The sequence below is a fragment of the Leucoraja erinacea genome, chromosome 19 (assembly GCF_028641065.1).
Source record: "Leucoraja erinacea ecotype New England chromosome 19, Leri_hhj_1, whole genome shotgun sequence".
NCBI classification, from domain to species: Eukaryota; Metazoa; Chordata; class Chondrichthyes; order Rajiformes; family Rajidae; genus Leucoraja; species Leucoraja erinaceus.
The window spans coordinates 10712761-10824821 of record NC_073395.1 but is presented as its reverse complement, the minus strand read 5'-3'; the positions used below and the strand labels follow the sequence as shown (position 1 = coordinate 10824821).

At 43.1% G+C, this 112061-nt stretch overlaps 1 protein-coding gene across 1 annotated transcript; it reads right to left on the bottom strand.

The window, feature by feature from the left end:
- Positions 1-3718: 3718 nt before the first annotated feature.
- On the bottom strand, positions 3719-100734 carry LOC129706207 (sortilin-like). Its single transcript, XM_055650270.1, has 21 exons — positions 100312-100734; positions 74118-74180; positions 53628-53704; positions 45906-46008; positions 45646-45810; positions 45369-45442; positions 41251-41297; positions 35196-35332; positions 33940-34023; positions 30345-30405; positions 27122-27277; positions 25391-25497; positions 23696-23798; positions 23415-23586; positions 20954-21147; positions 19017-19206; positions 17197-17313; positions 15828-15933; positions 13721-13827; positions 11867-11984; positions 3719-7791 (listed from the first exon to the last, which is right to left on the bottom strand). Exons 1-21 carry the CDS (start codon positions 100555-100557, stop codon positions 7777-7779), a joined length of 2442 nt encoding a protein of 813 aa, XP_055506245.1. The 5' UTR covers positions 100558-100734; the 3' UTR covers positions 3719-7776.
- Positions 100735-112061: the final 11327 nt, after the last annotated feature.

The following is a 112061-nucleotide window of genomic DNA, read 5'->3' as shown; positions in this document are numbered from 1 at the left end:
TTTATCTGTGCCCATTCAGATAAATGGACATGGATGTCGATGGATCCTTTTACGAGGATGTTGCCAGGACTAGAGGGTCTGAGCTTTAGGCAGAGGTTGAGTAGGATGGGAGCACAGAATGATGAGGAGTAATCTGATAGAGGTGCATAAGATCATGAGAGGAAAAGATTGGGTAAATGCACAGTCTCTTGCCCAGAGTAGCTGAATTGAGGACCAGAGGCCATAGGTTTAAAGTGAAGGGCAGCAGATTTAATAGGAATCTGAGGGGTAACCTTTTCACACAAAGGGTGGTGGGTGTATGGAACAAGCTACCAGAGGAGGTAGTGGAGGCACGAATTATCCCAACATTTAAAAACCAGTTAGACAGTTTTGAAGGGATATGGACCAAATGCTGGCAGGTGGGACTAGTGTAGTTGGGACATGTTGGCTGATGTGGGCAAGTGATGCCGAAGGGCCTGTTACCACACTGTATCACTCTATGACTCTATGTATATCAACTATTGCCTGCCAACATTTGCTCCATCCTGCAAAAACCTGTTATCCCAGTTCAACAACAGTTGGGCTAATTGCATGGAACACAAAGTGCTGGAGTAGTTCATCAGGTCAGACAGCATTTCTGGAAGACACGGAAAGGTGACGTTTCAGGTCGGGATCCTTCTTCAGATGATTGCCTTGCATAGAACAAATCTTTAAGCGTACACAATCAACATGAGATAAACCACATTCGCTCCCTGATTTTACAGATAGTACAGGTAATATAAAGCTTCACTGCTCAATAGTTACAGCTCTAAATTGACCCCAGTGAACTCTCCTTCAACAGACTCTCAATAATTGAATTACCTGCATTAATTGAACGTAGACAAAAATGCTGGAGAAACTCAGCGGGTGAGGCAGCATCAATGGAGTGAAGGAATAGGTGATGTTTCGGGTCGACACCCTTCTTCAAACGGACTCTAAAATGTTATCAGCCTCTACTCCACTGCTTTAATTGAAATACTCTTTTCAAATTGTACAAAGCACCACTTACTTGTTATCCGACCTGAGGAAACGACTTGGGTGGATGAGGGAACACAGTGGGCCAGGCAGCAGCGTTTCAGGTGCAGGGCCTCTTCAGATGGGTGGATTATAGTATAGTATATCTTTATTGTCATTTTCCCGAGTACTCACATACCCAGAGGAAACAAAAAAACGTTGCTCAACCAGTGTCCATTCAGTGTTCCGGAAAAAAAAAATAAAAATAAATAAAAATACATATAGCATGAACAAATTAAACACTCTACTCTCTACTAAACATCAACAGGCGTTCCGATCGACAGCGGCACGACAGTGGATCTGCTGCAGTGTGTCCAGGTTGGTGGTTAGTGCGCGATACTTTGGCAGGGGGCAAAGTCCGTTTATCAGTCTTATAACCTGCGGGAAGAAGCTGAGGAGCATCCTGCTGGTTTTGCAGCTAATGCTCCTGTACCTCTTCCCAGATGGCAGGATGGAAAATATGTGATGCGATGGGTGGTAGGGGTCTTTGATGATGGAGATGGCTCTGCTGATACATCTCTTCCTGTATATGTCCAGCAGGAAAGGGAGTGGAGCACCAATAATCCTGCTGGCGGTCTTCACAATCCTGTCTAGTTGGTGCCGTTCGTACGCCTTGCAGCTCCTGAACCAGGAATTGATGCCGTAGGTTAATGTGCTCTCGATTGTCCCCCTATAAAAATTTCGTAGGTGTGTAGTGGGGAGACCTGCTTTCCGTAGTCTTCGGAGAGGGTGTAGTCGCTGCTGGGCTCTCTTGACCAGTGCTGTGGTGTTGGTCGTGAACGTCAGGTCATCTACAGGTGGAGTCCTAGGAACTTCACGCTGCTGACCCTTTCCACATCAGCTCCATCGATGTGCAGAGGTGTATGGTGTTGTTTTCCCGCCCTCGTGAAGTCAACCACCATCTCCTTAGTTTTTCCCACGTTGAGAATGAGGTTGTGGGATTAGCAGTCTTAACTATGTTTCCAGGCAACCACAAAATGGCCTAGTGCGATGAATGAGCCCAAAATAGCTCAGGGACTGTGCCTGCTACACAGCTGAATGTGTCAATTTCATAAGTGTAAAAATTGAATAAAAAGCAAACTGCTCGAGGAATTAATTGGGTCAGGCAGCATCTGTGGAGGGAAATGAATTGCCGACATTTCAGGTTACGACCCTCCTTCAGACCGACTCTAAAATGTTATCTGTCCATTTCCATCCACAGATTCTGACTAACCCATTGAGTTTGATACGATAGAACTGTATTTATCCCAGGAGGAAAATGTATCTGCCAACAGTCATAAAAACACAAAACACATGAAACAGGTTGTTTGCTTTTTACTCAAAATTCCAACGTCAACAGAAAGGCACAGTGTTCTGGGGTAACTCAGCAGGCCAGGCAGCATTTCTAGAGAACTTGGACGTATCGTGAGATCAAGGTGAAATGGGAAACCTGCCTATTTTTTTGTAAATAACACTGAGGGATCTTTAAAGCCAGATTTGCATGCCAACTCGGATTATATTCCATGGCAATAATAACACTGCTTTGAGGTAACATCCCAATCATATTCTCACTCACATATGTGGAGGAGGCTTGAACTCACAACCCTGTGATTCAGAGAAGAAAATGTTACGATTGAGCCATAGCTGTGTGAAGGAAGACAAAATCAGCTTTACCAGCAATAAGAAGGAACAGCAGATGCTGGTTTATACTAAAGGTAGACAGACACAAAGTGCTGGAGTAACTCAACGGGTCTGTGGAGTAAATGGATAGGTCCCGACCCGAAACGTCACCGATCCATTTTCTTCAGAGATGCTTCCTATTGAATGGCAGTGAATGATCATATTGAATGGCGGTGCAGACTCGAAGGGCCAAATGGCCTACTCCTGCACCTATTTTTTATGTTTCTATGTTTCCTGACCCGCTGAGTTACTTCAGCAATTTGTATCTATCTCAGGTTTACCTGTTCTTAAATTGCTGAGTTGCATACCTTCTCATTCTGTAAACAGTCAATGCAAAGACAGTCTCACGCACAAGTAGTTATTGAAGCACAATTTATTTAATTTGCAAGACCAACATTTAATTATTTGACAATTGAACTAACAGAACCATCTTTGCTTGAACACAGACCATTACAAATACCATCCTCGATTCCATAAGAAATTATAAAAGTTCACAGTATTAACGTTTTCAGAATGGAAGGTTGCTCACTGACACATGGTTGATGGTTGTCGGTAAGGAGAGTCTCTCACTGTCTTTGAACAATGTGGGGCGGTTTTTGAGGTAGTAAAATGCCCGACTGGTTTTGAGTTCAGCTCCAGCGATATTTCTTACTCAAATGCCTTTCTCTCTTTGTCACATTTACAGATCGACGAGTTTTGTAAGAGTTTCTGGCACAAGTTGAGATTCCAAGATCCCTCCCTCACCACCCCTCCACTACCACTGACAAGTTGTACTTGGTAACGAGTAACAACATTTGCAATAGCAGTCTCACTGAACAGGAATTACAGAAACTTTGCGTTTTACTTGAAAAAACAGCGCGTCATTCAAAAGGCATTCATTAAACATATACATATACGCTGTCAGAAGTAATTTTGAGAGCGTTAGACTCCGAAAATACCAACCTGCAAATCAAACTTTGGTATTAAAGGAACAAGTGGATTATTTTTTAAATCGCATAAATCAAACACGTGTAAAACACAAGGTGCGTACAATATTAATTGATACTTTATTAGCACATGTACTGGTGCAGTGTAATTCTTTGCTTTGCATACAACACACAAAGTATGCAGAGTCATCACGCATAGGGCGGCAACAAAGTTACAAAAAGTATTCAATATAGTCCCGATAGTTCCTCTTCCTTCTCGACCCCCCCCCGCCCAATATTTTTGTGTGCTCCAAATTCTCTTTAATAAATATCGAATTATCATTTCAAGATCATGCTTTCACCCTTCACAATCCTTATACTATTACATCATATTTTTAAAAAATATTTTCTATAACATCTATTATAAAGATAGAAATAACATTACTGCAATAAACTTTCAAAACTAAAATTTTTGCCGACCTTTTTAGTTGTTTGGCCTCATAAATCAGGGTCGGTCCTATAATAGTGTTGTCTTGCATTTGTTTTAAAAAGGTATTCTCCTCCTCACCCATAAGAACCAGCTTATTAAATATAAAACTTGCTGGGCAACCTGTGGTGGCCAATTTCAACTGTGGTTTGGTTTGCTTCCATTCAATCTCGCTTTCACTAGGAAGGAGAGAGGGGCACAAGCAACTTTGAAAGCTGAGCAAAAAAAAAGTTTTCCTTCTCATTCATTTTCTGAGATTAGTGCGAATTGGGAAGCTGACCACTACAGGGTATTGTTTATATTATTCACAAAAAAAACATTGGAATCGTCAGGTCAGCCCACATCTGTCGGGAAGGGACACACAGCTAACATTTCAGGTCAAAAACCCTTTGCCTGATTTGGGAAGGAAACAATATAAGCTTATTAAGTTGCAGTGGAAAGGTTGCAGTGGGATGTCTGTGGCAGGGTAAAACTAAGGTGATTATGGGAATTAGATGTAAACAGCATTCCCTGGTCAACGAGTGAATTGGAGCTGTAAGAGAGTGAGAACATCGGGATAGGAACATTGGCGGAAGGAAGTAGAAGTCACAAAATGCAGGAGCAGGACAATTGAATTCTATAACCGCAGGTAACTTTATTTCTCTGTGTCTGTTGCTCATCTGTGACATTGGCGCAGTTTATGTGTTTTTTCCACTTTTTCCTCTTCTTTTCTCTGCGAGTGCAGCACATGCCCAGCCTGACCTACCAGACATGTTTTCCTACTCTGCATTTGTAGCTCTTTTATTTTGTTAATGTCTGATGCTGTAATGAAGTCCTGATGCAAGAGGTTTCAAGACAAAACATCAACTATCCCTTTGCTTCTACAGATACCACCTGACCCATTGTGTACCTCCATCAGTTCTTTTTTTTTGTTCCAGATCGTAGTATCAGATATAATCATAAGGGACACAGATTGGGTGAATGCACAGTCTTTTTCCGAGGATAGGGATAGCAAGAACCAAAGGGTATGGGTTGAAGGTGAAAGATTTAATGGAAATCTAAGGGAGCATTTTTTTCCACACAGATGGTGGTGTGTATATGGAAGGAGCTGTCAAAGGAAGTAGTCAGGACAGATACAATAACAACATTTGAAAGACATTTGGACAGGTACATGGATTTGAAAGGTGTAGATTGATAAGGGCCAAATGGAACTTGGTTGAGAAGGGGCATCTTGGTCAGCATGGACAAGTTGGGTGGACAGGCCTGTTTCCTTGCTGTATGACCCATGATTATGGGCATTGGGCTGAAGGGCCTATTTCCTTGCTGTATGACTATTATTTTCTCATTTCATTTTTGGTTTTCAGCACCTGCAGTTTTTGTTTGGATTTTTATGATTTATATATAGAAAATGCAAAATTTATCATAGGGCAAGGTTACTTTTCCCAAGAAACTTTCAAAGCTCACTGTCTGAGCTGCTGCCACTGTGCCACCAACATGAGTGCGAGTTATTACTTAGTCAATGGTGGTTCATCTTGACTCCGAGGGGGAACATTTTATCAGTCTCTGGTTAGGAGGAGCATTTCAATGATATTTTGTTGTCAGATAGCTCCGAATACAGCCAGTTCATTTTATTTTGCCATTGCAATGGGAATGTTAATTGAAAATGACAGACATATTACAGGTTTGTTCGACGGTCAATGGTTCACTAAACTATAACAGCAGATTGAAGATGGATATAAAAGCACAATATTGGGGATTAATCAGATTTGGAATGCCAAAAAATATCAAGTGCCATCATCAAAAATAGCTTAAAGTGGGTCACATTTACAATAGTGTATTCTGCAAAATATTCTGTAGATGATAAAAGTGAATGTGCTTTATGGTATTGGACTTAAATATGACAACTATCTTAAACAACGGAGAAACGTATATTGCATTAATATTTAAGTGAAGGGAATTATTTCGAGAAGCTTGCACTCCAGCGGGGCAATCTCAGAGGAAATCCCATTTGCCCAGAAACTATTACATAGATAAATGAGTCTGCTGTGGGTGGAAGCGAAAGCTGGAGCTGACAGGAGGCAGTGCTGAGAAAATGTTTGAAGGCCTACGATAAAGTAAATTTTTTTTTTAAATATATGTATGAAACCTGAGCTGCAATCTCATTATTTACAGACTACCTGTTGATTGATTTCCAAGCCGAGAAGCATATCATAAACAATTCAAAAACATTTCAAGTGCAGTTTTGCATGCGAAGATAGGACTAACAAAAGATAGGATTCGACAATAACATAGACAAGTTTAGGAATATAGGATGATCGGCGAACTGGGTATATCAAAGATGAATTGAGCATGTGAACCTGATCTTTAGGTTCCATGGGAAGGCTGATAAGTGAAAAATCTGTTTCATCTTTCTGGAAACCTGAACAAAGTATCGATGTATAGGACGCGCCTCAATAAACTATTCAGTCAGCATATAATGTAATGGTCCAGATCACACCAGATAAAAAGTTGCACAGGACAGTGACGCATAGTGATATCATTTGTGTTGCCTGTTACATTGCTGGACTCCTATTTAAATCCAATAGAAGTGAATATGAAGAAATTTGTATAAAGGGCAATTGATTGGCTACTAACTGCTTTGGACTAATGCCAAGACAATTTTAAACTCCAATAAATCTCTACGTGTAGCAAAATCACAGGTAAATAAATGCAATGACAGACAAGGTAGAAACAAGAACCAATTTCCCAACGTCAGACACAGTTGTTTTCAATAAACAAACTACAATTATAATTAAGGCAAACATCACAGTCCAAAAAGTCTATGCATTCTTTGGTCACAATTTTAGTGAGAAATCAGTGCAACAAATGCAAACCCTGTATAAAAACAGCTGAAATTGCACACTATCATTTCACGAAGCAGTGGTGCAGGGATTCTGCCAAAGTTGTGATAGAACTATTTAAATGGAGTTATTTTTTTGGCTTTGCAGTGATTCTTTTTTTGTTGGTCTTAATCAAAATGAAAAGAGCCTTTTTCATCATGAGTTGAAAATAACGTGGTAGATTTTTATCTTCATTTCTGGACAGTAATCTGGTAGAATAGAGCCTATTGCCCATCCAAATGGCAAATAAATATGATGAGTTCTATAGTGGGTAACTGCTGTTATAAATCAGATTAAGTCAAGCAAAGAAACCAAAATTTAACCCTGCAAATTGAGCATATTGTCTTTTTCCACAGTTCAAACAAATAGTGAATTTAAGAGATATAAATTCAGATTAATTTTGTGAGCAGCCAAATGGCAAATATTGAAAAATCACAGATATATTGCCTGTGTTTTTATTAAGCATTGATGATTTAGATGGGAACCATTTTGCAACAAGTGTAAGCGAAGCCACACCGCAGACTTACGAATTGTAGAGTTTGTCCTGAAAATAAGATGCCCTAAGAAATGATTGTAGCTACACGAACACGTCACACAGCAAAAATAATTATATTTTCACTCTTTATTAGCAGCGGCACAAATATATCTTGCTTGTAAAATGCAATAATGGTGGAGAGAAGCTGACTAACAGGAAGAAAGCCCTGCCCCAGGGGCACCTGGCAATGTTCTTTTTACGATCTGATGACTTATTGAGGCAAAGTCCACTTTGCAGATTTATGTTGGCAAATAATGGCTTGGGTGCCATTTTGACATGGCTAGGGTGCCAAGTGTGGCCTTATTCGATAAGATCCTAGGATGGAAAGGAAGAAAACAGATTGATATTAAAGTACATTAACAGCAAACCATTTCATTCAACAAGATTTACAAGAACTAAATAAAAGCAAACTGAATCAACTGACTTACATTTTCAGACATTTGATAAATATTTATTATATCCCATAACCAGGAACTTATGGATCTGTTTGTTAAGGTTTCAGTTATCATATGAATAAATAGTTTGTTACAGAACTAATGTGTAATTGTGTTTTGGAGGAGGAGAAATAAATTATGATTCGGTCTTTTGTAAAAATCATAGATCGGTGAGAAACGCAGCTTAAAAGAGTGTCCAGCTTTAAGTTTCTGGGCACTCACATCTCAGAGGACCTCACATGGTCCACCAACACCGCTGCACTGGTCAAGAAGGCATAGCAACGACTGTTCTTTCTGATACCATTAAAAAAGACTGGTCTTCCCCAACAGCTGCTGTCAACCTTCTACCGCTGCACCACAGAGAGCGTATGGCATCTCTGTGTGGTATCTCAGCTGCACGGAGGTGGAGAGGAGAGCTCTTCAGAACGTCGTCCAAAGAGCGCAGAAGATCATTGGGACACCGCTACCAGCCTTGGAGGGCATCTACCACACACGGTGCCTCAGGAAGGCCGTCAGCATTCACAAAGACTCCTCACACCCTTGTAATGGACTGTTCGAACTACTTCCTTCCGGCAGACGTTACAAGGCCTTCTACGCCCGCACCTCCAGACTCAGGAACAGCTTCTTTCCCAGAGCTATAGCTGCTCTGAACCGGCCCTGCTGAGTGCCCCCCACCCCCATGGACTGTCTCCCTCGAATGGTCACGTCGCACAGACACATCTGCACTTTAGTCTGTTTTGACTATTTTACTGTGTAATGTTCTTTGTACAAACCATGTTCTCGGGGTATCTAAACCTAAATTTTAGTAGTTACTTAAGTTATGATGTTGGATGGAAGCTGCGTACCCAAATCTCGTTGCACTTATGTGCAATGACAATAAAATATATTATTATTATTGAAAACAGTCCCTTTAGCCCACCAGGTCCACACCGACCATCAACCACCCATTTACACAAATCCTACTTTCATCCCATTTTTATTCTCCCCACGTTCCCATTGACTTCCAGCAGACACCAGCACTCACCTACACAATGGGAGCAATTTGCACCGGTCGATTAACCTACCAACCCGCACACGTTGGGATGTGGGATGACACCCACCGTGTCACAGAGAGCATGTACAAACTCCAGTAGAAACAAGGAATTGCAGATGCTGGATTATACAAAAGATAGACACAAAGTGCTGGAGGAACTCAGCGGGTCAGGCAGCATCTCTGGAGAAAAAGGGTGGGTGATGTTTCGGGGCAGGACAAGTCTGAGGAAGGGTCCCGATCCGAAATGTCACCTGGCCTTTTTCTCCAGAAATGCTGTTTGACTCGCTGAGTTACTGCAGCACTTTGTGTCCATCTTTGGTACAAACTGCACACTGACAGCAGCCAAGGTCAGGACTGACTCCTATGAAACTAATTTACCCTATGGAAATACATCCTACGTAACACATTTTGTGGCTAATTCTTTACTGATCCAGTATTTGGGTTTGGAAGATCCACTGATAAGGCTGTTTAGTCATATTTTACCAATAGAAGGAGGTCTTTCATAAAAGTTGTATTTTAGAATGCTGCCTTTTAGAATTATCTATCCAAAGAATTACATTCCTCTGATCTTTCCGCAAAGCCTAGCGTTTGATAAACAGGCCCTACCATTATCATCTCTCTTAAATTAATGTTGGATACGGCAATTGCCAGAGAGCAAAGCAGCATTATCCCCACAAATACACGTCAGGCAGTTCACCCTTGGTTGTATGGAAACTTTTAGCATTAATAAATAGAAACTGAATGATCAATTATTTGGACAAGTGTGGATTGATTGAGGAAAGCCAGCTTATATTTGTTTAAGGTAAATCTTGCATTACCAACTTGACAAAATGTCTTGATGAGGTAGCAGAAAAGGTGAATAAGGGGAATGTAGATGATGTGCGTTTATGTACTTTCAAAGGGCAGTTAATAATGTGCTGCATAGAAGTCAACAGGACAAAGGGAGAAGTTGCAATTTGAATAGAACATGGGAAAGGAAACAGAGTGTAGCAGTTGTGACAACACCCCCTCCCTTGGATGTCGCTGTGATATCTATCACTGGTCAGGGGAGGCCTCGTTGGTAACAGCTGGGTCCAATTGGTTGATTTGTAGGAAGAAACCGCAGATGCTGGTTTACACCAAAGATAGACACTAAATGTTGGAGTAACTCAGTGGGTCAGGCAGCATCTCTGGAGAAAAGGAATAGGTGGCATTGAAGGGCCTCGACCCAAAACATCACCTATTCCTTTTCCCCAGAGATGCTGCCCAATTAGCTCATATTGGTTTGACCACCTGAGGGGCAGCGCCCTCATGCGCTTGGAATTTCTTCTAAATAAAATATATCATACGAGTTCACCCTACTGCGAGTGTCGGTGTGGTCACTGCCCAACCCACATCATCCCGGATGCCACACAGTGACTAGATGATCTTTGAAATGAAGATGTGCCGTGCTGTGGGTTTCTCCAACATAGTGTCAGTATAACTCATGTATGCAAATTAGACCTGGGACAGTCTCCAAATTTGTAGCTAACACAACATTTGAAAACTCAGTGAACCACAAGAAGTATAAAAATAGATTTCGAACTGATATGGAGAAACTGACGGGTGGAAATGTAACTGAAAAAAAAATACAATGTTTAATTTCATTAATAAGAATGAAGAAAGCCAGAGTCAAAGAGTAGGGAAAAGAAGGTCCGGTGAAAGTAGTGAAGTAAAGAAAATGAAGTTTAAACAAGCATTTAGGTTAAACAAAGAAGTGAGGGTTTAAAGAAAGGTCCTCAGGGAAATTAAAGCAGTAAGTATTTTTGATGGATATTCATTTAGCTGAGTTAATCAAATAAATAGAGGCATGGCAGGGAACCTCAGCTCCATATAGTGCAAATCCTGTGCAAATTGTGAGCATCTGGATGCTCCCCGTGTCCTGGACAAACACAGGTGCAGAGAGCATCGTCAACTGAAGCAACTCAAGCTCTGGGGTTTGGAGCTTTAGCAGCAGTATCTGTGGTTTATCCCTTAAGCTGCTTGTTTTATGAACATCATGATTCGGGAGGTGGTCTCCCTGCAGGCAGAGACCAATATGCCCCATCTACACTTGTGCCACATACTTGTGTTTGACCCACTAACCTGTCAAATGAAGCAGTGAGAAGGGGAGGGGCGAGAGTGAACAAGGAAATTTGCACTGACTTTGCAAGCAAATATCAACAATAACCCACTACCATCAAACCAGCAACAGGTAATGTAGAATAAGTGATTTCAGAATGGTATGTTGCCTCCCTGATGTTAAAATATTATTGATTATCTGTAGAAAATTCAAGATGAAGGAAAGTAAACAGATAGAAATTATGGACCGTATCAGGACCAATGATAGACAGAAAAGGGGATGAAGTCACAAGGTTAATTCCCGGGATGGCGGGATTGCCATATGCTGAGAGAATGGAGCGGCTGGGCTTGTATACTCTGGAATTTAGAAGGATGAGAGGGTATCTTATTGAAACATATAAGATTATTAAGGGTTTGGACATGCTAGTGGCAGGAAACATGTTCCTGATGCTGAGAGAGTCCAGAACCAGGGGCCATAGTTTAAGAATAAGGAGCAAGCCATTTAGAACAGAGATGAGGAAACATATTTTCACACAGAGAATTGTGAGTGTGGAATTCTCTGCCCTCAGGGGGCAGTGAAGGTTGGTTCTCTGGATACTTTCTAGAGAGCTAGATAGGGCTCTTAAAGATAGCGGAGTCAGGGGATATGGGGAGAAGGCAGGAACGGGGTACTGATTGGGGATGATCAGCCATGATCACATTGAATGGCGGTGCTGGCTCAAAGGGCCGAATGGCCTACTCCTGCACCTATTGTCAATTGTCTATTGAATCTGAAAGCTCTGGGCTACGGATATGAAAGACTAATCAACCAAATGAATTAAAATAAAGTTTCCAAATTACTCACAACATCAGAATCATCGTGATAAGTTCTATCAGTGTTTGATCTGTTGCCATCCAGACTTTCAGCAATGCAGACTTCATCAGTATTGGTTTGCAGAACAGAATAACGGTAGACCAAGGCCCTGTAAAGAAGGAAGTCAGTCATACACATTGAGTATAGAAATATACTATAGTAAACTTTTGAGACCCGAGCTGTTCAAAATTAACTAGAAAATAAAAAGGTCCTTGCATATCCAGCACAAGGTGAATGGATAAAGGCACACCGTCAATCAGAAAGCTCCTGAAACACTGTATGCATATATTCATTAAAAAAAACACTAGACCAAGGGGGACCTGTTGGGTCCCGTCCCCTCAATGCACGGTTGTGGTGGTGGGAGGGGGGGTTCGTTGCGACGTCACACACACACACTAACCACCCTCCATACACACAGGGGAGGGGGAAGGGGAGGGGAGGGGGGGGGGGGGGGGGGGAGGGGAGGGGAGGGGAGGTGGAGGGGGGAGGGTGGAGGGGGGTCAGAGGGGGGGAGGGGGGTCAGGGGGGAGAGAGGGGAGAGGGAGAGGGGAGGAGAGAGAGGAGGGGGAGAGAGAGGAGGCAAGGGGGGGGAGAGAGAGAGGAGGAAGAGTGGGGGGAAGGAAGGGAGGGGAGGGAGAGGGGAGGGGAAGAGTGGTGGGGGAGGGAAGAGGGGGGGGGGAGAGTGAGTGGGGGAGAGGCGGGGTAGTAGTCGGGGAGAGGGGGGGGTTGTGTGGGGGAGAGGGGGCAGGTGGGGGGCTGGAGGGGGCGGAGGGGGGGCAGAAAGGGGAGGGGAGAGAGAGAGAGAAGGGGGACAGGGGGAGGGGGGATTGGGGGAGAGGGGAGGCAAAGGGAGGGAGGGGGAGGGAGTGGGGGGATGGGGCTGGAGGGGTGCAGGTGGGGCGGGGGAGAGAGAGGAGATTGGGGGAGAGAGTAGGGAGGAGGGGGGGGAAGGGGGAGGGAGATGAGGGTGAAGGGCGAGGGGAGAGGGGGGAGGGGTGAGGGGGAGGGGTGAGCGGTCAACCCCAGTGCAGCCATCAGCTACCCGCTGCCTGGACCCGCGGGTGGCCGTCTTGGCCGGGCCCAGGAGCAGACGGACGGGGAGATCCCACCCATCCCTTCCGTCCCTGCCCCCCAGGTGTCTGGAATGTGGGGCTGGAATGTGGCCGGGGATTGGGGAGCATGTGTAGGTGGGGCGCGGTCTCTTCCTCGCCACGGATGTGGTGGGCGGCCGGCGAATGAATAAACAGAGGACATAGGTTTAACGTGAGAGGGGAAAGATTTAATTGAATCACGAGATACAACTTTTCCACACAAGAGGGTGGTGTAATCGTATGCAAGGATTACAATTTAAAGAAAATTCCTTCAAAATGGAAAAAAGCAAAGCAACGATTACCTATAGTTTCAGATTTTGCATTGGTGATTTGCTGATTGAAAAATAAACAATGTACTTTTAATCATATGATGTTTTCTTCAAATATAATGCAGCATCTTTGTCTTTATCAAAATCCCTGACTCACCACCACCCACACTCTTCAGACACTACGCACTTTGCTAAACCATCGTTCCTACACAAAGGGAAGACATTTTCTAATGGATAAAATGAATGAAAGTCATTCAAGTAAGCTGGCAATTTCAGTACATTTCCAGTGCAACTGGAAGTAAAATGAAAAGATGAATAATCAGAATGATACTAATTGTTCTGCAGATTTACTGCTTCACACTATTGTGCAGCGATGTTCTCATTTTGCTCATAAAAGGACCATATCCAAAATGCTGCTTTCAAATTTAGATTATAAACGTCCTAAAGCAAGGCTAATCAATCCCAGTTTTCTATGGACTGCTTACCTTCCACCGCACACATATTTCTTGAAAATAAGGACAATGCCAGTTATCATCAGTATTGATGCTCCCAATACACTCAATACTATGATGATGACAGTAATCTTGGGCACCTGTTAAAAATGAAACCACATTTACAATATTCAGAAAGGCAAAAATTTAATGCAGTTTCAACTAGTACACAGAAGGAACTTGCTTTTATAAAGCACCATGCTTCCAAAACAGTTGGAACAATTTGAACCAAACATTTCTGCAATAAAAATCAATAATAATGGCAGGCACATCCAAAAGCAGAAGTCTACAAATGCTGGAAATTTGAAATAAATAAAATCGCTGGAAATAATCAATAAACAGGCAACATCGATGAGGATGGCATATTTCCAGTACATTCTGATTTTATTTCACAACCTCCATCACAATCTCATGCAATTTACAGGATTTCATGCAAGTCAATGCAAGTACAAATACCATTTGCTGGTGATTTGCCCCAATTCAGCAGAGACAAATTTATTTGATCCCCCGATCACATACAGAGGGCAATTTGCCCACAGGCCTTTCATCAAATCAGTGGACTCAGAGTGTGTAGAGATTTGCAAACAATATCATTAATATGTTGAAGGAAAAATTAAAAAAATTATGAACTCTTTCATGAGCATAAACGGACCCACATCAAGTCCACAAACCAATAGTAGCCCATATACAAATTACTTTCAATGGTGGGCTGATAACATAATAAATAATGTAAAACATTTTCTATGGTATTTCTATTACATTTTCTATGGTTCATACTTAACAAGGTAACTCACTCAGACTACTGCATTTCTGGTCTCTGGTCTATTGTGAAGATTAGGCATAAGTTCAGCAATGTTAACACTGATCTGAGCAGGTTCAACATCACAACAAAAAGAGATTACATAAATAATCAACAAGATCTGTCCGATCCTTTGAGATCTTGTGAATTGATTGCATTGTGTGTGAACTGTGTTAGCATGTTCAACTCATGTCTTTAAGGCCACTGCCCTTATTTCAGATAACTATCTTATTATTATATTACTTAAAACTCTGTTCTTGACCAGTTTTGGCGATCTGTGCTGCGATTTCCGAGAGAACACCGCCACCTACGGCCGTCATTTTTGGCCACCTCGCTCAGAGCCCTCCTCCACCGTATGTGTCCCGAGGATTTTTCCCATCGATGAAATATGACAGAGATATTAATGATTTTACAAAATTCCCCATTCTCTCTACTGCCCCCGCTGGCGGCAGGGGGGAGGGACTATAAAACCAGCAATTAGTCTGCAAGCTGGAAGAAGGCAGAGGGTCACGTTTCTCTGAGCTGTGAATAACACTGAACACATGACCGCACAACTGTGAGTAAGTACCCTTAATGTGGTTTGAAAATGAAAATATGGTTAAAGTAAAAAAAGCACTGCCTGCAAATGGTTGTTTAGGTTGAAATAAAAAGGCACTCTCTCTCTCCCTCCTCCTCTCCCCTCCCCCCCTCTCCCCCCCCCCCCCCCCCCCCCCCCCCCCCCCCCCCCCTCCCCCCCCCCCCCCCCCCCCCCCCCCCCCCCCCCCCCCCCCCCCCCCCCCCTCCTCCCCCCCCCCCCCCCTCCCCCCCCCCCCCCCTCTCCTCCCCCCCCCCCCTCTAGATGTGACTGCAAGTTGGGGGCTATGCGTCAGCAGATACAGTGGTTATGGGGTAAAACGTGCAAATTAATAATATTAATATTATATCAAGGGGGGTGATTAGCGTGAGTGCGGGGGGGGGGTGATAGTTAGTGTGTGTGACGCAGCATGCCGCCTCCCCCCCCCCACAACCACACGTTGGGGGAACAGACCCAACGGGTCTGCACTTGGTCTAGTAGTTATATATAAACTGTTGAGGCTAAAGAGAAGTTGCACCATTTAGGACATTTTTAGCCATAATTTTCTACGGGCGAGTTTGCAAAATAATAATCCTGTTGTTAAGTTTGTTTCACATGGTTCGCACCTACAATTACCAATGGGAGTGGCTGGGGCTTTCAGAGATGCACATCCAGGAAATGGCCTTGATGTCTCAATCTATCACCGCTTCACTATTCTAAAAGGAAGATAAATCTAGTAGTTTACTTACGGGATCTTTTACCGACAACATTTGTTCACAATTCATGTTTGTCATTTTTTCTGATCGATTGGGCATGAAACCACCTTCACATTTATCTCCTGGGACTTTTCGATACCTTAGAGAATTGATAAACAATTTAAGAATACAATATCCCATAATTACATGCCTTTACTGTTAATCTAAAATATGAGAAACAATCGGGGAATATCTGATGTTTTCCCGAGACAGCTTCCTCACTTAGTTGAAGGACATCAGTACTCTAAGAAATATTGAACCAACTGCAGTTCACCATTATCCAATCTATTCTGCTCTTTCATAAAGCAGACTGCTATTGTTGTTTTTTAGTTCTTAACTAATGGACGTTTCATGCTGGAGTTGGACTAACCTTGCAACATTGCAACCTCAAAATAAATAAACATTCGACCCCTTGACCACTAATATTTAAGGAAAGTACTTAATGCATGACAATTATAGAAGTATATATTAGGTCATAGAGGTCAGACTAATAATTCCATATTGTACATCAGTGGAAGGCTTTTATCTGCTGTTAAAAAGTTGAGGTAAAACTGACCTCAGAGGCCATCTTCGTATTTCTAAATATATTGATATCATAGTGTATATTGGAGAATTGTGGATAACAGCATGCCAAATATCAACACTGCTCAGGAAGGAAATGTCTTCATTTGCGGGATCAAAATGCAGGAGGTGAGGCATCACAGCTTTTAGCAAAGCCAATGACACATCTATTATAGAAGAGCTGAACTAATGACAGGGCATACAAATGTGTCATTAATGTTTTTCTCTTCCAGCATCTGTAGCTTCTTGTGCCTCTATTCTGAAATGTTTTTAAATCACTGAATTAGCACTATAATGTCCAAAAAATCCTCCTTCATCATCTTGGTTTACCAAAAAAAAGTACAGGTCCACCACCTTGGTTCCATAGCCTTGCTGGATTATCTGTTTTGTTGGAGCAACAGAGTAGAGTAGTCAAACGTTACTGCAACGGCCCGAAAGGCCGAGATACAAAGTTGGCCTCGGAAGTCGATTATGGGAATGGGTCTGCCTGCTGTGTCTGGACTGGAATTCCAGAGCTCCGGCTGCAGGGGTCAAAGTCGACCCAGTGATGTCGAGATCAGTCTCCTCATCCGGCCTAGGTGCCTGCCACATTTTTGGGGGGACTTCCAGGCGGGTGGAGATTTCAAGTGCGTTTTTGTTATTTTATCTGAATTAAAAGAGGTACCAGACCACTAGTTGCAGGATAATCGGTGGTGGACTCGTCCTTTGATGTAACTAAATCACATCTTATATGTAATGCACATTAGCAACTTAACGTGCAGAAAGATAGGAGATGTTATCAATGTTTTAAAAAATAGTTCACCCTTCTGTATTCAACAGCTCCTCTTTGCCTTGTAAGCAGAATTCCAGCACACGATTCTTTAAGTCTGGCTGTTCTTTACATTCATCACTATTTCCTTCGCGATAATATCCAAAATCACTTACGTGGGAAAATGAAAAAAATATTTTTAATGATTATCAATCAATGAGAATTATATTTGCTTGTATTTGCTTAAATTGCATTGTTGTTCAGACTACATTTTACACCTTGCCATTGATAAAATTTCAATGAGCAGATTTTGGATATCAGGTCATGTACCCAAAATATTAACTGTTGTTTTCATCTCTACAGATGCTACATAAACTGCTGTGTATTTCCAGCATTATCCGTTTTTATTTCAGATATTGCACCTCCTTCATGGAGGTGCTGCCACGTACTCTTATTCTTAACTTTCTCATTCAATTATTCCCATATTGGACTTTAATTTTTTGTTGTATTATTTCAGATTGCACCATTCTAATGTTTTGTACTCATAGTTGTATGTATACTGTACATATATTTATCATTACTGTATGTATACTGTTTACTCTGTGAGCTTCATATAGACAAGGAATTTTCCTGGTGTAACTGAGAATAAATATATTTAATCATAAAAGTGTTTTTCCTCAATAAATCTGCATGCTCTGAATCTCCTTGGTAAATGTCTCTTTTCCTTTATTATTGCTGCTTTAAGTTTCACTCTGCTCCCCAATCTTCTCATTGCAAATGTCTGTGCTCCCAGTGGTATAAATATTGAAATTGCTTTGGTTCTTCCTGTCAAGAAAGCTCAGATATAGGCAGCAGTGGAGGCCTCAAGCTTACTCCATCATTCAATCAGATCTTAAATATTGATTTCTCTAACTTCAATTAACCCCTGTATTCCCTCTCTCTCCATTCTTCCGCCACCCAAGTCACGCCAGCTTCTCGTTCTCACCTAGCTAACAATGGCCTGTTTCCTTTATCATCGTTACTTTTTTGCTTATCTTTCATTCATTTGTTCTATAACTCTCTGCAACACCGTCTATATCTCTCGTTTCCCTCTCCCCTAACTCTCAGTCTGAAGAATTGTCTCAACCTGAAATGTCACCTATTCTTTTTCTTCAGATGCTGTTTGACCCGCTGAGTTACTCCAGCTTTTTGTATCTTCAGTTTAAACCAGCATCTGCAGTTCCTTCCTACACATAGTTGATCTGATCTTGGCCTCAACTAATTTTCTTGCCTCTTCTTCATAACCATTGACTTCTCTATTGTAAATATATTTATTCATTCTAATCTACCTACTATGAACATCTCTTTTCCTTGACTTGCCTGCCACTTATTCTTTGTTCACACCTATAGTCTTCCTGCTATAACATTTGCTGCCCCTTGTTCTCCGCATTGGACTTAGAGAATACTGTCTCAGATATTAATGTAAAATGAATCCGAATCAATTTCTGCAATGAGAAATTTCACCTAACAAGGCTTCCTTCACTCAATTGTTCTGAGCTTTCCAATATAATATTAGAATGTTGCTGGAACTAAAGTACAAACAACTTCGACAGATTATTAAATATAATGGAAAACAGATACATTATAGTGAAGGGCCCATTTGAAATGTTTGAACATTGAAGACAAATAAAACAACAGTTTTCAGTTTGTTTAGAAAATAAACAAAATTTCTACGCAATTATTTTCTACGCAGTTATTTGTTATATGGTTAATTATGATAACATCTAAAAAGTATTCCATGACCAGATTTCCATACTCAGACTTTTTTTTGAATTATACAAGAGTTACAGAATTCAGGCATGTGAAGATGGTTAAATATCTATATTGACACATACCACATATAATCAACTAGAGTGCAGGGGCAAAAGCTTTGTTTTTTGTTGATGATATAATCCCTCCCATTTCTACATACGGAGGCCTTGGCAAGTCTCTGAAATGTTTCTTTGTATCCCAAAATGCAGCCATCGTTTTTTGTCCCAGTTCCGATAGAATGTGCCAACCATTTGACATAATCCTTTTCTTCACCTGAAAGAAGAAAATATTCCATTTTAAGAAACGTATGGTTAATGAATAGAAGATCTTTCACAGTAATGACATGTAAACTGTTCTGCCCGGACATATCCAGTGGAGATGGAAGGGAAAACTGAGGGACCATGCACTTGTCCTCATTGGTGGGACAGTGGTGGAGAGAGTCAACAGCTTCAAGTTCCTGGACAAACACATCTCCGATTATCTGCCCTGGCCCCAGCACATTGATGCAATGCTCATCAATGCCTCTACTCCTCAGAGGTTTCAAGAGAATCAGTATGTCTCCGAATACTCTATCGAACATCTACAGGTCTACGGTGCAGAACAAACTAGTTGCATCTCAACCTAGTTCAGTAATTCAAATGCCCAAAGACAAAGAAAGTTGCAGAAAGTAGTGGACATCGTCCACTCCATCACAGGCACAGACCTCACACCACTGAAGGTATCTACAGGAATCACTGCTCAAGAAGGCAGTTAATACCATTGAAGAACACCACCATGCTGAATAGCTACCCTCGTTTCTTACTGCTACTATCAGGAAGAAAGAAGTCCAAGAGCCATTAACTCCAAGTTCAAAGACAGCTTCTGCCCACAAATCATCAGGTTCTTGATTTACCCTGCACAAAACCAACCACAACCCTACCTAAACACCAATTCATTATGGACCTTGCATTACTACAGTTGCTCTACGTACTTTCGTTTTTGCACTATCATAGGCTGGCATATTTGGAATAATTGGTAATTTATTGCACATTTATTATCATTGCTGTTGCATCCAATGTGGTCATAAGGCCATTAGAAATAGGAGTCGAATTAGGCCATTTGGCCTATCAAGTCTACTCCACCATTCTGAGTATAAACTCAGTGCCGACAAACGCTCGTCATAGGTTAACCTACTCATTCCTGCGATTATTCTTGTATACCTCTTCTGGAGCCCCTGCAGAGTTAGCACATCCTTCCTCAGATATGGTGCCCAAAATTGCTCACAATATTCCAAATACGGCTTTACCAGCATCTTTTCAAGCCTCAACATTACATCCCTGTTTTTGTATACAAGCCCTCATGAAATAAATGTTAGCATTGAGTTTGCTTTCTTTACTACCGACTGTAGATTGACATTCATTGACGTGCTTCTAAAGCTGTGGCTAGTAAGAGTTTCATGGTTCTAGTTCGTATCCGGTGCATATGACAAAACAACTTTTGAAATCTTGATCACAAGAGCTGATCTACCAATTTATCTGCATCAAGATCAGGAAATGATCACAGTTAAAACATGGTACCACAGTGCATAAAATGTTGCAACAGGTGTCATCAGTTAGGGAGATACAAAGATAAATATATTCAACCAAAGGCTGATAAATATATATTTATATATTTTGGATAAATATATTTGACCAAAAGCTTCCTAAGTTTCGAAGCTTGCAAACGTCAGACTCAGCTAAAGTGAAGTTGGGCCCTTAGCCAATATTTATTCTAATCTGACCATTTGCTATTTTAAATCATGTCCACTTCCTCATATTAACAGAATTTATAAATATAAAGACCAGACACCAGATGATGTTATTGTCAGCAGAGTTCTGAGTTGGAACCATTGATATCTTCTTCACCAGACAAAACCTGCCAAAAACAGCATCCAGGATGGAAGAGGGCAATCGTTTTTTCCCCACCCATCACCTTTGCCTTGTGATGGGAATTGCTCAGTGCAAGGAATAAAATAATCAACAAAATGAGCAGTGAAACTTACAGTCTCTGGTTAGAAGCTCCTCAAAGTCAATGGTTATTGATAGCCAAGTTGTTGAATAAATGTTTTCTTTTTTGTATCCCCAGAGGCTGATATTCATCGATTTTGTTCCTGGTTCTGATACAAGCCCCACAAACATAAATGTCTCATTTGTGAAGTTATAATTCTTCCAGCATTGCCCTTCATCAGTTGAATACCTTTATAAAAATAAAAAATGCAACTATGTATGAGAATATAGTTGTTGATAAAAAGTATAAGGAAACCTCACACAGACAATTGTGGACAGACAGCTTTTTGCTAACTGCCAAAGTAAGTCAGAATGAATCATAATAATAACAAATATGGATTATGATCCATTTAATGTATTTAGTTGAGATGAGCTAGAACCAGACTCCGATGGTGTCATTTTCAGCAGAGGCCTGAGTGGGAACCATTGAGGTTTTCCTCACCAGACAGAACCTGCCAAAAGCAGCAACCAGGATTGAAGTTCTTATGGTTTTTAAAACATTGTTTTGTTTGACCAGGAGAAGCAGGAATGGTCCCCCCAACAAAACAGTATATTCACTGTCGTAGTCACCCTTGTTGAGACTTAGACCCATTCCGTCACGGAAAAACAAGCCTGCTAAGATCTAGCATTCACTAAAATGCTTAATTATTCACCTTGAAACACTAAATTCTTGCAATAACATAGGGTTATCATAACAAATATGGGGTTCCTCAGGCTTTTATAAAAGATATATCTTGTTTGAAATTGAAGCAATTCTAGCTACTCCAAAGAAATGACGTGGCCACTATTAGAAACTACAAATGTATGTCCTACTTTTATCACCATGTTGGATTGACCCCAATCTGAGATGTCTACCTCATGACCACAAACTTTACATTTTGAATTCTAAATGTAACCAATCACAAGAATTCAACATTACACTGGAATTGTAATGGAGTTGGAATTTACTCAGTAAAAGTTTCTAGATTTTCTTAATTCACACCAAACTAATTTAAGGTTGTCTCCTAGAACTGCCAAAGACTCTGTTGGGAATTATTTATGACATATTATCCAACCTTGCGCCCGGGTTTTTAATCCGTTGCTGTGATGACAGGGCCTCACAATAGATTCAGCTAAAGTTAGAGGTTCTCACATCTCAGCCTTTATTTGGACTGTCCATAGGGTTGTGGAGATGCACTTTATTTTATGAGGGTACCACAACAACGGTTGGGTGGTCAGATTAGGAACTGGGCTTCAATCCTGAAAGATTTATTTCAGATGGTTTCCGTGAGCACCAAGAAATTGAAGGCAGATCCTGAAACAACTTATACAGGTGCACAACCTTTTATCCGGAGTTCCGGAAACCGAAAAGCTCCGAAAACCGGACATTTTTTCCAGGATGTCGTCTGCACACCAAACCTCGCGTTTGGTGCCAAACTTGACCCGAAACGACCCACGGTCAACCCAGGTCTCTACTACTGTAGCGGCTGCCTCCTCCCCGGAGACCGGGGAGACACTTAAACATCTGTAAATAATTGCTTAAATGTTAGTCAGTTAGTTTGGAGGGTTTTTATGTGAAGGGGGGGGGGGGGGGTGAAGGGCGAAACTTTAATTCTTAGTCCCCTACCTGGTTGGAGTGGCGGGGAGCGGGCAATGCCTTACCGGGTCGCCGTGCAGTAAGCTCCGCAGCGCTGTGGCCGTCGACTCCCAACATCGCGGCGCTGGTTGGAGCTCCGACCCCGGCAACTCTACCCCTGGCTGCGCGGCGCTCCAAATCCAGCGCGGCCCGCAGCTCCGCGATGTTGTGAGTCGGCGGCCACAGCGCTCCGGAGCTTACCTGCACGGCGACCCGGTAAGGCATTGCCCGCTCCCCTCCTCTCCGACCAGGTAGGGGACTAAGAATTAATGTTTCCCCCTTCACCCCCCCCCCCCCCCATAAAATCCCTCCAAACTAACTGACTAACATTTAAGGAATGATTTACAATGATTCCCTGGTCTCCGGGGTGAGGCAGCCGCTCCAGACTTTTCAAGCCGCCCGCGCTACCTACCTAATCTACGCTAAAAATCTTCTTCTGAAATCCGAAAAATTCCGAAATCCGAGAAGTGTCTGGTCCCAAGGCTTTCGGATAAAAGGTTGTGCACCTGTACCAGATTTCCAGCCTGATTTGTGGAGAAAGGCCTAAATGTTCTCCCGACTAGTTGAGGCCTCATGTCCTACCTCTAATCCCAGAATTTTTTGTTAATAGAGACACATGTCAGTTACCAAATTTGGTGTTCATTACCAATGTAACTTTGAATTACAGACATAATTTACAACTTTAACAGCAGAAACAGAAATGATTTTCAGGCATGCATTTAAATACATCATTGATATCCATTATGAATGACAACAACTTAGAAAATTAAGCTGTTTATAAGGCAAACATGGCTGTCAATTGTCTAACAAGGCTATGTATATTCTTTGAGAAAGCTACAAACTTTATAATGTCAATGGGCTTGTCCACATGGGATTCCACTGCTACGATTAGGCCTCCTGAGTCAAGGATGGTATAATAATGGGGTCCAGTCAGTGCTTTTGACCAAGTATATCCGCCATCATCTGATACATATACATCCGGAATCATTGTAGAGATGGCATCTCCTACACTACCTGTCGCAATAGATATACGAAGAAAAATCAGTTCACATTGGAGATCAAAAGAAAAGTTGTCTGAAAAATGGCAAAACAGAGATCATCGATAATGAAATGGGTATATTACCATGGGCTATGATCAGTCCAACTGCATTTGCTGCAGTGAGTGGGGCCATAGGAACATCCAGGGTCTGGGAGATGCTATATGCAGCGTGGATATGGAGGTTACACTGGAAACAAAGACAATCATTTTTTTTGCAGACATTGTAGAGGAATGGTAGCAATCAGCATAAACGTCAGCCTTTAGCATTGACATTGCAGCTTTATATTCAATTTTATATGATAAATCAATGAGCTAGAACATTAGTTCATAAACAGTCAGCAGTTTAAACCTATTTTCCCTCAAGGTTTATTAATATAGCAGAAATTGGCAAAAAAGAATGTAAATCTGATACCAGCAAATATTACCTACTGAGTGGTAATATATGATCAATGCTGCATCGAATATTGTTCCTGCCTGATAACTGTCACACAAAAAACCCCCCCGCAGAATTTCAAACTAGAGTTCATAGCTTTAAGGAAAGCTTGATTCAGGAGGGGCAGAAAACCTATTAGTTTCACAATAAAATAACCTGCTACATCTGCTGAATAAATTCAAATATGTTTCAACTTAATTTGCACTTAAAATATTATCTCGGTTGATCACTGAAATGTATAGCATTTTGAACAATAACAAACTACTTCTTGAGAAAGTGCTGGCACAGAAGCAGGTAAGACTGCATTTATGATATCTCATCTATATAAAAAATTGGCACAGTCCGCTTTCATGCACCACCATGTAAAAGCTTAACTCAACAAAATGTTTGTTGGCATTTCCCAGTCCAACTCACCAATCAATCACTGTGTACACCAAAGTAACACTTCATAAATGTCTCACTTCTCCCTAATAATGTTTCTAACACATCAGTTTAATGCTTTATAATGTTAAATCACTGTCATAGGGATATGTTTTAAGGCACATTATAATTGAGCACGTGGAATGTCAGAAATCAAGGCCTCGGTAGTTGAAAGCACAGTTCCACATGGAATGGAGAAGGGAATGGAGGGAAAAAAACCCTCATACTCACACATACATACACATACATATTGACATTGAACAAAGGGCTGGTATGAAGACGGCTGCAACTCACCTTTATGGTCAGCTGCACCTTGGACTTTGAAAATGGTGCCAAAATCTGGCGACCCTTGCATATGGACTAGGTTGGTTACCTCTATACATTCTGTACTTAATTGGGGATTGTACTTATGTTTTCTCACAGAAGGCATTACACAACACAAGTCCTACAGAACATCTGGCCCATGATACAGTTTCATCTAGTTCCTATGAAGAGTGCTGTTTGCTTACAATGTGTAGGTATCCTCTGGAGATTGGTCTGGGGCCAACCCGTGCCTGAATACAGTGGTCGGACGCAACAAAATGCAACAACTCAGTCGACAATTTGATTCAAGAATGTTGTTGAATTTTTGCATGCAATGGCACTGTGTGTAAAGGAGGGCGGACATTGGGGTCTGCTGAATTGAGGTGGACATTTCTGCAATAGAGAGTGCACGGTTTCGAAGCTTTTGCCAGAAATGGTTGCATCATTGATGGCCAAGCACAGGGTTCCTCATGTCCAGAATGGACATGGCTGATATAGGACAGGAGATCAACCCAACTACAGTCCTGTCACTTCACCGTTCGCTTAAAGCAAACAAAGCTGAATAAACACAAGTGAAGTCAGAGTAGAAAAGATTCATTTTGAATGTAAATATTTCTACTAACCGTATGTGAATTCTTGGCTGTCGCATCGCATTGACTGTTATCTGGCTTTTTCAAAGGTTTCCACTCTCCTCCACTGTCAAATGTAATTACTGATCGAATATTATTGTCTACAATTGTAAGAAAAGATAGGTGATTAAATGCCAGAAGATTTTGATTTGAAACTTCTCGTAAGAAGCTGAGAGAAAATGCAATGGTATAATTACATAAATATGTCACCGAATTCTTAACATTTACAGACGGCGGTGGTGGGATGTAGAAACGGGGACTAGTCCTGATGAGGGGTCTTTGCCCTGAAACAATAACTGTTTCGCTCTCCACAGATGCTGCCTGACCCCAGAAAATTTGTTTTTAGTTCAAAACTAGAAGCTGATTTGGAGTGTGTGCCTGTAGCCACCTTCTTTATGGGACATTTTGTTGATACTGAAATGCTAGCACATTTTTCCTGTAATTTCTTGGTTTCCCTCTCATAAAAATGACAGTTATTTGAAAAAGGTTGTGCAGTTATATTTTCATACCCAACACCATCTATTACTTGTTTCATGATTGTTTATGAACTTTTCCCTGTACAACACTAGAAAATGCCAGGATATGCAAAAAGAGAAATAAAATGAATGTTTCAGGTTGAAGACCTTTCAAAGTTAACTTTATTTCTCTTTCCACAGATGCTGCCTAACCTGCTGCATTTTTCCACCATGTTCTGCTTTTGATTCAGATTTCTAGCATAGGCAGATTTTTTTGATATACTGTAACAATAATTGCTCTTCAAAGGTAATTCATTGGATGTGAAGCATTGAGACATCATATAATGAAAGTTTCTGCATAATTGCATATTCTTTCTTTCTAATTGCCTACTTGATGTATCCCCTCTCTCTGTTTTGCATTCTCTCCTGCTGGTGTCCCTCCATTGTCCTGAGTAACTACCCAGCCCTTTCTCAAGTGATTGTGTCACTCTTTCTGCATTTCTTTGTTCTCTGCTGCCTCATTTTTCATATTGTCTCTAATGTCTCTGCAACTGGGTTATGGGTGAAGTGAAGTGCAACATTCGAGGGAGTGGCCTGAATGGGATGAGACCAAGATTATGGGGAAAATCTGTGTTTCTGCGTGGAGATATGAAATGTTGGAACACTGAGATCATAAAATGAATTACAGTCTAGGTCTCAAAGGGGAAAATTTTATATACACACGAACAACAAAACGTTTAACTCAAAACTTAAAAATGTGAAATACATTAACACTTCCATTTGAGATTTCAGCAATTCTATTAAAATAGACATATGCACATATTAGATCAGAAGACGTCCGAGGAAAATTAGGCCATTCAGCCCATCGAGTCTAATCCACCATTCACTCATAGCTGATCTATTATTACCTCGCAACCCCATTCTCCTGCCTTCTCCCCGTAACCTTTGACACCTTTACTAATCAAGAATCTATCAATTTCACCTTTAAAAATACTCAATGATTTGGTATTCACACCCATCTGTGGCAGTGAATTCAATTAATTCACCATCCTCTGGAAACAGACATTGCTCCTCACCTCCATTCTGAAGGTACATCATTTTATTCTGAGGTTGTGCTTTCTGGTTCTAGACTCTCCCATTACTGGAAACATCCTTTCAACATCCACTTTCTCTTGGCCTTTCTTTATTCCGTAGTATTCAATGAGATCTCCCCTCATCCTTCTTAATAAGCTTAATTCTAATCTTTCACACGAGGTAGTTATTGAATTACCATCATCGAGTATGTTTGTGATGTAGACGCCGCGAAGTGACGTTACATTTGTGAAATCTGTTGCACCACTTGTGTCAGAAAACAAATGATGTTCCAGGGACTTGGAGAAAAGAAGACCCCGATCATCAGAAGTATAAATTGTTCCAAACCCAGTATCTAAAAAAATATTAAGCAACACATTAAGCAGTTTAGTAAAAACACTACATTTAAATAAAAAGCTGTAGAGTTTAATTATTTCCAGCAAATGGGGCCTCCTCAAAATTTCTGCTGGTGGAAGACAGGGATAATTATCTGAGGACCATTAGTTTGAGGACTATTGAATTTGAGTCACGGCTTTTGAGGCATAATGACCCTCTGCCACTCTTGAATTGACCAACTTTTCATGAATCCCAAGAAAAGTTGCATGATGGCATATACCATTCTGTTGAACTTTTGTCAATGTGGCAAATGTGGAGGAATTAAGTTTTGTGGATGGGATGGGATGGGGGATGGCGGGGACCACAGAGATGAAAACAAACAGGTTGTTGTGAGGAGCCATTTAGTGATACAGTGTGGAAACTTGCCCACACCAGCCAACATGTCCCATCTACACTAGTCCCGCATACCTGCGTCTGGTCCATATCCATATCCATAAACTAGTCCTATCCATTCACGTGTCTAACTGCTTCTTGAACGTTGGGATAGTCCCAGCGTCAACTACCTCCTCTGGCAGCTTGTTCCATACACCCACCACCCTTTGTGTGAAAAAGGTACCCCTCAGATTCCTATTAAATCCTTCACCTTGAACCTATGTCCTCTGGTCCTCGATTCTCCTACTCTGTGCAAGAGATTCTGTGCATCTACCCAATCTATTCCTCTCATGATTTTATACACTTCTATAAGATCACCACTCATCCTCCAGCACTCCATGGAATAAAGGCCCAGCCTACTCAACCTATCCCTATAGCTCATACTCTCTAGTCCTGACAACATCCTCGTAAATATTCTCTGAACCCTTTCAAGCCTGACAATATCTTTCATATAACATGTTGCCCAGAACTGAACACAATATTCCACATGCAGTCTCACCAATGTCTTATACAACTGCAACATGACCTCCCAACTTCTATACTCAACACTCTGACTGATGAAGGCCAAATTGCCAAAAGCCTTTTTGACCACCTTATGTACCTGCTAGTCCACCTTCAAGGAATCATGCACCTGTACTGCTAGATCCCTCTGCTCTACAATACTCCCCAGAGGCCTACAATTCACTGTGTACGTCCTGCCCTTATTAGATGTCCCAAAATGCAACACCTCACATTTCTCTGTATTAAATTCCATCAACCATTCATCAGCCCCCCTGGCCAATCGTTCAAGATCCTGCTACGATCTTTCACAACCATCTTCACTATCTGCAAAACCACCCACTTTTGTATCATCAACAAACTTGCTAATCTTGCCCTGTATGTTTGCATCCAAATCATTGATGTAGATGACAAAAAGTAACGGGCCCAGCACCGAACCCTGAGGCACACCACTGATTACAGGCCTCTAGTCCGAGAAGCAACCTTCCACCATCACCCTCTGCTTCCTTCCATGAAGCCAATTTGCTATCCATTCAGTTATCTTTCCTTGGATCCCAAGCGATCTAACCTTCCAGAGTAGCATACCATGCGGAACCTTATCTAATGCCTTACTGAAATCCATGTACACAACATCTACAACTCTGCCTTCATCGACCTTTTTGGTAATTTCTTCAAAATACTCAATTAAATTTGTGAGATATGACCTCCCACGTTGACTGTTGACCATCCCATATCTGCCCTTGTCCATCCAAATGCCTGTATATCCCTCATAATACTCTCTGGTAACTTTCCAACCACAGATGTTAAGCTCACTGGCCTATAGTTCCCAGCATTTTCCCTGCAGCCCTTCTTGAATAGAGGCACAACATTTACCACTCTCCAGTCCTCCGGCACCTCTCCTGTATTTAAGAACGACTCGTAAATTTTTAAGGACGACTCGTAAATGAGTAGTAGATGAGGAAGCTATTAATAAAGACAGGAATAGAATGATGGAGAGAGTCAGGTCTGATGTATAGAGGGCGTTCAGGTCAGCCAGTTGATGAGGATTTGAGATAGAAAATGATGGGAGGAGTGGTCGGGCATGTGATGGTGAGTGGGTCAAGCTGGAGGAGGGTCACTTGCAATAAGTGTGGATGGGTGGGGAAACAGCGATAATTGAGAGCTTAAGACACCAATCTGGAGTAAAGATATACTTTAGATGCGTATATCGTAGGTTGGGAGCCAAGCTTAACACTGGGTTCTTGCAGGTCTCATGAGAGTAGGTCATATATATGCTCATGATGTTAAACAATCATTGTGTTATTTGGTGTCACTGTGACATCAAGAGCACACAATTGCAAGAATTTTGGCCCGTAGTCTTCGACTCTAAGCAAAAATGGTTCAAGTCCAAATGTTGTTACATTGCCGGTATAAACATTAATATTCTCCACCATTTGCATTAAGTGGCTGTAGCTGTATCCTGTCTACGAAACATCATCATCAAAGCTGCGGGTAGACAAAAGTGCTGGAGAAACTCAGCAGGTGCAGCAACATCTATGGAGCGAAGGAAATAGGCAACGTTTCGGGCCGAAACCCTTCTTCCGACTGATGGAGGGTGGGGGTGGGGTGGGCCGAAGAAAGGAAAAAGGAGGAGGAGGACCCGAGGGCTGAGGGAGAGCTAGGAAGGGGAGGAGACAGCAAGGGCTAACGGAATTGGGAGAATTCAATGTTTATACCACCAGGGTGCAGACTGCCCATGTGTGCTCCATGTGTAGCTCCTACCATCCAGATGGATAAAGGGCCAACACCTGTAATTTCCTCTCTACGTCAGATATATATGCATATAATGTTAAACAATCATTGTAGGTTAATTGGTGTCACTGTGAACAAATCAGTCTGATTTTCAATGTGATTACTTTTATTTCAGCATTGTTTTTAAACACAGAAGCTTCCACTTGCTGAATCACAAGGACTGGACCAGTCTAAGTTAGTGGTCCACTAGCAACAGGTTATTCTTGCCAACGATGCATACATTACACGAATAAAGTAACACATTCCACCAAGTATACGCAGGCCACGCACACATACACATAGAATAAACTAGCAATGATTGATTAAATGTGAACATATCTTATTCCTCATTTCATTAAAAAATAATTTCCAGAGGTAATACTTACTGCCAGGATCATCCACATGCATGAAAATCATTTCATCGTCTGCTGCTAGTACTGAGTAAAACTGTAAAAGAGCATCTACATAACATTATGTATATTACCAAGAGTGACCATTTACAGCTCTCTAAATTTATGTGGGTGTTTCCGTAAATTCCGTAAAGATCTCCTGTTTTTTATGTAATATTCCCATTGTTTCATATCCTGTATTTTAAGTAGTGTAGATCATGGTGTATAGCCAAAATAATGAGATCATGCAAAAATAAATAAATAAATCTGTTATTACAAAGAAAAATGGCAGATGTGTTCCTATGTTTTCTTGCCTTTTTTTGTAACATTTTACAAGCAGGATTTCATCAAATGCTTAGGCTAATTTATACCAGAAATATTACATTAATTGTGCAATTAAATAACTCTATACTATAAGCTAAATTCTGATTATGCTTATGATTTTTATGATTTATCACCCGATGAGATGGTTTTCTGATGCCCCAGGTTTTTGCAGCACAACTTGAGTAGCAGCGTCCCTTTGGTCACGTGTGAGTTAAAAGCAGAGTAACTGTTTTTATATTTATTGTTTTTATTTTTATTGTTTGTATTTTTTGTTTAAGCCTTCCATTAATTTCATTAATAATGAATAGAACTTAAAATCATGAAATAAAAATCTAGTTTGCTCACTTATTTTATCAATGTCTCATTCCATAGTCCCTTCCGTTGTCTGATCTTGTCAATGCTATAACTGGTTTTTTTGCACTTGTCCCGATTTTTTTTTTTAATTCCAACAACACGATTATAACGACCCTGAAGTGAACTACGGGCCTCGTGGTGGGTTACGTGCCGCCATTTTGTAAGGGAGCTTAGGAATCAGAATAAGATCCAGTGTCCCATATGTCTTATACAGGTATGTCTTATAAATACACAAAAAGTCTTGTTTTCTTTTTCAAATTTTGAAAGATTTTGGTCAAACCTTGGTTGATTTTGATCACAAATTAGCTCAAAAGGATCATAGGTAGGCCTATTTTAAATGCTGTAGTATTTCATTATGATTTAATAACTTTCCAATTTGGCCACCCATGTCACAAGGTGGTACCCTTATTTACGGAAACACCCATGTTTCATGTGTGGGCATTTGGACATTGCACACATATGCACAAATGCCCATATATGCATACATACACTTTATTCACTTGTTATATAGATATATATACATTATCAAATTAATTGTCGCTGACTATAATAAAATATTTTGGGATTGAGCTGGGGAAATAAAGCTAATATTCACTTGATAAAATACAAAAAATGCTGAAAATAGATAGGGTAATAAGAAATGCTCATATTGAGGCTGCATACCAGTCATTAACTTAGAAATATTAAGCTGTAATTTTTATTTCAGATCCAGGCATCCCAAAGCATAAAATATATTATTTTTAAATCTCTATGAATTGCTTTGTCAACTCTAACCCATAATTGGGCTAAAGTCGAAAGGAATTCAGTTTGGCAGAGAAGGACAAGGGATTTTATCCAAACAAAAGTATGATGTGGAGAATGGCAACAAAAAAAGAGAGCAAATCTGGGCAATTAATAATGGAAATTAGGATGTGGCAGATGAATTGAACAAGTATTTTGCATTGGATTTTCTCCAAAGAGGATACACCTCAGACATAGTGATAATATCATTGAATTGAATTTGGGGATTGGAGAGGTTTTGAGAAGATTGGTGATGGATTAGTGTAATTGAATGTTTGATGGTTGTGTGGACTTGGAGGCTTAAAAGGCCTGTTTATTCCATGCTGTATAGCTTTAGTGCTACAAGCTTTATTTTGAAACAATCCAAGGGCAGGATTCGTGAGACAATTGGTGGCAGGTTAGAAGACTGGACAGAATATATTTTTTAAATAAAGTATAACTGAAAGGTTCACAAGGAAGAAAAAAAGTTAACAAGATAAATCTCTAAGAAAGAACTGCAGATGCTGGAAAAATCGAAGGCAGACAAAAATGCTGGAGAAACTCAGCAGGTGAGGCAGCATCTACGCTCCATAGATGCTGTCTCACCCGCTGAGTTTCTCCAGCATTTTTGTCTACCCAAGATAAATCTCTAGATCTAGTCACTGAATGTAAGGTGGGTATACTGAAGTATTCTGCACAAATTCATCCACCTGCTGCTCATGCCATTTTAAAAGTCCTGCTCCATTCTGCCTATTAGAATGAATAATATTCTCCCCACAGTATCGCTGCTCTTTTGCACTTGCACATAGAGAATTTATAACCCTCATGATATTAAAAACTAGCAAACAGAAAATTAATTTTTATAAGGAATAGGAGATAGATAGGATGTAAAAGCAGATTGGTAAAAAAATTAACCATGATACTGAATAGCAGAGAACGGTTGAGGGACTTTGTGACTCCTGATATATATATATATATAATTATTCACCGTGATTACAAACCCTACAAACAGGAGGAAATAGACTTGAACATGGACGCTGTTGGAGATGTCTACAAACACTAATATAACTGCAGGAGTTGTACAAAAGTATTTGTTGCCCCCTGGTGGTATTAGTGAGTACAAAATGATGTTACTGTTGAAAAACACCTGGGAAAATAAACAAGTGTCAGCACTAATACTTCCTAAATGGCCAGGCACCTTGTACCTCGACTAAACTTCACTCATCAGTGCCCTTATATTAACCAAATTAATTATTTTCAATTGCAGAATTATTTTGTCGGCTTTTGTAAATATTAAGTGACTAAACAATGGGAAAGAAATATTTTCACCATTCCACTTCCAACCTCGTAAATGAAGGAGAAATAAAATGTGTTTTTGAGGCTCAAAAATGTGAGGATGCTTCTAGAAACAAAATAAATAGTTAAGAGGTAATTATGCACACTCAGCATAAACATCTCGGATGACCTGTCCCGTGTCCAGCACATGGATGTAATCACAAAGAAGATGTGCCAGTGTCTCGAATTTCTTACTATTTTAAAGAGATTCCAGCATGTCCCCAAATACTCTAACAAGCTTCTATAGACCCTGGTTGGTTGCATCATGGTCTCAAGCCCGGTCCATAACAAGCGCATCTTTGCCCACAATCAAATGCTTCTACTTGAGGCACTGCTTCAAGAAGGCAGCATCTGTCAGCATGGATCCCCACCATTCAGGCCATGTCCTCTTCTCGCTTCTACCATCAGACAGGAGGTACACAAGCATTAAGTCCCACACCACCAGGTTCAGGAACAGCTACTTTACTACAACTATCAGGTTCTTGAACCGACCAGCACATCCCTCTGCAATAGAACACTACGGATACCTCTTACACTGCCATGGGCTCGTTTTCTTATTGTATATTTTTCATCAATATCTTGCCTTGCAGTCTGTTTGTAGAATTTTTGTGTAATTTATGTATAATCTATGCTTTTGTGTGTTGGCTGAGCATCTGTGTCTTTTCTAAGGATTTCTCAATAATCCAGTAAAAATGATTTTGTCAAATAATAATAATAATTAAAAACCTATCCAAATCAGAACTTGAAATTAGGCTTTAAAATGTTTGATAATTTATAACAAGAACAGATGAAGAGACATTGAAGATTACTTTGAATGTACCTGTTCATGGGTCACAGGAGGCAGTTGAGCTTTATTCCAGGTATCACCCTGATCAGCAGACACGTACACCAATCTGGGCTGGGTCTGAAAACAAAAAATGGTTATTCTACTCTTCAGAATACTCCAGAGTTATAAATGTTCTATGTTCCATCATATGAAAGAGACACATTAAATTAATATACAGTACATGCTTCAAGGCACAAATACATACGTATTGACACGTAAAATATTATCAATTGCTGCTGAGTAGCTGGATGCTTTAGGCCGATTCCAACACAATTGCCAAGCCTATAATTAGGATCCGAAGACCACAGTTTCGCAGGGCAGCCTGCAATTATTTTTCTGCCGGTAGATACAAAATGCTGGAGTAACTCAGCGGGACAGACAGATTATTTTTTTGCTTTTTATTCTTTATCATTTTTATTATGAGGATATATACCTTCCAGCCTACTCCTTTCCTCTGACCACCAAGTACAGATCAGAATCAGAAGAGATAGTTAGATAGAGCTCTAGGGGCTGGTGGAATCAAGGGATAAGGGAAGGGGAGAAGGCAGGCAGGGCATATTGATTGGGGACGATCAGCCATGATCACAATGAATGGTGGTGCTGGCTCGAAGGGCTGAATGGCCTCCTCCTGCACTTATTTTCTATCTATCTATCTATCTATCTATCTATCTATCTATCTATCTATCTATCTATCTATCTATCTATCTATCTAATCTTGCCTTGGATGTCATAGCAATTTGGCCACATGCAGTCAATCTGGCCACACCAATTTGATGTCATACATGAACTACCCAGCTCATCCCACTCGATTTTGGCACAATGGACTCCCAACTCCTGATCTACTCAGCTATTTTTCAGAGCATATTTTATACTTCTCTCAGGTGATCTTTCCAAGCCAGAGATGCTGTAATTGATGCAACTATTCCTAACAATGTTTAAAATCTACAGTAAAAGTCTAAAGTCCTCACAACTCACCCCTACAATATTAGTGGTAGATAAAAAAGCTGGAGAAACTCAGCGGGTGAGGCAGCATCTATGGACAATATCAGGACTCACTCTCACTATCCTCCTCTGCACAACATCTAAAGGTATTGGATGATCTGTTTATAACTCCACCACAAGAACAGTATATAATCCTCCAGTTGCTGCTTGAGCAGAGCAGTATGGAGTTTGTATGTATAATCTTGCAGATTTCCAAATCACTAGCATGCAAATTGTCTCGGCTGCGATTCCTTAAATAGTTATCTTACCTGGTTATTGACAACAGAGGCAAAGAGGAAACGGCCAGCAAAGCCAAATGAGTAAACATGCGAGAGAAGTGTTTTATACGTTTTCCCAAAATCCATTGTTCTCTTAAGCATCAGTACTCCTCTGGCATTTACATCATCTGTAAAATAATTTAAATAAATGATAAAATCATATTTATGTTTCATAAGACATGAAGTTAAACTTTTATGTTAAAGCTGGTGACACTCGACTAGCCACTCTACCTGCTTGAACATCACTGAGGATATTGACCCCTGCCATGTTGACCATTAGTTACCACAAGGTTACAATGGCCTGTCAGCATTAGGAATACATCACAACTTTCATATTACAGGCAGGTTTAGAGCCACCACATTTCTTTGCTTGGTCTCAAATGCTTTGACAAAAAAAAAAATATTATTTGTATTTAACAAAGATAAATACAATTTCCAAAACTTCCTTGATAAATGAGAGCAGAACTATTTATCAGATTTTGTCTCTATCCAATTTTAAACATTCAAGTTTCTTTGAGATATTCACTAAAAGTAATTTATTAGAATTACTGTCATTTATTTTTCAAGAAATCATGTTTAAATGGACTTCCAAAATATGAATAGAGCTCGTTTTCCTGCTTCATGATTAAAATACATGTTACTTGGTCAAAATCACTGATTACTTTCCTGACATTTCCATCAATTAATGTGCATGTTATTTTTTACTGTAACCCTCGAGTGAATTATACTGGTCTGAAGGTGATATTAAATTGATTTTGGTCATTAAGTACCTTTTGCAGGTGGAAAGTCATGTAAACAATCCACTTTAATAAGTGGAATTTGCAAAATGTTCTGAGTTAACTCTAAATAACATGCCTGTAGCGTAATGACTGGATGCAAATCTTGATGAATCAAAAAGCAAACTATGATGGATCATAGTTAAAGGAACCGATGCAAATAGGTCAAGATGCAATGATAAATTTATCACGTACTGGACCAAGTGCGGTTGCGGAGGGAGGGGGCAGCCTGCGGCATCACACACACCCAAACCAACTCCTCCACACACACTAACCACCTCCACACACACACACTAACCACCCCCATTGATATTATATTAATTTTATACATTCACTCCTTTTACCCCATCGCCCGCCCTATCCACTCACGCATAGCCCCCAACTCGCAGGCACGGCTAGAGAGGGAGGGGGGGTAGAGAGAGAGGAACACAGAGGCACGGAGAGGGACACAGAAGCACGGATAGGGACACACATTGGGGCACAGAGGCACAGAGAGGGACTCACAGGCACAGAGAGGGACGCAGAGGCACAGGGAGGGACGCAGAGGCACAGAGAGGGACACAGAGGCACAGAGAGGGACGCAGAGGCACAGAGAGGGACGCAGAGGCACAGAGAGGGACGCAGAGAGGCACAGAGAGGGACGCAGAGGCACAGAGAGGGACACAGAGGCACAGAGAGGGACGCAGAGGCACAGAGAGGGACGCAGAGGCACAGAGAGGGACACAGAGGCACAGAGAGGTACACAGAGAGGGACGCAGAGGCACAGAGAGGGACACAGAGAGGGACCCAGAGGCACAGAGAGGGACCCAGAGGCACAGAGAGGGACCCAGAAGCTCAGAGAGGGACACAGAGGCATAGAGATGGACACAGAGGCATAGAGAGGGACACAGAGGCACAGAGAGGGACACAGAGGCACAGAGAGGTACACAGAGAGGGACGCAGAGGCACAGAGAGGGACGGCAAGAGGGAGGCGTGAGGGGGCAGAGAGAGGGACAGAGGGATTTTTTGGGACGAGGGCGAGAGGGAAGAGAGAGGGAGGGGGGAGAGAGGGGGGCAAGAGGGAGCATGAGGGGGCAGAGAGGGAGGGGGGGGGGGGAGAGGAGAGGAGGGGGGAGAGAGGGGGGATGAGGGCGAGGGGAGGGGGAGCAGGTGAGGCTCCTGGCTGCAGAACGCACCCGTCCCCTACCACGTTGCCCCCACGGAGGGGAGGGGGGGGCAAGAGGGGGTGCGTCAGAGGGGGGGAAGGGGGGAGACAGGGGGGGGGGGGCAAGCAGAGGGGGAGGGCTGGTTAGAATAATGAGGGGGGCAGAGAGGAGGCGGGGGGGGGGGGGGAGAGAAGGAGGGGGTATAGAGTTTGAGGGGTGAGGGGCATGTCATCACAGGGGAGGGGGTGATGTCACTCGCAGCGCGAGCAAGAAGACAGAGGGGTTCTTTTCAAAGGTCTTTCAGATTTGTCAACACCTGGGCTGGGCTTGCGAGTGGCGCGGCCAGGCGACGTCACTCACAGCACGTGAACACAGCGTGCAGCCATTGTGACGTCATCACGTCATCAGCCAAAGCCAGCGGTTTTATTTTCTAAGTTATTTGAGATTTGTGAACATTTTGATTAATAACTCGAGAAATAATGCATGAATTTTTCAGGTGGCAATTTCGGAGTCCACGGGATAAATCTCTATCAGAATATGTAAAAAATTTACCATTAGGGCGTCGTTATTTTGAGCAGATTTGATTATACACACACACATCCAAGATCAGAGTTTTATTGTTATAATAAGGATGGTTAAATAAATATTTAACAACTCATTTTTATTGTCGACTGTTTGTTGTTGAATGCATTGGAGTTTGTGCAATGTTAGCTATGAGCACTCTGTGGACCATATCCATGTTTCCCCCTCTACCCTCATGTTCTGTGCCGAACAACTGGCACCAGTCTGCATAGACATTTTCAATCAGTCCCTTCAAACCTGCGCTGTCCCTGCCTGCTTCAAAGTCTCCACTATTGTTCCTGTACCCAAAAAGCCAAGGATTACTGATCTTAATGACTACAGGCTTGTTACACTGACCTCTGTAATCATGAAAACACTTGAAAGACTTGTGCTGGCCCACCTGAAAAATATCTGCAGAAAAATGACCCCCTGCAGTTTGCACACCGGGCCAATAGATCAGTGGATGACACAGTCAACCTAGGCCTGCACTTCATCATCCAGCACCTAGGCCATCAGGGGACCTATACAAGGATTTGTTGATTTTAGCTCTGCATTCAACACCATTGTGCCAGAGCTACTTGAGTCCAAACTTTCCCAGTTGACTGTGCTTGAACCCCTCTGTCAGTGGATCACCAACTTCCTGACAGACAGGAAGCAGCATGTGAGGCTGGGAAAGTACATCTCAGACCCGCTGTCCCTCAGCATAAGAGCACTGCAAGGCTGTGTGTTCTCCCCTCTCCTTTACCCTCTCTACACCAACGACTGTAACACCACAGACACCTCTTCTCAAGTTTGCGGACGACACAACCCTGATTGGACTGATCCAGGATGGGGAGGAATCTGCCTACAGACAGGAAGTGACACAGATGATGTCCTGGTGTCATCGCAATAACCTGGAGCTCAATTCTCTTAAGACAGTGGAATTGATTGTAGACGTTAGGAGGGCTCCCCCTCCCCTCCCCCCACTTACCATCAACAACACCACAGCCACATCTGAGGAGTCATTTAAGTTCCTTGGAACCATCATCCCCAGGGATCTAAACTGTGAGGCCACTATCGACTCCACAGTCAAAAAGGCCCAACAGAGGATGTACTTCCTGCGGCAGCTGAGAAAACAAAATCTGCCACAGGCAATGATGGTCCAGTTTTATACTGCCATCATAAAGTCTGTCCTCACCTTCTCCATCATGATCTGGTTTGGCTCAGATACCAAGCATGACATCCGGAGGCTGCAGCGCATTGTTCGATCAGCTGAGAAGGTTGTGGCTGCAACCTTCCCCCATTGACGAACTGTACACTGTAAGGGCCAGGAAGCGAGCGGATAAGATCATTTCTGACCGCTCTCACCCTGGCCACAAACTCTTTGAAGTACTACCCTCCGGGAGGCGACTCCGGTCTGCCAAAGCCGCCACAACCAGACATAAAAACACTTTTTTTCCACAAGCAGTAGCTCTACTCAACAGCCAAAAGTCTGTAGCCTCCTTTTGCTCTGGTATTTTATTTTATTCTTCACATTTAAATTATAATGTTTTATTTTGAATTGTCTAGTATATATCGTGTTGTTATCCTTGTGAACATAGCACCAAGGAAAATTCCTTGTACGGTATGTATACATACTTGGCTAATAACATTTATTTCATTGAATTCAATAAATAATTCCTATTTTTCCCAACACTATAGCATAGATCTAATTTTCTATTTCATATTTTCATATTCCAGAGGAAAACAGTTACTTGTGAAATATTTATTAACCCCGTATATGTGAAAATTGATTGTTTAAATAGGTGTGTCAGTTCAGAAAAAAATAGATTTACTGTACATGCATTGTTAAGACCCATAGGAAACTGATGCATACTGAGGAATGTTTTACACTTCTTAATCCAACACAAACAACCCAGTTTCATAACGGTATTGTATTGTGTTTAGTTTAGAGATAAAGTACGGAAACAGACCCTTCGGCCAATCGAGTCCACACCGACCAGCGACCTCGCACATTAACACTATTCTACATCACTCGGGACAATTTTTACATTTATACCAAGTCAATTAACCTCCAAACCTGTACGTCTTTGGCGTGTGGGAGGAAACTAAAGATCTCGGAGAAAACCAAGGTCACGGGGAGAACGTAAAACTCCGTAACAACAAGCACCGTAGCCAGGATCGAACCCGGTTCTCTGGCACTGTAAGCACTGTAAGACAGCAACCGCTGCGCCACTGTGCTGCCCTGACGTATTAATATGTCATTTAAAATTAAATGGCTGCAAATATAAATTTTGGTTTACTTCAGGACAAATTGAGGCACGTAATTAATATTATATCATATGGATCCTGCAAATTATGTACATGACAAACTTCCAAAATGTCCAACAGCACTTCGGAGGATTGGAGGAGAATCAATCATCATACCTAAAGCTTCTCTAGCTTCATGGCAAGTTGCTGGAGGGCATGAGGAAGAAGTGGAGGAGTAGGAGCAGGAAAAGGGAGAAAGCACCTTCCAGTACAGGCTGCTTCTTAAATACTCAGCAATTATGATACCAGCATCTGCAGTGTAAATTCACCATTCTCTAAAAATTCCAAATTTCATCTTCTATGACTGACAATTGCAACTGGTAACCATAATGCAAAATGAAACCACCCCATATAAACAAGATGAGTTTATGGCATATTTCATATAGCAGTGAATAATCATACTATATGTTCTATCATGGTTTTTATCTTCTGTATGCCTTTGGCTCTTGACCAACTTAGAATGAATAAAAGCAAACCTAGCTGATTGCCTAACAGAAAAAAGCAAAGGCACTGATGCAGGAGTTGAATACTGCGCGTCAGAGGCAGGATGGTAATATTTGGCTCCGATGGAGTTCCTGTCATTATCTCAAAGGGTTTTGGTGTTCTCCTGAAGTTGAGATTGTTATGACACCCAGTAAATTCCTATGCACATTATAGTTGACAATGGCAGCAGTGTAATCAGTTTTCTTTGCATGGTGTGAGCTTCCACGGCAGTATTTAGTCACTGATTAGTTGCAAGCTTCAGCACATGCTTGGGTTCATAAGTAAGACAACACAACTTCTGTATTGGAAAAAATGGGCTCGGAGGTGTGTGAAATCCTCTCCAAAGCTGTACCGCAATGAATGGATTTCCTTGTAGGACTTCAAGCCTTTTACTAAATTTACCCAACAGTCCAATCATTTTCCCTTGCTGTCTTCCTGTCTTCTGCTGAAGAAAATAATCAGACTATCCAAGTATAAGATTCCAAGTAAATGAAGTGACAACAGGGGGAAATTAGTCTTGAGTGATCATACATTTTAGCAAATTAGCAACAATATATGAATTCACTCCATTTTATTTTCATTGAATTTAATGGATAGATGTTTGACTGCTGATTTACTCTCATTTAAACTGGGAGCAGCTGATTTGGCCCAACATCACTACAATTATGCATGACGAACAATGAATGTATCACTCAAAAAAGGATGACAGGAGAGGGAAAAGAAAGATAAAGGGATTAAAATGTCAAAACCTACTCAGGGCTTAAATGTTTTGAAAAAATTCTGTTAACTTACAAAAGCCGTCAGGATGAGCTGAGAAAAAAATGGTGCTGCCTGGTCCCCTAAAAAGCAAAGAAAGTCATGAGGTGTGATCATAATACTTTACATTAAAACAAACCGTATCATGCAACAATGTCATAAAACCCAATCACAAAATAGCTACAGTGTTTGCTTTTATAACTGCCAGCCCCACTTGTTAAAGTAATTCAACATAAACACAAACACAGATTCTTATGAAACTCAGTTTCATAAGAATCTTGAGGAATCCACGTGATTGAATGCAAGTGAGGTGCCAATTAGATAAGCAATTACATGGCTTGAGAGACTGAATGTCTTAGGTCTGTTCTTTAGAATAGTACATCACAAAAATAGTCGCTTCGGTCCATAATATCCATGATTTATGCCTAGATACTCATCTCATGTGCCTGCACATGATCAATATCCCTCCATTCGTTCCATATCCACGTGTCTATCTAAAAGCTTCTACAAGATAACTTCAACAAATATCTGCCTTCACCCTGGCAGCACATTTCAGGCACCCACCACTGTTGGTGTAAAAGACTTGCCCTGCACATCCCCTTTAAACTTTGTGCTGGAAGGAACTGCAAATGCTGGTCTACACTGAAGATAGACACAAAATGCTAGAGTAACTCAGTGGGTCAGGCAGCATCGCTGGAGAAATGTCTTAATCCGAAACGTTGCCCAATCCTTTTCTGCCTGACCCACTGAGCTACTCCAACATTTTGTGTCGATCTTCCTTTAAATGTATCTCTCTAGTCCTTGACATTTATACCTTGGGGGAAAAGCAAAAATTGTCCATGTATCTGTGCCTCTCATAATTGTAGATACTTCTTTCAGATCTACCCTCAATCTCTGGTGTTCTACAGTGGAAGCAAGCCTTGTTTGTCCAACCGCTCCTAGCGAGTAGCCCCTATTCCAGACACCATTCTGATGGACCTCTTCTGCACCCTCTCTAAAGCCTCCACATGGTTTCTGTAATGGGGCAACCAGACTGGATACAATACTCCAAATATGGCCCTGTCAAAGTCTTATATAAAGTTGCATTACAACTTCTTGACTCATACTCAATGCCCTGACCAATGGAGGCAGGCATACCATATGCCTTCTTTACCACTCTATCTACTTGTGTTGCCACTTTCAGGGGGTTATGGACTTGAACCCATCAATGCTGTTAAGAGTGCCATTAACTGCATACTTTCCTCTGATATTTAACTTCCCAACATGCAATATCTCACACTTGTTTGAATTAAACTCCATCTGCCATTTTTCTGCCCAGAGGGTGGTGATGGAAGGTTGTTTTTTGGACTGGAAGCCTGTGACTAGTGGTGTGCCTCAGGAATAGGTGCTAGATGCATTGCTGTTTGTGGTTTATACAAAAGCTTTAGATGAGCATGTGCATGGCATGTTAGTAAGTTTGCAGATACACTTAAGTAAGTTGTATCATTGGCAGTGAAGATGGTGATCAAAAATTTCAACAGGATCATGATCAGCTGGGCAAGTGGGTTGAAGAATAGCTAATTGGGGTCAATGCAGATAAGTGTAAGGTTTTGCATTGTGGGAAGTCAAACCAGGCAGGACCTTCGCGGAGAATGATAAGGCCTGGGGGCTGTTGTAGAGCAGAAGTGCACAGTTCCCCGAAAATGGTGTCACAAGTAGAGAGGGTTATAAAGAAGACTTTTGGTATATGGGCCTTCATGAGTCAGGGTATGGGAATTGCAACGTTATATTACAGATGTACAGGACGTTGGTGAGATTGCATATGGACTATTATGTTCAGTTTCGGTCACTCTGTTATAGGAAGGAATTCATTAAGCTGGAAATAGTGCAGTGAAGATTTAGGAAGACGATGTCAAGATTTGGGGTCCCGTGCTAGAGGGAGATATTGGGAAAGCAAGGAATTTACTCCTTGAAGCACCGGAGGCTGAGGGGTGATTTTATAGAGGTGTATAAAATCATGAGGGAATTTGATAGGGTGATTACACAGAGTCTTTTTACCCAGGGATAAGGGAAATCAAGAACCAGTGGACAGGTTATAGGTGAGAGGGGAAAGATTTAATAGGAACCTGAGCAACAACTTTTACACTCGGAGGGTGGGTGGGTATGTGGAATGAGGATGTAGTTGAGGGAGGTATAATAACAACATTTAAAAGACACTTGGATGAGTCCATGAATAGGAAAGATTTAGAGGGATATTGGGCCAATTGCGGACAAATGGGACAAGCATAGATCGGCATTTTGTTCAGCATGGATGAGTTGGGTGGAAGGGCCTGTTTCCATACTGTATGATTCAATGATGCTCCTGCTTTGACTTCACTGCCTTTGGCATCTGACAGAGTTCTAACAATGCTCATCATAAAAGCACCTCAACTTCCAACTTGGCTCTTTACAGCTCTCAGGGCTTAATATTGATCTCAACAATTTCAGATAACGACGTCTTCCACACGGCATAAAAATTGGCCAGTTCTCATGAAAGATCATCAACCAATAATATCAACACCACTTTTTCTTTTTCCACAGCTAATCTGTGATCTGCCAAGACTTTCCAGTGTTTCTTTTAATGTAGATTTCCAGCAACTGCAGTGTTTTTTTATCTTGCCATTTCAACATTTCTTTGCTCATTTATTTTCTACTTCTACCACCATCAGACAGAGCAGCTGCAATAAACAAGTCTTTACTACCAGCACCACCCCATCTCTCTTGGCCTCCTTCCAACCACAGACGCCTTTAATTCTCTATCTTTCATCCTTTACTGCAACTGCAATTTTCCTTTCCCAACTTCCTCTGGTTTTGATGAAAGTCATGAAACAGAAATGCTGATCATTTCTCTCTCGACACATGCTGTCAGATCAGAGCATCTCCTGTGTTTTCTATTTCCAGTATTTACAAGGGTTTTTTATACTTTCAAAGGAATTGGCAACATTTCTACTTCAAAAATGATGAGCCTGCTGGTGGGCATCATTCCACTCACCAGGAAAAAATTATAATCGGTTATTTCAAAAAAGTTCATATTAAGAGGATTAATCTTAATTCCAAATTATTTTGAATTCTGGAATTTGTTGATAAGTACTCAGTACCGACTGCAAAAGACTTGGGTGGCAATTTCAAGCCAAACAATATTCTAAAGTCAAAGATCGCCACAAAAAGCTGGAGTAACTCAGCAGGACAGGCAGCATCTCTGGAGAGAAGGAATGGGTGACGTTTCAGGTCGAGACTTTTCTTCACCCGAAACACCACCCGTTCCTTCTCTCCAGCGATGCTGCCTGATCCGCTGAGTTACTCCAGCTATTTGTGTTTATCTTTGGTTTAAACCAGCATCTGCAGTTGCTTCTTACGCAATATTCCAGTCATTCAGATCGGGACTAGCCTGGGATCATTGGTAACATGATACTTCCTGCCTAACACCTCCTCACTCCATTCCTACCGCCACACACTCATCTAATTTCTCTTCCAACTACCTCCTAATTCTACCTATGACTGACCATAAAACCTTGGTAAACACACAAACAACCACCATCTCTTTCCTCAATCCTCAGTTGTTTCATTCCATCAGAGATAATTTTATAGGTCACTTAATCCACCCATCTGCCAAACAAAACCCCTTACCTGTGTCCACTTATCCCTTGCCAGACTTTGTTCCTCCACATCTCTCCTTTACAGCTTTCTCTCCACAACTCTATCAGCCACAAGAAGATCCTGATCCAAAACATTGACTGTCCATTCCATCCACAGATGCTGCCTGACCTGCCAAGTTCCTCCAACACTTTGTGCTTTGCTCAGGATTCCATTATCTGCCGTTTCTTGTGTCTCCAACAAACTAGAAGGTGCAAGGTTTAATGGACCACCTGGTCTTTCCCTGCCTGTCATTGCTTCACAATGAACAGCGAGATGAAAAAGTAGATAATATTGTTGAAAGAATGGAAGGTTGGAGAGAAAATTATGTCGAAAAGTGTCTTCATTTTACTGTTACTGGGGTGCTTTCTTATCTTTGACACAATAACAAAATGCTTTGAATGTTGCAATTTCCTGAAGTTTTGTAAATTGTTGTTGTAAATTCCAAATTAATTGAGATTCCAAATAATTAAGATAAGATTAATTGCAAATTTACAACTTACCATGAACAACCATAGACGAATTGATGGATCTTTTTCCACGTAGTACCAAAATTTTGAGAAAGCCAAAGGTCATGCTGCGCCAGGAGGAAGAGATGGCAAATTGAGAGCCGATTCCAAATGTCCCAACACAACACAGAGCAGCCTTCAGAATTACCAACCACCCACCCTCCTCCTCCGTCCCCACCACCCATCCCTACACATCCTGAAACGCACACAGCCAGTCATGGTGGAGGCAGATGCAAACTTTTAAAATGCAACGGGCTCGGAGTTTACTTACATCAGTGCTGTAGGCCAGTAGGTGATCCGAATGGCTGGAATGATAGATCATCGGCAGGCTGGGTTGGAAGGGAAGACGGATGGAATGAAATGTCCGTCCAGAATCGGATGACCGCAATATTATGCCTTGTTTAGGACGTTTAGATTCATCAGCTGTCAGAATGACCTAGCGGTTGAAGGAAAAGGAGTATTTTAATAATATCTGTCTAGCCCAGATTTTTGAAGAGTAACAACTGATACCTAACATCTTGAAAATCCCACCTTCTGTGAATGCTCCGGTCCAACATTTATTCCAAATTCTTTCCGTATATAATAGTTCTTGAGTCGGATTGATATATCAGTAAATGTTTTCCCATAATCCTCACTGTAATTTTAAAAGACAGCATATATTTTATTCTGAATGGAAACATAGATACATTTAAAAGAAAAAGCTCAACGATGTTGTATCAACTATGGTACTTTATTACCACATCTACCTGGGTAGAGTGAAATTATTTGTTTTGCATACAATTTAGTAAAATCATGCTATGCATAAGCACAATCATAAGCCCAAGTACAAGGCTGGATAGGGAGAGGAGGTGTTGTAAAAGTTAACCAAAATTAGAGAATTCGATCCTCATACAATGCGGTGCTGTTCTTCCAATTTGCGCGTGGCTTTACTTTGGCAATGGAGGAGACATATGACAGAAAGGTTAGTATGAGAATGGGAAGGGGAGTTCATGTGGCTGGCAACCAGGACATCCAGTAGTCCTTGACGGACCTAGCGTAACCAATGACCTCAAGCAAGGAGCACAGATGACAATAATAAAACAATACTAATAAGTTATAACAAATCACCCCATTACTAAATTGCTATTTGTTCTGTTTCATGTTAAAAAAAAAAGATTCCATCAGACTAATTTGCTGGTCAATTCATTGTAACAAGATAATGATAAACATAATCTGTTTTTTATAAAGATGCAAGAAAAATACAATTAGATTCCTCTACAGTTCATTTTATTTGAATATGGTTTGCATATTTGATTTACATATTTGCAGGTTTATATGGTTTGTCCAACAAAATACTTTTTAACCCTGATGACTGCTGGATTTTCTAGTTCAAGATAGTCGGGTGAAAGTTCAATACACTTTTATTCTTTTTGGGTTGGATCAGTTCTTTTTCACTTCTGTCTATTTTGGTAGTCCCGTAGGATAGAGGAAGACCTCCTTCCATTTTAGTTCTGTGGCTGATGAGGCCAAAGTGAGACTCACATATAGTTCAACAAATTTTATTTATACAGGTGCACAACCTTTTATCCGAAGATCCAAATAACGAAAACCTCCGAATAGCGACATTTTTTCGGTCCTTGAAGAAAGGTCCTTGAAAACGTTCACCGAGGGCGGCCCGCAGAGGTGACAGCGGAACCTCCGGTCGGTCCTCGAAGAAAGGGGAACTAAATCCCCATTCATAAAAGAGAAGGTGAGGGTATATTGCGCGGGAGGGTTAATAATTGACAATATGCTGCTACCTGCCCGCTGAGTTAAAACGTTCCCACGGTAGACTCACGATACACAGTGTATCATGAGTCTTGCGTGGGAACTTCTCAACTCAGCGTGCAGGCAGCAGCAGATTGTCGCTCCCTTCAATTTCACCCCACCTACACCCCTCTGCTCCCCGGCCATGTGTGTGACCCCTTCCCTCCCCTCTCCAGCTCCCCGCTCAATGCACCGGCGCGGGGGCTTTGAACTGTCTTCAAGTCGGCGATGACAGTAGGTCAGTGCAGTCACCGGAGACGTCGGGACCAATTGGACGTCGACCACCAGGCCCACCGCAAGCATGGAGAACCGAGAGACCCACAGCCAACAGCAGCCCAGCCCCGCTCCAACTACAGAGGAACCTGGGTTGCGGATGACGGGGCGCAGCTCGGGGCGTCGTAGGGGCCCATCGGGGAGCGGGTTCCTATTGATCCTGACGTCTCCGCCCACCTGCTATCCTCCGGGAACTGTACCGCCCTTGTAGGAGAGTGGGGTTGTTTGCAGTTGCAGAGGGAGGGGGCAAGGGCGGTACAGTTCCCAGTCTCAGCTCCAGTCCAGGGGGGTGGCCGGAGACGTCAGGACCAACGGGACAGCGATCCCCAGTCCCACTGCAAGCACGGAGATCCCAGAGACCCACAGCCAGCAGCAACTCCAGCCCAGCCCCGCTCCAACTCCAGGGGAACACGTAGGGGCAGAAGCGGATGGTGTGCAAGGTACGTCTTTCTTGTTCTTGGGGTGGCGCAGCTCGGGCTGTGGGCAAACTGCCACTTGTCGCCGTAGCGGCCCATCGGGGAGAGGATTCCTCTGGAGTTGGAGGGGGAGGGGGGTATTGTGCTGTTTGATCGCCCCCTACTATCCCAGGGACAGGGAGACACAGCGGCTTTTTAGACTGGTGGGCAATCACTTCCAAAGTTCTGCCCACACAGTCAGTACACCTCTCCTACACTGCATTTCATACAAACATTTATTCTGCAAGAAAAAAACTACATTGAAGACTCAAACTCGCGACCGAGTAACTGCCGGGATCAAGGCGCAAACTCGCGACCTTGCGGATATGAGCCGAGCACTCTACCATTTAGCCAGCCATTAAAATCTACGCTAAAAAATTTCCATTCCGAAGACCGACAAATTCTGAATTACGAAAAGTGTCTGGTCCCAAGGCTTTCGGATAAAAGGTTGTGCACCTGTACTGTAACGTAGGTCCTTTCTGGTGCGAAACCTGCTGAGGCAGTGATGCTGCCTTGCATGACACCAGTCTACACTGACATTGTATTCGTTGTGGACATGTTTGTTATGATGGCAATTTGCATACTATCAGGAAGCATTTGCAAGATGGTGGCACATTTCTGTGTGCATCAAATTGGTGATAGATGCTCCACAGTTCAAGAATGTTACAAGGTCAGACAAAGCATTTATATATATAGTGGATGCAACTTCCCTGGAACTGTCATGTGAGAAGATCACTTCCATAGTATCACTTGAAGGATGGGAATCACACTGTGCTCATGTTGTCGACCTCCCCGTGGTGAGCCCTGTCAACTGATGTCAGTCAGGTGAACGACAACAAACAGAGACAGCAGCAAAAATAACAACGAACTACAGCGCCTGGAGGGAGTTACACAACTCAAACACAAGAAGAAGACACTGTGCTTCACGAGCAGCTCTGTGGCACTGAGAGGAGAAGGTTGACAAAGCAGATGGACAATATTGTACCATTTGGAAGAAATACTTTGAAGAGCTGCCCATTTGTGACTGTACTCAATGTGGTCAGTTGTGCCTCTTTTCTACAACAAACCATGCCGCCACTCCTAACCGACCAGGAATCAAAAAGCCCATATGCCAACTGAAAAGCAACACGGCCTTTGGAGCAAGTATTCCATCTGAAGCAGTGAATAACTTAAGTCACAATTTCACAATCTTATCTTCCAAAAGTGTAAAGAGGAGGGCATGCAGTGGATATTAGAGAGGCTGCAATCATGACCCCCTTCAAGAAAGGAAGCAAATGTGATTGCGTTATTTACTGCTACCTGCTACAGGGAAAATCAACGCAGAAGTCCTTGGATGAATCATAATATGAGAAGGGGGAACCAGGATAATGCGAGAAAACTGCATACTGCCACAGTCACAGTCAACAGGGACCCCGTGAGTAGCATTTCGAATGAGAGATCAGCATTTCTTAGCACCAGTACTTGGTGGTGACAGGATTTTCCTTTCTTTGTCTCTACAGTATTAATGTGTTTGCTGCAGTCACCTTTGAGAAAGTTCAATAGTAACTATTATGCACGAGTTGTCATATCAGAACTAATGCTCAATGATGCAAAGCCTAATCTCTTTGATTTCCCCCTCCCCACATTCCACGCACCTCCCCGCCTTTGAAATGTACTGTTAGAAGACTTTGTGTTAGTTATTTTATTTTGACAGGTGATGAATAAAACCCATAGAGCTGTGCAGTTCGAAAGGTGAAAAAGGTTTCATTCTTAAAATAAATCTTTTGCGTTCAGCAAGATACAATAATAAAATGTATTGCTGTGCCTTGCCCGGTTGAATCTTTCACATTTACTCTGCCACATGGAGTAGGTCATGGAAGCTTTATGATCTACGACCAAATCCCTTGGCCATTAACTACGTGTTTACAGCCTATTCAGATGACCTCATATTGAAGCTGCTTGTGTAAAAGAAGTAGACTTGCTAACATTGCAAACCTGAGATTATCTCACTATGAAATTTCCTCCCAAATTATCAATTAAGATCCACCCACATAAAACCCACTTCTTTGTACATGTTTCTAATCGTTCCTCCTTTACATGGAGATGCCTCAATGGCACGTATTGGTATGTTGTATTCAAAAGAGAAGTTGCTGCAGAATTGCCAGTTACTTACTGTCATCCATTATGGTTCTATATGCATCGGGTTTATGCTACACAGTAAATACCAATGAGGTAATCGATCTGTATCAACTCCAGGCGTGAATGAGGCTTTATTGAGAGAGTATATCAGCATTAACACATGGAAGACATGGGTAAATCTGGACGAGTGTGCAAATTCATTAAAGGCAGTTGAATACTCTATCTCATCATCTTTTATACACTGCACCTGAGAAAATGACAATACAGTGACAGGGTGGACCAGGCTGATCATGATAAATATAGAGATTCACATACAGTATCATTTTTCTGTTAATTGTGTCAGTGGCAACCTCCATATCACCTCAAACGTGGCAGCAAAGCAATACTTGTACAGCCTAACATGCTTGGGACTACTACATACCAAGTATGTCAGATCTCCATCAGAAAGTTAATTGCTACTAAATACAGTTTAGAAACTAAATAATTTACTTCAACTGTCTTCATCTAGTAAGGGTTTGTAATGAAAGAGAAAAATTATAACGAAGGAAAAAAGGGTAAAATAGGAATTCCCTCTGTAATACTGCACGCATTTCACAACATCTATCTATATTACTAGAAGTCTCATCTTGACCACTTCGTTGTTAAATACATTTTAGAAAAAATGCTACCCTATATCGCTATGATTTTTTTTGGCATCTTACAAACTGTCCTCCTCTCCTTCAACCGCCCCAGTGAGATCAGCAGATTGGTCTTCTCACTTAACAGTCACCATGAAGGTAACGACCATTCCGGCACCCGCGGAGAATAAAGTCTCGGAGGCGGGACTGAGTCTGTGAGCTGCGTGCGGGCAGAGAGCAAGTTGAACTGGAAGCCGCCGAGTGAAGTCGGAGTGGGACCGGGAGCTGCGCGTGAGGCCGAAAGCTGAAGGTGCGGGGTGAGCTGCGTCTGCTGCGACCAACCCCCCCCCCACCCCCCCCTTCCCTTCCCACAACCCTCTCTGTGTTCGCGGGCTGCTGTTTTCCCTGGAGGGGGCTGCTGTGTTCGCGGGCTGCTGTGTTCGCGGGCGGGGGCGGCAACCACCATTAGGAGCCAGGTACCGATGAGTGCTGTTGGGCCTTGGAGCCACTGAGTGCGACAGGCACCCGGTCTTGGAGCCAATGATGGAGTCCGGAGCCAGGACCTGCAGACGATTGGAGTTGAGGCGCTGAGCCCACACACCACCCCCTCCCACATACCCCCCCACTTACACCCCCTCCCCCACACATCCGCCCCTCCCCCACACATCCGCCCCCCCCCCACACACACACCCCCCCCACGCGCACACCCCTCCCCACGCGCACACCCCTCCCCACACGCACACCCCTCCCCACACACCCCAAAAAACAAGTTCATTGTAGTGCAAGAGTTGGTGCATTATGCTCCGTGGTCGAGGTAGGATTAGGATTGTACAGTTTGGTTTCGGAACCTGATAGTTGTAAGAAAGTAGTTGTTGCTGAACCTGGTAGGGTGCAACTTCAGCCTTCTGCACCTCCTAGCTTATGGTATCAAAGATAAGAGAGCATGATCCAGTTGATGTGAATACCTTGATAATAGAAGGTAGACAAAAATGCTGGAGAAACTCAGCGGATGGCAGCAACTATGGTGCGAAAGAATAGGCGGCGTTTCGGGTCAAGACCAGATATGTCACCTATTCCTTTGCTCCATAAATGCTGCCTCACCCGCTGAGATTCTACAGCATTTTTGTCTACCTTCGATTTTTCTGGCATCTGCAGTTCTTTCTTAAACCTTGACAATAGTATAGTATAGTATAGTATTAAATCTTGACAATAGTATAGTATAGTATAGTATATCTTTATTGTCATTTTCCTGAGTACTCACATACCCAGAGGAAACAAAAAAACATTGCTCAACCAGTGTCCATTCAGTGTGCAGTAAAAAATAAATAGAAATAAAAATACATATATCATGAACAAATTAAACACTCTACTCTCTACTAAACATCAACAGGCGTTCCGATCGGCAGCGGCACGACAGTGGCTCTGCTGCAGTGTGTCCAGGTTGGTGGTTGGTGCGCGATACTTTGGCAGGGGGCAAAGTCTGTTTATCAGTCTTATAGCCTGCGGGAAGAAGCTGAGGACCATCCTGCTGGTTTTGCAGCCAATGCTCCTGTACCTCTTCCCAGATGGCAGGATGGAGAATATGTGATGCGATGGGTGGTAGGGGTCTTTGATGATGGAGATGGCTGCTGATACATCTCTTCCTGTATATGTCCAGCAAGAAAGGGAGTGGAGCACCAATAATCCTGCTGGCGGTCTTCACAATCCTGTCTAGTTGGTGCCGTTCGTACGCCTTGCAGCTCCCGAACCAGGAAGTGATGCCGTAGGTTAATGTGCTCTCGATTGTCCCCCTATAAAAAGTTCATAGGTGTGTAGTGGGGAGATCTGCTTTCCGTAGTCTTCGGAGAGGGTGTAGTCGCTGCCGGGCTCCCTTGACCAGTGCTGTGGTGTTGGTCGTGGACGTCAGGTCATCTGACAGGTGGAGTCCTAGGAACTTCACGCTGCTGACCCTTTCCAAATCAGCTCCATCGATGTGCAGAGGTGTATGGTGTTGTTTTCCCGCCCTCCTGAAGTCAATCACCATCTCCTTAGTTTTTCCCACGTTGAGAATGAGGTTGTGGGATTTGCACCATCCTGTGAGCAGCTCCACCTCCATCCTGTACGGCGACATCATTGTCACTGATGAGACCCACCACTGTTGTGTCATCAGCGAACTCGTTGATGAAGTTGTTGTTGAGTCTGGCAGTGCGGTCGTGTGTAAGCAGACTAAACAGCAGGGGGCTTAGGACACAGCCTTGGGGCAAGCCAGTGCTCACGGCTATGGTTTTGATGTTCGGTTGGCTCTGTAGGCGAACTGCAGTGGGTCTAGGTCGGCAGGTAGACTATTTTTGATATGCTGCATAACCAGTCGCACAAAACACTTCATTACTATGGGTGTTAGAGCCACTGGTCGAAAGTCATTATGGCAGGCTGAGTTTGGTTTCTTCGGGACAGGGACGATGGTGTACCTTACGAGGCAGCGCCTCATGTACATGCTTTTGATGGTGGGGAGGTCTAGGACCATGATAGACCAATAGGTGGGGTAGTGTTTAGGGTTGTGAAGGGCAGTACAAGAATCTTGATAGTTGATGGGAAGAGGCTGTTCTTGAGTCTTGAGATGACGATTCTCAAGAATATGGCCAGGGTCTTGTGGGTTTTTGATTATATTAGCTACCTTGAGCCAGTGCTTCCTGTAGATCTCTTTGATGCCCACCATTTTCTGCAGCCTCCCTTCTTGAGCAATCACATTTCTAATCCAGGCCGTGACGCATCCATGCATGATCTCCACCACAGAGATGTAGTATCTTTATTAGTAACTTAAGAAGGATACACATCTCCAGTTCAACATCTTAGGGAGGGCAGTAAGTGTCCAGTTGCCAGCATTGACCATAATTGCAACATTTATTAGAAATCCTACAGATAATCAAAATTTTGAATGAATCCCCTTTTGCAGATGTGGCCAAATTCACAGATTAAAGCTCTATACTATAAACAAAGGATGCAAGACATCCACAGGACAATCTTACCTTCTGTAGAGTCGGGAGGTTCCACCAAAAAATAGCCAAGCAAGTGGTAAGTTGAAAGTAGTCAATACAAGGATGATCTGAAAAATTGAAAAAGCGTAGTTTATTAAGTGACAGTTTATTGTGATGAAAGGGAAATTAGTAAGTTGTGTCTGCTCTACTCTAGGGGCTCAGGTACCCAACTCCTCAAATAAGTATAACCAGTATACAATCTGTCTAAAGATTTTGTGATTTTATACGTAATATAGTTCAAGACTCTCAATGTCTCCATTATCTTTCATTCATCATAAGCATAATCATAATAATACTTTATTAGCCAAATATGTTTTGCAACATATGAGGAACTGCATTTGCCATACAGTCATACCAATAAAAAGCAACAGAACACGCAAAATATATTTTAACATAAACATTCACCACAGTGACTCCTCCACATTCCTCACTGTGATGGAAGGGTAAAAAAAGTTAAATCTCTTCCCTTCTTTGTTCTCCCTAAGTTCAGAATTAGGCCATTTGGCTTTTTGAGTTAACTCCGCCATTCAGACATGACTAATCTATCTTTCCCTCTCAACCGCATTCTCCTGCCTTCCCTCAATTTCTCCCAATAACCCTTGACACCCTTACTAATCAAATCCTGCCTTAAAAAATACCCAAAGGCGGGTGCCACAGCTGTCGGTAGCAATGAATTCCACCCTCTGACTGAATTCCCCCTCGTCTCCTTTCTAAAGCTATGTCCTTTTATTCTGAGGCTGTGCCCCTCTGATCCTAGATTCTCCCTCTAGTGGAGACATCCTCTCCACATGCACCCCATCCAGGTCTTTCACTATTCGGTAAGTGACAATTAGGTCCGTCCATTTTCATTCTACCATCCAGCCAATCCTCTATCTATGCTAGTATCTTCCCTCTAATACCATGAGCTCTCATCTTCTTTAGCTGCCTCATGTACGGCACCTTATTAAAGGCCTTCTGAAAGTCCAAGTAAACAACATCTGCTTACTCTCCCTTTGTCTATCATGCTATTTACTTCCTCAAAGAATTTCCACAAATTCATCAGGCAAGACATCCCCTTCACAAAACCATGTGGCTTTGGTCTATTTAATCATGTGCTTCTAAGTATTCAGAGACCTCATTCTTTATCATTAACCATGATTAGTACGGGTGTCAGAGGTTATGGGGAGAAGGTAGGAGAATGGGGATAGGAGGGAGAGATAGATCAACCATGATTGAATGGTGTAGTAACTTGATGGGCCAAATGGCCTAATTCTACTCCTATCACTTATGATCTTATGATAATGGACATTTGGCACACCGATTGAAAATTTTCAGCGTGACTATTTATTGCTTTCCACCACAATGAAGCTGAGAAACATGCTATTAAATGTTGAGTCAGTCAGATGCAACAGATACATTAATGTAGTAAATTTCCATTGCTCAGTGGTGCGTCAGCCAGGTGGTTTTCACCTCAGCTCGCACTCTTTGCCAGAACTGCAAAGCCACAGGAGAGGACTATTACATCAACCAGAAAAAGGAAACATACTGGAGCTACAAACAATGAGCTGGAGGGACTTAGTGGGTCAATTAGCATCTGTGGAAGGAAAAGAATTGTTGGTGCCTTAGGTGAAAATCCTGTATCAGGACCTAACCTGGGTTCTGATGCAGGGCTTTAACACAAAATGTCAACAATTCCTTCCCCCATCTGCTCGACCCGTTGAATTCCACCAGCAATTATTTGTTGTTCCAGATTCAGCAACTGCAGTCTCTTGTGGCCCCATACACAAGACCTGACATATGACTGGTGGCTTCTGCACACAGCAACAGGTAACTAGTATCTACTGGTAATTAAAATAAGTCCTCCTCTTTCTCTCTACCTTGCAATCATCTCACAGGAAGAAATGAAATACATTATGGATTATATTTTCTTGCATTATCAAAATACATTGTACAATTCGGGGCTGTGGAAATCTTCACAAGCTTGTCAATTCCCAAAGCTTTCATTCCAGCTCAGTGCTTCTAACTAACCAGTCAATCTGATGCAGCAATTGAGTCTAAAGGGATATCAGCCACTGGGATTGAGATTCTTCTCAGTCACCATCTGTTTATACTGACCAAACAGATATACAAGAAGCACTTGTGCTGCAGTGGCAGACTCAACTCCAGCAATCTGGGTTCAGTCCTGGTCTCCAAAGCTGTCAATTTGCAAGGTCTCCCTGTGACCACCTAAATATCCTCTGATCTGCTTTCCTCCCAGAACCCAAAGACATGCCCATAGGTTGGTTAATTGGCCAATTCTCTTTAGTATAACAACCATGGGGAGGGGGTAAATGATGGAAATGTATGGATAATAAAATAAAACTATTATAACATGAGTTATTTTGTTGGTGCATACTTGTAGACTGGGCCTGATTCCATTGTGAGAGTCTGGGACTCAGTGGACACAATGTCATTACTGTATTGTAGTACAGTAATACCGTAAAAGCAGACAGGGAGAGTCCTTACCTAACATGTCTATTTAGAGGGAAATGAAGGGGGGGGGAAGGAAGAAAAAAGGGGGACAGGAAGAGTAAAAGCAAGAGGCAGAGAGAGGCAGGGAAGCATAGAGACAGAGAAAAAAAAACAGAGACAGACAGACAGAGAGAGACAGACAGAGAGAGACAGACAGAGAGAGACAGAGAGAGACAGACAGGGAGGCAGAGAAAGACACAGACAGCAAAGTTTGCACTGTGTACGAAAGGGAGAAGTTCTTAGTAAAAATCCAAATTTTACGGATGTTAGGAATCTGTAGTAAAATAGGAAACATTGGTACAAGCTGCATCTCAGAAAACAGGTCAGGTTGTATCTCTGGAGACTGTAAGAGAACTATGATAAGTACATTTTAGTTATTTTTTAATTTTTAGAGATAGAGCATGGAAACATGTCCTTCAGCCCACCAAGTCAATGCCAACTATTGATCACTGGTTCACACTAGTTCAACGATATCCCACTTTCTCGTCCACTCCTTTCACACTAGGGGTAATTTACAGAGGTCAATTAACCTACAAACTTGCATGTCTTTGAGATGTGGGAGGAAATTGGGCACTCGGGGGAAACCGACCAGGTCACATGGAGAATGTGCAAACTCCACACACACAGCTTCTGAGGTCTGACTCGAACCTGGGTCTCTGGCACCGTGAAACAACAGTTCCACCAGCTGCACCACTGTGATGACAAATGAGACAGCAGAGAACTAGTGTGAACAGATGATCAATCGTCAGTGTGGACTCAATGGGCTGATGGAACAAATTCTATGTTGTCTCTCCAAACTAAGCTAAACTAACTGAGGCAAGAGACAAATGGAAATTCAGGGTTACGTTTAAAGAGTGAATTACAAGCAAACGCTGTTTTTGCCTGGAAAATGGATTCTGGCGCTGAATGAAAGGAAAAGATAAAGCAGCAAGTGTAGCATGTATGGTTGCACAGGAAGATACCTTATGAAAGGGAGTGGGGTTCAGTGGAGATTAAAGAGTAGGCGACAGCATCCCAAAGACAATTGTCCTTTTTAAAAACTGAAAGGGGAGCGGGAGGGGAAAGGGAAATTAAGCCAGAAATGTCCAAAATTATGGGAGATTGATCCATTGAATGTGAAAGCTGGAAGTCAAGAAGAAATAGAAAAAATGATTAGGCCATTTGGTCCATCGAATCTGCTCTGCAGATTCGGGGAATCCTCTTGTTCTGGTCAGGATTAGAAGTGAGCTTAAAAGACCATAGTCACAAGCCTGAGCAAGCCTCACCAAAGTAGACAGGATGGAGAAACTCCAAAATATTCAATGGTGTTGCTCTAGGAAGCAGATTGGGAGAAATCGGTGGTCCCACTGGACATATGCCAGGTTAACCTCTTTGCCCTATTTGACATGGTTAACTTTAGATTGCTAAACAGTTGGTGAGGCCTTGTCTTTAGTTCATCCAGCCTTCAAAGCTGTTGGTTAAATTTAAAATCTATGAAAGTCTTTGACATTTGCAAAGGAGGAAATACTAAATATTAATCTGTAGGACCGGGGAAAGACTGAAACAGTGGAAAGGCTCCTCAGCACTTGCTTTGCATGTTTATAAATTAACTATGAAATGCTTCTCTTAAATCTAGCACTTGGTATTTGGGGTACAGCAAGGCTCAGTGCTGGGACTGCAGCTATTTACAATATACATTAATGATTAAGATGAAGGGATTAAAAGTAACATTAGCAAATTTGCTGATTACACAAAGCTGGGTGGCAGACTGAACTGTGAAGAGAACTGTGAGGATGCTGGGTGACCTGGACAGGTTGGGTGAGTGGGCAGATGCATGGCAGATGCAGTTTAATGTGAAAAAATGTGTGGTCATCCACTTTGGTGGCAAAAACAGGAAGGCAGATTATTATCAGAATGGTGTCAAGTTGGGAAAAGGGGAAGTACGAGATCTGGGGGTCCTTGTTCATCAGTTATTGAAAGTAAGCATGCAGGTACAGCAGGCAGTGAAGAAAGCGAATGGCATGTTGGCCTTCATAACAAGATGAGTTGAGTATAGGAGCAAAGTGGTCCTTTTGCAGTTGTACAGGGCCCTAGTGAAACCACACCTGGAGTATTGTGTGCAATTTTGGTCTCCAAATTTGAGGAAGAACATTTTTGCTATTGAGGCAGTGCAGCGTAGGTTCACAAGGTTAATTCCCGGGATGGCGGGACTGTCATATGTTGATAGAATGGAACGGCTGGGCTTGTATACTCTGGAATTAAGAAGGATGAGAGGAGACCTTATTGAAACATATAAGACTATTAAGGTTTTGGACACGCTAGACGCAGGAAACATGTTCCCGATGTTGGGGGAGTCCAGAATCAGAGCCCACAGTTTAAGAATAAAGGGTAAGCCATTATCTGTATGCTTTCAAGGGAGAGTTGGATAGAGCTCTTAAAGATAGCGAAATCAGGGGATATGGGGATAAGGCAGAAACGGGGTACTGAGTGTGGATGATCAGCCATGATCACAGTGAATGGCAGTGCTGGCTTGAATGGCCTACTCCTGCACCTATTGTCTATTCATACAAGAATTATCGCCTAATCACATTACTGGCTTTTATTCCAAACTAGCAGAAAACAGATGTTTGCTCCCTGACCACAATCATAAACACTTGTGCGCCATTTTCTGAACACGAGTGCGCAGAAGACATTTGCTTCCAAACTTCTGCCAAATATTTCTCACAAAACAATTGGTGATTTGCTGAGGATAATCAGCTGGGCAACACTGCCAATGTTTTTCTTTTCTTCTCATAGTTAAAGTACTTATTTAACCTCTGCCGCTCCTCCAACACCTCCCCTATGGAAGTTCAATCAATGTCACAAGCTCAGATCCTGTTAATTTGTACAATAGTTCATGCTTATCTGATTGTGCTACCAGACTTTATATCCAAAAGAGGATATATTGTCCCCCTTAAAGATATGGATCAGTCAAAGAACCTGGTCCAGCTGTTGCCCTATAGGTGCAATTTTATTGTAAATATATTTTGGTATTGATTGAGTTAAAATACACGCAATGTAGAAGGGTAATTCAATTCATAAACTTTGTTTTGGAGGTTTGAGAGTTAATTAAGCTAACTTTTCATTTGTTAGTAAACATATCCAAGTACCCTGCACCAAAATGTCAGTCCATACCGAGAATTCTTGAAATAAAATCAGCACTCGTTTTCAAAAATGATTTCATCAAATCAAAATCCACAATAGTTATAACAATTGCCTCCTTTCATTCTGCACCATATTATAGGTGCATATACTTCTCTCTAATTTCATGTTATCATGCAATTTACATCACTATTTACTTCACGAGAGGAGTGATTTTGTGGCTTTCACTTCCAGTTTATGCTCCACAACAAAAACAAACTATTGTGTTGAATTATGCATGTTCTGTGCCTTCCTTTTGCACCTGACCCCACCCTCTCAAACCAGAAACACTAAAATCTGTACCTTTGTGGGTCTAACTGACCTTGAGCCCTCATGTTGGTATCAGTCGCATGATTCAGTGCAGTCAATGAGTCAACCAGGCAGCGAAAGCCAAGGCTGGCTCGTGAGCCCTCCAATGACCTATTTACTACTTGCCTTGCCAAAGGCCTTATGGAATGCTTTTTAAATCAGAGATTTTTTAAAGGAACATTTTAAATTGATTTGAATAAATTAGTTAAAAAATATATATTAAAAAGTTAAATATTAACTGCTATCATTTAAGGGATCATGTTTAATAGTTAACTGCTACAAATTAGTTTAAAAACATAAATATCATTTAAAATAAACGGTGATCACTTTTCGATTTCATTCTCATTCAAATGTTCATGCTGCTGCTCTGCTCTGCTCCACCTTCTGTCTGGAATTGACTTTCTCAGGTGTCTCTAAACTTTCTTCCAATCTTTCCCGCTGCAGTGCTGCTCCATCTCCGGTCTGGAAACTGTCTATCTCGGCGGTCCTGCGGTTCACGCTCAAACTTTCCCTCCGCACCTTTGCTCTGTCTCCGTCCTTGCGCTGCTCTTTTCCAGTTTTACGCGACCACCCAATGTGAAACATAATTATGATCATGATGGTGTTGCACTGCATCACTCTGGAAAATCAACCCTGTACACCTCAGAATAAAGAGCATTGCCTTGAGAAGACATTTTTGGTTCCAGCTACACATGCAATGGTCTCTCTCCTACTATGATGCTACCTTTCATCAAAATTCAGTTAGATTATTTCCAAACCCGATGATGTCTTTTTGTGGGATCCATGGAATGGTCTTTGTTTCAGTTTTGCTTGCGCATGATCTCAATGATTTTTAATTTGGTATCTCAACAGCTGCATGAATGCTGCTTCCTGCACTCATGTAGAATTCAAAGATGCCTTCACTTTTAAGGCAAGTGCTCTGAGCTTAATATGGTCATCTATGATTTTTACCTTCCATTTTCATACCTCTCTGTTTCCATCGCAGGAGTTACGCTTGCAACCAACTCCCAGCACAAATTTACAGACCTTAATTATATTTCTTCCCAGCCTGCCCCTTGTAAGGACTCAATTCAATTCTCTCCTTCTTCAGTTGCAATTGCTCCAATGATGTGACGTTGCACAACAGAGCCTCTGGAACATCTTCCTTCTTCCTTATCTGTGCCATCCATTCCACCAAACCAGATAGACCTCTTAAACACACCCCATCTATTTCCTGCATATCTTTACTCATCTCTTTTCCTCCTGGACAGATCAAGAAGTCAGTTCCTCAGACTTTATCTTCCACCTCACCAGTCTCTACATTCAACAGATGATCCGTCATAATAGTCCAACTGCAACAAGATTACACCATCAGACATACATTCCATCCCTCTTTCAGCATTTCCAAAGGGATTGCTCTGTGAATCCTTGGTCTGCCCTTGCCAATCATTTGTCACCATACGGCACTCTCCCAATGCAACTTATATGAGATTTTTTTCCTTTCACCTCTTCCCTTCTCACCATCCAGGGTACCAAACATTCTTTCCTGTTGAAGTAGAAGGCCATTTTTTCCAATCGGTTATATGGTGTTCAGTGTTCACAGTAGACAATAGGTGCAGGAGTGGGCCATTCGGCCCTTCGAGCCAGCACCAATATTCAATGTGATCATGTCTGATCATCCCCAATCAATAGACAATAGGTGCAGGAGTAGGCCATTCGGCCCTTCAAGCCAGCACTGCCATTCAATGTGATCATGGCTGATCATCCCCAATCAGTACCCCATTCCTGCCTTATCCCCATATCCTTTGACTCTGTTATCTTTAAGAGCCCTATCTAGCTCTCTCTTGAAAGTATCCAGAGAACTGGCCTCAGAGGCAGAGAATTCCACAGACTCACAACTCTCTATGAGAAAAAGTGCTTCCTCGTCTCCGTTCTAAATGGCTTACTCCTTATTCTTAAACTGTGGCCCCTGGTTCTGGACTCCCCCAACATCGGGAACATGTTTCCTGCCTTTAGCGTGCCTAAACCTTTAACAATCTTATATGTATCAATAAGATCCCCTCTCATCCTAAACTCCAGAGTATACAAGCCCAGCCGCTCCATTCACTCAGCATATGACAGTCCTGCCATCTCGGGAATTAACCTTGTAAACTTACACTGCACTCCCTCAATAGCAAGAATGTCCTTCCTCAAATTAGGGTGCTTTTTTGTACGGTCTAGCCTGTTGATGACATTATTTCACCTCTCCTCCTTGGTCCACCTATCACCGTTCCTCAAATTCTCTGCTACCTAGAATAAGTTGTTTCTCCTTTTCTTAGTCCCGATGATCATGGACCTGAAATATTAATTGTTTCTCTTTTCACTGATGCTCCCTGATCTCCTGAGTTTAATTTAAATTGCTTCCAGCATATTGTGTTTTAATTTAAGATTTCCTGCATTTGCAGTTTTGATTGATTTTGAATTTTAATCCAAACTAAACTGTCACAAACATTACATTTTCATAATATTTCTTGCTCGAGCCCTATGGTTTAAAGAGCACTATTACTCTCACTTGCAACTTTTCATACTCTTTTGCAGAACACACTAAAAACTGAGTGTTCATTCTAACAACTCCATCTGATTACCGATGAGACTATTATTGAGCTACACTGCTATTTTAGCAACTGGGAATGTCTGTCGGAAAATAGGCATGAATAGGCATCACGTTAGGAGAAATACATAAAGAATTATGACTCGAGACCGCATTCTCTCCAAAATGTACAGGACCTAAGTTCCTATGTCAATCTCTTCAAGAAGCAGTGCCTACAGCAACTGTACTCTACTACCTTCTCCAGCCTCATAAACAACCTTACATCAATTCAGAGGTTAGGTCATTGCCACTCTCAACCTCCAATCCTCAAGATCATTCCAGGCAACTGTTGCTGATCTATGCCATTTCTCACCATCTGCAGTTCATCACAATACACTAGGTCACTTGCGAATAACAGATTTTCTCTATTTCTCTATGCGAATATGCATAAAAGTATGTGTATTTACCTTTTTATACTTTACAAAACTTTTGAAACAAAGAACTTTTATAGTGTCCCTCAGAACGTGGAGCTCTTCATGAATTATGAAATATTCCAGTCACTCAATCGTTGTGGTCAACCATTATGGGGAACTTTCTTACGGACATTCTTATGAATCCTTTCTTCTATGGTGATCACAGCTACATACATCCATCTTCTCATTAAAGGACTTCCTGCTATTGTGCCATCTCAAGTCACTGAAACTAAGCACTACTGTAATTCAAAACATTGGGGTCTAAGTTGAGATTTCTTGTCCCTTCCTCAAAATGGAGTCTGAAGTACTCTGGAGGTCGTCCAATACTCTTCAGTACTCACCCAGTTTATCATTATATGGAGCTCACTGCACCAATTAGCTGAGGTCCCACATGAGGACATCCAGCAAGTGAAGGAGAAAATTTAGGAAAACCCAGAGGGGAAAAGTAAGCCGCAGGGATGTGGGCAGCTGGTGGTCATGGTGGGAAGAAGAGAAAGAGGAGAGGCACCATTAGTTTCTCTTACACTAGGTTCCTTCAGAAATCCAAATTGCAGACAGTGCAGGAGTGAAGTCCTATTTGGGTAGGTGATCAGGAACGTCTTCAACCGCACAGATTCTCATGCCATTCCGCAAGCAGTTTCTGTATCAGTCAAAGATATCTGCCATGCTGAATTAATTCCTTATTAGTACAGCAGCAGGCAGTTGTACGCATCCAGAAAAGGCCTCTGGCGACTATTCGAATACTTCCATTATCCTTCAGCTGACCACAGAAGCACAACTGCTGATAAACATGCGTACAATTGCAGAATTGTTTATTTACTGAAAAGAAGGTTTATCTTATCATCTCTGTGGCTTCTACACATGGACTCACTGTGGCAGGCACACAACAAAAGACCCAAAAGAATGCAAGGAAAAATTATTTTGCTCATAAATACGTCATTCTTCCATGGTTCATTTGTCAATGACTGATTCGGCAGTTTCCATTTACGTTAGCCTGAATGCATTACTTTTGTAACTATCAGAATTGATAATGACCCTCATATCAAACAGTTCATAGAAACATAGAAAATAAGTGCAGGAGTAGGCCATTTGGCCCTTCGAGCCTGCTCCGCCATTCAATATGATCATGGCTGATCATCCAACTCAGTATCCTGTACCTGCCTTCTCTCCATACCCCTGATCCCTTTAGTCACAAGGGCCACATCTAACTCCCTCTTAATTATAGCCAATGAACTGGCCTCAACTACCTTCTGTGGCAGAGAGTTCCAGAGATTCACCACTCTCTGTGAGAAAAATGTTTTTCTCATCTTGGTCCTAAAGGATTTCCCACTTTATCCTTAAACTGTGACTCCTTGTCCAGGACTTCCCCATCATTGGGAACAATCTTCCTGCATCTAGCCTGTCCAACCCCTTAAGAATTTTGTAAGTTTCTATAAGATCCCCCCTCAATCTTCTAAATTATAGCGAGTACAAGCCGAGTCTATCCAGTCTTTCTTCATATGAAAGTCCTGACATCCCAGGAATCAGTCTGGTGATTCCTTTCCATACAGCACCAAAATGGTTTCATCGGTCCACCACATCTGCGCTGACCATGATGCCAGGCATCATTGTCAGACATATTTAAAGTTTTCCTTGCCTTTTCAGATTTGGAATTATTACGGTCCAAATTAGGCAATGAAAACAGTACCTTGTGTTTATCAAATCTTCATTTAAATTGATCTGCTTAAATGGAAACAAAACTGGGTGGCATCTGCAATGGCTACCTCGCCAACGTCTGTCCTTTCTTCTGTTTTTGTTATTTTAAGTACATGTTAAAGGGTATGTTTTAGTGTTCCTTGATTTGTTTTGTGTGGGGGCTGGGGAAAACTTTTTTCAATCTCTTACCTCGACGGAGATGCAATTTTTTTCCCGTATCATATCTTCGTCCCCACTATGGCCTAACATCGTGCAGTGGTGCGGCCTTTCCTGGAGACCGGCCCGGCGCTTCAACCATGGGCGCGGCGCGGACTTACCATCGTGGAGCTTGCGATCCCTTTGCTGGGGATCGACTGCGGAGAGCTCTAACTGCGGATCTGTGGACTTTAACATCGTGGAGCTTGCGGTTCCTGGTTAGTGACCGATTCGGGAGCTCCAAGCCACGGAGAGTTTCAACCATCCCGACAAGGGAGTTTCGATCACCCCGACGTGAGGGCTTTGGATCGCCGGCTGCAGGACTTTGATATCCCCGACTGCAGAGGGTTCGACAGCCCTGACCACGGAAGAATAATGAGGGAGAAGATTGGACTTTATTACCTTCCATCACAGTGAGGAACGCGGGGAGCCACTGTGGTGGATGTTTATGTTACATTTTATTTTATGTGTCTGTGTCAGTTGTTGCTTTTTACTTAGTATGGCTGTATTGTAACTCAAATATCACTGTACCTTAATTGGTACGTGACAATAAACTGACCTTGAAACCTTGAAAAACTGTTATTTAGGTAGCAATGAAGAATGAAGTTCTCCCCCCCCCCCCCCCGCAAGGCAGGACCTATACACCAGGAGGTGCAGATCCAGAGCCAGCAAGATCATGAAGGACCCCTACCACCCCAGTAACGGACTGTTCTAGCTGCTACGGTCAGGCAAGCGCTCAGCTGTCACGCTGCGTAAACAGAGAGGATGAGACGGAGTTTCTTCCTACAGGCCATCAGGAATGTAAACTCTGAACTCACCGGGGCGTAATTACTGTTGTGTCTTTTTTTAATGTAAATACTGGTTCTGTTCTGTTGTTCAGTTGTTTCGTAGGCATTGCCACTTTCATTTCACTGTACATCTTGTATCTGTATGTGACAAATAAAGTTGACTTGACTCGACTACCTATTCTTTGCAATTTTGGCCGTACACTGAGGCAAATTGAGGAGATGGAACCTTGAAATGCAATTTACTTTTAAAATGTCTGGCTCCTTGTAACTGTTGGAGAGGGAGTTGGAAGAATTAATCCCGGAGCTTGGAGATAATGACTTGCTGATCAAGTGATCAATGTTCCAATCAGAGGCAAGAAAATATAGTGGTGAGTTTAGGGTGTACAATTCTTATCTTCAAATACTCCATTGCCTAATTTCAGAATGATGGCACAGCTTGAGATGAACTCAGCTGACATTTTCTCTCAGGCATGTCTACCCATGTCTAAACACTACTAGATGTTTAATCTGGCAGGCATGACTAAACACTAGTAGCTTAGCTACAGAAATGGGCAGAACAAAGGCTGATGGATATTAATCAATGCAAGTGTGAGGTGTTGCACTTGGAAGGTCAAATTTAAGGTGAAGATATACGGTTGATGGCAACACACGTAACAACAACAGACGGATCTTGGGGTCAAAGTCCAAAATTGCTTGAAAGTTGCAGCGCAAGTAAATAGAGTGGTAAAACAAAAGGCATATGATATACTTGCCTTCATTGATTGGTACTTTGAGACTAAGAGCCAGGAAATAGTGATGCAGCTTTAAAATAATTTGGTTAGGCTGCATTTGGAGTATTGCATTTAGCTCTGGTTGCCCCATTAGGATGTGGAGGCGTGGGAGAGGGTGCAGGAGAGGTTTACCAGAATCCTGCCTGGAATAGGGGTTATATGTTGAGGCTGGACAAACTTTGCATTACTTTCTCTGAGGGTGATGGAAGATCTGATAGAAGTATATAAAATCCAGAGAAGTAGACTATCAGAACAATTTTTTCTCAGAGTTGAAATGTCAAAGGCAAGAGGCTACAGCTTTATGGTGAGAGGGGCAATGTTTAAAGCAGATGTGTGAGGCAAGTTTTACACTGAAGGTGAGATGTGCCTGGAACATGCTGCTGCCAGCATGGAGGCAGATACACTAGTGACATTTAAGAGACGCAGGGAATGGAGGATATGAATCACGTTTAGGTAGATGGATTGGTTTACCTTGGCATCATACTCACCACAGTCATTGTGTGTCAAAAGATGCGTTCCTGTACTGTACTTTTCTATGTTTTAAGTTCTATGTTCCTACAGGAAAATTTAAGTTGAGATTTTCTAATCGGCACACCACTTTCGATATAACCAAAAACAACATTCCTCGCTATTGCCTTTGGCAACATTTAAAGACAGCAACAGTGTTTTAATCCTCCTATCTAGGAGAAAATGAATTTCCAAGTGATCAGCATTCCTTTTTTTTCCATTCTAATAGAAGGCTTGTTATCTAAAATTCAATGTTGTTGTCAATAGAGGCTGCAGCATACTGTTGTCAATAGAGGCAGCAGTATATTTTTTCCATCATTTTCTTTTATTATTATTCTCCAGATGTTTTGATGAAGTCTCTCTCTCTCTCTCTCTCTCTCTCTCTCTCTCGCTCGTGATTATTGGACTCCTTCAATGTTAGCATCTTGAGCATTTGCAACTTAAAATATGTCACCATTTGTTGGTCAACATTTGTGCATGCCCTTCGATTTAGCACTCCTTTTTCAAAAATGTCTGCCTTTCCACCTCTCACTCCTTCGTGTACACACAGACACTGTAGATGCTTGAATCTTGCAAAGAGCACTGGAGTAACTCAGCAGGTCAGGCAACATCATTGGAGGATATAGATTAGTGACGTTTCGAGTTGCGTCCCATCTTCAGATTCTAAAGAAGGATCTCACCCCGAATTGTTGTTATTCATGTCCTCCAGAGATGGTGCATGACTGGATAGGTTTCTCCCGACTTTGTATTCTCACTCATTAATAGTAGCTTTTAAACAATGATCATCGATCAAGCATTTGTTCATATGCCCAAATATTCGTTTTGTGGTTTGGTGTCAAATGTAGTTTAATAATATTTGGATGATGTTTTGCTATAGAAATATAGAAAATAGGTGCAGGAGTAGGTCATTCAGCCCTTCGAGCCAGCACCGCCATTCAATATGATCATGGCTGATTATCCAAAATCTGTACCCCGTTCCTGCTTTCACCCCATATCCCTTGATTCCAGTAGAACTAAGAGCTGTATATAACTCTCTCTTTAATACATCTATGCTAAAAGCTCTGTGCAAATGCAAAATACATAGTATTGCAATATATTGTGGTTATTTGAAAAGAGAAATATGTACAAATTTCCAAGTACAATTGAATACATTATTACGTGAGGGTTTTATAGCACAGAAGTTTCGTTTTTTTGTTTACTAAATTTGCAGCAGTGTATTTTATTTGATTTGATTCATATAATCTTACATTTTATTGAAGCTGGGTTAAATAAACTTAATAGAAACATAGACACATAGAAAATATGTGCAGGAGGAGGCCATTTGGCTCTTCGAGCCAGCACCGCCATTCATTGGGATCATGGCTGATCATCCACAATCAGTAACCATGCCCGCCTTCTCCCCATATCTCTCGATTCCGCTAGCCCCAAGAGCTCTATCTAACTCTCTTTTAAATTCATCCAGTACATTGGCCTCTACTGCCTTCTGTGGCAGAGAATTCCACAAATTCACAACTCTCTTGGTGAAAAAGTTTTTCTCATCTCAGTTTTAAATGGCCTCCCCTTTATTCTTAGATTGTGGCCCCTGCTCTGGATTCCCCCAACATTTGGGAACATTGGGAACATTCTTCCTGCATCTAGCTTGTCCAGTCCTTTATAATTTTATGCGTTTCTATAAGATTCCCTCTCATCCTTCTAAATTGCAGTGAATACAAGCCCAGTCTTTCCAATCTTTCCTCAAATGGCTGTCCCACCATCACGGGGATTAACCTCGTGAACCTATGCTGCGCCGTCTCAAGGGCAAGGATGTCCTTCCTCAAATTAGGAGACCAAAACTGCACACAATATTCCAGATGTGGTCTCACCAGGGCCCTGTGCAACTGCAGAAGGGCCTCTTTACTCCTACACAAATTCTCTCGTTATGAAGGCCAACTTCACTGCCTGCTGTACCTGCATGTTTACTTTCGGTGACTGGTGTACAAGGACGCCCATGTCTCGTGGCACTTCCCTTTTTCATAATCTGACACCATTGAGATAATAATCTGCCTCCTTGTTCTTGCTGCCAAAGTGGATAACCTCACATTTATCTACATTATACTGCATCTGCCATGCATCTGCCCACTCACTCAACCTGTCCAAGTCACCCTGCAATCTCCTAGCATCCTCTTCGCAGTTCACACTGCCACCCAGCTTTGTGTCATCTGCAAATTTGCCAGTGTTACTTTTAATTCCATTATCTAAATCATTAATATATATTGTAAATAGTTGCGGTCCCTGCACCGAGCCTTGTGGCACTCGCTTTCTGAAAGTCCAGATACACTACATCACTGGTTCTCCTTCATTCATTTTACTTGTCACATCCTCAACAAATTCCAGAAGATTAGTCAAGCAGGATTTCCCCTTCATAAACCCATGCTGACTTGGACCAATCCTTTTACTGCTATCCAAATGCGCCGTTATTACTTCTTTAATAATTGACGCCAACATCTTCCCCACCACCGTTGTCAGGCTAATTGGTCCATAATTCCCCATTTTCTCTCTCGCTCTTTTCTTGAAAAGTGGGATAACATTAGCTGCCCTCCAATCCACAGGAACTGATCCTGAATCTATAGAACATTGGAAAATGATCACCAATGCATCCACGATTGCGAGAGCCACTTCCTTGAGTACCCTGGGATGCAGAACATCAGGCCCTGGGGATTTATCAGCCTTCAGTCCCATCAGTCTGCCCAATACTATTTCTCACCTAATGCAAATTTCTTTCAGTTCCTCTGTCTCCCTATATCCTCTGTCCTCTAGTACATTTGGGAGATTGTTTATGTCTCTCTTAGTGAAGACAGAACCAAAGTACCTGTTCAACTCTTCTGCCATTTCCTTGTTTCCCATAATAATATCACCTGTTATTGCCTTCAAGGTCCCCACATTTGCCTTTACTAATCTTTTTCTCTTAACATACCTAAAGAAGCTTTTACTATCCTTCTTTATATTCTTGGCCAGCTTCCCCTTTTACTTTTTACCCCGTAATGCACTTTTTGTTACCTTCTGTTGTCCTTTGAAAGTTTCCAAATCCTCTGGTTTCCCGCTACTCTTTGCTATGTTATCCACCTTTTCTTTTAGTTTTATACCATCCCCCACTTGTCGCTTACTCCCCTTAGAATCTTTCTTCGTCTTTGGAATGAAATGATCCTGCATCTTCTGAATTATGCCCAGAAATTCCTGCCATTGCTGTTTCACCGTCATTCCTGCTGGGATCCTTTTCCAGTTGACCTTGGCCAGCTCCTCCCTCATACCTTTAGATCCCCTTTGTTCAACTGCAACACTGACACTTCTGATTTAACCTTCTCCCTCTCAAATTGCAAATTAAAACTTATCATATTATGGTCACTACCTCCTAGCGGTTCCTTTACCTTGAGTTCCCTTATTAAATCTGGTTCATTACACAACATTAAATCTAGAATTGTCTTCTCTCGGGCAGGCTCCTGAACAAGCTGTTCCAAGAATCCATTTTGGAGGCATTCTACAACAGGCACGTACCGTGAGTAATTAGTCAGGGTAGGCAGTGGCTTTTAAAAAATCTTGAAAACCGCGCATGCGCAGATTGTTCTTTAGACTTTTATCAGGTAATTTGTCTTCAATAGGTCCTATCTCTTAATAAAGTATTTAAAAACATATAGATCAAATAAATTTACTTACCATATTATTTGTACACAAAATCCATTCTTGGCTCTTTGTTTCCTGTTGTACCAAGCTGTTTTAAATGTTCTCATTATTTTTGTTCCTTTGCGCTGTAGAAGATCTTTAAGTTCCGGCGTTGATCTGTCATTTTTTATTATTTTGGTCTTTTCCTCGTACGTTTGCTTTGAGAAACTCTTCAGGTAATCACTATCCATCTTTGAAAAACCCGCCAAGAAACTTGCGCATGCGCAGTAGGCTGGTGCGCAGCACAGCACATGCACGCAGTTCACGGTGTAAAGGCAGAATTTCAGCTGCCTTTATGGACCGTTCCCACTGATGGCTTGAAGCATTGTCGACGGCACGTGAGTAGCACATACTTCTGCGTTTTAAACGTACCGCGGATGAAAGGCACAGGAGAATTATGCATAATTCTCCCGTGCCTTTACTATTGATGACCATTTTATATATGTTTTATATATATAAAATAATTACCATTTCATAATTTTAGTCAGGGTAGGCACTGCCTGCCTTGCCTATCCTGACGGCACGTGCCTGCTCTACAAACTCCCTTTCTTGGGGTCCAGAACCAACCTGATTTTCCCAGTCTACCTGGATATTGAAATCTCCCATAACCACAGTGACATTACCTTTATTACATGCCAATTTCGACTCCTATTGCAACTTGTATCCGATAGCCAGGCTACTGTTTGGGAGCCTGTAGATAATTCCCATTAGTGTCTTCTTACCTTTACAATTCCTCAATTCTATCCACAGCGACTCTACATTGTCAGTCCCTATGTCACCCCTCGCAAGGGACTGAATTTCATCCCTCACCAACAGAGCTACCCCAACTCCTCTGCCCACCGCCTGTCCTATCTATAGGACGTATAATCCTGAATATTTAGTTCTCAGTCCCAATCCTCCTGCAATCATGTCTCTGTAATCCCCACAATGTCATATCTACCAATCTCTAACTGAGCTTCAAGCTCATCCACTTTACTTCTTATACTTTGTGCATTCATGTAAAATACTTTTAATCGATTACTCACCTTACCTTTCACATCAATTCCTATTTCATTCGGCATACTCTCCTATCCCTTCATGAGCATTCTGTCTCGTTAATTCTTGTGACTTTCTTAACTTTTCCTATATATTCTCTTTCCCTTGAACTCCATTCTTGTACTTCCAATCTGTCTCCCCCCCCCCCCCCCCCCCCCCAATATTTTGGTTTAAACCCATCCGTGTGGACAGTGAAAAACAGCACACACAAAAAATCAGTAAATCCTCAAGATTGTTGAAGGCTTTCATTCAGTTAGTCTGATTCACTTCATACATCTGATTATGTACAATTGATTTACTGTGTGTAGAGCATATGATTTTGAATATCACAATCATGTGCTTTCCATATATCAACTGTACCTGCTATCTGCAAAACGACCTCATGATTCTGTCCTCTGAAATAGTGATCTGTAGGCACCAATTAAAAATAGTACTGACATTATCAACAACAGTGCTTAAGGCTCCTGTCTGGAAACAATTGAAGTGCTGAGCCATCATCATTCATATGTTTTTCGGTCTAATAAAAGACATCAGCATCTTCGCGTCCACCAAAGGCAACAGGGTACTCCAACCTAAATTCTCTTCTCAAAACCCTCCAAACCTTTACTTTTATTTTCCTGCTGAAGAATAATATCTTTCAAATTCTGGTCATTCATTCAAAGTCATCTTATTTGATAGGCTATTATTCACAAACTGCAATAAAATATCTTGAGATGCCTTTTAATGTTAAAGAAATTGTGTAGTTATTGTAATTATCCTCGTTAAAATTAGAAAGGGAAATTACCGATTACCTTGGTTGTTCAGACTACTTTTAAAAGCCCCCTTAGCCACCGTGTTCCTGCATTATATGAATAAATTAAATTCTACGGATGTCAGGGACTGAATCAATTTCCACACATAAATCAGCTGGGTCTTAATATTTATTAAAATTAATTTTGTACAGAGGTTACCTACACTACACTACCTCTTATATTAGCTTCCATTGAAATCAATGGAATATTGCACAAGGCAATGCTCCATGGGATGCTCCTCTTATTCTATGAGCTACAGTAAACCTCTACTCTTAGACTCAATAATTCTCAAAATCAAATTCAAAATAGATGCAAGTTCACAGGCAGCTTAAAGATTATTCTAGTTATAAAAGAGCTTGCAATATGAACATTAGAAGAAGTATAAACAGAGAATGTGTATGAAGGAACTGCAGATGCTGGTTTAAACCAAAGACACACACAAAAAGATGGAGCAACTCAGCAGGAAAGGCAGCATCTCTGGAGAGAAGGAATGAGTGATGTTTCTGGTCGAGACTTTCTTCAGACTTCTGAAGAAAGATCTCCACCCGAAATGTCACCCATTCCTTCTCTCCAGAGACGTTGCCTGTCCCGCTGAGTTACTCCAGCTTTTTGTGTCTATCTTCGATATAATCAAAGAATGCTGGAAGTGCTCAGCAGGCCATGTAGTATCTGGGAAGAGAAAAACAAAGTTAATGTTTCTGGTCCATATGGCATAGGATCATAGACCTAAAATATTAAGTCTGTTTCTCTTTCCAGATTCTGTTAAGGGACTGTCCCACTTTCACGACCTAATTCACGACCTCTGCTGAGTTTGCCCTTGACTCATACTCGCAGCATGTTCGTCATGAGGTCATAGGAGGTCATAGGTAGGTCGTAGCAGGCCGTGATGTTAGTCGCAGGTACTCGTGGCATCAAGTAGGTCGGGGCGTTTTTCTAGCCTGATGAAAAACGTCCACGAGTAAAAAAGGTTGTGAATTAGGTTGTGAAAGTGGGGCAGACCCTTAGGCTGCTCATGTGTTTTCAGCACTGTTTTACTTGTTATAGCCACTGAAACAAAAAGGCAGTTAAGAGGAGTGTGTTTGGAGTTTTGGAGTCAAACTGTGTTCAGTTTCATGGTAAACTGGTGATGCTGCACATCATCTTCTATTCCTGCAGCTGGTGACCATAGAAGAAGGGAGGTGACTCTACCAAAAGCCTCTGCATTCTGATCCTTTGGGTAGGGTCACAAGCCATTCTTCTACAGCACCAGTTGTTGTCTCCTTTTTTCCAAGTTGTGCATAGGAATACGGTGACTTCGAACCCCAATTGGATTCACATTGCAGTGCACCCAGACTGATGAAGATGCAGAATCTTATTTTCAGGAGTTTAATGGCATGCTCCACTATTAAACTGGTGTTGCCAGGGTGTTGCTGTGTCGAAGCTCAACTGGAGTGGTGTCAGTACAGTGTTAAAAAGGTGTATCTCCCCCTAGCAAGGACTACCTGAAATTGGAGAAGTCAATGTTCATATCGCTGGGGTGTAAACTACCCAAGCGAAATATGAGGTGCTGCTCCTTCAATTTGGCGTGGGACTCACTCTGGCCATGGATGAGGCCCAGAACAGAAAGGTCGGATGTGGAATGGGAGGGGGAGTAGAAGTGCTGAGCCACCGGAAGATCGGGTTGATTAATGCAAACTGTGCGGAGGTGTTGGGTGAAGCAATCGCCAAGTCTGCTCTCACCGATGTAGAGTAGTTTACACCTAGAGCAGCAGATGCAATAGATGAGGTTGGAGGAGTTGCAGGTGAACCTCAGCCTCACCTGGAAAGACTGCTTAGGTCCTCGGATGGAGTCAAGGGGGGAGGTAAAGCGACAAATGTAGCATTTCCTGCGGTTGCAAGGGAAAGTACCAGGGGAAGGGGTGGTTTGGGTGGGAAGGGACAAATTGACCACGGAAAATCATTTGTAACGTCATTGTGGTTCAAAAGTAAAAAACATTTTCTACTTTCTAAAATACTGTCACAGAAAACATGGAAATAGAGACTTACCCCAGTTCCATCACCGACCCAAGCTAACGTTACTGTGGAACCATCATCATCCTCAAATATGTTCTGAAAAAAAAGTTGCTAACATTTACAAAAGGTATAAATGCATTTTCTAAAGAAATGTCAATCTCTGCCAATGACAAATGAGAATGTGGAACATTTAAGCTTTCATTCCAAAGACTTTAATGTTTTGCACTAACAACATGGGTTCACCAGCACACTTGTAACATTTGAATAACAATTTGAAGCACTTTGGATTTTAAAGTGCAACTCCACCAAATATACATTCAGAAGTCACAATATTGTTATGGTTTGAAATTATGCAATTATACTGCTAATTTTCTTTGCACCAATAAATTAACTTTAAAAAATGAACAATATTTAAAACAATGAGTATACATTATAGTTAAAAATTAATAGAAAAACAATAGCAATAAAGTCCATACAAGCAAGCACAAAATGCATTGTTCATTTGCATTAATTCCATTCTTAACTCCTCTAGAATAGAATAGAATAGAATAGAATAGAATAGAATAGAATGCCTTTTATTGTCATTCAAACAGCTTGGTTTGAACGAAATTGCATTTTCTACAGTCTTAACAATTACCAAAAAAAACTAGACCTACACTTAACACACTTTACACAAACATCCATCACAGTGAATCTCCAACACCTCCTCACTGTGATGGAAGGCAAAAGTCTTATCTCTTCTCTTGTTCTCCTCCCGCGGTCCAGCAGTCCAACTGCAATGTCGAGGTGAACTGGGGCTCCCAATGTTAAAGCCCCCGGTGGGCGATAGTAAGTCCCACGGCCATTAAGCCGCGACGGGCGATGTTAGGCCCTGCTCCAAGTCATTTCACCCCGCGATTCTGGCAGGAGAAGTTGCCGTTGCGGGAGCTCCAAAAAGCGGTCTCCCACCAGGGACCTGCGAGCTCCTGATGTTATCGTCCACAGGGCCTGTGGCCGGAGCCTCCGAAGCCGGGTAAAGCTCTGCTCCACCACAACTCCTCCTGCTCCGAAGTCGGCCAGCTCCGCGATGGCAGGTCCGCACGCTCCGCGACTGGAGCTCTCAGGTTGGTTCCGGCTGGAGGCTTTCGCCGGCTCCACGAAGTAAGGCTCAACACATCAGAGACCCGACAGGGAAAAAGTCGGGTCCCCAAACAAGGAAGAGATTAAACGGTTTCCCACACTCCCCACCCCCCACATATACATAGCTAAAAAAAAATTTAAACTAGAATCAAAACATACACTTAACGAGACAAAAAAAAAGACAGACGGACTGCAGTCGAGCCGCTGTCGTTAGGCTCCGCCACATTCTATTTTGCCAAATCCACCCTATTTCCTATATTTGTTTTCAAAGTCATTGACCGCAGTGTAAATTCTCTAATCCATTGATATGTTTCATACACTTCATTATTAGACTTCTCCAATTATAATACTAACCTACTGCAGTATGAAATACCTCTAATCAAAGTCAGAAACATTTGTGACTGTGACAATGATCCACTATTCCTCCTTATCCTTGTGAACCAACTATGACCCAGATGATAATATTATCTATCATCTCTCGTTTTTTTAAATCTGGTCCTTACTTGCCTTTTCCCATTACTTATCATGGGTAAGCCAAAAAATTCAATTTAAGACGTGGTGCCAGCGCAATAACCTGGCCCTCAACACCACCACCAAGGAACTGATTGTGGGCTTTGGAAGGAGTAGGAGGGGGACCTACAGCCCCATTTATATCAACGGGTCGATGGTTGAAAGGGTCAAGAACTTCAAATTCCTGGGCGTGCACATCTCTGAAGATATTTCCTAGTCCGAGAACACCAACGCAATTATCAAAAAAGCTCATCGGCGCCTCTACTTCCTGAGAAGATTACGGAGAGTTGGATTGACAAGGAAGACTCTCTCTAACTTCTACAGGTGCACAGTTGAGAGCATACTGACCGGTTGCATCGTGGCTTGGTTCGGCAATTTGAGCGCCCTGGAGAGGAAAAGACTACAAAAAGTAGTAAACACTGCCCAGTCCATCATCGGCTCTGACCTTCCTTCCATCGAGGGGATTTATCGCAGTCGCTGCCTCAAAAAGGCTGGCAGTATCATCAAAGACCCACACCATCCTGGCCACACACTCATCTCCCTGCTACCTTCAGGTAGAAGGTACAGGAGCCTGAAGACTGCAACAACCAGGTTCAGGAATAGCTACTTCCCCACAGCCATCAGGCTATTAAACCTGGCTTGGACAAAACTCTGATTATTAATAACCACTTTCTGTTATTTGCACTTTACCAGTTTATTTATTCATGTGTGTATATATTTATATCATGGTATATGGACACAATTGTCTGTTTTGAAGTAAATGCCTGCTATTGTTCTGTGTGCTTAAGCAAAGCAAGAATTTCATTGTCCTATACAGGGACACATGACAATAAACTCACTTAAACTTGAACTTGTTCACCCATCTCAGCATCTTTATCTCCAGAATCTTCAAAGCATTAATCTTTGACTTCCTATTTATCATTGTAAGATAGAAAGTTCAGATCCCCACATGGTGCAGCAGAAAACATACAGCTTCATCTAACGCTCATCTACTGCCTGATATTGCCAGAACATTTGGCTGACATCCATTCCCAAATGATATTTTAACTGAACACTGAGAAGATTGAAAACATTGCCGTCAGTCTTTTTTTATCTACTCCACACCATCTCACTCTACTGTTACCAACTCGTGGGAGGAAAAAGACAATTTAAAAAGATAGCTTCTTTATTAACCACTAGATATCTTTCCAAACACATTTCACATAGATCACCGCTTCATCCTTTTATTCTTATCTGGACCAGCCCATCAGCCCCAGAAATCACCAGTTGTGTTTATTATCAACAGATCTAACTATTCCAACAATAAATTGGATTCTTCCGGGGATGTTTTCTGATGAAATTTCATTGATTTGAAACAGATGATACCCAACTTGCTGAGCATTTTCAATATTTTCTCATTCTTTTCATTTGCTTTCCTCGCTGTCTTTCCATCTTCCACTCTTCATTAAAAAAGTGTAGTTCTTCTAAAGCCGAACATCAATCTGAACGAAACTTGATACACCACACCACAGAATAATTGTGAGTAAGGTGGTGCAAAGATTGTAGGGCTATCATGTACCATTTTGGCGTAGTTCCACGATTACATAGGCACGCAGACAGACACACACACATGCACACATGCATATAAACAAACAAGATGAGAGTTTTAGTAATGTATTAGGCCAGGTGGGACCCGTTGGGTCCCAACCCCTCAACGCGCAGTTGCGGGGGGGGGGGGGGGGGGGGGGCGTCACACACACATTAACCACCCCCCACACACACTAACCCCCCCTTGATATTATATTAATATTATTCATTCGCTCCTTTTACCCCATCCACTGCCCTATCCCACCCATGCATAACCCCCAACTGCACAGGTGCGGCTAGAGTGGGGGAGGGAGGGGGAGGGGGGGAGGGGGGTAGAGAGGGAGAGGGAGGAGGGTTGAGATTGAGGAGTGGGGGGGCGCGTGGCATCACAGGGGAGGGCTGGTTCCCGAAAGCAATACTCCACCACGCACCCATAGGTCCCAATATTCACCACTCCCTAGAGAGGGAGGGCAGAGAGGGAGTGCGGGGGGGGGGCAGAGAGGGAGGCCAGAGAAGGAGGGGTAGAGAGAGAGGGGGCAGAGAGGGGGGGAGGGGGCAGAGAGGGGGAGGAGACAGAGAGGGAGGGAGAGAGAGCGCAGCAGAGACAGAGAGGGAGGAGGCAGAGAAGGGGGGGGGGCGCAGAGAGGGAGGGGGCAGAAAGGGAGGATGCAGAGAGGGAGGGGGCAGAGAGGGAGGGGGCAGACAGAGAGGGCAGAGGGGGGGAGCAGAGAGGGAGGGGGGAGAGGCAGAGAGGAAGGGGGGAGAACGGGGGGGACAGAGCGGGGAGGGGCAGGGGGGGGGGGGCAGAGAGGGATGGGGGCAGAGAGGAGGGGGAAGATAGGGAGTTGACGGAGAGGGACGGGGCAGAGAGGGAGGGACTGGACGGGAGGCAGAGAGCGAGGGGGCAGAGGAGGGGGCAGAGGGGGGGGGGCAGAGGGGAGGGGGGCAGAGAGGGAGGGGGCAGAGAAGGAGGGGGGGGCAGAGAGGGAGGGGGGCAGAGAGGAAGGGGGGCAGATAGGAGGGGCAGAGAGGGGCAGAGGGGGGGGAAAAGGAGAGGACACAAAGGGAGGAGGTAGAGGCAGCACCTACGGAGGTCGTAGAGCCGCAGCCTCCCAACCAGGCGCCAGGCCTGAGCGAGGCAGCGAGTGGGTGTGTACCCGAGCGAGGCCCACAATCTTCTCCCTCCCCCACCCCCACCCCCCCCCCCTCATTCTCTCGCGGGATAAATCTCTATCGGAATATGTGAAGATTTTACTGTTCACTCGTCGTTTTTTCGAGAAGATGTGAACACACACACACACACACACACACACACACACACACACACACACACACACACACACACACACCCACACACACACACACACACCCCCCCCCCCCCCCCCCCCCGGGTTGGGTCCGTCTCATGGGAGGCGTGGTCCCTGAACACAATATGCCACCACTAACCCAAAGCCCCCAACTGCGCAGGTACGGCTGACGGGTTCCCGTTGTGACGCGAGACACAGCAACCCTCCCCAAGTGCGCCTCGCCATCCCTTCCTCCCCCTATCCTCCTCCATTCCCCCTCATCCCCATCACTTCCTCCCCCTCCCTCTTTTTCCCCTCTCCTCCTCCACCCCCCCCCTCCCCTCACCTCTCCCTCCCTCTCCTTTCCCCTACCCTCAGTCCCTCCCTCCATAACCACTCTCCCCTCCCTACCCCCCTTGGCAGCATTGTGAGATGGAAGTTGCTGTGTTTTTTTAAACTGAGCTTTTATTAAATGTATCCTATTGTGAAATAATGGTGGAATGCTGCTGTGTTTTGAGTTGTGGGATGGAACACTGCTGATGGGCAGTTTATGTAAATGAGATCCCATTGTGATGTCATACGCTCCTAACTGCCAATGCAAATGGAAGATATTTTATTCAGTGGTTTTTGTAAAGCTTGAAATGTGAAACTTTTGACTTGTAAAATATACCATCCATCTGAACGAAACCTGATACACCACACCACAGGACAATGGTGAGTAAGGTGGGCAAAAATTGTAGCACCACCATGCACCGTTTTGGCATAGTTTCAGGATCACTCTCTTCATAGACCAAGCACCATCACAGACATGCACACAGAGAGACATAGAAACAAACAAGATGAAAGTTTTAGTAATATATACTAGACCAACTGGGACCCGTTGGATCCCTGTCACATGGGAGGCCTGGTTCCCCCAACGCAACATTCCACCACTCACCGAAGGTACAAAAGCTCAAAAATACTGCACCAGATTCAAGAAGAACTTCTTCCCGCTGATATCAGGCTCCTGAACAAACCTCTTATATGCTAGAATGATCTTTCAAAACACCTTGTTAAGGCCCTTACAATCTTTTTTTATCTGCGCTGTTTGTGTAGTAGTCACACTATATTCTGCATTCTGCTTATTTTCTATTTTGCACTACCTGATGCACTCATGCATGGTATGATTTGCCTGGATAACATTCAAAACAAAGTTTTTCGCTGTATATTGGTCCACGTGGCAATAATAACCCACTACCAAACCAACAGCTTTTCTGCTTCAACGGCAACAAACAATGCAAGAGAAGAACTTGTCCTTCCATTGATTTAATGGAAGCCAGCAAGGGAAAAAAAATCAATGTGAACCACTAAATGGTATTTATTCTAATCAACTCTGAACACCAGACAAAGGTAAGTCAATGAAAAAGAAATATTGCCAGAGCATTGTCAGAGTAAAATAACATGTGCGAACATACGTTAAAACTTTTTTAAATAGTTTTTGAAAACCTATAATTCAGTATCATCAGTGGAATTCGACTACGGAAGGTACATAGCGGACACTGCACCGCTCTACATCAATGGGGACTGTGTCGAGAGGGTTTCCACCTTCAAGTTCCTGTTCAACCTCCTGCCCTCTGGTTGGCGGTACAGGTGCATCCAAAGCCGGACTAACAGACTCAAGAACTTTCCTTCCCTGGGCCATTAGAACTCAAAATTCCTCAAATATCCACAAGACATGAGAATGCTGTCATCCATTTCACTATAAAACAGACCACAGCTAATATTTCTTCTTTTTTTTTTAAACTCTTTTAAAGTATTTATTACATTTTAAAGTGTAATATTCTCCCAGTGCAATGTTTTTTTTTAGATTAGATTAGATTCGTTTATTGTTCTACCTAGGTGTGATAATTATTATTTATCTACTAATTTAAGCAGTTAAATAAAGGATTGAATGTATTGGATGTGTTTTTGTCTTGTTTGGACTTGTTTTGGTTGCACTGATCAGGAGTAGCTCTCCTAATTTTGTTGTAGTTCTAAGTACAATGACAATAAAGGCTCATTATTATTATTATTATTATTATTATTATTATTATTATTCATCGTTACCTCATTCTACAAATCTCAGTGGCCCAGTTTTGGCAACATGCGTTTCAAGATATTTTGCTTATAAAATATATTAACTATTTTCTAATTCTTCTCCTTCAATGATATTAGTTGTTTACTAAAAACGTAGCCAGAATTCCTCAGGGAAGACCAAATTTAGTATAAAAATTTAACAAAGAAATGGTACATTAATTAATTCCCTTCTCCCTGACTACTCTACCAATTAGTTTAAAATTGTGCTCTCTTGTGATCAACCCGTTAGTCATTGGAAAGTATATTTTTATCCAGTCTATCAAAGCATTAATGATTAAAAAATTCAAGTTTCTTGAATTTCTCTGCTCTAAAATCACTAACTCTAGTTTCTAATCATAGTCTCTCTTGCGTTATATATGTCCTTGCCAATTTGCAATGCCCAGAATTGGACATGGTAGAGCAGTTGGGGTTGAACACATGTGTTATGTTTGTTCAGCGTAACTTCCTAACTTGGGTTCTTTATAAAATAGAGGCATAAAACACAAGATTATAAACATTATTAACTACTTTGTTAATCTGTCTCACTACTGTGGGCGACACAGTGGCGCGGCAGTAGAGTTGCCGCCTAACAGCCTCATATTGTGTTTTGTATTGAATTCTGTCTTTACTTTGTGTACTAGTCATGTCTCTACTATTTATTTCATTCCCCTTACATGTTTTTCTTCTACCTGCTAAATTTTTGTAAGGTGTCCTTGGGACTCTTGAAAGGCGCCCATAAATAAAATGTATTATTATTATTATTATTATTAACAGCGCTTGCAGAACCAGAGATCCGGATTCGATCCCGATTATGGGTACTGTCAGTACGGAGTTTTATGTTCTCCCCGTGACCGCTTGGGTTTTCTCCGAGATCTTCGGTTTCCTCCCACGCTCCAAAGACGTACAAGTATGTTGGGGATCGCTGGTCGGCGTGGACCTGGTGGGCCGAAGGGCCTGGCTGTTGGTTGGCCCGGCGGGTCAGGCGTAGTTGAGCTGGGGTGGGCCGAAGGGAGAGGTGAGGGAGGGGATGAGGAGAGGGGAAAGATCCTGGGGAGGTGAGGAGGGAATGAGGGAGAGGAGGGAGAGGGGGTAAAGTTGGGGAGGTAAGGAGTGTGGAATAGAGGGAGAGGAGGGCAGTGGGGGAGGAGGATGAATAGAGGGAGAGGAAGGGGGGGTGAGGATTTGGGGATAGAGGGATAAGAGTGGGGTAGGGAGGGGATAGGATAGAATAGAGGGAGAGAGGGAGTGACTGAGGGCAGGGAAAAGGAGAGGGAGGGAGAACTGAGGGAGGGATTGGGGAGGGGAGGAGGAGAGGGGAAAGAAGAGGAAGGGTGAAGTGGAGGGGGAGGGAGTGCTGGGGAATGAGGTGAAAAGAGCCCCTACGTAGTTGGGGGCTATGCGTGAGTTGTGGAATATTGCGTTGGGGAGCAGACTGCACTTAGTCTAGTAGAAGATTATTTCTATCTTCCTCGCTGTTTGTGTGTTGTGTTCTTTATTTTACTGTATGGCTGTATGCAAAAACAAATTTCAGACCTCGGTCTGACAATAAAGTTCCATCGTATCGTATCGTTTACCGCACTTACCAAACTTTACATCAATAAATTTCTGCAGGAGTCTGGTCTGGTTATATTTGCAGTAGAGGCACAGCTTCAGTCTCTGAACTCAGCTTCAGTCTGTTGTTAAAATACAACATCACTAGGAAAGTCCAATAAATATTTAATCTCGGTCAAGAAATATGGCAGATAATAGAAAATTGGAGCAGCTCAGTTCTAACAATAAGCAAGTACGGTATTCCGACTGCGCATGTCCAGGTCAAAGGTAACTCTGCATTAACATTGCTGGAAGCAGTGGAGCTGTGTACTTATAGACCTGCATTTCATCCGTTATTTCCAGCTTAAATTCTTCCAGGTAAGAAAATATTGCTTTCAAACTATGAATTACTTGTATTTATTGTCACTTTGTTGAAAGCTAATATTATGTTATCGTTTTTATTGCGTTATGCTTTGGTGAATGAGCGAGATCGTGATCGTGATCGTCCGTGGTCGGGGTCGGGCCCGGTTCTCCGGCACTGTTGAGTTGCTGCTGGGCTCTTCCCCTCCCGGGTGTTCCATCCCTGTCCGGGGGCGGCCAGAGGTGTCAGGCCGGGCTTGCATCCGGTGCGGGGGGGGGGGGGGGGGGGGGTGGCGCTGGCTGGAGTTGGTGTTTTTCTCCTTGTCCAGTGGAGGTTGGTTGGCCCCCTCCATGCCAGCGGTGGCTGCAGTTGGCGCTTCTGCTCCACACTGGCTGTGGGCCTGGGGACACTGGTGTCCCGTCGTTCCGGGGCTGTCAATTGGCCCGGCGGGATAGGCGTAGTTGAGCTGGGGTTGGTGCTTCTTCTCCACACTGGCTGTGGGCCTGGGCTGCTGGTATCGTTGGTCTGGGGTGGCCCCGGACATCTCCAGCCACCCCCCAGGCGGGGATGGGACATTCAGAGGGTGGGAAGAAACGGGGTGGTCCAGTGGCGGTTCGACAGCGCTTGCGGCGCCGGGGACCCGGGTTCTATCCTGGCTACGGATGAGGCGCAGGTCCGTGTGCGGGTTCTAACCTGTCTCCCACATATCTGCCCTCTCTCTCTCTCTCTCTCTCTCTCTCTCGCTGTTACATCCCACTCTCCTACTACCTGTTCCCTTGGGGGGGGGGGATGAGAGTTTTACACATAAATCATGAATAAAGATAAGAATTTATACCCAGTTTCATAAGCCAGCGCTTTGTTCGCTTTTTCTTTATGGTGAATGACCTTTGACAAATCCCACAATTCCTTGCGTTTTTCGGAATACCGAACTCGCTTATCACAACAGGGAAAATTATAAAATTGGTGGATAAGTAGAATTGGCCTATTTCCACATCTGTTCTGATGTGTGAAAATGGATAAAAAGCAGCTACCAATAAATCCAATAAAAAATGAAGGGAAATATATTCAATTGAAGAGTGGTTTGTATGTGGAATGTGCTACACAGGAAGTGGCCGAGTCAAATAGCTTAAATAGTTAAACGGTACGCGATAGTGCTACGATTTTTCATCAGCTCACTCCCCGTTCTCCTGTGCTACGAGTACATCAAGTTTCGTTCCAATCAGTAGTATATTGTAAAAGTTAGGGAGGTTTAAAAATCTTAATAACCGCGCGTGCGCAGATTGATCTCCTCTCCTGCCGCCCCAGCGCTGCGCGGATTGGTCTCTTCTCCTGTCACTCCATGGGACGGTCAACCCCTTCCTGCGCCATCGCGTCTTTACTGGAGCTGAGGATGGCCGGCGGAGGTCTCCAACTGGACACAATTTTCGGAGGGACCAAATGTGGCACGTCCTGGAGATGTCGCCAAGCAGAAAGCGGAGAGTCTGATCCCAGCAGAGGAGAGGGTCCAGCTCCCGCTGTGAGTCCAAAACACACCGCCAGCGCAACGTCCTGCAGCTCCAGCCCCTTCTCCTCTGGTATTCCTCGCTGGCTCCTGTCCCCCTCCCCGTGATACCCTCCTCTTCCCCCATGCCTCTTTCCCCGACTTTTCTCTGAGCTCTCCCCCCACCCCCACACCCCCCACCCCCCTCTCTACTCCCCACCCTCCCACACGCCTGCGCAGTCGTAGCTGCTGGTGTTTCCAGTCCGATCTGAGACCTGGCTTTAAGGGCGCCGACGGATGATGCTCCTCCGGGGAACGCAAGAAGGGAGAGGAGAGGCAACCTCGAGATCCTGGGGTGGGAGAGTGGGGGAGGAGAGGGGATAGAGGAAGAGGGTGTAGGGAGGGGAGAGGAGTTATGGAGGGAGGGAGGGAGGGAGGGAGTGACTGAGGGTAGGGAAAAGGAGAGGTGAGGGAGGCATTTGGGGAGGGTACGAGGAGAGGGAGGAGGTGAGGAGGGGGAGGAGGGGGAATAGAGGGAGAGTAGGGAGTATAGTGGAGTAGGGAGTGGGGAATAGAGGGAGAGGAGGGCAGTGGGGGAGGTGAGGAGTGGGGGATGTGGGGAATAGAGGGATAGGAGGGGGTAGGGAGGGGAGAGGAGTTATGGAGGGAGAGAGGGAGTGACTGACGGTAGGGGGGAAGGAGAGGGAAAGAGAGGTGAGGGATGGATTGGGGAGGGGAGGAGAAGTGAAAGATGAGGGAAGGTGAAGAGGAGGGGGAGAGAGTGCCAGGGATAAGGGGAAATTAGTTGTGCCTGTGTAGTTGGGGGCTATGGGCGAGTGGTGGAATATTGCATTGGGGGACCAAGCCCCCTGTGACCCACTTAATCTAGTAACAATTTAGAGGTATGTGGAAAGTTTAAGGCGAGTCAGATGAAACTGGAGAAGATTTATGGAATTTAAAAATCAAGACAGACTAGTTAAACTGGATAGCCTGTTTCTAAACAGTAGCCATCAGCAGAGAAAAGTGCAAGGTGTAGGAGCCATTAATACACACAATAAGCCTTCCAATTGTTTTCATATGTGACCTAGAGTAATGCAGCTACACCACTGTGATATAGGTAAAGTGTTTTCCCACTTAACACTTCAAACATGGTCACATTTATTTCTGACAAACAAAACTTGGGGGCTGCTTGTACAGCGAAAGACCTACCCATCATTATGACTGTAGTCAAATAAGGATGATTTATGTGTCTGGGTTTTGTTCTTAAATGCCTTCAGAATGTCAATGTAAACTACATTGTTACAGTAAAGCTGTTTGAATTGATCTCATCAGTTAGGATGTGCTCCCAGTGTAAATGTGTTATTCCATGGAAACATATGTCCTCACCCAAAACATGTAAATAAACTATGCAATTGTAACTACTAAAATTTCTTTCAATCAGCTTTTGTTATCTTTGTACCTATAGGGCATCGAAACATGATGTACTTTGATTTGAGAGAAAATGTTCCATTGTGATCCCTGTGTGTCTGCTTGCCCTGATTAAAAACCTACTGCATCAATGCTCCAGTCCGTGTGCTTCAGTTAAAGTCACCCTGTATGTTTTAAGCGATTCCATGTACGTTCTAATCAGCATGGAGATATGTAAATTAATAACCTCCCAAGGGTTCCAGGAAGATGTAACTAATATAAAAATCCCCGAGGGTTCCATACCTATTCGATCAACTCAGACATTGTTACTTTATTCTGTGAGATTGGAAACGTTGCTGTGAAACTGTTGGTCATCCAAGAGCAAAGAAGATTAAGCAGTGTGTTTAATATCATGATCGAATAAAAGGAAATTAAATGATTGATAATGAGAGGGTACAGATTTAAGGTCATTGTTGAAGGGCCAGAAGTGGAACAGTAAAATGGGATTTGACCTTGTTCCTTTTTTTATTCATTGTCCTCTAACCTCTCTTCATTTGGAATCTGTACTTATTCTTGAGTTCCAGAAAACAATTTGATAGGAAATTGACGGCATTTGTTATCTATGTTTCAAATCGAAACCTATTCCTTTTCTCCAGAGATGCAGTCAGACCCGCTGAGTTACTCCAGCATCTTATGTCTATCTTTCACGTAAGAAAAATAAAATACTCATCTTCTGACAGACACAGATAATGATAAAGCTAACAAAATGCCCCATTGCAGACGATGAAAGAAAAAGCAGCATACTTGGTTTTGTACCAAGATACAAGGTACATACATTATTTGTAACATGTACCAATTGGTACAGTGAAATGTGTGGTCACCATACAGACATACAAATAATAAAGAGCACATAGCACAAAGTCTTATCAGAAACATCTCCACACAGCGGGATCAAAGTTTCCCACTGTGAGGGAAGGCTCCAAAATTCAGTCCGCTATTGCCCTCCCGCGGTCGGGGGGCTCCCGAACCCCCGCTGTCGCCACTACGGGCGGCCCGATGTTCAGGCCCGCTCGCTGCGATGATGGAAGTCTGACGTTGGGACTGGAGGACATCCTCCGCGGCTTGGACATCCGAATCGGCCACCTCCTACCGGAGTCCACGTCTCCCGAAGTCCACAGGCCGCGCTAGGCAGAGATGCAACGCTGGCGGCCCTTGGCAAAGGGCCCCAGGACTCCGCGATGTTGAAGTCATCACTGGTCACGCTGGAAGCTCTGCAAACCACAGCTCCAATGTTGAAGCAGTAGGCCCAACACTCCGGAGCTTCAACGGTGATCCCAGGTAAGGCATCGTGTCCTCGCCAGCTAGTTTCCCACTTACCCTACCCCCCTCCCCCACATAGAAAAGCGAAATAAATCTCTAAAACATACTTGAAAACAGACTAAAATTTGTTTTAAAGATTGAAAAACAGACAGACTGTAGGCAGAGGCTGCCTTCAATGCGGCACCCCTAGTACTTCAGTTTATTGGAATACACTGGAATAGAGCTGCCATTGCAAAACATTGGGAAGAATCAAAAGCTTTATCGGAAAATCATCTCCACGCTAAGACCATGAGACGATAAAACATACGTGCAGAATTAGGCCATTCAGCCCATCGAGTCTATCTACCAACAAAATATCTATCTTGTCATATGGACATGAAGGCTTTGTAGTCAAAAGACTTTAAGATCGGATTACTTTGAATTTGTGAAGTAAACAACTCTTGTTCCTGTCTTGCAACTTTGTTTTGAAGTGTGTTGGAAGCTGATAGGAAGGAGTGTATTGGGCGTTGTTGTGACATCACACGATGGAACGAATCAAAAGGCAGAAAGGCAGCCGGACAGCGGACGGCAGGCGGCAGCCACACAGTTTTAATATATAACTAGATCAAGTGCAGACCCGTTGGGTCTGCTCCCCCAATGGTGTGATCCCCAACCCAATATTCCACCATGCACCCGTCTCCTCCAACGGAACTGAACCCGTTCCCAAATGTAAGATTCCAGCACTCCCCTGCCTCCCACAGCAGTGGATTTTTAAAAAATTCCAATTTCACCTCCCCTGCCCGCTGCAGCAGTTCCAATTGCAATACCAATTGGCCCTCCCCCTCCTGTTGAAGCACTTGCTGTGATATCCCATTGAGGTGAAAAGTTCAGAGTGTTCCTGTCTTGCAACTTTGTTTTGAAGTGTGTTGGAAGCTGATAGGAAGGAGTGTATTGGGCGTTGTGACATCACACGATGGAACGAATCAAAAGGCAGAAAGGCAGCCGGACGGCAGACGGCAGGCGGCAGCCACACAGTTTTAATATATAACTAGATCAAGTGCAGACCCGTTGGGTCTGCTCCCCCAATGGTGTGATCCCCAACCCAATATTCCACCATGCACCCGTCTCCTCCAACGGAACTGAACCCGTTCCCAAATGTAAGATTCCAGCACTCCCCTGCCTCCCTTAGCAGTGGATTTCAAAAAAATTCCAATTGCACCTCCCCTGCCTGCTGCAGCAGTTCCAATTGCAATACCATTTGGCCCTCCCCCTCCTGTTGAAGCACTTGCTGTGATATCCCATTGAGGTGAAAAGTTCAGAGTGTTCCTGTCTTGCAACTTTGTTTTGAAGTGTGTTGGAAGCTGATCGGAAGGATCAGCGAATCAAAAGGCAGAAAGGCAGAAAGGCAGCCGGCAGCCGGCAGCCGGACGGACGGCAGGCGGCGGCCACAGACTTTTATATAATAACTAGACCAAGTGCAGACCCGTTGGGTCTGCTCCCCCAATGGTGTGATTCCCCCAACCCAATATTCCACCATGCACCCGTCTCCTCCAATGGAACTGAAGCCGTTGCCAAATGTAAGTTTCCAGCACTCCCCTGCCTCCCTCAATTGCACCTCCCCTGCCTGCTGCAGCAGAGAAAAGTTCAGTGTTCCCGTCTTGCAACTTTGTTTCGAAGTGTGTTGGAAGCTGATAGGAAGGAGCAGCCGTCAACGAATCAAAAGGCAGGAAGGGATCCGTACTGCAGGCGGACGGATGGATTTGAGTTTTATATATTAACTAGACAAAGTGCAGACCCGTTGGGTCTGCTCCCCCAATGGTGTGATCCCCCAGCCCAATATTCCACCATGCACCCGTCTCCTCCAATGGAACTGAAGCCGTTCCCAAAAGTAAGATTCCAGCATTGCCCTGCCTCCCTCAGCAGTGGATTTAAAAAAAATCCAATGGCACCTCCCCTGCCTGCTGCAGCAGTGAAAAGTTCAGAATGTTCCTGTCTTGCAACTTTGTTTCGAAGTGTGTTGGAAGCTGACATGTAAATGGAGAAGCCAGTTAATTTTGAAATACTTGGGTGTGGAGGGGGGGGGAAGAAGGATTTGATTAAAAACGTGTACTTCAACACGACAAAATGAAATGAGGAGCGGATACTTAGAAAGAAAAGCGAAATCTCTACCGAAATGGAAAATATCTCGGAGATTGAGCGTCTGGATTGGGCGTGGCAATGAATCAAAGGAAGAAATGCAGCCGGCAGCCGTACATGCAAATGAATCCATTCCGATTGGACATCTGCGAGCATCGGCCATTCCGATTGGACATCTGCGAGTATCGGGCACGAATCGAAAGGCAGGAAGGGCGCCGGTCGGCAGTCGGTCGGATGGCCCCAGAGTTTTATAGATATACTAGACCAAGTGCAAACCCGTTGGGTCTGCTCCCCCAATGCTGTGATCCCCCAACCTAATATTCCACCATGCACCCGTCTCCTCCAACGGAACTGAACCCGTTCCCAAATGTAAGATTCCAGAACTCCCCTGCCTCCCTCAGCAGTGGATTGAAAAAAAATTCCAATTGCACCCCCCTGCCTGCTGCAGCAGTTCCAATTGCAGTACCAATTGACCCTCCCCCTCCTGTTGAAGCACTTGCTGTGATATCCCATTGAGGTGAAAAGTTCAGTGTTCCTGTCTTGCAACTTTGTTTTGAAGTGTGTTGGAAGCTGATAGGAAGGAGCATCCGTCAACGAATCAAAAGGAAGAAAGGCAGCCGGCAGCCGGACGGACGGACGGCAGGCGGCAGCCACAGACATTTATATAATAACTAGACCAAGTGCAGACCCGTTGGGTCTGCTCCCCCAATGGTGTGATCCCCCAACCCAATATTCCACCATGCACCCGTCTCCTCCATTGGAACTGAGCCCGTTCCCAAATGTAAGATTGCAGCCCTCCCCTGCCTGCTGCAGCAGTGAAAAGTTCAGTGTTCCTCTTTTGCAACTTTGTTTCGAAGTGTGTTGGAAGCTGACATGTAAATGGAGAAGCCTGTTTATTTTTGAAATACTTGGGGTGGGTAGGGGGGGGGGGAGAAGGATTTGATTAAAAACATGTACTTCAACACGACGAAATGAAATGAGGAGCGGATACTTAGAAAGAAAAGCAAAATCTCTACCGAAATGGAAAATATCTCGGAGATTGAGCATCTGGATTGGGCGTGGCAATGAATCAAAGGAAGAAATGCAGCCGGACGCCGTACTGCTGGCGGACAGACTGATTTGAGTTTTATATATATACTAGACCAAGTGCAGACCCGTTGGGTCTGCTCCCCCAATGGTGTGATCCCCCAACCCAATATTCCACCATGCACCCGTCTCGTCCATTGGAACTGAGCCCGTTCCCAAATGTAAGATTGCAGCCCTCCCCTGCCTGCTGCAGCAGTGAAAAGTTCAGTGTTCCTCTCTTGCAACTTTGTTTCGAAGTGTGTTGGAAGCTGACATGGAGAAGCCTGTTTATTTTTGAAATACTTGGGGGTGGGTGGGGGGGGGGGGGGGGGGGGGGGGGGAGAAGGATTTGATTAGAAACATGTACTTCAACACGACGAAATGAAATGAGGAGCGGATACTTAGAAAGAAAAGCGAAATCTCTACCGAAATGGAAAATATCTCGGAGATTGAGCGTCCGGTTTAGGAGTTGCGGAGCGTCAAAGGAAGAAACGCGCGGCGGACGCCGTACGGCGGCAGGCGGACTGATTTGAGTTTTAGATAGATAGATAGATAGATAGATAGATAGATAGATAGATAGATAGATAGATAGATAGATGGTTTAAAGTTGATCAAAGCTGGAATCAGTAGCTATAAAAAGGGAGAATAGACATTCAACCAAGAACCAGATGCTCTGGTGGGAAAGCAGCAAAGTTGGTTCTCTGGAAAGAAAGTGCCCAATGGCTTTAAGACCTGCAGCACAAACAGTATTTTAGTGGATACTAGACCAAGTGGCACCCGTTGGGTGCCTGTCACATGGGAGGGCTGGTCCCCAATTGCAATATTCCACTACTCACCCATAGCCCCCAACTGCGCTGGCGTGGCTGACGGGTTCCCGTTGTGACGCCAGAGATCACCCCCCATTGTGGCACGAGTCACAGCAACCCTCCCCAACTGCGCCTTGCCATCCCTCTTCCTACCCCTATCCTCCTCCAGTCTCCATCATTCTCTCTTACCCTCTCTCTTCACTCTCTTCTCCTCCTCCCCTCCTGCACTCCCTCCCCTCTCCCCTACCTTCATTCACTCCCTCCCTCTCTCCATAAATGCTCTCCCCTCCTTACACCCCTTCTCTCCCTCTATCTCTCTGTTCCCCCACTCCTCACCTCTCCCCTATCGCACTCCTCCACTAAACACAATGTTTAAATAACATATCTTCTCCCCTCCCCCACTCCCTCTGTCTCCTATCAACAATGTAACAAATCTCTCATTGTAATGGGTGGAACACTGTTGATGGACAGTTTATGTAAATGAGGTCCCATTGTGAAGTCATTGTCGGAGGAGTACTGCTCACGGGCAGTTTATATGAATGAGATTCTTTCTCAAACTGGATTTTGTAAAGTAAAACATGTGAATAACTTGTTCCAGGAGCATGTTGGCATACACATAGAATCACAAACAAGATGAGCGTTTTAGTAATAGTACTAGATCAACTGGGTCCCTGTTACACTGGAGGCCTGGTCCCCCAACGCAACCCATTCCCCAACGCAATATTCCACCACTCACCCGTTCCCCCAACACAACCCATTCCCCCAACGCAATATTCCACCACTCACCCATAGCCCCCAACATGTGCAGGGATGTATCCCCAAGCACGGCCTCCCCCTTCTCTTGCTTTGAGGTTTAAAAAAAATAATGTAATTGCCCCCTGTACCTTCTGTTCAGCTGCGGGGAGTGTTCTGTGGGGAGTGGGCTGTGGGGAGTGGGGAGTGGCAGCTGAGATCCCATTGTGATGTCATTGTTGGCTTGTGGAATGTTCACGGCAGCATATGTAAATGAATGCCATAGTGATTGGAGGACAGTGAGATGCCATTGTGACGTTGTACCTGGAAGCTGCTAGAAACCTCTCACTGCAGAGTCAGTCATTCTTCTCAAACTGGACTTTTTTTAAACTTTAAATATCAATAACGTGAAATATAACATCAAACGTGAAGAAACTTGATACTAACGACCACGGGAAAAAGTTCAGTAAGATTCTGCAAAAGTCTTTGCGTTATTGTAAACCGTTTTGGCGTAGTTCCTTGATCTCACAGACAGACAAACAAGACGATAGGTATGTAGATAGGTAGATAGGTAAATAGGTAGATTAGACATTTCCATGAAAGCCCTTAACTGATTATTAAAGTCCTTAACTTTAATCACAACAATATTAAAAGCACAACATTTACATAATGTACTTTCAAAACTATTTATTGAATAAATTGTATGGGAGTTGGGATGGTTGGAAATTACCATGCGGTATTATGCTAAGTTTTTGTGTGGTCTATTGTCTTTATGCCCTTCAAAATCTATCGTTGAATTTAGAAGAGAGTTACTGGAACAATGGCCGGCAAGAAAGGTTTATGAAGAGATTAGGCAATCCTTTTTAGAGACTGGGAGAGTGAGAAGGGTTTTTTCCTGTAACGAAGAAAGTTTTACAGGATGAGCTATTTTGTTAGGATAAACAGGGGACAAAATTCTGTTGCTTAGCAACTAAATAACTAAAGCAAATACACTGAAGTATTATATAGGCTGGTGACATATGCAAAGCAGAACACTTTGGCAAGCAACATTAGCTGGGTTTCTTATCTATTCAAATTCACCGGGAGATGTCACGCTGTGTTAGGAGTTATACTATTTCAGGATATAGGAGGTGTTGTTGAAACAAGAGATTGATTGTAGGAATATTCCGAGGACATCACAAAAACAAAGAATTAGAAACGGGAGTTGATTCTATAGTCCCTTGAGCATACTTTATCATTCAATAAGATCATGGCCAATCTGATCTCAGCTACAGTTCCACTTGTATTTAAATCAGCTCTCCATAACTGTCAAATCCCTATTAAATTAAAAATCTGGCAATAAATGTCAGCAATGGTTTCACATGCAGGAAGAAACTTATGTTCATCTCCAAAGACAGAGAAGCCAATGCTTTTAATTGGCTCAAGGAAACTACAAATAAAAGTAAATAACATTTCCCTTATCATCTACAGTTTAATACGCAATTATGTTAGTTATCCAAGTCTCTGTAAATATTATAGAGAATGACATTTCATGATTTACTGACTGGCGTTTTACAGCTAATGCCAAGAAATTATGAAACTTTAATATAATCTTCTTGGCACATTTCATCCTTCAGCAAATATTTAAGCAAAACCTTTACATTTGTAACTAATATGCGTTTAAAGAAACATATTGCCTCTGTGGGAGCACAGATGTTTTGATAGTACTGAAAGAAATGCACTGTAACGAACAAACCATGGCAACTAATTAGAATACAATAGAAATTAGAACATCCACTTATCCATCTACTGCTCTGACAATTTGTATTTGGTTCATGAATCACACTTGACTCTGCAGATGCAAGGCATCTATTAATCAGCAGATAATATTTTTTTCCTCAGAGTTGCTTCACATTTAAAAAAAACAAAATTAATATTTCTGCGCTTTCAGTAATTTTATAATGGATGGCATAACCGTAACAGAAAGACATTCTGAATCGGTTCCATCTTGTTAGTTTCATTGAAAACTGTTGCTTCCATTGATACATATCTGACATTCTGTGCTTGCCTTGGTGCTGTTATTTTGCTTCCCCAACTATTAGCCATGTATGCTCCCACTGAAGAAAACCATTAGCTTTGATCCCTTATGAAAAGTTCTCCTCACCTGTCACCAGTTGCATCACCCACCATAACTCATGCTGAGAAAGAACCAGAGCATTTGGAACTGTGGCACTTTATTCAAATGTGAACTGCATTTCAAACTCATATACTGTCCATTGGCAGAAATATATATTTCCATCAGACGGCACAGTGGCGCGGCGGTAGAGTTGCTGCCTTACAGCCCCAGAGACCCGGGTTCAATCCCAACTACGGTGGCTGTTGGTATGGAGTCTCCCTGTGATTGTGTGGGGTTTCTCCAGGTACTCCGGTTTCCTCCCACATTTCAAAGACTTGCAGATTTGCAGGTTAATTGGCATCTGTAAATTACCCCTAGTTTCCAGGATAGAACTAGTCTATGGGTGATCACTGGTCAGCATGGACTTGAAGGGCTGAAGGGCCTGCTTCCAGGCTGTATCTCTAAACTATTAAACTAAACAAATCTTTGTAACATTGTCCTCCTCGGTCCTACCTCAGTCCTTCTAATAGTCTACAAGAGGTGACAGCAGAGGGATGACTCCTCCCAATAGGCAATAAGCACATTAATGCAGATATGAACATGTTAACAAAATGTTAATTGTTTCTCTCATCATAAATACTGCTTGACCTCCTAAGTATTTTAAGCATTTTCTGGGGGGTTTTCAGATACACAGCATCTGCAGTTTTTTGCTTTCTTGTGTGTTTAAATATGTCCAATTTAACCTACTTCTCCAAATATTTCATTTCAAATGCCGACACATCCTAATCCTCCCAAGGTAGAATCTTTTTATTCAGTAGTTATCACCTTCAGCACCTATGCTATCTCTGCCGAAGTGGATACCATTACATCTTTCCTCATTATGCTTCATCTGCCAACTCACGTCATCTGTCCGTATTTGCAACCTGTTTGCATCCTCTTTACTACTCACATTCTCACTTCGTTTTCAGTTATTGATAAACTGAGCCACATTGTCAATGCAAACTTTGAATAATTGAGGTCTAAGCATAGAACCCTTTGCGAGTCTGATAGTCAAAACCTGCAAACCTGAGAAGACCCGTTTTATTTGTTTTCCATCTGTTAACCAAGTCTCAGTCAGTGCTATGGTATCACCACAATTCAATCTGCTCTAACTTTGTTCACCATCTTTTGGTTTGACCATATGAAAGGTATTCTGAAAATCAAATATAACAAGTTCTCTGATTCGCCCCATTTAGTCTCTGGGTAAATTTTCAAAGAACTCCAAAGCTTTCCATTGCACACACACATGTTCACTTTGCTCAATCCTGTAATGATTTTCTAGGTGTCTTGACAACGCATGATTTTAATGAATAATGACAATGTCCCTCCATCATCTCCAGCTTTGCAATCTCCCAACTACTCACAGCCTACTGCTACTTTCCCATAATCCAATGCGCAGATCGGTTCTGGAAGATCCTTTGTGTCAGCCTAATCCTGTTTTACCAATCTTGTGTCTTCCAACCTTGATTCTACATTTCCGCCCTTTGTCTAGGGGTATTAGGGAACACACTAACAGGTAGATATAATATGAGAAATGAAGCCTAGTAGTTGGAAATGAATCAGGATAGTTAGAATTCCATATTCATGGATGTCTAATTAACAGAATCCGGCAACAATAAGTAACTGAATTCGCTGATTAAGAACATTCCGACCTGAAAAAGCCCATATCTATATTACTAAAAGTCTGTTCTTGACCGGTTTTGGCCATCTGTGCTGCGATTTCCGAGAGAACGCTGCCACCTACAGCCGTAATTTTTGGCCACCTTGCTCAGAGCCCCCCTCCGCCGCGTGTGTGCCGAGGATTTTTCCCGTCTATGAAAAATGACAGAGATATTAATGATTTTACAAAATTCCCCATTCTCTCTGCTGCCCCTGCTGGCGGCAGGGGGAGGGACTATAAAACCAGGAAGTGTTTTGCCTCAATCAGTGTCTGCAAACTGGAGGAAGGCAGAGGGTCACGTTTCTCTGAGCTGTGAATAACACTGAACACGTCTACTCAAATGTAAGTGTCCTTAGTGGTTCTAAAACGCTTGCAGAATGTGTCTATTGGTTCTAAAATGTTTGCAAAAAGTGTTTATTGGTTCTAAAATGTTTGCAAAAAGTCTCTTTTGGTTCTACAATGCTTGCAGAATGTGTATTTTTTGGTTCTAAAATGTCTTTTAAGTTCTCTCCCCCCCCCCCCCGCTTTCCGCTCCCCCCCTCCCTCTCTCTCCCCCCTCTCCTCTCCTCCCTCTCTCCTCCCTCTCCCTCCCTCTCTCTCTCCCTCTCCTCCCCCCCCCCTCCCCCCCTCCCCCCCCCCCTCTCCCCCTCTCCTCCCCCCCTCCTCTCCCCCCCTCTTTTTCTCTCCCCCTCTCTCTTTCCCCCCCTCCCCTCCATCCCCTCCCCCCCACCATTCCTCCCCTAAACCCCCTCCCCTCCACACACCATTACCCCCTACCCCCTTCCCTCCACCCTCCCTCCCTGCTCCCCACCTCTCCCCCTCCCCCCTCAGCACCCTCTCTCTCCCCCCCCCCTCTCCTCCCCACCCTCTCTCTCCCCTCCTCCCCTAAACCCCATCCCCTCCACACCCCCCTACCCTCTTCCCTCCACCCTCCCCCTCCCTGCTCCCCACCTCACAGCACCCCCTCTCCTCCCCTACTCCCCCCACCTTTCCCCCCTCACCCACCCTCCCTCTTCTCCTCCTCTCCACCCCCCCTCTCCCTCTTTCTGTGTTGCTGTCTCTCTCTCTGCCCCTTCTCTCTCTGCCCTCACTCTCTACACCCCTCCCCCCGCCCTCTCTAGATGTGACCTCAAGTTGGGGCTATGCATCAGTAGATAGGGTGTTTATGGGGTAAAAGGAGCAAACTAATAATATTAATATAATATCAAGGGGGGTAATTAGCATGAGTGCAGAGGGGGGGTGGGGGGGGATAGTTAGTGTGTGTAACGCTGCATGCCGCCTCCCCCCCCCCCCCCCCCCCCCCCCCCCACACCGCACGTTGGGGGAACAGACCCAACGGGTCTGCACTTGGTCTAGTGTTTTCTATAACTCAGTATGCAAATGCACTAAATGTAATATCAATAGAAGTTTGCCTTTAGTGAGTAAGGAACACAAGTAAGGTGAAGGCAAAGGTGCAGCTTTATAATTAAAGAAGACACAATAGGATAAAAACACCTTGTTGGTTCAATAAATTAACGATGGTGAGTCCTAGATAATTTGGCTTATAAGATTTATATTTCATCTTAAAAGGAGCGCACTAAAACATAATCAAATGCATACATCTAACTAAAACATTTCTGGATGAAATTAAAATTAACAAGCATAGTTAATAATTTAATGTATTTATTTAATAAGTATTTATATTATGTGGGAAAGTATAGTTATGAATATAGATAGTGTTCTGTGCTCACATGAACATGAGTTCCAAAGGTTAGGGCCAGGAGTTACTACATCTCATCAGGCTTCGAAAGGAATTTAAAGCATGAGGCAGAATATCTAGTCATCATGCTCTCTGCAGGAACCAATTATATAGATAGGACTAAGAAGGAGGTTCTACCAAACGAGATTGAATAATTGGGGTCCAATTAAAAATGTCTTGGTTACTACCTAAGCCATGAGCAAACATTAAAAGGATCAACAAATTCAATGCAATGGTAAAAGATTACTTTATAAGAAATGGGATTTGCATTGTAGGGCACAATGCAATGATGAAATGTCGAACATTGGGGAAAGAGGGATTTACTCCAACAGGTTGAGCTTTACTTGAATCGAGCTGGGACCAATGGTCCATCAGACTGAATAACTAGGGCTACATGACTTAAACAATATGTTTGGGTGGGGGTGGGGATGGGGATTCAGGCGTGGAGAAATTAAGAAAATTAAAAAGAGAATTGTTTGTACACATTTACAATGACCTGGAGATGAACTGTTTTCTGTAATTAGAATCTGTTTTCTGTAATTGAATTTGAATATCGTCCAATCTAAAAGCACCATGTTACAAAATACGTTGAGCCACATCTAAGAAAAAAAAAATCTGCTAACAATATAATGGAACGACCAACAATGTTTTTAGTTTCCATATAACAAACGTGCAGGAACTTGATTTATATTATAATTACACACAAAGAGTAATCTAAATCTTTACAAAGCAGAGTATTATTTTTCAGTATATCTGAATATCAGTTTTAACGTGTAAGAAAGGTGTAATGAAATGATGGGGTTAATCTTTCCATTCCTCATGCCACTTCAGCTTATCCTCTGAGTGGTTAAGCTGTACAAAGAAATGAGGAAATGGGATCTTACAACACAGAAGAAGCCTGTTTATCCCATTGTGCCTGTGCAGCTCCTTGTTTTTGTACTTTTGTCCACCATCTCACCGCAGTATCATACTTCCACATTTTATCCTTAAACATGAGAATACCTCATCCTCAGATCGTTGTTCAACTTCCCTGAAAATTAAATGTAGAGCCAAATTCCACCACTTTATATGGGAAGATGACTGCAAATTTGTTACTCTCAATGGAAATGTTTGCCTGCATCTCCAGTCTAGATCCTTGGCCAATTACTTTGAACCTGTACTCGGTTGTTAGATCCATTTGCCAGAAGGAATAGTCTTTCACATTTTTCCCATAATTTCCAAGTCAAAACAAATCATGAATTCATAGTATCGAGCATGGAAACAGGCCCTTCGGCCCAACTTGCCCATGCAGACCAACATGCCCCATCTACCCAAGTCCCACCTGCCGGCATTTAGCCAAATCCTTTTAAACCTATCCTATCCATGTACTTGTCCAAATGTTTCTTTAACGTTGTGATGGTACCTGCTTCAACTACCTCCTTTGGCAGCTTGATCCATATACAGTACCCTTTGTGTAAAAAAGTTGTCCCTCAGGGTCCTATTAAATCTTGTGTATTTGTCTGTCTATGTGATGCTGCTGCAAGCAAGATTTTGAATGTACCTATACCTCACTGAACGTGCATATAATGGACAATAAACTCGACTGGGCTTGAAGTTTCTTGGTTTTATACATAGACTTTGAACAAAGGGATTTCATACTCTGAAGTTGTCAAACTTGATTTTGCCAAACCAATATTATCTACTCGATAATGCTATGCATGCCATAAACAACTTGGAGTGATTGGTTTCTACATTCTTGCTGTTATTAAGAGATTGTGCAATTGAGCCTCACTTTCATACATCATATAATGAAAACGTTCAAGCCATATGTTACTCCACGTATTAACACATTTTACAGTGAACTTTCCTAGAACTAGCAAATTAAGTTAAGTTGCACTACAATTCCTCACATATATCATCTGATCTTTAATGCAAAGTCCAGACTGTGGTACCTCAACAGGAAAATCCAGTTAATGCAAGAATGTTCTGAGAAACAAAACGATAACAACGGGCAAACTGCACTCAAATACATTTATAATTAGAATCATCTCGGAACAACGAGAGGTCGGCTACACAAGTCCCGGATCATGGCTGATCTGTGTCTCAACAAATTTTATCTGCCTTGGATCCATATATCTTAATATGATTGTCGAAATTAAAAAAATCTAATCAATAAGTTCAAACGTAACAGCTTATTGGTTGATAGGTGGAATTTAGTCAAATATGATACTACAACTTCTGTTTCTGCCTTAAAGGACATGCCTATCTTGGAAAGAAACATCCAGATCCTATGAAATAGAAACGCCGCACTCAATAATATAATCCCCCAATCTTTTCTCAGAGTACTATTTTACAAAATTCACAAGCTGGAACTCTGGAATATTAAAGCACAAAACGGAAAGTGTCGTCAAAATAAGATAAACTACACTTTGTGCTGGTAGATTCCGGAAACCACAAGAAGCGAGATACATGAGCAAGATCGAGATTAAGCAAAACTGTACTGCACTTTACTATTAAGGCAGACACATCGACAGCTGTGATCACCGGCTTTTGTTTAAAGCTGGCGTACATAAAACCGGATTTTAGCGTTTTACCATAAAACAGCGTTTTTTAAACCTCATTCGGTTCAATTTCATTTTGAAGTGTAACTTTATATCTGATAATTCCACCGTGATGTGTTTTGATCCCTGCTTTGGTGGTGGCTTTAACAGGTTGGATAAGGAACCCCGGCACCGATCAGCTTCCATGCAGAAGCCTTGACAGCGCTTGTCCACCTTGGAAAAGCACCTAAGATAGAAACAAAAAATTGGAGTAACTCAGCGGGGCAGGCAGTATCTCTGGAGAGAAGGAATGGGTGACGATTCTGGTCGAAACACTTCTTCAGACTATGAGTCAGGGGAGAGGGAGACTAAAGATATATGGAATGGTAAGATGTGTAAACTACAAAGGAGACGATGATCTGGGAAATGTAGAATTGATCATTGTTAGATGAGGGGAAGGTGACAACGAGCATACAATCAGCAAGATAGACACGAAAAACTCAAGCTGGATTAACTCAGCGGGTCAGACATCATCTCTGGAGAAAAGGACGAGGTGAAATTCGTGTCCAAATTCTGCTTCAGAAGAAGGATCTCGACACAAAACGTCCCCTATTATTTTTCTCCAGAGATGCTGTCTGACCCGCCGAGTTACTCCCAACTTTTTGTGTCTGTCTTCGGTTTAAAGCAACGTCTGCAGTTCCTTCCTACACAAACAATCCGCAAAGTGAATAACGAAAGGCACCTGACGGCACCATGGGGAGTGAGGGTGTGGAAGCCGAACTCACCTGATGGGTGTTTTGTCTCAGGGCGCCTTGATCGGAGGTGCCACTGCCACAGGGGTCTGCTTCACGGACGGTGAGGCGGGGGGAAGCATCTCTCCGCACCCGGGATGCGCCCCTCAAAGTTGCCAGCTGCTGGAAGATCTCCCGCCGGTGGGCCGGCAGTTCGGGGAAGTCTCTCTTATGGTCGCAGGACGCCCTCGGGCAGCCGAACAGGGCGATGGCCAGCAACCCCATCAGCACCGGAGCCATTCTCCTCCTCGTTAGCGCAAAAAACCCCAAAAGAGTGGAAGAAGCTTGAAAAGAAAACGGGGAAGTGCTTGGCAGTGAAGGGGGCGGGGTGGTCGGGTGGGCGGGCCCGGTGCTGAGGCGCTGGGAGGCCGCCAGCAGCCGTTGCTAGGCTGCCGCTCGCCCGCCCGCCCTCCCGTTGCTAGGGCGTGAGGTGAATGAAAAGCTGCCGCCGCGCACCTGTCATCTGGCGGCTGTGCGCAAGCGCAAGCGCACCTACCTGTCACTGCCCCGCCTCCTAGTTGTGGCCCCGCCCCTGGTTATGGCCGCAACTACTGACCATGACCACGCCCCTTAGCCAGACCCCGCCCCTGGTCGCGGCCACGCCTCCTGTTCACAGCCCCATCCATGGTCACCCACCCTCTGGCATTGACCACGCTCCTCAGCAATGACAAAGCCACCTGGCAATGACCCCCGTGGCCACGTCCCCTGGCATGCCCCCAGTCGGTAGAGGGGACTGACCCCTTCAATACCAGCTCTCCCCACACAGCCCTGCCCTCATTCAGCCATCTCCCTCCCCGGGCCCTGCCGTACACCAGTCCTGCCCTATATCGGCCATCCTCCCCCCTTGTGCTGCACCTCCCCTCCTCACCCCTTACCAGCACTGTCCTACACTAGCCCTGCCCCTATCCAGCTCCCCCTTGCCTTACACAAGCCCAGCCCAACATCAGACATCCCCCCTCTTGCCCTACACCAGGCCTACTCTTCACCAGCCATCACCCCAGCCCTATGCCAAACCTAACCTTTACCAGCCATCCCCCCTTGCCCCCACACCAGTGCTCCCATACACCAGCCCCGACCCTGCCCAAATCCGACCCAACCATACCATGCCCACGCATTCTTCCCCAACGCTCTAACCATCCCCACACCTCCCTATAAACATCTGTCCCCAAATCTCCTCTCCAAACCCAACTACTGCCCAGTTCGTACAAGCTTTCCTCCAGCTGCACACACTTCCATTTATATGCCCCAACCTCCCTCGGCCTTCTCTCACTCCAAACCCTATAATCCCATCTACTTTTGCCACCCCTCTCCTCCCAAGTCCCCAAACCCAATTCCCTCATAGTCCACTCTTTCTCCCGCTGCTTATTGTCTCTCCCCACACACTCTTTGTCCCTTTATCTCTCCTACATTGCTTCTTCCTCAATGAGGTCTCTCACCAAATGTGTTGCCCCAGCCTTCACTGCTTCTTCCCCTCAACAATATCCTCTGCACCCTTCAACATGTCCCTCTCTTGCTCTCTCTCTCTCCACTCTATTTAATTCCCACACCCCCTCTCTGCCTCCCCCCTCAAAGATTCTCACATATTGCTCTTGAAGTGACCTTTATTATATTGTTTTTTGGGGAAAAGTTGAAACCTCTCAGATGTTGTTCATCACTGAGTAATCTTAAACCATGATGGGACTATAACCACAGTTATAACTGTAGGACAGGAGGAAGTTCAAAATAAGGGTGTGTGCATATTTTGGTCTAACTGCAAAGTATATCAACATAATCTATTTACATCTTTACAAAAATACACCACAAGTATCCTTCGTTGAAAACAAGGTGAACCTTTTTTTTTTTACTGTATTGTATAGCCTCAATACATGAACTGGTTTCCTCAGTTAGTTTGATCATCTGTATGTCCTGTGTTTTGGTCTCTCTTGTTTTCATTTTTTGTACTAGAGAGCTTGAAACTTTTGGTTTGACTTACTGCTGCTCTTTAAAAGTAGTTAATTCACATCAGGAATAGATTCACTCAAACAGTATCGCTTCAGGATCTTTAGTTATGTGCCTCGTGTCAAGATCTGATCAACATAAAAGTTTCTAACCTCACTTGCAACCTATATTACTAAAAGTCTGATCTTGATCACTTCCTGTTGTTCTGTATATTGTTTTTAGAAAAAACGCTGCCACTTACGGCTGTGACTTTTGGCCATCTTACTCAGAGTCCCCCTCCGCTGTGCAGGACCAGATGATTTTTCCCATCAATGAAATATAAAAGAGTTATTAGTGTTAAAAAATGTTGAGATTCTCTCTCCTGAAGGCCACACCCCTTCCGGAGGGACTATAAAACCCGGAAGTGTTGAGTGCCTCAGTCAGTCTCTGCAAGATGGGGGAGCGAGAAGGTCAAGGCTCTCAGTCTGAGGTGTGAATAGCACTGAACACATGTCTACTAAACTGACCTGCCAGTGCCCTTAATGTGGTTTGAAAATATAGTTTGGAAATGCTAAAGCTGTGTTGCCTTTGGTTTGGAAATGCTAAAGCTGTGTTGCCTTTGGTTTGAAAATGCTAAAGCTGTGTTGCCTTTGCTTTGGAAATTCTAAAGCTGTGTTGCCTAACCTAATTAAAGTTGCCTTGCCTAATTAATGTTGCCTTGCCCAATTAACATTGCCGTGCCTAATTAAAATTGCCTTGCCTAATCAAAGTTGCCTTGCCTAATTAAAGTTGCCTTGCCTTCTCTATAATTAAAAGTCTAATCTTGACCACTTCCTGTTTGCGCTTTATATTGATTTTAGAAAAAATGCTACCACATACGGCTGTGACCTTTGGCCATCTTACTTAGAGTCCCCTCCGCTCATCAGGTGCTGAGGATTTTTCCCATCAATGAAAAATAACATTGTTATTAGTGTTTTACAAATGTCGAGATTCTCTCTCCTGTCAATAACAACATGAAGGCCACGCCCCTTCTGGTGGGATGGGGGAAGGAACTATATAACCCAGAAGTGTGGGCGTGGCTCAGTCTCTGCAAGATGGAGAGGTCACGACTTGCTGTCTTTAGTGGCCTTGCACCCTGCTTGAAATGGTATGAAACTGCACTTGAATTTGGTGGCCTAGCACCCTCCTTGAAGTGGAATGAAACTGCACTTGAATTTGGTGGCCTTGCACCCTGCTTGAAGTGGCAAGAAACTGCACTTGAATTTGGTGGCCTTGCACCCTGCTTGAAATGGAATTTCAAGGAACATCCGTGAGTCGACTGCCAGCCCACCAGCCGTGAGTGAGTGAGCTGCCAGCACAACAGGCTTGAGTGACTGAGTCGCCAGCCCAAGAATCCATTCGACCCACAATGTCCATACTAGCCCTCTGGAAACAAGTCCCTTCAGCCCACAACACCCATACTGGCCCTCCAGAGAGCCCCCCTCCCACTGGCCACCAATATTGGAATTGGTGGAGAGGTGGAATATTGCGTTGGGGGACCAGGCATCCCGTGTGATACTGGGACCCAACGGGTTCCACTTAGTCTAGTACTTACTAAATATCGTTCAAGTTCAAGTTCACATATATTGCCACATGCACTAATTAAGATAGTGATATTTATCAATATCTTGTCATTGGCTAAGATCATCAGTGATAGGAGCAGAATTAGGCCATTCGGCCCATTGTCTACTCTTTCATGGCTGATCTATCTCTCCCTCCAAACACCATTGCCTTCTTCCTATAATCCTCTGACACCTGCACTAATCAAGTAGATTATCACTCATTCCTTCTCTCCGGAGGTGCTGCCTGTCCTGTTAAGTTACTCCAGCATCTTAATAAATATCTAAAAGAGCAGCGAACTTGGACTTCTTCACCAAGAATCTGTTGCTGAATCTTATATTTGCAGTCTAGTCGGGTGACCCTAGCTTGTTTACTTTCTTAAAATGTTAATTCCTTATTTCATATATCTTGTTTCAATTGCTGTCTCTCACACCTCTAAAACAGACTGTACTGAAATAAATCCTCTGCCAAGATCACTTTGCATTAGAAACTCTACTGGGTAATACCTGCAGTAAGGGTACAGTTATACCTTTAGGTTGAGGTTCAGGTTTATTATCAGTTTGTGCGCCGGGGAAGAGTGAAACGTCACCTATTCCTTTTCTCCAGAGATGCTGTCTGAACCGCTGAGTTACTCCAGCATTTTGTGTCTATCTTTGGTATAAACCAGCATCCGCAGTTCCTTCCTACACATAAACGGTATAAAGTTTAGTGCAAAATAAAGTCTGATTAAAGATAGTTTGACGGTCTCCAATGAGCTAGGTGGGAAGTCAGGACCGTTCTCCACCTGGTGAGGGACAGTTCATTTGCCTGATATTAGCTGGGAAGGAACTGTTCCTGAATCTGGAGATGTGCATTTTCAAATGTCCGTATCTTGCCTGATGGGAGAGAAGTGATGAGGGAGTGATTGGTGAGACTGGTCTGAGATTATGCTGGTGGCCTTATGAAGGAAAAAAAGAAAGAAGATGGCGTCAGACCATGAAAGTTATGACTCCACTAAGCTTTGCCAATATTGTCAATGGTTTAAACAGATAAAATTAGTGCCCTCAGAAAATCTGATGAAAATCCCAGTATAAATTCTAAGAAAAACTAGGTTAGTCACAAGACTGAACTGTAGCAAAATTATGAACATAACTAACTTTTGTTCATGATGACAGGTGCACTGTGCATACCAACATTTACTGTTTTTATTTCACCTGAACTGCAAGAGCAACTTGTTTTGACATCAAACACCATTCACTCAGAGTTGTTGCTCCGTGCCAAAAAAAGTTTGACCATAAATCTATTCTTTCTCTCGGGGAGAAATAGAGACGTGCAGGTGTAATCTTTGCAAATAAAAACTGTCACATGATGAAATCATGCTCATATTACCTGGGTATAAGATAGAAGTGCCCTCTTGTGTGTTGCAATCTATTTTAAACTATCTCAGCTATTTCAATATAATCTCAATTAGGTGTCACTATGACTACAATGCAACATGGCTGACATTTCTAAAACAAAATAGGCAAAAACCCAACCACACCCATCGGTGGACATATCCAAAAAAAAATTCTTGGCTTCCTGTGAGACTGCTCGGTTCCAAGTTGTGACCTTCCCTTCAGACACAAGCAATGCATGAAATGAGAGCGTTTGGAGCAGTGTTTACATGTGGCCGGTGTATCGGTAAACAGCCGGTGCAAGAAGCTTTAATGTTGACAGGAAGGCGGGCATTAAAAAGTCTCTCCAGAAAAACTGAGACCTCATCGCAGAGAGTCCTTGAGGATCTCGTTGCCATGGTTCTGCCAGCATTCATTTCATAAGCAATAAGTGCTTATTTGCACCTTTCATCCAATGTTCCTGTTGACTGCAATTTGAATAACCAGCAGGGATTTGAAAATGAAAGTCAAAACAACAAAGGTGAACACCCTGCTATAGTGGAAAATGAAACACAGAAGGCTGTGGAGGCCAAGTCAATGGATACTTTTAAGACAATGATAGTAATGCACCTGTCCCACTTAAGAAATCTGAACGGAAACTTCTGGAGACTTTGTGCCCCACCCAAGGTGTCCGTGTGGTTCCCGGAGGTTTTTGTCTGTCTCCCTACCTGCTTCCACTACTTGCAACCTCCTGTAACCGCCTGCAACCTCCGGGAACTGCACGGAAACCTTGGGTGGGGCGCAAAGTCTCCAGAGGTTTCCGTTCAGGTTTCCTAAGTGGGACAGGGGCATTAGATTCTTGATTAGTACGGGCCTCAGGGGTTATGGAGAGAAGGCAGGAGAATGAGGGTAGGAGTGAGAGCTAGATCAGCCATGATTGAATGGCAGAGTAGACAATGGGCCGAATGGCCTAATTCTGTTCCTATCACTTATGACCTATTAGATCAGTTTTAACAAGATGTATAACAATAGAGCCATTAATGAGGTAGCAAAACATTGCAGATTATTCTCCTATAAATAGGTTTCCTTCACAAGTTTTCCAGAGGTTAAATTAAAAAAAAATGTCAAGAGTTATTTCTATTGTGTAGGAAGGAACTGCAGATGCTGGTTTACACCGAAGATAGACACTAAAAGCAGGAGAAACTCAGGAGGTCAGGCAGCATCTCTGGAGAAAAGGAATATTAATCTGAAGAAGGGTCTCAACCTGAAGCGTCACCTATTCCTTTCTCCAGAGATGCTGCCTGACCCGCTGAGCTACTGCAGTTTTTTGTGTCTTTCTTTGGTTATTTCCATCGGATAGTTAATCTGTCAGCAGATTATTATCAGAAGGATAAAAAATAATGAGGCATTATAAAGTGCTTTTAATTACTTCACAACATCCCAATGGGGTTTAAGCTAATGAAGTTCTTCTGAAATTTAGTCACCGTTGCAACATTGGAAACACAGGAGGCAATTTGAGCACAACAGCTCCTATAAACAGGCATGTGATGATCAGATAATCTGTTAGTTGAGGGATACACATGGGGCAAAATGCCTGCTCTTTTAAAAATTAGTAGCTCAATGTTTTACATCCACCTGTGAGCACAGACAGGGGATGTAGACTTCATGCCTCACTATGCAATGCTTCCTCGTGTTAAGGACGATGTCAGTGTTTTCTTTAAACATGTTTCGTTTAATTTAGAGATACAGCGGGAAAACAAGCCCTCCGGACCACCGTAGCCAATTTTACCAAAGCCAATTAACCTAGTGTTTGGGAGGAAGCTGGAATACCTGGTAAAAACCCACGCGGTTAAAGAGAGAACATACAAACTCCGTACAGACAGCACCCGTAGTCTAGATTGAACCCGGTCTCTGGCGCTGTAAATCAGCAACTCTACCACTGCTTCACCGTGCCGCCCTTAGTGTTGTCAGAAATTGAAATGAATGCTGGTTTAATTGAATCAATTCATAAATAAATATGAAAATATTAGAAATTCATCAAGTAAATAGGTACAGAAGTCAAATAGAGCAATAACTTGTGTAGGATGAGATTTTTCTTGTTCATTACCAACAAAAGCTGCTATTGTGACAGGCACTATCAGAATGTTTAAGAGACGTTTGGACAGGTACATGGATAGGACAGGTTTGGAAGGATATGGGCCAAAACAAAGGCAAGTGGGACTAGTGAGGATAGGGCATGTTGGTCTGCATGGGTAAATTGGGCTGAACAGCCTATTTCCACACTGTATGACTCTATGACCAAAGATGACCCATTAGCCAGGTATAGGGGTCAAGAAGAGAGCGTTCACGTCGCGGCCCTGTTTCCACCAATCTTTCTACCACCATGCGCTAGACGTAATTGTATGCAGATGCCGAGAAGTGTGTTCAGCTCTGGCTGAACAATTTCTAATCTTGTGATGTGGACTCTATAAGAAGATCCAGGTATAGAAGGCAAACATGAAATTCACCACCATCTAAAATAGAAAGTGGTGGTGACACCTTGTGGATATTGTATTTAATGCATTTAATGCAATATTTATTAAAACATAAATTACAATGAATAAATGGAAGCCTGTTCAGAGCTGAATTTCAAAATAGCTGTGTATCAACATTTGCTGCTAAAAGTCCGAGAGGTATTCCAACCTCACCTGTGGTCACTTGACATTAAGATCAGCAAAGGTTGCTGTGGACTAGACTCGCTATGTTTTGGCAGTATGATTTTATGAAACTATTGGGAAGCTTCTACTATTATTCCAGGCTGTTGGAGAAGCGTGATGCACGGAATCAGAGTTTCAGCAAGATAGACACAGAACACTGGAGTAAGTCAGCGGGTCAGGCAGCATCTCTGGCGAAAAGGAATAGGTGACGTTTCAGTTCAAGACCCTTCTGCAAGATAACGTGTGGATCAGCAATCGTGTCAACTTAAATTTGATTTAAAAAAAAGATCAATAGAACATTTCCAGCTGAAACTAGTGACCGAGATTTAACTTTTCAGGATCTAGGTAAGGCCACATTTGGGGTATTGCATGCAGTCTTGTCACCCCATTACAGGAAGGATGTGGAGGCTTTGATGAGGATGTCAAATAAGTTTACCTGAATGATGCCTGGATTAGGTATTAACTATCAGGCGAGGTTAGACAAACTTGGATTGTTTTCGCTGGAATGCCAGAGGTTGAGGGCAGTACTGATAGAAGTGTATAAAGTTATGAGAGGCATAGAAAGACAGATAAGTTAGATAGGACACTCAGAACCTTTCTCTATGGGTGAAAATGTCGAAGACTAGAGGGCATAGCATTAAGACGAGGGAGGCAAAGTCTCAAGGAAATGTACGGGGCGAGTTTTCTTTGCACAGAGGGCGATGCGTGCCTGGAATTCACTGTCAGGATCAACACCATGTGTAATCCATTATTATAATGGATTCTAAATTTGCTGAACTGCCCTAGCCATGTACTGCAAAATGACGAAGAAAACTAAAATGAGCCTGTTCAAATCAGCTTGACGTTTAATTTCATTGTTTTTCTAAATACCAGCTCAGCAGCCTGAAACTGTGCAGTTGAATTAGTTTTATGATAAGGGCAGCACAGCAGTAGAGTTGCTCCTTGACATTGCCAGAGACCTGGGTTCGATCCTTACTATTGGTGCTGTCTGTATGGAGTTTGCATGTCTTCCCTGTGACTGCGTGGGTTTCCTCCAGGTCCCCCGGTTTCCTCCCACATCGCAAAGACATGCAAGGTAGTAGGTTAATTATCTTCTGTAAATTATCCCGAGGATGTAGGATAGAACTGGTGTTTGGCTGATCATTGGTCGGTGCGGATTCGGTGGGCCGAAGGGCCCGTTTACATGCTATTTCTCTAAGACTAAATTTGTAGTCTCCTCCTGCAGTGTAGTTTACATCAGAATTAGTCAAGATTAATTCTGGAATGTCATTGGAGCAAGTTATTTGGTGGTGACTATGCTTCTTGTGTAGAATTGTGTAGGGCATTCTTGCTATTGAGGGAGTGCAACGTAGGTTCATGAGATTAATTCCCGGGATGGCAGAAATGTCATATGATGAATGAATGGAACGACTGGGCTTGTATCCACTGGAATTTAGAAAGATGAGAGGATATATTATAAAAACAAAAAATTATTAAGGGATTGGACATGCTAGATGCAGGAAACATGTTCCCAATGTTGGAGGAGTCCAGAACCAAGGGCCACAGTTTAGGAATACGGGGTAGGCCATTTAGAACTGAGATGAGGAAAAACCTTTTTACACAGAGTGTTGTGAATTTGTGGAATTATCTGCCTCAGAAGGCAGCGGGGGCCGACTCATCGGATGCATTCAAAAGAGAGTTAGATAGAGCTCTTAGGGCTAGTGGAATCAAGGGATATGGGGAGAAGGCAGGAATGGGGCACTGACTGTGGATGATCAGCAATGATCACATTGAAGGGCTCGAAGGGTCGAATGGCCTACTCCTACACCTGTTTTCTATGTATCTATGTAAAATGCTGGAATAACTCAACAGAACAGGCAGCATCTCTGAAGAGAAGGAATGGATGACATTTCATGTCGAGACCCTTTTTCATACTGATGTCAGGGATGAGTGGGACAGAGATAGAATGCAGTCGGAGACAGTAAGGCTAGTGGGAGAACTGGGAAGGGTGAGGAGATGGCGAGAGAGAGGGAAAGCAAGGGCTATTTGAAGTTAGAGAAGTCAATTTTCATACCGCTGGGGTGTAAGCTACCCAAGCGAAATATGAGTTGCTGTTCCTCCAATTTGCGCTGGGCCTCACTCTGACAATGGAGGAGGCCTAGGACGGGAAGGTCAGATTGGGAATGGGAGGGGAATAGCGTGAATTCACAGCTTTACCCTGCGCTACTTAATCCAAGGGCGAGCGGACAGACGGACGAAAGCAACGATCATAGAGTGGAATAGATGACATTTAGGGTTGAGACCCTTCTTCAGGGGAAAGACTAACAAGAGATATAGACAGTACTAATGACTAATGAATGGAAGATATGCCTATATCTCCCGTTTGCCTTTCCCTTGACTGTCAGTCTGAAGAAGGGTCTCGACCCGAAATGTCATCTATTCCACTCTATGATCATTGGTTTCGCCTGTCTGAGAGAGGGAGAGATGCAAGAAAGCAGCTAGGACATTTAATGAACAATAAACTATATTATAAGTACACAATAAACAAGTTATGCATTCTTGTACTCTTACATGGGTATGACCGCACATAAAAAATCCCTTCCTTCCCAACCTCAGCCTCGGGGACCTTAGAGTACCCCTAGTTCCTAAAACCCATTTCCATCACTGGCCATGACCGAGGGGAACCTACTACTCCATGCTCCATTAAAAATTATGAATGTGACCAAGATTCTGTAAATATTTCACTGATGGAATCAATGTTGTGGCTTATTCAAAGCAACGCAGTTCAATTTATCATGACCTAACAGTAACGCAATTACAAGAACCCACCCTTTCACAGAACTCAGTGTATATTCCTACTGTGTCTAATTGTCATTCTGACCCTGTGACATGGATAAAAATCCACAGTAAAGACATCTTTCAAATAACTCTTTCATCAACGAATCATATCCTGTTTATGACCAACCAACAGCCCTGCAGCAGTCAAACAGAATTGTTTGCCAAGTCTCCTACTACTTTCTCCCTCCCTCAAATCATTCTGCTTTATTAAGTAATCCTTTATTGTAATGGACCCTTTCTTGCTCCATTTCTTGTATCCATTTTTCACCTTTATATCCCTCATCTTCACCAATTCTCATCCATTCTCCTTATGGACCTCCTTCACCCCCTTCTATTTCCCTCCTCTTCTAATCCTGTAGGTCTCTGAATCTCACGTTTTTTCTCCTTCAAATGGATTTGAGGCTTTTTTTTTCTCCTCCTGTCATGTACTATGTTTACATATTCTGTTGTGCTGCAGCAAGTGTCATTGTCCTATCTGAGACGTATGTAAACACTCTTGACTTGATAAAGTCCCTCATGGTCAGCTGATCCTGAAGATTAAGATGCCTGGAATCCAGAGTTACTTGGTTGTTGAGATTCACAACTTGGTTACTCATGAAAGATAGAAAGCAATGGTGGAAGGGTATTCTGGCTGGAGATCTGTGATTGGTGTAGTTATGCAGGAAATAAATATATATAAATATTTCAGTTTTCATACCTTGCACTTCCTAATCTATACATTTCCTTATCTATGTACTGCCCACTCCGCTGACACCAGTCTGAAGAAAGGTCTCGACATAAAACGTCACCCATTCCTTCTCTCCAGAGATGATGCCTATCCCACAACTAGAACTTAAGTGTAGATGGGCTGGTTAGGAAGTTAGCAGATGCTCCAGAATTGGTGGAGTTGCAGACAGTGAGGGAGGCTGTCAAAGCATATAACAGGATATGGATAAGCCACAGAAATGGGCGTAAGGAATGACAGATGCAGTTTATTCTAGCAAGTGTCAGTGAGCAAGAGCAAGTGTGAGATGTTGCACGTTGGGAGATTGAATGCAAGGGGAAATAACGCAATTAATGGCAAGACACTTAACAGCATTGATGTACAAAAAAATCCTTGGGTCCAAGAAAGTGGCTCCCTGAAAGTGTCGACAAAAGTAGTTAGAGTGGTAAAGAAGGTGGATGGTGTGTTTGCCTTCATCGATCAAGTGTCTTGAGTGAAAGTCACGTTGCAGCTTTAAAAGACGTTAGTTAGCACAGTGGGAGTATTGTGTGCTGTCTGGTTACCCCATTACAGGAAGGATATGGAGGCTTTCGAAAGGGTGCAGAAGTGGTTTACCAGAATGCCACTTTACAAACTACATTTGGTCTCTGCACAAAGAGC

What these genes read in the sequence shown, in the direction of transcription:
- LOC129706207 (XM_055650270.1), bottom strand. Translation starts at nt 100,557, where the DNA reads ATGGCTCCGGTGCTGATGGGGTTGCTGGCCATCGCCCTGTTCGGCTGC. An exon ending in GGAGCTTCTAACCAGAGACT is followed by an intron (nt 19,207 to 20,953) that starts GTAAGTTTCACT and finishes TTCTTCTTTCAG; the next exon opens with GTGAAGAAAAGGATTATGTC. An exon ending in TGTTGTCGGTAAAAGATCCC is followed by an intron (nt 13,828 to 15,827) that starts GTAAGTAAACTA and finishes CATTTTTAACAG; the next exon opens with GTGCCCAAGATTACTGTCAT.